The following is a 144,179-nucleotide window of genomic DNA, read 5'->3' as shown; positions in this document are numbered from 1 at the left end:
AACTCCTGTTTCGCCTCCAAAGAACCGTCACCCTGAGCCCTGCGCCAGGGCTCCGGCTGAGCGCCGACCGCAGTCTTGGTCTCCGCCGCCCCTCCGGCTGCCTTCCTCTGCCAGCTCGCCGAGTCAGACTCCCTGGGCCTTTCGCTCGCTCTTGCAGCTCCGATCTCGGGCCCGCTGGCCCCTTACATCTTAAAGAAAGAGATGCGCGCGAGAGCTCGGGTTAGCAGTTGGTAAACTGTTCGCTCGCAGCCTTGACTTTTCTTAAAAAGCGAGAGGCAAAGGCTTTGCTGCCGCAGACCCGGACCTCGGTATCGGAAATCCGCAAGTGAGCCGCTGGGCTCCGAGCGCTGGAGTCGAGTCGCGGGTACTCGCCCCGCGCGCGTTTGCGCTCTGCACGTTCCGGTCCAGCGGCCGTCGGCGTCCCAACGGTGGGTGCAAGGGCCCAAAGGCGAAAGAACCAAATAATTCCGGCTCCTGCTGCACATTAAAAACAACAACAACCTCACGCCCAACGTGTAAAAAGATAAAATAGCTCTCAACCGAGCCACCTGAGAAAAGGAAGCCGATTCGCAACCCTCGTGGGGAAACCATCTGTTTTGGAAATGGCGCCCCCACGTGGCCGCCGCGAGCCCCACCGGGGACCGGGTCCCAGGAGAAGGTGACGTCACCCACACTGCCTGCAGGCGCGCGGCCGAAGCCAAACCTCCGCGCAGCCCCGGACGCCCGATCGGCCCGCGCATCCCCGCCGCCGCCGAGGCCCCTGCACCTCCAGCGGCCGGGGCGCGAGCTGTGAGACCCGGTTCCGGTTACTTCATCCCTCCGTGCCTCAGTTCCCTCGTGACTACTCCTTTTAAAAATGATACTAATCACATCCACCTGCCGAGTGGCAGTGAGATTTCCGGGTACAGGGGAGGCACTCAGCCGGCCTGTTAGGGCTTCGGCGCGGGGAGTGCTTTTTCGTGCTTCCCCGGGGCGCCCCAGGCTTGCCCTCTGTAACTGCATTCTTCCCCACTCTCGAGTTGGTGTAAAGGCTGAAGTCCCAAGAGGCCGTGCATTTTAACAAGGAGAGCCGAAAGCCACGCTCCCCAGTGTAGAGTAAGAGCGGGTGGGTGGTATGGGCACTGGAGGCTAAGAAGCTTGTTTTCATTTCGAGGTTCCGCTCCACCGGTGCTAGATCAGGAGAAACTAAGACGCCGGCTTATTACAGGTATTCGTTCTCCCGCCTCTTGCCTGCACCCCTCTCGTCCGAACCCCTTTACTCTGCTGTTCTCGAGGGGCTGGGGTGAGGGAAGCATTTTCCCGGGTTCCCCGCCGAGGCAGAGCAGACGCAGGGGTCCGGCGGCCCCGGGCTGGGAGAACACCTCCTTCGCCGCTCGTCCCAGGGCAGAATCTCTGAGCATCAGAGTGAGGGTCCTGAGCGCCCAGAAGCTCTTCCAGCCATCACAGGTTGAACCAAGCAGACGAATGCTTCTGACAAGACTGACGGGAACTTTTTTTGTGCCTCAACATTCTTCAGTGCCTCGACAACAGAAAGATAGCGGAAAAAGAGGTCCAAGTCCAGAACACGGGGTTGTCCAGGTTCTCAGGCCTACAGCATTAGGGTGGGATGTGGTTCTGTGTGTGCGCGTGTGTGTGCGTGTGTGTCCGTGAGTGTGTGTGCGTGTGTGTCCGTGCGTGCGTGCGCGTGTGCGCGTGTGTGTGCGTGTGGCGAGGGCGGGGAGGCCCTCTGAGGAGTGGACATCCAGCACTACTTACCCTGAGTTTGGGCGAATAGTCTCCGTTCCTAAAACCGACAACCACTTATTGGACCCCGGAGGAGTGGGCTGTGGATCGGTGAGGAAGGCAACATTGACTCTCCGTGTGGAAAAAAAGGAAAAGCCTTTGACGTGTTTTGATAAGTTGCATGGATAGGAGGAGACCCGTGGGCCCCAGGGACAGCGCGGAGCACAGAGGAGTCCGGGCCACGGAGGGCGCCGCCGGGCTGCCCCGCGCGCCCATATCTCTCTGCGGCGGCACCGAGGCCCGGGCCGGGGAAGCGCGCCGCCTCGGGCACCAAGCGCCCGTGTTCGTGCGTTTTTCACACAGACGAAGGGCGGCGCCCGCGTCCCCGCCTGGGTGAGAGGTCATTCCCCTGTTCGCCGGCAATCTGCTTGTCCCGCGAGCCCCACTGTCTCGCGCACACGCGCTGGGCCGGGCGCGAACTGGTTGCCGAAGGGAAAGGGAGCGGGGCGCCACCCGAGGCGGGAGACGCGGCCCGCGAGGGTGCGGTCTGGGCGGGGTGCGGGATGCGCGGAGGGGCCGCGACCCCGGACCCGGCAGGCCGGAGCGCCACGCCAGGCGCCGCGGCGACCGACCGCCCTGCGGCTCCCGGCGCCCCCTGGCGGCCAGTGGGGCCGCGCGGGCTCTCGAAACAATGCCGCGGGCCGCGGGGCGCCTGGGTCCCCAGCCTCTCCCGGGCACACCGCCGCTCACCGCCCCGAACCACCCCCGCTGGCTCCCAGCGCCTTGCTCCCCAGGCTCTTGACCGCCGAGGAGGTCTGAGAAGCGGAGGCGACCCCGGGGAGGGCACTGGGGCTTGGGGCGGTGGAGGAGGAAGGGCCATCATCCCAGCCCCGGGCCCAAGTCCTAACATCTCTTAGAACTGAGGCTTCGATCAGCTGCTAGGTTCAGTGTGCTTCTGTTTTATTGAGGTGTATTTTTCAAAGTACTTCGTACTGGGGAGCGGGGCTTATTAGTCAGACCCGAAAAGACCCAGGACCCTTTCCGCGGAGGAGCGCGGCCTTCCGCCGCCGCGGCTGGCCCTCCTTCCCCTGCAGAGCACCGGCGCGAAGGAGAAACGATGCAAGCCGGTCTTTAAGGACCCAGATGTTTGGGTCAGAATCAGAAGATATTCTCCTTACAGGTGGCAGTGTTCCTGCTGTATTCACGGCCGGGAGAAAACACTAAGTGGCTCTCGCCACCCACACATTAACCCCCTCCTCTAAGCAGTGGCGGGCGACTTGGGCCTGGGAGGCCGCCAAAGCCAAAGCATCTTCCGGAAGGAGGGAAATAGAGAGGCTGAGGAAGGAGCCTACTGGTGGCTCTGGGTGGCTGGGAAGGAATAACAATGCGCCCACCTTCCATATGAAAGAACGATGGCGGCCCGCTCTCCCGGGATTCTCTCTTTGGACTTGCACCGCCAAACTGCCAGGAGGCGAAGAGGGCGGAGACGATCAACCAGCCCCAAGGGGAAACTTGGGGCGATTAGGAGAAAGGAGGCCACACACACACCCCTTCCTGCTGAGACACACACACACACACGCACACCCCTTCCTCCTGAGCCCCCCTAGCCCCGGGTTACAGCTGTGAACTTACTCTTTGGAGTCCTCCACGAGCTGGAGTCTCCAGCTCCGCGGGCGCACAGACCTGGCGCCCTGCACGGTGCCCGCTGGCATTGTGTAGGACGAAGGAGCGACCTCTGCCAAGGCTTCGAGGGTGACGAGGCAGAGCTTCTTCCCCTGCCCCCTACCCCTTCCCTGCCTGCCCACCTGGCCACTTTCTGCCAGCCCCCTGTGCCCAGCACCAGCCTTCCCAAACTGTGCCCTGAAGGCACATACCCCTGAGTGCCCGCAGCCAGGTACGGAGCGGGTTAGAGCGCTCGGTGCTTTCCGGCCTTGAGTCTTCCGGTTCATTTCGGAAGGGGAGGCAGGTCTCTTCTCCCAAACCGGGAAATGGTGGGCAGTCATGTGTGATTCTGACGAGACTCTCTAGAGGCGCTTCTACAGTGACAAACTTGTAGACCTACCCCCAACACAACAACGCCCCAGCGTTTTATTCACATTCCCTTTTTCATGCAAAAGTTTTGCTCGGACGACCCTACTTGTATAAACTCGCTGCCTTTTGAAAGGGCAGGCGGGAGCACTCTGCACGGGTGGGCCAGACTGGGGATCCGGGAGGAAAGCAGCCTCGCCGAGCGGCCTCGGGCAGGCCGGACCCTGGCTTGGACTGCGGGCACAAAGAGAGGGCCGGCAGCGGGCTCGCGCCGCCGGGAATGCAGTTCGGCCCGGCGGCCCCGGGCCCAGCAGAAGCTTCAGGCTGGGGTCAGACAGCCCCCGGCCCGGGCCTGGCGGCGGCAGGCAGTGCACATTCCCTCGGGACTCGCGTCCCTCCATCTCCCGCACGCTCACTGTTGGGGCGCAACTGCCGGGCTCTTCTGTTTGCTGTTTGTTTGTTGTTTACAGCAGTCCTAGAGCGCGCTCTTGGCAGCGTCCTGGGGGCGGGGGGGAACGGGGGTCGCTGGGGCGCCGCCAGAACTTCCTTGCAGGGAGCGCGTGAGGGGCATTCTCAACGGAAAACCAGACTCTGAGAGTAGTGACCAACCCTCCTCGGATTACTCTCCTCTGGCTCCTCCCTTGCTCCCCCCCCCACCTCCAGATTTGCATAAAAAAGGCCAAGAAAACTCTGGCCGGGCCCCAGCTGCGGCTCACTCTGCTCCCCCCCCCCGGTCGGAGCCCACCTGGAGCTGCGCGCGGGCTCGCAGCGCGGAGCCCAGCGCACACCTCGCCGCGCAGTTCCCCGCGCGCCGGCGTCTCGCCGCTGATTTCCAAGCCCCGGAGCCGCGCCAAGCGCTGCGAGCGGACCCGGGAAGAGCTCCGGCCCCCGCCGCCTCGCGCTTCCCCGGCTTGGCTCCCTCCGCCCCTCGGGGGTCGCGCACCCACGATGCCTCAGGGCCCCGGCTCCCTGCTGCTGATCGTCCTCGCCTCGCACTGCTGCTTGGGCTCGGCGCGCGGGCTCTTCTTCGGCCAGTCCGACTTCTCCTACAAACGCAGCAACTGCAAGCCCATCCCGGCCAACCTGCAGCTGTGCCACGGCATAGAATACCAGAACATGCGGCTGCCCAACCTGCTGGGCCACGAGACCATGAAGGAGGTGCTGGAGCAGGCGGGCGCCTGGATCCCGCTAGTCATGAAGCAGTGCCACCCAGACACCAAGAAGTTCCTGTGCTCGCTCTTCGCGCCCGTCTGCCTCGACGACCTGGACGAAACCATCCAGCCGTGCCACTCGCTCTGCGTGCAGGTGAAGGACCGCTGCGCTCCGGTCATGTCCGCCTTCGGCTTCCCCTGGCCGGACATGCTCGACTGCGACCGCTTCCCCCAGGACAACGATCTTTGCATCCCCCTAGCTAGCAGCGACCACCTCCTGCCGGCCACCGAGGAAGGTAAGCCCTCCTCCTTATTACACCCCCACCAGCAGCTCCACGAAGACCCTACATCCCGTTGCGTCCCCGCCGGGGTGCTAGTCCCAGGCGGGGCAGACGCTCTTCTTGCCCTCATGTGTCAGCGTGACAAAACTGAGATAATCACCCACACACACACACCAAAAAAAAAAAAAGAAAAATACAAACCCAAGTCTCTCATTCCCTTCCCCTGTTATACCAATTGCTCTTTCATAGGAACAGTTGAAAAGGGAGGCGCGGGGCGGGGTGGGAGGTGCGGAGAAAATGTAGAGCTGAAAGAGGTCTTTCCTTCGTAGATACATGCACAATTCTTTTAAAAGATGCTAGCACGGGAGCCGCAATTGAGAGAGTTGGAAGTGGCCCTCCGTGGAGGAGTTGGCCGATGAGCACCCTGGCCTGAATCTCACACAGCACGTTTTTTACCACTGGGCAGGATTCTAGACGCAGGGACATTCCCTACAGCCACGATCGCCAAAATGTGCAAACAGATAGTCTTTTAAGGCACTCTCTGTTTGCCATTCAGGCTTTGAAAATAAAAAGTAGTACTGACTCATGTGTGTTGAAAATTCAGCCTTGGTTGTAAGTGCCCAGGTGTCCAAGAAAGAAGCACAAAGGGAATCTCCAGAACTAATTTTTCTATCACTAATCAGCTTTTATCTTAGGAGTGGTTTTAATTAACTGGAGAAAATCGTGCAAAAGAGAGTTTCCCAAGTTTTTTTAGAAAACAGAGGGGGAGTTCCTGTGCAAAAACCATCAAAGCAATGAAAACCTCATGGGCTCTTGATATTCTTCCTGAAAGGAAAACATATACAATGTGTCTGAGCTGATTTAGGTCCCCTGGGACAGAAAGGGGGCTTCCTAATCCCTTTCAGGGCTCCAGCAGCATCTCCCTTTCAATCTCTAATTGTTTTCCTACAGCCATCATTAGTTAAAGAAAATGCAAAGTTGCTTAGCAATCTTTCCTGGCAGGCACCATGAGTCTGCAATCATCTTATTGGTTAGATTTATAATTTATTGCAAATGTTTGGCATATTTCAAACATTTGTCCAACATATACCACAGACCAACCAATACAGGTTAGTAACATTTTATATACATTCTTAGAGCTCCTAATTGGAAGAGTTTCATTTTGTTTGAGAGAGGGAAGTTAAGGGCAGTTTTATGTATGTTGCCTTTGTTTTTCTTTTTCACAATCTGCACCAACTTTATATACTACATTTCTCAAAAAAAAAAAAAATCATTTCCCCTTTCACAGTAAAAGTTTGCATTTTTCAAAATCTGCTCTGCACTTTCTCCAAATTGATAAATAACTTCCAAAATGAGTCTTACAGGTTTTCTTTCCTGTGAAAATGCAATTTCATATTAATGAACTTTCACCTAAATTTTAAAGACAGTATTAGTACATTTATAAGTGAGAGAAAATGAATATTTTCTTCTTTCCCTTTTCCCAAGGAATCAGACTCTTTTAAAAGAGCCATTAGCCAGCTCTCTCATAATTGAGCTAGTGCACATTCCTGGGTTTGGTCAGACCCCAGAGACAGTTTGCTTCAACTTTCTTTGGCTTCCAGAAAAGCTTTGGGTTTTTGTTTGTTTGGGTTTTGTTGTTGTTTTGTCTGTTTGTTTTCGAGCGTCTGAAACAGGCAGAGAGGAAGGAAGAACCTGCACCAGGGAGGAAGATATCAGTGAAGTAAATGCTGCCTAACTCAAGCACAAGCTTGGCAGAAAGCACGAGGTGACGCAGGCCCAGTTAGAGCAGGCTGGAGCTGCTAGCGAGTGTGCTTCCAAAGGGGAAGAGCTCAGACGCGAGCCTTAGACACTAGCCAGCTCGCCCAGCCCAGACTTGAAACTCCCTAGAGATGACTCCCTCCCCCTGCCCCCCCAGAAGCAGCTTGGCTGAAGAGCCAGCAGAGGCCAGGCTGCACTGGTGGCCTGCAGCTGAGAAAGATGATCTTTTGGCCATCGTTGGTGGTTGCTAGTTTTCCAAAATCCTTCAAGGATCTTTTAGTGCTTTCTCCTCAGAGAGGCCTTGGGGCTAACTTTTTCAGAGAGTGTTAGTCCCAGGAGTGGGAGGAAGAGCAAAAAGCTACAGCCTGTCTCAGTTACCTGCAGCCACACCCCCACACCCCCCACTGGGAATGCCTATACACAGTATGTGGGCATTTTTGCCTGTCAAAAAAAATGGGGGGCATGGGACACTTTCTTAGGCATAAATGGTCCTTCTTTTATAAATGAGGCAGAATTAGGGGTCTTACAGGACAATTGTTCCTCTTGCCTGAAGAAGCCCCTTCGAGTGAGTTGTTTACAAATGCCACCTGCTGTTTCCTTTCAAGCAAACTTACTAATTTTTCACGTTTCTAGCTCCAAAGGTATGTGAAGCCTGCAAAACTAAAAATGAAGATGACAACGACATTATGGAAACTCTTTGTAAAAATGATTTTGGTAAGTAAACACCACCAACAAAAGTTTTATTTTCCAGTACAGCTTAAAGATACAATTCATTAAGATGTTACTATTACTGGATACAGTGAAAGTGAAAGTCGCTCAGTCCTGTCTGACTCTTTGCAACCCAATGGACTATACAGTCTGTGGAATTCTCTAGGCCAGAATACTGGAGTGGGTAGCCTTTCCCTTCTCCAGGGGATCTTCCCAACCCAGGGATCGAACCCAGGTCTCCTGCATTGCAGGAGGATTTTTTACCAGCTGAGCCACAAGGGAAGCCCTTTACTAGATAAAGTTTGGGTAAAATAGCATCACAGCTCATCTTTCCTTGAGCTAATCATCTAGCAGGTTATCTTAGTTTCCTCTCTACATTAACTATCTTGTATTGAATGGTATCTTTTCTTAAGTGAGAGTCATTAATGAGCATTGTTCATATCATGAATTTCAATGGCACAGTTTTCACTTCACTGTGACTTTTTCTTGCCAGCAGCATAATCCTGGCCCATGTTTTCTTTCAGTCGCTTAAACATGTGTCCCAGGGATGGAAACATGTAAATATTAGCCTCAGTAAAACAGATTCAAGACATTAAGTTGGCCCCAAATAGAAATTCAGTCCAGTGCCAAATATGATGCTCTGCTTCTTGTATTCCACTGTCAGTGAGTATATCCAAGGTACTAGTTAATAATTTGGTGGAAAGAGTTTCCTTGAATTGAAAAAAAAAAAAAGGCTAGGAATTTACTTTGGCAAGATACATGCAAGGTACTGTGCTGACACAGTGCTCAGGAACTCCCAAGTTCCATGGCGTGTAGATCACTTCCCTTAAGGGAGAACTCTAAGAGGAAAGAGGAGACTGTCCACCCAGAGCTTCAGCAGCACCTCCTCTGAGCCAGCTAGACCTAAGACCAGCACTAAATTCAGAGCTGGAGTGGCAGAGAACGTCACCCAGACTCCTGAGACATTCATGCTTTCTTCCCCTTCCAAGAGCAGGCACTTCTTGGTGTGTTTGAGGGGTTGATGCCCTTTAGAAGTATTCATTCAAGCAGAAGGTTGAACTTACTGGTAAACAGATGTGGTCTGTGTCCTAGCAAACAATAACACTCTCAGACCTCTAGGAACACTTCTTCATACTCAGCTAAACCCTGGAGACAGAAGCCACCCCAGTGCATAGTGTACTTGCCAGCCAGAAGTCTCAGCCTGGCCAGGTCCCTGAAACCCTGGAAACCACCAATCACGGCCCCTGACAACCCCAGGGCACTTCCAGGAAGTGTCCTGTGCTTAACCTTAGCTGCTCCTAGGACATCCATAGCTATAGGAGAAGCTTCACACAGCTGAGGAAAGGGAAGGAAGGAGGCAACTCAGTTTGAGCTACTCCTCCCCCTCACAAGAGCCACAAGTGGATGATGGGCTTTTATATGTCTATGCTGCTGCTGCTGCTAAGTCGCTTCAGTCGTGTCCAACTCTGTGCGACCCCATACACGGCAGCCCACCAGGCTCCCCCGTCCCTGGGATTCTCCAGGCAAGAACACTGGAGTGGGTTGCCATTTCCTTCTCCAATGCATGAAAGTGAAAAGTGAAAGTGAAGTTGCTCAGTCCTGTCCAACTCTTAGCGACCCCATGGACTGCAGCCTACCAGGCTCCTCCATCCATGGGATTTTCCAGGCAAGAGTACTGGATTGGGGTGCCATTGCCTTCTCCATCATATGTCTATACTTAAAGACAAAAAACTCAGAGTAGGAGACGGCCAGGCATGTTGGCAGCAGCAATCCCAAAGCACCAGAGCCTTACCCAAAACATGGTTCTTAGCTTCCATGCTCAGGATTTAAGGGCAAATTTTTAAAATATAATTGAAATAAAGTTTATATTAAAAATGTATAGCATTTTATTCTGGCAGCTTATAGCCTTTGCACTAGCTTTAGTACAGATCTCTCTCCTGACTTCCATGATGTAGTGAAGCTCCAAAAAAATTGAAATTAGGGCTCAGGCACATGCACACACACACACACACACACACACACACACATATTACCTGCTTGCTTCATGGCTTACCTTACATAAGATCTCTTTCCTAAAGATGCTGCATCAAGACCTGTGTAAAAAGAGTGGGTGTGTGTGTGTGTGTGTCTGTCCCAATGTTCTCTTTCTCTTTCCCTGGAACAACTTGGAAGTCATTACAATTAAGGTATTACATGCAGATGCCTCACAAGTTTGTTTTCTATTTCTTCATGTTCACTTTGTCCCAAGGGGGATAGAAACCTTAAATTGTATGGGGTGAGTCCTATACTGGGTTATAAGTGGTTTTCCACATCGCCTATATAGTTTGGGGGGTAATGAAAGGGCAGAAGGAACAAGGCAGAAATCTGATGCATTTAACTTGAACCATCCATGAAAGCATGACAGGCTCCCCACTGCACTTCTGAAAGACAAGAAAGATGGAGAAGACCTCCTAATTTCAGTAGGGAAAGTACTGGTGAAGAAACAATAGATCAGAACTGTCTGCCTCTGTATGCAACCTTTTGTTGGATCAGAAAGTATTCGGTTGGCTAAAAACTTCGTTCAGGTTTGTCTATGACATATTATGGAAAAAACCTGAACGAACTTTTTAGCCAACCCAATATCACCTCTGCCTCCTACCACACCCTGCATCCCCCCTCATACCTTCCATCCAGGGCAGGAAAAGTTATTTAAGAGCTTTGATTCCCTATATTTGGTCCCAGCAGAAAACCCAGGGAGGAAATGTCTGAAGTTTTCCCATGGTAAGCTCTTAAAAAGTTATTTCATAGCTAGAGAAAGATGAGTCATAAGTCTTCCCTCTGATTAAAAGTGATGATTTTTCTGATATTTTAGGCTCAAGAATGTTTAATCTGACCAGGCAAAATCTCACACATGCTCTGTCTGTGCTATTGATGAGGGTCCCAGGTAGCATGATAATCACTTCTCCCACCATATACCTTCCCCACTCCCAGCCCTTAGGCCGAGGCCATAGGAACATGTGACACTGCCATGTGACTCATCTCATGATAAACCCTGAGCACCCAATATTATGATCCAAATGCACCTCAGACAGTGGTTGGCCAAGTCCCAGCACCCTCGATTTACCTGGCTGAGTCATTTCCTGCTCGACTGGAAAAGGCATACTTAGTCAAATTCCCTTTCTGACAGAGAAAGAAAGAAATCTCTAGAGCAGAGATTTCTCACCAAAAAACCTCTTCCTCTATTACTAATTTAAACAATGCACTAAACTCCACAGAGTCAGGAAGTCACACCTGCATATAGTCTATATGGAACAATTGTTAACACATTGTAGTTGGGCATGCGAATGCACCAGCCAGGAGAAGAAATTTGATTCCGTGGCTGAGATCCCAGTGGTGTTACAGGTGGCGGTCTGGGGACTCAAGTTCTGAGAATTAGGCTCAGCTAGGGCACAGCATAACTGAGTGACCTCTTGTAAATCACTTAATCTCTCTGGATTTCAGATTCTTGGTGTACCAACAAGAGATTTTAGCTAGATGATCCCTTTCAGCCTTAAAATTCTATCCCTTCCCTGACTTCATGGAGTCTTGAAATGTAATTCCAGCATGTATGTTTGTAGGATTTTCTTTCTCAAAACATACTGTTCATGACTATAAAATGTGTCTTTTATAGTAAACCACTTACTTTGGGTCTTAGCATTCTAATGAGTCTACATACCCATCTTGGAAGCAGCACATATATGATCTGTAAATGCCTTGGCCTTGGACAGGCAAATGATAGCATATGAGGATGAGCTCTTCAGAAAAACACTTTTACAGCTAAACATGTTGTGCTCTTAAAAAGAGTCTTGGATATTTTTTCTCCAAGTTACTTTACCAAATCAAATGCAGCTGTACGATCAATTCTCCTTCCCTGTAGTCTGTTCTTTAGAAAACAATGATTGTGTGATATAATTTCCTTACAGGTTTGTCCAAAAACCTCTCCGACGTCATAAATTGAGTTTAAAGTTTACAGCCACAGAAGGATCGGGTTTCACCTAAGAGTCAGGCATTTCTTTTCATGGTGAATTTTCCGATAGGGGAAGTCATTTGTTGAGGAGAGCACACTCCACATGCAGGCTACCTACAAACACAGGAACACAGGGCAAGGAGGGAAAATCAATTGAGTCCACAAGGGGAGTTTTTAAAGGATGGCTGGTTTGAAACAAAGTGCCCGATCAACCCTTTGAGGCTTTAGAAATGGAGCCACCTGCTGCCCTCAGCTCCCAACCCCCTGCCTGAGGCCCCCCACAGTCCCATCAACCCCAGGGGGCTCCTCTCCCCTCTCCCAGGCCAGTCTAGGGCACGCGGGGGGACTTATGCCCTCCTTATCACTGGTGTGATCCTGCGCCCTTGTGTGTTCGCAGCACTGAAGATAAAAGTGAAGGAGATCACCTACATCAACAGAGACACCAAGATCATCCTGGAGACCAAGAGCAAGACCATTTACAAGCTGAACGGAGTGTCCGAGCGGGACCTGAAGAAGTCGGTGCTGTGGCTCAAAGACAGCCTGCAGTGCTCGTGCGAGGAGATGAGCGACATCAGCGCGCCCTACCTGGTCATGGGGCGGAAGCTGGGTGGAGAGCTGGTCATCACGGCCGTGAGGCGCTGGCAGAAAGGCCAGCGCGAGTTCAAGCGCATCTCCCGCAGCATCCGCAAGCTGCAGTGCTAGTCCCGGGCCCGCCGACCCTCCCCCGCTGCTCCGGGACCTCAGCGCGGGTCCCCAAGCACAGCCCCTCGGCTCGGCTCCAGCCTGAGCGGCTTCCCCTGCCTTTTGCACGTTTGCACCCCCGGCATTTCCTGAGTTATAAGGCCCCAGACGGCCTCAGGAACAGATAGGTGTCTTCACATAAAGGAGAAACCCACCCAAATCTTGTAGAAATATTCCAATTAATAAAATCACAAGGATTTTTATGAAGTTTTTATAAAGGTCACTTAAGAGCTATTTCAAGTAGGTGCAACTGTGACTCTGGCTTGATTTTTTTGGTGGTTTGCTTTGGGTCTGTTTCCACTGAGGTTGCCATAAGGTGCAAACAGCTTCACTTTTCTGTGTGGCCCGAACTTTCCCTTTTCTGTTGTGGGTCCAAAACCCGGTTGAGATAAAGCTGGCTGTTATCTCAGCACCACTCTCAGCTGCAGCCTGATACTCAGCACCTGAATCGTGTAACGTCATTTGTCATTTAACATCCCTGTTGGGAACCTAACAACTGTAGCATGTATTGCGTTTGGCATTTCCAGGTAGAGTACTTCCATTTATAAAAACCACATTAACCACCGTAGCATGAGTTCTTCAAATAAAAGGCAAAACAGACCAATTTTATGATTGACCCGAGTACTTTAAACTTTGTTTAAAACACCTTTTTACTTAATTTTGCAGATTAAACCATTGTAGCTTACCTGTAATATACATAGTAGTTGACCCCCAAAAGTTGTAAAAATATTGCTTTAACCAACACTGTAAATATTTCAGATAAACATTATATTCTTGTATATAAACTTTACATCCTGTTTTACCAACTCCCTGTCTTCTGTCTTGTCTTCTTAGTGTGAGGACCTGGGAAGGGAGCTGAACAAGAGTGATCACCTCCTTTCTCCCCAGGCCCAGCCTTCCTGCGGTTTGAAGTGTCTATTTCCTATGTGACTCAGCACCTCCCCTCTCCACCACCCATCCTCTGGCCCCTGCTTGTGCTCACACCCCACACAGATTTTACCACTGCAGACCCTGCAGGGAGGCAGAGGTTTGCCTGCTTTGGTCTGGTTTCAGCCATCCAGTGGCAGCCTAGTGGCAACACAAGCCTTAAGGTTCACAAGCTTGGTGGTTGTGCTTTTCATTTCTGCAGATTTTTATAATGAAAAAGAATCACTATTGCAACAATGTTCATTCTTTCCCCACTTAAATTCTAACCCTCAGATAAACAAAGCCATGGCTTGAACAGCAGCTATTGAAAGGCGGCGGGTAGGGAAGGGACGGTGAAAAGAGAGCATGAAAATGAGAAGTGCGTCCCTCCATAAAACACCCATCCAAATGCCGCATCGTTTTATTTTAGGAGGCTCCAGAGAACTTCCAGTAAACACATGAAGAAACTAAGGCTCAAAGGGGTTAGGCACCATGGCTAACACGAGGCTGATTCGGAGCTGAAGTTCAGGCATTTCAGATGACAAATTCCGTCTCCTGTTCAGGGTGGATCCTAGGAGCAGAGTGGCACATGTCTATTCAACAAATGTGCACTGCATGTCGGCTACACGTCTTGCCCCGTTCTAAATGCTGGGGACATATCTATCAGCTCCTTGTCCTTATGGAGCTGACATGACAGTAAAAGAAGAGAAACAATCACAATTACAATGACATATTTATAACATAAGTTATATGAAATATAAGGACAGGTAATACACGAGATCAACAGCGTCCTCAACAAATCCGAAATTTTGAGTGCTGTTCGTGCGAAGCCTTTATGTGACAGGATTTTGTTGATTTAGTTGAAAAGTTTGCTGCACATACAGCCATGGTCTTGCTACAGCACTTCAAGCTCTGGTGGCACCAAAAGGCAACAGAGCCCCACTGCCTACCTGAGCTGCACAATTTGGGCAATCTCTTTCCTCTTCTTCTGGGTTACCACTTGGCTTCTCATCTGAGTCTACAGACTCCTAACACAATCCTCTTCCTGCAAGGCACCCATGGACTAAATGAGGGACACTCATGATTAAGGCCATGACTCATTGCAAACATTTGAATCCACAAACTTGGGACCCTGGAAAAGGCAAGAGAGAGAGAGAAGATAAAAGACAAAAGAACAGTAGACAGATGCTTTAGGAATTTGAAAGTGGAAATAGGTATAACACATCCAAAAATAGTGGAAAGAAACAATTGGAAGATGCTGACCTATCTGAATGCTCCATGTCCAATCAAAACAGAAGTCGCCTGGCCATGTTCAAGGATGTGGACCCTGGAGCTCCGGAGAGCTAGTTGTTGCCAGATATTGCCTCCTTTGGTCATGATGTGAGGAGGTGGTAGGCACTCCGGTGCCTGCCTGCTGCCTTACACACCCCTCTGTGGATTTTCCAGTCCCCCCACACCCCTTTTTCCCGTCTTTGGCAAGGCTCTGAGCCAACAAGGCACGCTTGGAAGAGCACGTAGATTTTTGGTTCATCTTCCATTTTGTTTCATTGTTTTCTTTTGCATGATGATTCAAATATAGATATGGCTCATTTCTTTTTGAAATAACCATGACTGTTGTATTCTTTCTTAGCTTTTCAACTATCAGATTTCTTTTGTAGATAGGTGAAAATATGCGTGTTCATCCATTATTGGGGAAAAAAGCAAGGAATCAGAAGACATTGGATTTTTGAGTTTCCTAAGATGATTCATGACCTCTTAATAACCTGCCAAGATATCCCACATAGGAGATCAGAAAAGTTGAAAGATATAAAAGCTACATATCTACCACACATGTAATTCCTCCTCCCTTTCCTACATAGTTTGAGAAATGAGTTGTTCTATAGGAACACATTTATAAGAGTTGTGGGGCAACATTTCCTACGTGTTTGAAGGTCCTGTCTATGTGCAGTGAAATTCATAGGGTTAAAAAGGATAAAGGGGTCCATTTTATCTAACAGTACCCTCCAATCTTCATTCTCTATTCTCTCATCAAATGATAATTTGATTTTTTGCCTTTCAAACCTTGCTTACTACTTGGTTTTCAATGTTCTTGATGGGGGAGGGGTCACCTTGGAAAGCAAGTCAAGGCATATGTATTTCAGGGTGCAATCACTGCCTCCGGGTTATGAAACAATGTGATTTCTGCCCCTGAAACTCATTGCACAAATACAAATTAATTTATTAACTTTTTCTGCACACCAACTATCACCATTGATGCATTCATTCGATAGGTGTTGAGTGCTCACCAGCATGCCCAGGTGCTGTTTCAGGTGATGGATGCACAGGATCCTTCAGCATCTAGTCTAGAGTCAGGAATTGTGCTCGGCACTGTAGAAAGAGAGATGGTTCATTCCCCAAAGGAACTCTGAAGCCATTGAGGGAGAGAGACGTGCAGACAAATCATCCCAATATGCTGTGCTAAAAGGGAGTATAGACAAGCCAGGGATGACATAAAGGAGAGAGTGTTTATCATCAGTCTGACGTGTTAGCCAATCAACACTGCACAACTACCAGGCTGATGGTGATTTCCAGACACTACAAATAAGTCTAGCATAAGGCCCATTGTCTTTATAATCAATAAATGCCCCATAGTCTCAAATTACAAACAAATGAATTCACATTTGTCTCAAAAACTAAATAGTCTTCAACATAATATATTTTTGAAGCTGTTCACAATAGTCCAGAGAATAATGCAGATAAAAAGCTGCTAAAAAAAAAAAGCTTTTATTGATACAGATAGCAATTAATATAGTGTTAGAAGAACAAATCAAAGAGTTTAGATGTCACAAGATGTCCCAGGATATAGTTGTAATAGTCACTAATTTAACAACCCAGATAGTCTGTTATGCGATGAAATGAGCAAGGCATGAGAACTCATCATCACTAACTGGCTCCCCAGTAGAAATTCATCTGAAAACCAGTGCACCCTCTCATGCACACACACACTTTCTTGTGCTCCACACACAAATGTAGCTCTGACAGAAACTCTTCCAGTCTAAAATAAACCACTCAGCCGACTAGAAACTACAGTCCTAGTGGCAAGTACCTTGGTGTAGCTTTTGAAATTCAGAGACACCTAAGTCAATAGTTTCTGCAAGCCTGACACTACTTATGGGTAATCAAGAATTATTACTCTTATCAATTATGCTTAAGCTCAATCCATTCTCATTTCCTGTGTATCCTTTGTTTTATTTTTATTTAGTTTTTTTTTTATTTTACAATATTATATTGGTTGGTTTTGCCATACATTGACATGAATCTGCCCCGGGTGTACATGAGTTCCCCTTCCCGAGCCCCCCTCCCACCTCCCTCCTCCCTCTGGGTCATCCCCCCACACCAGCCCTGAGCATCCTGTAACATGCATCGACCCTGAACTGGCGATTCGTTTCACATATGACAACATACATGTTTCAGTGCCATTCTCCCAAATCATCCCACCCTCACCCTCTCCCACAGAGTCCAAAAGACTGCTATACATCTGTGTCTCTTTTGCTGTCTCGTATACAGGGTTATCATTTGCATCTTTCTAAATTCCATATATATGCGTTAGTATACTGTATTGGTGTTTTTCTTTCTGGCTTACTTCACTCTGTATAATAGGCTCTAGTTTCATCCACCTCATTAGAACTGATTCAAATGCATTCTTTTTAATGGCTGAATAATACTCCATTGTGTATATGTACCAAAGCTTTCTTATCCATTCATCTGCAGATGGACATCTAGGTTGCTTCCATGTCCTGGCTATTATAAACAGTGCTGCAATGAACATTGGAGTACATGTGTCTCTTTCAATTCTGGTTTCCTCAGTGTGGATGCCCAGGAGTGCGACTGCTGGATCATATGGCAGTTCTATTTCCAGTGTTTTGAGGCATCTCCACACTGTTCTCCATAGTGGCTGTACTAGTTTCCATTCCCACCAACAGTGTAAGAGGGTTCCCTTTTCTCCACACCCTCTCCAGCATTTATTGCATGTAGACTTTTGGATAGCAGCCATTCTGACTGGTGTGAAATGGTATCTCATTGTGGTTTTGATTTGCATTTCTCTGATTAAGAGGGATATTGAGCATTCTTTCATGTGTTTGTTAGCCATTTTTGTGTCTTCTTTGGAGAAATGTCTGTTTAGTTCTTTGGCCCATTTTTTGATTGGGTCATTTATTTTTCTGGAATTGAGCTGCAGGAGCTGCTTGTATATTTTGGAGATTAATCTTTTATCAGTTGCTTCATTTGCTATTATTTTCTACCATTCTGAAAGCTGTCTTTTCACCTTGCTTATAGTTTCCTTTGCTATGCAGAAGCTTTTGATTTTAATTAGGTCCCATTTGTTTATTTTTGCTTTTATTTCCAATATTCTGGGAGGTGGGCCTTGGAGGATCCTGCTGTGATTTATGTCAGAGAGTGTTTTGCCTACGTTCTCCTCTAGGAGTTTTATAGAATCTGGTCTTGCATTTAGCTCTCTAATCCATTTTGAGTTTATTTTGGTGTATGGTGTCAGGAAGTGTTCTAGTTTCATTCTTTTACAAGTGGCTGACCAGTTTTCCCAGCACCACTTGTTAAAGAGACTGTCTTTTCTCCATTTTATATTCTTGCCTCCTTTGTCAAAGATAAGGTATCCATAGGTGCATGGATTTATCTCTGGGCTTTCTATTTTGTTCCATTGATCTATATTTCTGTCTTTATGCCAGTACCATACTGTCTTGATGACTGTGGCTTTGTAGTAGAGCCTGAAGTCCGGCAGGTTGATTCCCCCAGTTCCATTCTTCTTCCTCAAGATTGCTTTGGCTATTCGAGGATTTTTGTATTTCCATACAAATTGTGAGATTATTTGTTCTAGCTCTGTGAAAAATATCATTGGTAGCTTGATAGGCATTGCATTGAATGTATAAATTACTTTGGGTAGTATACTCATTTTTACAATATTTATTCTTCCAATCCACGAACATGGTATATTTCTCCATCTATTAGTGTCCTCTTTGATTACTTTCACTAGTGTTTTATAGTTTTCTATGTACAAGTCTTTTGTTCCCTTAGGTAGATATATTCCTACTATTTAGTTATTTTCATTGCAACAGTGAATGGAATAGTTTCCTTAACTGCTCTTTCTCTTTTCTCATTATTAGTGTATAGGAATGCAAGGGATTTCTGTGTGTTGATTTTATATCCTGTAACTTTACTATATTCATTGATTAGCTCTAGTAGTCTTCTGGTAGAGTCTTTAGGATTTTCTGTGTAGAGGATCATGTCATCAGCGAACAGTGAAAGTTTTACTTCTTCTTTTCCAATTTGTATTCCTTTTATGTCTTTTTCTGCTCTGATTGCTGTAGCCAAAACTTCCAGAACTATGTTGAATAGTAGTGGTGAGAGTGGGCACCCTTGTCTTGTTCCTGACTTTAGGGGAAATGCTTTCAATTTTTCACCGTTGAGGATAATGTTTGCTGTGGGTTTGTCATATACAGCTTTTATTATGCTGAGGTATGTCCCTTCTATTCCCACTTTCTGGAGGGTTTTTATCATAAATGGATGTTGTATTTTGTCGAAGGCTTTCTCTGCATCTATTGAGATAATCATATGATTTTTATTTTTCAGTTTGTTAATGTGGTGTATTACGTTGATTGATTTGCAGATATTGAAGAATCCTTGCATTCCTGGGATAAAGCCCACTTGGTCATGATGTATGATCTTCTTAATGTGTTGTTGGATTGTGATTGCTAGAATTTTGTTAAGGATTTTTGCATCTATGTTCGTCAGTGATATTGGCCTGTAGTTTTCTTTTTTTGTGGGATCTTTACCAGGTTTTGGGATTAGGGTGATGGTGGCCTCATAGAATGAGTTTGGAAGTTTCCCTTCCTCAGCAATTTTCTGGCAGAGTTTGAGTAGAATAGGTATTAGCTCTTCTCTAAATTTTTGGTAGAATCCAGCTGTGAAGCCGTCTGGACCTGGGCTTTTGTTTGCTGGAAGATTTCTGATTACAGCCTCTAGTTCCGTGCTTGTGATGGGTCTGTTCAGATTTTCTATTTCTTCCTGGTTCAGTTTTGGAAAGTTGTACTTTTCTAGGAATTTGTCCATTTCTTCCAGGTTATTCATTTTATTGCCATATAATTGCTGATAGTATTCTCTAATGCTGCTGCTGCTGCTGCTAAGTCGCTTCAGTCGTGTCCGACTCTGTGCGACCCCATAGATGGAAGCCCACCAGGATCCCCCGTCCCTGGGATTCTCCAGGCAAGAACACTGGAGTGGGTTGCCATTTCCTTCTCCATTCTCTAATAATCCTTTGTAATTCTGTGTTGTCGGTTGTGATCTCTCCATTTTCATTTCTAATTTTATTGATTTGGTTCTTCTTCCTTTGTTTCTTGACGAGTCTGGCTAGTGGTTTGTCAATTTTATTTACCTTCTCAAAGAACCAGCTTTTGGTTTTGTTGATTTTTGCTATGGTCTCTTTTGTTTCTTTTGCATTTATCTCTGCCCTAATTTTTACGATTTCTTTCCTTCTACTGACCCTGGGGTTCTTCATTTCTTCCTTTTCTAGTTGCTTTAGATGTAGAGTTAGGTTATTTAGTTGACTTTTTTCTTGTTTCTTGAGGTGTGCCTGTATTGCTATGAACTTCCCCCTTAGCACTGCTTTTACAGTGTCCCAGAGGTTTTGGGTTGTTGTGTTTTCATTTTCATTCATTTTTATGCATATTTTGATTTCTCTTTTGATTTCTTCTATGATTTGTTCATTATTCAGCAGTGTGTTGTTCAGCCTCCATATGTTGGCATTTTTAATGGTTTTTCTCCAATAATTGAGATCTAATCTTACTGCATTGTGGTCAGAAAAGATGCTTGGAATGATTTCAATTTTTTTGAATTTACCAAGGCTAGATTTATGGCCCAGGATGTGATCTATCCTGGAAAAGGTTCCATGTGTGCTTGAGAAAAAGGTGAAATTCATTGTTTTGGGGTGAAATGTCCTATAGAGATCTATTAGGTCTAACTGGTCTATTGTATCATTTAAAGTTTGTGTTTCCTTGTTAATTTTCTGTTTAGTTGATCTATCCATAGATGCAAGTGGAGTATTAAAATCTCCCACTATTATTGCATTGTTGTTAATTTCCCCTTTCATACTTGTTAGTAATTGTCTTACATATTGCGGTGCTCCTATGTTGGGTGCATAAATATTTATAATTGTTATATCTTCTTCTTGGATTGATCCTTTGATCATTATGTAGTTTCCTTCTTTGTCTCTTTTCACAGCCTTTGTTTTATTTTATCTGATATGAATATTGCTACTCCTGCTTTCTTTCGGTCTCTATTTGCATGGAATATCTTTTTCCAGCCCTCACTTTCAGTCTGTATGTGTCCCTCATTTTGAGGTGGGTCTCTTGTAGACAACATATATGGGGTTCTTGTTTTTGCATCCATTCAGCCAGCCTTTGTCTTTTTGTTGGGGCATTCAACCCATTTACGTTTAGGGTAATTATTGATAAGTATGATCCCATTGTCATTTTCTTTATTGCTTTGGATACGAGTTTATACACCCTTTCTGTGTTTCTTGTCTAGAGAAGATCCTTTAGCATTTGTTGGAGAGCTGGTTTGGTGATGCTGAATTCTCTCAGCTTTTGCTTGTCTGTAAAGCTTTTGATTTCTCCTTCATATTTGAATGAGATCCTTGCTGGGTACAGTAATCTGGCCTGTAGGTTATTTTCTTTCATCACTTTAAGTATGTCTTGCCATTCCCTCCTGGCCTGAAGAGTTTCTGTTGAAAGATCAGCTGTTATCCTTATGGGAATCCCCTTGTGTGTTATTTGCTGCTTTTCCCTTGCTGCTTTTAATATTTGTTCTTTGTGTTTGATCTTTGTTAATTTGATTAATATATGTCTTGGAGTATTTCGCTTTGGGTTTATCCTGTTAGGGACTCTCTGGGTTTCTTGGACTTGGGGGATTATTTCTTCCCCATTTTAGGGAAGTTTTCAACTATTATCTCCTCAAGTATTCTCTCATGGTCTTTCTTTTTGTCTTCTTCTTCTGGGACTCCTATGATTCGAATGTTGGAGCATTTAACATTGTCCCAGAGGTCTCTAATATTGTCCTCATTTCTTTTAATTCGTTTTTCTTTTTTCCTCTGTTTCATTTATTTCTACAATTCTATCTTCTAGCTCGCTTATCCTGTCTCTGCCTCTGTTATTCTACTCTTTGTTCCCTCCAGAGTGTTTCTGATCTCATCTATTGCATTATTCATTGTATATTGACTCTTTTTTATTTCCTCTAAGTCCTTATTAAACCTTTCTTCCATTTTCTCAATCCTTTTCTCCAAGTTATTTATCTGTAACTCCATTTTGCTTTCGAGATTTTGAATCATTTTCACCAACAAAATTGGAAATTCTTTATCAGGTAGATTCCCTATATCTTCCTCTTTTGTTTGTGTTGGTGGGCATTTATCTTGTTCCTTTCCTTGCTGGGTATTTCTCTGCCTCTTCATCTTGCTTATATTGCTTTGCTTGGGGTGGCCTTTCCCTCTTCTGGTAGTTTGTGGAGTTCTCTTTATTATGTAGTTTCCTCGCTGTATGTGGGGTTGGACGGGTGACTTGTCAAGGTTCCCTGGTTAGTGAACCTTGTGTCAGTGTTCTGGTGGGTGGGGCTGGATTTCTTCTCTCTGGAGTGCAATGCAGTGTCCAGTAATGAGTTGTGAGATGTCAGTGGGTTTGGAGTGACTTTGGGCAGCCTATATATTGAAGCTTAGGGCTGTTTTCCTGTGTTTCTGGAGAATTTGTGTGGTATGTCTTGCTCTGGAATTTGTTAACCCTTGGGTGGTGCTTGGTTTTCGTGTAGGTATGGAGGCATTTGATGAGCTCCTATCGATTAATGTTCCCTGGAGTCAGGCGTTCTCTGGTGTTCTCAGGATTCGGGCTTAAGCCTCTTGCCTCTGGTTTGTGATCTTATTCTTGGAGTAGCCTCTAGACTTCTCTATCTGTCATTTCCAAGGTGGTTCCCTCTGTTTTAGCTTCTGTTTGCTGGTCTCTTCAGTGTCTAATTTCCACCCTGACTCTAGGGTGCGGATGGACACTTTTTAAGGCTCAGTTGTTCAGTCCTGTTCTGGGAAGGGAGGAACACTGCAGACAAATATCTCTGGAGTCTGTGGGGAGTGCTCGCAGCGTCTCGGCCACACTGGGTTTGCCCCCGCTCACAGCGCGTGTGCTGTCCCAGTCTACACTGCACGGGCTCTAGGTTGCTCTGCCAGGAACTGTCCGAGGCTGGCACTGGGTTGTATGCACTTCCCAGGTCTGAGCGGCTCAAGTTCAGGTTCTCGGGTACTCCACAAAGGCGCAGACTTGGTTGGGCCTGCGTTTTGTGCCTTCCCCGGTCCAAGCAGCTCAGGTGACCAGGTATTTGGCGAGTGCAGTCGCTGCGACTTATCGCCTCCCCAGTCCCTGCCACTCGGTTTTCTGGGTGTACAACCGATGCACCTTCTCAGGCAGATATCAACCGGCCTGAGCCCAAGAAGTCTTGATTAGCAACGAAGCCTGCCTGCAGTTTGTATCAGATGCCTTTCTGGGGCCGCGGTTGACCCTCCGGCTCTGGCTGCCCTCCCTTGCCTGTCTCGGCAGGGGTATGGGGGATGTTTTGTTCTGTGAGCGGGGCTGGCAGAGTCTTAGGTTAGAGCTCTCCGCCTTTTTGTGGGGAAGCTATCCCAGTCTGCTTTGCTATCCCCAGTTAGATCTCTCAGATTGTTCTCATGGCATTCAAGCCCAGCCCTCTCTCTAAGCAGTTCAGCCGGCTCCTCCCTGCCCATCCCCCACTTGTTAATGGCGGATGCAGGCGTCTGCACTGCTTCTCCACTGGGAGTTACCGTTTGGTGGGTAATCTGTGGGTTTTAATTATTTCTTTCTTTTTCCTCCCAGTTATGTGGCCCTCTGAGGTTCCAAGGCTCACCACAGACTAGCCAGTGAGAGTGTTTCCTGGTGTTTGGAAACTTCTCTCTTTTTAAAGCCTCCCTTCCCGGGATGGAGCTCCGTCCTTACCTCTTTTGTCTCTCTTTTTATCTTTTATGTTTTTTCCTATCTCCTTTCGAAGACAATGGGCTGCTTTTCTGGGTGCCTGATGTCCTCTGCCAGCATTCAGAAGTTGTTTTGTGGACTTTACTCTGCGTTCAAATGTTCTTTTGATGAATTTGTGGGGGAGAGAGTGGTCTCGCCGTCCTATTCCTCCGCCATCTTGTTCTGGTCTCTGTATCCTCTGTTTTAAAGTGTGATTCTCAGAGCTTGCTTCTGTGTGAGAGGCACCCAGACTAGGAAGGAGCATCAGTCTGCAGCAGCCTGCAGCAACTAGTCTTACCCCAACACAGCCCTCTGCTCACCAGCTCCCCATGCTCTGCTAATGCAGGAGACACAAGAGACACAGGTTCAATCCCCAGGTGTGAATGATCCCTTGGAGAAGGAAATGGAAATTCTGGAGCACACTGGGTTGATCCAGGTGGTAGAGCCAAACACTGACTGATCGGAAGTAGTTTAAGCAAAGAGGGATAAGTGGAGCCATAAGTACTAGGCACTCTTCCACTCTTCCCAAAAGATTTTTCCACTCACACAACGGATTCAGGTGCCTCCACGCCACCCTCTAACAGCATTGGGCTTCCAGTCTGCAGCAGAGTACTGAGTAGACTCAGTTATTCCGCAAGCTCACCTTGAGCACCTACTGTGTGCCGGGTGCTGTCATCAGTGCTGAGGTCCCAACAATGACCAGCACACAATGCTTCCCCTCATGTGATCGCAATCTAGTGTGACACACCCACATGTGAATGTAATGTGAACTGAGACCCCAGACTCTCCAGACCTCCCACTTGTTCTTATGGGCACAGATCAATTCACATTGAAATGACACAAAGAATCAAAATCTCTAGACCCAGGAAGTGTCACTAGAGAATTTTACCAAACATTTAAAGAACCACTGACACCAGTTTTGCACAATCTCTTCCAGAAAATAGAAGAGGAGGGGATGTTTCTCAACTCATTTTATGAGGCTAATATTGCCCTAAATGCCAAAACCAAATAAAGGATAAAGAAAACTACAGACCAATATCTCCCATGAATTTAGACACAAAAATCCCCTACAAAATATTAGCAAATCAAATCCAGCAATGTGTGAAAAGAATAACATGTTACAACCACACTGGGTTTATCTAAGTTATGCAAGACTGTTTCAATATTGAAAAATCAATCAATGTAATCCCCCATATTAACAGGTGAAAGAAAAAATCATATAGTCCTGTCAGCTGGTGCCCAAAAAAAGCATTTGACAAAACTCAATACCTACTCATGATAAAATCTACTGCCAACCTAAGAATGGGTAGGAGCCAGGATACGTGTGTGTGCGTGCGCATGCTTATGCGTGCACCCGTGATCAGTCGTGTCTGACTCTTTGCAACCCCCTGGACTGTAGCCCACCAGGCTCCTCTGTCCATGGAATTTTCCAGGCAAGAATACTGGAGTGGGTTGCCATTTCCTTCTCCAAGGGATCATTCACACCTGGGGATTGAACCTGTGTCTCTTGTGTCTCCTGCATTAGCAGGCAAATTCTTTACCACTGCACCACCTGGGAAGCCATGGAATATAAGACTGACATACAAAATCAACTGTATTATATATACAAAGAGCAAACAAGCAGAAATCAAAACAAAATCACAATACCATTTATAACTGCTCCAAAGAAAATAAAATATTTAGGTATAAATATTCTGTATGCTGCAAATTACAAAATGCCGATGAATGACATCAAAAAAGACCTAAATAATTGGACAGACATACCATGTTCATTAATTGAATGACTCATCATGGTGAAGATGTCAGCTCTCTTCAAACTGATCTATATGTTTAATTTAATACAATTGCTATCAAGATCTCAGCAAGTATTTTTTGCAAATATGGACATTATTCTAAAATTGGTATGGCAAGGCAAAGACTGTAGACTATCCAGAATGATTACGAAAAAGAATAAAGCAAGAAAAATCATTATTCCTATCTTTAAGGCTTACTATGCTGTGCTGTGCTTAGTTGTTCAGTTGTGTCTGATGATTTACAGTCCCATGGACTGTAGCCTGCCAGGCTCCTCTGTCCATGGGGATTCTCCAGGCAAAAATACTGGAGTGGGTTGCCATGCCCTCCTCCAGGGGATCTTCCCAACCCAGGGATGGAACCTAGGTCTCCTGCATTGCAGGCAGATTCTTTATCATCTGAGCCACCAGGGAGTCCCAAGAACACTGGAGTGGGTAGCCTATCCCTTCTACAGGGGCTCTTCCCAACCCAGGAATTGAACCAGGGTCTCCTGCATTACAGGCAGATTCTTTACCAGCTGAGCTACCAGGGAAGCCCCAAGACTTACTACAGAGCTTCAGTAATCAACATAGTATGGTACTGGTGGAGGGGGACAGACATATAGATTGATAGAATGGAACACAGAACCCATAAATGAACCCAGCTAGTTTTTTTACTAAGATGTAAAAGCAGCTCAATGGAGTAGGAATGGCCTTTTCAGTAAATGGTGCTGGAGAAACTGAATATTCCATAGGCAAAACAGAAAGAATCTAAACCTCCCATGATATTCAAAAACTAACACAAAGTGGATCATGAACTTAAATGTAAAACCATTAAAGTTTTTGAATAAATAGAAAATTTATTATGTAAAGACCTAGGATTTGGCAACGAGTTCTTAAATTTGATACCCAATGCACAGTCCATAAAAGGAAAAACTGATAAATAGAACCTCTTCAAAATGTAAAACTGTTGCTATTCAAAAGACCCTGTTAAATGTATATCAAATCATCACATTGTACAGTTTCAATATTATACAATTATATTGTCAATCAAACCTCAACATAGGGGCGATGGGAGACCCTGTTAAGAGAATGAAAAGATAAATTCCAGATTAAATAATTGCAAGCCACATATCTGACCAGTGATTAAGACCCCACTCCCAATGCCTGGGGAAGGGGTTTCATGCCTGATTGGGGAAGATTCTGCATGCCTCATGGCCTGCCCCCCCCCAAAAGAAAAAAAAAAAAAAACTCTCAAAACTCAGCAGTAAAAAAAAGAATCAAACAAGCAATTTAGAAAACGGGTGAAAGACGTTAACAGACATCTGGCAGAAGAGGATATACACGTGGTCTTGACATTATCTGCTCTGGGTGTGGGAGGACAGAGCAGTAGCCATGCCTCAAACACTTGCCACTCAGGTCCTAGGGGCAAAGGACACTGTTAGTGCTTAATTCCATGAGGGGCAACACACTGTGTTTAGGGTACCAAACAAGCAAGCGTTCCAAAAGCAGGACAATGCGAGGGAAAGCTTTTGATTTTGGTTTTTATTTTTTAATAAAGCATTAAAATAGTCACCAGAGAAGAAAAGCAAACCACTGTGTGCTTACTTATGCCTTTTAAAATATGTTAGTGTCGTACTGTGTATAAAACAGACAACAAATGAGAACCTACCGTACAGCACAGGCAACTCTGATCAGTGCGCTTTGGTGACCTAAATGGGAAGGAAATCCAAAAAACAAGGCACAAACCTATACACAGAGCTGATTCATTTTGTTACACAGCATAAACTAACACAACATTGTAAAGCACCTATACTCCAGTGAAATAACTAAGCTAGTGACTGCTTGTTTTCAGAGTGAGAACTGGGGGGTGACGTGGGGGAACCATTCACAATATTTTTAGTGTGTTGGGCTTCAAACAGTCTGAACCCCTACTGCTGATACAGAAAGTGGACAGGTTCTGAGTGGAGCATGCTCCTTTCATATTTCCTGGCCTCGTTCCTTTAAATTCTTGTCCTTCAGAGGATTAGAATGTGTGCACTGGTCTATGATGAGAGACTAGAAAGTAAAATTTGAACTAAAATTACCAACTGAAACCAGTAAAGTGACCCCTGCTTAGCAGATCAGACCATCGACATGAATCCTGAACAACTGTTTATGGTATCAGTTCAGTTCAGTTCAGTCGCTCAGTCGTGTTCGACTCTGCGACCCCATGAACCACAGCACGCCAGGCCTCCCTGTCCATCACCAACTCCCGGAGTTCACTCAAACTCATGTCCATCGAGTCGGTGACGCCATCCAGCCATCTCATTCTCTGTCGTCCCTGTCTCCTCCCGCCCCCAATCCCTCCCAGCATCAGAGTCTTTTCCAGTGAGTCAACTCGGTGCATGAGTTGGCCAAAGTATTGGAGTTTCAGCTTTAGCATCAGTCCTTCCAATGAACACCCAGGACTGATCTCCTTTACGATGGACTGGTTGGATCTCCTTGCAGTCCAAGGGACTCTCAAGAGTCTTCTCCAGCACCACAGTTCAAAAGCATCAATTCTTCAGCGATCAGCTTTCTTCACAGTCCAACTCTCACATCCATACATGACGGCAGGAAAAACCATAGCCTTGACTAGATGGATCTTTGTTGGCAAAGTAATGTTTCTGCTTTTTAATATACTATCTAAGTTGGTCATAACTTTCCTTCCAAGGAGAAAGTGTCTTTTAATTTCCTGGCTGCAGTCAGCATCTGCAGTGATTTTGGAGCCCAAAAAAATAAAGTCTGACACTGCTTCCACTGTTTCCCCATCTATTTCCCATGAAGTGATGGGACCAGAGGCCATGATCTTAGTTTTCTGAATATTGAGCTTCAAACCAACTTTTTCACTTTCATCAAGAGGCTTTTGAGTTCCTCTTCACTTTCTGCCATAAGGGTGGTGTCACCTGCATATCTGAGGTTATTGATATTTCTCCCAGCAATCTTGATTCCAGCTTGTGCTTCTTCCAGCCCAGCGTTCCTCATGATGTACTCTGCATATAAGTTAAATAAGCAGGGTGACAATATACAACCTTGACGTACTCCTTTTCCTATTTAGTACCAGTCTGTTGTTCCAAGTCCAGTTCTGACTGTTGCTTCCTGACCTGCATACAGATTTCTCAGGAAGCAGATCAGGTGGTCTGGTATTCCCATCTCTTTCAGAATTTTCCACAGTTTATTGTGATCCACACAGTCAAAGGCTTTGGCATAGTCAATGAAGCAGAAATAGATGTTTTTCTGGAACTCTCTTGCTTTTTCCATGATCCAGTGGATGTTGGCAATTTGATCTCTGATTCATCTGCCTTTTCTAAAACCAGCTTCAACATCTGGAAGTTCATGGTTCACGTTTTGCTGAAGCCTGGCTTGAAGAATTTTTGTGGTATAGGAAGGAGTTATCTAAGCAATGGGGAAAGGGGGACGAGATAAGTGGATGGACAACTCAAAAATATTAAAAGCTGCTAAACCCACTTTCAGCAAGGGGGTGAACAAAGAGCTAGAAGATTGAAAGCAAACAGAAGATTCCAGTACACTATAAGCCAACTAGACAAACAAACCTCTATAGGACTTTCCATCAAACAATAGTAGAATACACATTTTTCTCAAATTATTCTGTTAGTGGCCCAAAGATGGCTGCTGCATATTGGCCCTTACATTATTTACTTTTTCACAGGAGGTTGGCACCATCAACTCAATGCCAAACTCAAATCCTTACATATCCAATTACTTTAAATATATCTAAAGTAAGTGTATATTTAGCCATTTAGGGCCTGTCTGCTTTGCATACCCTGCAAAATTGTACCCAATACCTGCAAGCCACAGAGAAGACAAACATTGGGTGTAAAAGATTCCAAAGTCCTGATGCCCCTCAGAGCTCTCTGAATCTGAGACCTGCCACTGCTGCTGAGGGACATCATCTTGACACATAAGCCCTCTCTCCATTCCCCTCTTCCCTGGGAATTCACTTCCTCTCTTACCCTTTTGGATGGCAGCCCTTGTCTTTGGAAGGCCTTCTGCTGTGAGGCTCTTCTCCTCTCATGGAACCATGTCCAAATACTGCCCCAAAAGCTCACTGTACACCATGGCCATCTCATGTTTCATCTTTCCTTGATCAGCCCCCAAATCCTCAAACTCAAAATACAAATGCACATGGGACATTCTCCAGGACAGACCATATGTTAGGCCATATAACAAGCCTCAGTACATTTGAAAGGGCCAAAATCATGCCAAGTATGTTCTCCAACCACAAAGGAATGAAATTAGAAATAAATAGCAGAAGGAAATTTGGGAAATTCACAAGTATGTTGAAAACTAAACACCACATTTCTAAGTGTGTTTGAAATTTAGGTGAATGAAAATGAAAGCTCAGCATACCAAAATGTATAAGATGCAGTTAAAGAAATATTCAGCAGGAAATAGATAAGAGGAGAAATCAATAATATAGAGAACAGAAAAATAACAGAAAATAAATGAAAATAAAGTTGATTGTTTAAAGAAATCAACAAAATTGACAAAACTTTAGCTATGTGTGCATGTGTGTTAGTTGCTCAGTCATGTACAACTCTTTGTGAGCCCATGGACTGTAGCCTGTCAGGCTCCTCTGTCCATGGAATTGCCAGACAAGAATACTGGAGTAGGTAGCCATTCCCTTCTCCAGGGTATATTCCCAACCCAGCGATCAAACCCAGACCTCCTGCATTGCAGACAGATTCTTTACCATCTGAGCCACCAGGAAAGCCAACAAAAAGAGAGAGATCCACATTACTAAAACCAGGAATGAAATAGCTATTACCACCAACCTTTCAAAAGTAAAAGTGATTATGTGGGAATATTATGAACAATTTTATGCCAATAAATTAGATAATGCTAACACTAATGTTGGTCATTTACAAATTCATCCAAAAGAATAGAAGAGGAGGGGAATATTTCTCAACTCATACTATGAGGCCTGTATTACCCTGAAACCACAACCAAAGAAATCTCAGTAAAAAATGTTACCAAACAATGTTCTGTATGAATATAGATGCAAAAAGTCTCAACAATCTAGCAGTATACTGAAAGAATTATACGTTGTGATCAAGTGGGACTCATCCCAGGAGTGCTAGCTTAGTTTGACACACAAAGATCAATTAATGTAATACACTCTATTAATAGACTGAAGGACAAAAACCACATGATATTATCAATAAATGCAGGCAGGAACTTGACAAAATTCAACACCTTTTTGGATAAAAGCACTCAATAAACTAGGTGTAGAAGGGAGCTTCTTCAACCTTGTAAAATCATCTACATACACCACAGTTAACCTCATACTTAATAGGGGGAAAAATGAATGCTTTCTCTTTAGGATCAGGAGAAAAAATAATGTACACCCTTAGCACTCTTATTCAACATATTCCTGAAAATTCGAGGTAGCATAACAAGGCAAAGCGGGGGGGTGAGGGGGGAAGAAGTGGGGCAGAAAGGAAAAAAGGTGGAATGGAGGGAAGGGAAAAGAAGAGAGTGCAAGAACATAACAATCCAGGTCAGAAGGGAAGAAGTAAAACAACTACCTCTATTAGCAGATGACATGACCCTGTATACAGAAAACCCTAAGAAATCCACTAAAAACTATTGGAACTAACAAATCAGTGTAATAAGACTGAAAAATACAAGATCAACATTCAAAAATCTATTGTAATTCTATAGTTCAGTTCAGTTCAGTTGCTCAGTCGTGTCCAACTCTTTGCTACCCCATGGACTGCAGCAAGCCAGGCCTCCCTGTCGATCACCAACTCCCGGAGTTCACCCAGACTCATCTCCACTGAGTCGGTGATGCCATCCAACCATCTCATCCTCTGTCGTCCCCTTCTCCTCCTGCCCTCAGTCTTTCCCAGCATCAGGGTCTTTTCCAATGAGTCAGCTCTTCACATCAGGTGACCAGAGTATTGGAGTTTCAGCTTCAACATCAGTCCCAATAAACACTCAGGACTGATCTTCTTTAGGATGGACTGGTTGGATCTCCTTGCAGTCCAAGGGACTCTCAAGAGTCTTCTCCAACATCACAGTTCAAAAGCATCAATTCTTTGGCACTTAGCTTTCTTTATAGTCCAACTCTCACATCTATACATGGCTACCAGAAAAACCATAGCCTTGACTAGACAGACCTTTGTTGGCAAAATAATGTCTGTGCTTTTTAATATGCTGTCTAGGTTGGTCATAGCTTTTCTTCCAAGGAGCAAGCATCTTTTAATTTCATTGCTGTAATTCTATATTCCAGCATTAAACAATCGAAAAATGAAATTAAGAAAACAATTCCATTTACCAAAGAATTTTAAAAATAAAATATTTAGGAATAAATTTAATAAATGAAGGGCAAGATTTATACACTGAAAGTGATTTTAAAAATCATTGAAAGAAATGAAAGAACTAAATACATGAAAAGACATCCATGTTCATGAATAGGGAGACATAATATTGCTTGGACGGCAATACTTCCCCAAACTGGTCTACAGACTCAGTAAAACGTCTATCAATATTCCAGCCACTATTTTGTGTAAAATGACAAGCTGATTCTAAAATTCTCATGAAAATGCAACGGACCAAGAATAGCTGACAGAATCTTGGAAAAGACGTACAAAGTTGGAAGACTCAATATCAAAACTTAATACAGAGAGAGGAACAAGATGGCGGAGGTCTAGGTGGACATGGAGTACATCTCTCTCCACTGGATGTATCAGGAACACACCTTCAGACACAGAAGTGCATGCAGAACAGCAGCTGAGAGCGGACACAAGTACCTGACCAGCGGAAAAGAATATATCAGTTCAGTTCAGTTCAGTCGCTCAGTCGTGTCCGACTCTCCGCGACCCCATGAATCACAGCACGCCAGGCCTCCCTGTCCATCACCAACTCCCGGAGTACACTCAAACTCATGTCCACAGAGTCGGTGATGCCATCCAGCCATCTCATTCTCCGTCGTCCCCTTCTCCTCCCGCCCCCAACCTTTCCCAGCATCAGAGTCTTTTCCAGTGAGTCAACTCGTCTCATGAGGTGGCCAAAGTATTGGAGTTTCAGCTTTAGCATCAGTCCCTCCAATGAACATCCAGGATTGATCTCCTTTAGAATGGACTGGTTGGATCTCCTTGCAGTATAAGGGACTCTCAAGAGTCTTCTCCAACACCACAGTTCAAAAGCATCGATTCTTCGGCGATCAGCTTTCTTCACAGTCCAACTCTCACATCCATATATGACCACGGGAAAAACCATTGCCTTGACTAGACGGACCTTGGTCGGCAAAGTAATGTCTCTGCTTTTTAATATACTATCAAGGTTGGTCATAACTTTCCTTCCAAGGAGCAAGCGTCTTTTAATTTCATGGCTGCAATCAGCATCTGCAGTGATTTTGGAGCCCAAAAAAACAAAGTCTGACACTGTTTCCACTGTTTTTCCATCTATTTCCCATGAAGTGATGGGACCAGATGCCATGATCTTTGTTTTCTGAATGTTGAGCTTCAAGCCAACCTTTTCACTCTCCTCTTTCACTTTCATCAAGAGGCTTTTGAGTTCCTCTTCACTTTCTGCCATAAGGGTAGTGTCATCTGCATATCTGAGGTTATTGATATTTCTCCCAGCAATCTTGATTCCAGCTTGTGCTTCTTCCAGCCCAGCGTTCCTCATGATGTACTCTGCATATAAGTTAAATAAGCAAGGTGACAATATACAACCTTGACGCACTCCTTTTCCTATTTGGAACCAGTCTGTTGTTCCATGACCGGTTCTAACTGTTGCTTCCTGACCTGCATACAGGTTTCTCAAGAGGCAGGTCAGGTGGTCTGGGATTCCCATCTCTTTCAGAATGTTCCACAGTTTATTGTGATCCACACAGTCAAGAATATATAGAACCACGCAAAACTCAATAGGAGAAGGAACTAGGGGGAAAAACAGGAGTGTTAGCAGGACTGGACCTGCCCTCGGCAGTTGGGGGAACTGAAGCAGGGGTCCGATCCCCACATCAGGGGAAGTGTTTGAGTCAGAGGAGAAACATTTAAGGCTGAGAGGAAACAGCTGACTGTGGCAGCCTAAATGGAATGAGAGTCAGACAGTCCTTGCCACAGCCATACATACCCTGGACAGGGATGCAGGTCCCCTAGAAGGCTCAGCAGCAGAGCTGGAGTTTAGGGATTGTGGAGCAATCCCAGGACAAGGACTCCTGTTGATTGTGGAGAGATGGATGGAGAGGATGTGAAGGAGGAGACTGTGCTGGGAAATGTCTGTGGAGGAAAACCAGGCAGCCATGGAAGCAAGGCAATACTGCTGAGTCATGCATAGCGGGTAGAGCCATCACCATGGCTTTTCTCTCCCCACATCCCAGCATGGGCAGCTGAACAATAGAGAAGCTGGCCCATCAAATGCCTGATGCGGTGAACTACAGAGTACGACCCCACCCAGGGTGCCCTTTAAGTGCCTGACATGCCAGTCTACAGAGTAGGACTCCAGTCAGGGGGGATCCCTCTATGTGCCTGACACGCAAAACAACAGAGAAGGACCCCAGGCAAGGGAGCCCTCTAAGTGCCTGAACAGGTGGAGCTATGGAGAAAGACTGGTCAACGACGTCATCTGATCACCAGCTACAAGAGGCTCAAAAAGAAGACTCTGATAGGAACATAACTCCCACAGTGGTGTCACTCTGTGTCCCTGCACACTTGGCACCACCAGGGTCCCCACAAGTCAAGCAGCTGTGCCTCCTTCATGCTCAACCCTCACTGGGGCAGAGCTGCCACAGGCAAAAGGAGTTTGCATCTACGCACACAGGGTCGCTTCGGCCATGTCCAGCTCTTTGCGATGCTGTGGACTGTGGCCTGCCAGGCTTCTCTGTCAGGGGTATTCTCCAGGCAAGAATACTGGAGTGTATTGGCCAATACTGGTTGCTGTACCCTTCTAGAGCACTGTATTTCCTGCTGCCCTAGCCGCCAACCCCCCTGAGTACCTGGTGCTGCCAGAACCTCTGCGACCCAAGTAGCTGCACCACCTCCACACCTGGCCCTCACAGGGCAGACCCAGGTCCTCCAGGGCAGCCTCAGGAGCAAACCCCAGTGGACGACCCACATGCAGAGGTGGAAATAAAACCACAGTTGAAACCCAGGAGCAGTGTGGCTAAGGAAGAAGCCCCAAAATCTTCCCACCAGCTGTACAAGCTGCAGCTTAAATCCACACAATCAACTAGGCAGCCTGTGTCTATGGAATATATAAAAGGACATTGAGAGCTCCTACAAAAGAAAACGTACTAGTTCTGATAGACGTGGACACTGGAGGCAAGAACACACAGGAGTAACTACCCCTACAGCGGGTCCAGAGACCAGTACAGTGTTGGAGGGCACCCTAGGGAGGTGAGGGGGACTGTGACTCCCAGTGAGGGAAAGGACCCTGACAGCAGAGACTCAAAAAAACATGTATTATTCTTATGTTTTGACTTGTTCTGTAGGTTCTTTTGGATTTTTTTCTTTTTTCCCCCTTTATTCCCCCCTCTGTTGTAGTTGTCAATTTTATTGGCACTATGAAATCTAATTAAGCTTTTGAGCTTGCTTTTTTTTTCTCAGTCACATTTTTTATTGTTGTTATAAACCTCGGCCTCTACATAGGGTTTTTGCAGTTCTATGGAGTTTTCCTTTTTTTTTTTTCCTTTCTTTCTTTCTTTCTTCTTCCTTTATTTTTTTCTTTTCTCTTTTTTAATTTTAATTTTTTAATTAACTTATTTCAATTAGAGGCTAATTACTTTACATTATTGTATTGGTTTTGCCATACATTGACATGAATCTGCCCCGGGTGTACATGTGTTCCCCATCTTGAACCCCCCTCCCACCTCCCTCCCCATCCCATCCCTCTGGTTCATCCCAGTACACCAGCCCCGAGCATCCTGTATCATGCATTGAACCTGGACTGGCGATTCGTTTCACATATTGTAATATACATGTTTCAATGCCATTCTCCCAAATAATCCCACCCTCGCCCTCTCCCACAGAGTCTAAAAGACTGTTCTATACATCTGTGTCTCTTTTGCTGTCTCACATACAGGGTTATCGTTATCATCTTTCTAAATTCCATATATATGCGTTAGTATACTGTATTGATGTTTTTCTTTCTGGCTTACTTCACTCTGTATAATAGGCTCCAGTTTCATCCACCTCATTAGAACTGATTCAAATGTATTCTTTTTAATGGCTGAGTGATACTCCATTGTGTAAATGTACCACAGCTTTCTTATCCATTCATCTGCAGATGGACATCTAGGTTGCTTCCATGTCCTGGCTATTATAAACAGTGCTGCGATGAACATTGGAGTATATGTGTCTCTTTCAATTCTGGTTTTCTTGGTGTGTATGCCCAGCAGTGGGATTGCTGGGTCATATGGCAGTTCTATTTCGAGTTTTTTAAGGATCTCCACACTGTTCCCCATAGTGGTTAATTTTAATTTTTAAAACATATTATTATTTTTTCTACATTTATTCCTTTGTTTGCTTTTCCTACTGCTCTTTTCCCCTTGCAGTTAATCTTTAATGTATATAAATCTTCTTCATCTGCCTCCGTTTAACTTTGCATATCTATTCTTTCTTTCTTTTCTTTCTTTCCTTTCCTCTCAACATGTTTGTTAGTTTTATTTTCATTGCTTTATTCCCCACTTGGCACCTTGCTTTAGTTTTGTTTTCCAGTTTGTGCTTTAGTTTTGTTCTTAACTGGTAGGTATAATTTTTGGTTTCCTTTGTTTGCCAGGTCAATCTATTGTACTTTATCTTTGTTGGACTGTTTTGATTTTGCTTACAGGTGTATATGTATATGTGTATATTCCATTATTTTAATTATTATTTGCCTGATTTTGTAACTGCCATTTGTCTGGGGTTCATCTTTGGTTTCTTGTTTTCAGGTATTTTTTTAATCTCACTAAATGCCATAACAAACCACTTGTGGAATCTTTATTCCTGACCAGAGATCAAGCCCTGAGCCTTTGGAGTGGGAGCACTGACTCCAAGACCCTAGGCTACCAGAGAACTAACCCTGGGGAGTATCAAATAGTGAGAACTCACACAAAGGAAACAACTAGAATACAAGACCCAGCATCACCCAACCACCAGTAGCATCCTGTGCAGGATACCTCATCTAAACAACAAACAAAACAAAAATACAAACCCAGTCATCAGCAAACATGATTACCACCTCACTCAGCCTTGCCCATCAGAGGAAAAACAAACAAACAAAAATTCAGCACAAATCTCATCCTATATGATGCTCACACAAACCACTGGACCAAACTTAGGAGGGCAGAAACCTAAAGGCAGAAAGAATTCAGCCTTCTTCAAGGAAAAAATTCAACTTTCCTTGAAGCCTGAGAAGTGGACACCTCAAACACAATAACTTAAAAAAAAAATAAAAGCAGAGAAATACTGCACAAATGAAGGAACAAACTAGAAACACAGAAGTCCAGATAAATGAAGAGGAAATATGCAAACTACTTGAAAAAGAATAGGAAAGGTGATGAAAAACCCTGAAAACAGAATGGAGAAAATGCGAGAATCCATCAACAAAGACCTAGAAGAATTGAAGAAAAACATACAGAGACAAACAACACAATTACTGAGATTAAAAATACTCTAGAAGGGACCAATAATGGACTATCTGAAGCAGAAGAATGAATCAGTTAGCTGGAAGATTAAATGGTGGAAATAACTTCTTAAGAGCAGGCTAAAATAAAAAGAATGAAAAGAACTGAGGATAGCCTCAGAGACCTCTGGGAACATATCAAACACACCAACATTCAAACTATAGGGGTCCCAGAAGACGAAGATAAAAAGAAAGGGTATGAGGAATTTTTTAAGAGATTATAGCTGAAAATTTCCCCAACGTGGAAAAGTAAATAGTCAATCAAGTACAAGAAGCTCAAAGAGTCCCATACAGAATGAACCCAAGGAGAAACATGCCAAGACACATACTAATCAAACTAACAAAGTCTAAACACAAAGAAAGAACATTAAAAGAAGCAAGGGAAAAGCAACACATAACATACAAAGGAAACCCCATACTTTTAACAGCTGATCTTTCAGCAGAAACTCTGCAAGCCAGAAGGGAATGGCAGGATATGTTTAAAGCACCAAAAGGGAAAAATCTACAATCAAGATTACTGTACCCAACAAGGATCTCATTCAAAATTGATGGAGAAATAAAAAGCTTTTCAGACAAGCAAAAAATTAAGAGAATTCAGTACTACCAAACCAGGCTTACAGTAAGTGTTAAAGGGCCTTATATAGTCAAGAAATATAAGAGAAGAAGAACACCTACAAAATCAACCCCAAACAATTAAGAAAATGGCAATAGGAACATATATATCAATAATTATTTTAAATGTAAATGGATTAAATGCTCCAACCAAAAGACACAGACTGGCTGAATGGATACAAAAACAAGACCCATATACATGCTGTCTACAAGAAACCCACTTCAGACCTCAAGATACATACAGTCTGAAAGTGAGAGGATGGAAAAATATATTCCACGCAAATGAGAAGAAAAGAAAGCTGGCATATAGACAAAATAGACCTTAAATAAAGAATATTACAAGAGATAAGAAAGGACACTACATAATGATCAAGGGATCAATCCAAGAGGAAGACATAACAATTGTAAATATCTATGCCCCCAACATAGGAGCACCTCAATACATAAGACAAACACTAACAGACATAAAAGGAGAAATTGACAGTAACACAATAATAGTAGGAGACTTTAACACCCTACTCACACCAGTGGACAGATCATTAGAACAGAAAATCAATAAGGAAACACAACTTTTAAATGATACATTAGATGAGGTGGATCTCATTGATATCTTCAGGACATTCCATCCAAATGCAGAAGAATACATCTTCTTCTCAAGTGCACATGGGACATTCTCCAGGATAGACCACATCTTGGGTCACATCTTGGGTCTTAAACTTCTCAGTAAGTTTAAGAAAATTGAAATCATATCAAGCATCTTCTCCAACCACAACACTATGAGACTAGTTACAAGAAAAAAACTATAAAAAACACAAACACATGGAGATTAAACAATACATTTCTAAATAACCAACAGGTTACTGAAGAAATCAAAAGGGAAATAAAAAAATTTCTAGAAACAAATGACAATGAAAACACAACAGCTCAAAACCTTTGGGATGCAGCAAAAGCAGTTCTAAAAGGGAAGTTTATAGCAATACAACCCTACCTCAAGAAACAAGAAAAACATCAAATAGACAACCTAACTTTACACCCAAAACAACTGGAAAAAGAAGAACAAAACAAAACAAAAATTAGTAGAAGGGAAAAATAAATCATAAAGATCTGAGCAGAAATAAATGAAAAAGAAATGAAAGAAACAATAGGAAAGATTAATAAAACTAAAGACTGGTTCTTTGAGAATATAAACAAAATTGACAAACCTTCAGCCAGGCTCATCAAGAAAAAAAGAGAGAAGAATCAAATCAACAAAATTAGAAATGAAAAAGGAGAGGTTACAACAGACAATGCAGAAATACAAAGGATTATAAGAGACTATTATGAACAAGTATATGGCAATAAAATGGATAACCTGGAGTAAATGGACCGATTCTTAGAACAGTTCAATCTTCCATGACTGAACAAGGAAGAAATAGAAATTATGAACAACCTAATTACAAGCACTGAAATTGAAGATATGATCAAAAATCTCCCAAAAAACAAAAGCCCAGGACCAGATGGCTTCACAGGAGAATTCTATCAAACATTTAGAGAAGAGCTAATGCCCATCCTTCTAAAACTCTCTCAAAAAATTGCAGAGGAAGGAATACTCCCAAATTCATTTTACAAGGCCACAATCACCCTGATACCAAAACCAGACAAAGACAACAAAAGGGTAAATTGTATAGTATGTGAATTACAGCTCAAATCTATTATTTTAAAAAAAATTCAGATATCTCAAGACTTAAGGCCATACAGCAAGTATGTTATAAACAACACTTGAAGCATTTTTTATTAGAAATCCCATTGTCTTAACTATCAACTAAACTCCCAGGCCACCTTCTTTGTTCACATTACAGACTTTCTAGACAATGCCATTTACTCTACAGAGTGAACTTGGCCAAACACCAGCTCTCGTCTCTAACCCTAACTCTCCTCCTGAGTCAGCCTGTCTCTCACTGTGGACAACCCTGCCTGCATGATTTAGCGAGGCCTCAAAATCAACATGTGTTAAACCAATTGAACTTCACCTTCTGCAACTTTATCTTCCTTTTACGAACAGCTCTCCCTGGGAGTTGTTCCCCATTGGCTGCTGTCCTTTCCATTCCTCAGGCTATTTGGAAAACAGGGATAATTAACCTCCCCCAAACCCAGTAAATGATCAAGTTTTTCAGGCTTGGGTTACCAGCTCTGACCATTCTCTTTTCTGACTCTTCCCTCAGGTGACATCCTCCCAAGAGATTTTTCATCCCCATTTCACACTAATAATGTCTTAAATATTTACTTAGGATAAGGACACAACAGCAGCTAAGGGGCAATGAGAAAGACCCTGTCTCCAAACATTTCTCGAGTGCTAGCAGTGGCAGCCGGACCTGGACTCAAGTCTTGGTGTGCACTGAGCTCACACATGCCTTCTCCACGCGAAACTGCCTTTGAAGACTACAGCCCACGACAACAGCCATTCTGGTCAATATCTTCAGGAAAATCCTAAACTGAGAAAGTTTAACTACACTCAAAGTAACCCACTAACTATTGTATCTAGGGCAGCTTCTAAAATTTTCCTTTTTTTGAGAACCCAGCAAAATGTGTTTGCCATAAAAATTAAACATACATAAGTAATTTCATGCCAAGATATTAAAATTTTAAAATAGCCATAATTGGACAACACGCCCAGCCCTTAATGTTTTTTTATAACCATCTAGTTACTTGATGTAATTGAAATCCTTCCTCCTCCAACCAAAAGAAAGGTGAAATCAACAACAACCAACCAAAACTACTGATATTCCATTTCTCTGATACTCTAAAATATTGTAAATATGTGTTTTATTTTCATCTATGTACTATTCCAACTATTATATGATGTGCTAGGATTACTGCATTTATGGAATAAATTAAAAAAGCAACTATATCACCAACACTCACATGCCACATATTTTCAGCAGTTATGTGGCTAAACACCAAAACTTACATTCCTTCAAGACAAGCATAAAACACAATAACAGGCAGGATGGAACAGACTCAAGCCTTAAACTTCCACAACTTTCCTTCTCCCAATCTCATGCAGCATCTCTAAGTAATGGCAAAACTGTGTCCCCATCTGGTGAAAAATGCCTCATCATTAAACAAGAAGTAGTAGACACACATTCTGAACTGCGTGGAGCTATGAAAAGGGCACAATTTAGGCCTTTTATTTTACATCCATGTCAATGTCCAATAATTGGGAGATGGCCAAAGTCTATGGCCACAATGTCAACATCTCCTTCCCCTTCCTGAAGGAACCTCTGCAGGCGACGGGCTAAGGGAAAACATCTGTTCTGGAAACGTGATCAAACCACTAATTCCACGTGGTGCTAGATACAAACGTGGAATAAAGATGATGAGAACGGGTCTCTACTCTTCAAGCCTTTGCAGTCGGTGGCTGACAGAGACATTCAAGCCAGCACCTTGAAAACAAAGCTGTCTGGAATAGAGTCAGATGCAAAATCGCCCAGAGAGCGCAGGGTTGAGAAAGCTGTGCTCCCCCTACTTCCCACACCACCAACTTCCCAGCCCCACCTCAGGATCTGGGCAAGCCTGGTGAGAGAATAATGTTGTCCAGGCCCTTGACTGAGGGGTGGGACTTGGGCAGATCCAAATGAGGAAAGATACAGGCATTGTAAACAGAAGGGATGACCCAGAAGCCCTTGAAAAATGAAAGTCGCTCAGTTGTGTCCAACTCTTTGCGACCCCATGGACTGTAGTCCATGGAATTCTTCAGGCCAGAGTACTGGAGTGGGTAGCCTTTCCTGCTCCAGGGGATCTTCCCCAAAGCCTTTATTTATCCTTAATTGCAAGTGACAGTAAAGAACAGGACACCTATCTCACAGGGTGGTTTTGAGGATTAAATATATGTAAAGTTCCTTGCACTGGTAGGCACTAGAATAAGTCTTAGCTATTATGGCAGGTAGAGAGCAAAGTACATAAGGCCAGAAAGGCACACTGTGAAGTCTTTGTTTTCCAGAAAATAATAACTGTGTTCACTTGGCATTGCTTCTATCACTGATCTTGTCCAAACTTCCAAATAGGACAAATATCTGAAGTCAAGAGAAAGTAGGAATGTTACTGCTTTTCTTTCATGGGAATGTGACTTTTGTGGAACAAAGGGGCAACAAGATCTTGGCAATTAACCTGAAGTAGAGTAATTATGAGGCTTCCCTGATGGCCCAGATGGTAAAGAATCTACCTGCAATGCAAGGGACCCAGGTTCGATCCCTGGGTCGGAAAGATCCCCTGGAGAAGGGAATGGCTACCCACTCCAGTATTCTTACCTGGAGAGTTCCATGGACAGAGGAGCCTGGTGGGTGGGCTACAGTCCATGGGGTTGCAAAGAGTCGGACATGACCGAGCGACTAACACACATACCCAGAGGAATTATGATGGCAATACCTGGATTTTAACTAGAAATGACAATTTCCACCCCAGGATGGGGTTTCCTGGAGGTACCACCATGAAGTGGGGGGCCTCCCACCCCATCAAGGGATGAGAGCACTGGTGGGGCAATGTCAACAGCTCTGCATTCTTAGATAAAACAATTACCCTTTTCTACTATAAATGGGTTCATTGACAAAATGGAGATGCGATCCCCTCCTTTGGAGGTCATTTTGTGGATTAAATGATATTAGGCAAGTGGCCTGCTTAGCCCTGTGCCTGGCACACTGGAGGTGTGTGATAAATATTAACTCTTTTCATAGGACAGTGGAGATGCTGGCTTGCCTGGGACAGGCTGTCTGGCTTCTAAATTAGTAAAGATGAGATTTCTTAGCAAATGTACTGGGAAAGGAAAACAAGGAGCGGAGGCGGAGGATCCCCATCAAGGATTTAAATGTGGTTTTTCCTCCTGCTGAGAGGGCCCCTGCATTCAATAAACCAGAATGACCCTAGCTGAACTTCCAGGCTTGGAAGTATAGTTGATTTTTAAAAGGAGTTCTTCTATTTCAGGATCAATTGTTCAGCAGAACTGAAAAGCTTGCCCTCGGAAGAGGCTGAGTCCTAAAGCCTGCAGGGAAAACCATGAAAGGGGGGATGTGCCATCTCTCTACGGGGAGCGGGATCCCCATGCATGCTGTCTCTGAGTGCTGCCACTCTGCTGCCTCCTCGATTTTAAATTAACCAGAAACCTGAGAACCTGAAAGCTGAGCTCCAGCTAACATTATTTAAATGAACCAGCTGTTACATGAACTTTAAACCACATGTCGTTTGGTGGTGGGGCTGCCCTGGGCCAAGAGACTTCAATACAGAGTTCCCAACTCACAAATGGATTGTGTTCCAAATGTGCATTTGGAAGGCTGTGGTTTGAAAGGCAGAATACACTTCCCAAAGAAAAGATGTTATAAATGGTGACTGGGGCCACAGGCCAGCTCACAAAACTCCATTTAACCACAATATAGCTAAATACTCCACATTTTAGCCAAAAAAAAAAAGTAGAAGTCAATAATGTTACAATACTAATAATTAAAGAATGAGATAAAGAATAAAGCTGAGCCTCTTTCATTTGTCTTGAGGACAATGATTAAGCAAAAGCAGATTCAATTACAGGAAATGTAAAGGTTACCCTGTGAGGGACTAGGAAACACTGACTAGAGTTAGGGACATAGGCAGCCAGCAATCAGATGAAACTGCATGATTTCTGCCAATTCTAAGGAGCCGGTGTCGATACCTGAAGACTAACCTATCATCCGGAGGGAGCTGAGGGAATGCAGGTTGAAGTGCTGGGTTGGGGAGTTAGCTTAATTATCTCTAGGCAGTCACTCCATCTTCCAAGATAGAACCTCGATTTGGGGTCTCTGCCATTTAAGGAATGATCGCCCCCATCAATGCTTCAGGCTACGTCTGACCCCAAGAATGGCTGTAAGGCAGAACTTTTGGTGTCTCTTTTAATACTGATTTTTGAGACCAGAAAGCTGCTGATTACTCACAATGCCCAGATGGTTTTGAACCTGCCCTCCCTGCCCCCATTTAGATGGAATCTGCTATTACCAGCCTAGCACAGAGGAGAGCCCCAAGCAGGTGCCTCGGCTCCGTCCCTCCATTTCCCTCCTCCACATGGCCACACTGCATCTGGTTAAAGACATCCTGAATCATCCATTTTAGCTGTAATAATAAGGGTGAGATACGGATTTTATCTACCAATATGAAAAGGATATTGAAGGAGGAAACAGACAGAACAGCTCCATCTGGAAAGCTCCATCTTGGGCCAGACTAGACTTTGAGCTATATGCCCAGTATCTTTGGAAACGACATACCAACTGGAAAACCAGGCCCCCCAGATGGAAGAACCCCAGGGCTCGTACCTAGACTCTCTGCTGCCTAAAAGAACATCCTAATCATCTGTGTAATCGGATAGAAACATAAATTCTATTATGCTTATTGGGGTATGACCACAGGCCTATTGAGAATTGTCCAAAGTTAGCTACCTAGACTTAAGTCATATGAATCACGGGTTAACTTTGATTGTATCTTTCTTTTCCTTTGTTCAGACTAGTTTCAGGGAATTTGGGGAGGTGGGTTTGGCACGTACACTTAGGGTATATAAGGTTTTCAGAAAAACTGGTCAGGGTCCTTGGCTAAGAGGAGACTTTGCCTTGGGCCTGCTGGTGTAATAAACTGCATTCCAGTATCTGCATTGTCCTTCTGAGTGAGTTTGTTTCTCAGAACGTGTGGCTACACATTTGGTGCATCGGCCAGGAAACTCCTCACTTTGAGGAGACAAGTCTCATTTGGGACTACTCTGAGGCCTCGCAGCTCGAATCTTTTAGATGGGGAAGGCGCCTCACCCTTCTGGAAGGATTCTGTGTCTCTATGCCCGGACCTTTCATGTTAGCAGGTAGTGGATGGCAGCAGGGGAACTGAGAGCTCAGGTGAGGAGGGAGTCACCCGGCAGGGTGGAGGAGGGGCCTCATCACCCCCCTGGGAGGGACTAGAAGGGGCACAGACCCACAGGAGTCTGGAATAAGCAGGTGGAAACGATTGCGTGGTACACAGGTTGACGAGTGTGTTAGGGCTTATAAAGAAATTTGTGGTCATTTAGGAGGTGGTGTCCACGCCATCTTGGGGAAAATCATTACCAAGCAATTGCCAGGGGATTTTTAGGAGAAGAAACTTGGATTTTGTGTGCTCGTATTCTGCCCTCTCCAAGGAGGTGTCCCATCTGCTGTGAAATTCTTGACCCCCTCGGAATTGTCAGGCTAGAAGAAGGGGGATACGTAAGTAAGTACGAATTGACTTTTCCGGAGATGGCCTGGGACATGGGATATTTAACCCATCTGTATTTTCATCCACACCTATTCAAGCCCACCAAGACAGAATGGACTTTAAAAGTTAAGGGAGAAACAGTCTTGGATCACGTGGTCTTCTAGTTCCGCTGTGCTGAACGGCAGGTGAAGACATGCCGATCCCCCTTCTCCCTCTGGGATCTGGCAGGTAAGGCTCTTCTCACCCCAATTAAGACGGAGGCAGAGTGGCAATTTAAGTGTCATTGAGTGGAAATATCAGAAGTACATAGGGTACTGAGAACTTCGTAGACAGAACGAAACGGAAAAGTAGAAGAAGGTCCGAGAAGGTAAGCAAGACGGGAGGAAGTGAATCTAAGGCAACTGTATTGGAGTGCACGATTAAAAATTTAAAGAAGGCACTTGGAGGAGACTATGGGGTGAAGATGAAGCCTCACCGCCTCCACATACTCTGTGAGGTCGAAGGGCCCCCTATGGGAGTAGGATGGCCAACAGAGAACACCATGAGCTTAAAAATAGTGGAAGCAGTCTATACAGTAGTCACAGGAGAGCCGGGACTCCTGGATCCATATCCATATACTGACTCATGGCTAGGGTTAGCGCAAGACCCTCCTACTGGGACAAGGTTCTGTATCCAGAAGGGAAAGGGAAAAATAGAAAAGGTACAAAAATTGACTGATGATAAAAAAGGAAATTCTGTAGGATAAGGACGGGGATGACCTGACCGCTCCCCCATACTGGATAATGACGCGCCTGCCTCCCAGTGCTCCACCAGGACCGGAGGCCGCCTTACTGCCAGGTCCAGGGCCAGGTGAAGTTCCTGCAGCAGCCACTGCTCTTCCACCAGCTCTCCCGGAGATCGTAGAGCCAACGTTTCGGCAGGCTCCAATCCCAGCAATGGAGACCTCTGGTCAATGCCCCCAGAATTCCACCTCAGCTGGACCTCCAAGATTGTATCCACCTCTCCCGGTGAGTACTGATGGGAAGGGGAAGAAAACACAGGAATTAGACAGAGGCTGCGCTCCGCCAAGGAACAGGGGGAAAGAAGCCCACTACAGATGCCCCTCAGGGAGCTACAGCAGCCTCCGGTTCAGGACGCATGGGGCACTACCATCAGCCCCCTGGAGCCTATTATTACCAGCCATTGTCCTCTACGGATATATTAAACTGGCAGAGACACACTCCACCGTACCCCGGGGAGCCACAAGCCATGATTAGGCTAATGGAGAATATTTTTCGAACCCACCACCCTGCATAGGATGACATCATCCAACTACTCGTCTCCCCTTTCAGCACTGAGGAAAGACACAGGATCCTAACTGAGGCCAGAAAATGGTTGAGAGAAATGGCACCTGAGGGTACTGCAAACCCGCAGTGGGGGGGCAGAACTAGCCACCCCTGATGAGAGGCCCGGTTGGGACTGTAACACAGAGGAAGGCAGGGGCCCCCTGGAGAGATATCGGGTGACTATTTTACAAGGTCTCAAGAGGGGGGCCCGAAAAGCTATGCATATCGCAAAACCCTCCCAAGTGATTCAAAGGGAAAGCGAATCACGCTCTGAGTTCTGCGAAAGACTGTGCGAGGCCTATAGACTTTATACACCAACTGACCCAGCCAGAGGCTTCTGGGTCTCAGATGGTGATAAATACAGCCTTTGTGTGTCTCTAACCTACCCTGAAAATGTCAGATGGGGGCACACCAAGTGACTCAAGGGTTTGTATACATCCCTGAATGCCCAGTACTTCTGTTGGGAAGAGACTTGCTGTCTAAATTGGGGACACAAGTGACCTTTCCCCCTACGAAAGACCCACTGTTCGACTGGGCTCAACCACCTCTTTACCTTCCTCTCAATAACTCCTCAAGATGAATAGAGGTTGCATGATCTCCCGGAAGGGAAACCGGATGGGCTAAACAGTCGAGAGAGAAAGTTAGCTCAACAATTCCCTGAGGTCTGGGCAGAAGACAACCTGCCCCAGGCTTGTAAAACAAGTCCCACTGGTAATAGAAGTCAAACCCGGTACAATTATGTCAGCACCAGCCTTGGGCCTGCCGGACCTATATCCACCATTTACTCTTCACGTGACTGAAAAGGACAAGGTGGCTACAGGACTGCTCTCCAAGGCTATGGGGACACGGGACACACCAGTGACTTATCTCTAACCAGCTGGACAGTGTCGCCACTGGGTGGCCGGGATGCTTACGGGCAGTTGCTGCAGTTGCCTTATTGGTCTGGGAAGCAACCAAGCTGACCTGGGCCAAGATTTCTTCATAAAAGTCCCACATGAGGATAACGCTCTCCTGCAAGGGGACCCCCATAAATGGCTGTCAACATCCCAGATTACTCAATACCAGGGACTGTTACATGAGGACCCCCATGTTACTACTCAGCCTTGTCAGGCCTTCAATCTGGCCACTCTCCTTCCTGTGGGAGAAGGTGGGCCCTCACATGATTGTAAGGAAATATGCCGGCAGACCTGACTTGAGAGACCCGCCAATCCTGGCCCCAGATTTGGTCCTGTACACCAATGGCACCAGCCTGGTGAAACAGAGACAACGACTGTGGGGATACACAGTAGTCATGGAAGAAACCATCGCTGAGGCCAGCTCTCTGCCATCACACCGGTCTGCTCAACAGGCCGAACTCTATGCTCTAACCCAGGCCCTCCAGCTGTCCAAAGGTAAGAAGACAAAGATTTACACAGACTCCAGGTATGCTTTTGCCACACTACAGGGTTCTGTATAAGGAGCGAGGCCTTTGACAGCTAGTGAAAAAGATACTAAAAATAAGGAAGAAATCTAGACCCTATTAGATGCTGCCTGGGAACCAGAAAGAGTTGCAGTCATACACTGCTGAGGACGTCAAAAAGAGGATACCCCCTGGGCTCAGGGAACAGACCGACAGATAAGACCGCTAAACAAGTGGTTGAGGGCTTGAGGGTGACAAGCTATTAAAGCTCTCATATTGGCGGAGCTGCCTGAGCTAACGCTCGACTCTCCAAAATACACTGGAGCCCAAAACCAACTAGCCAAAGCAGAAGAGGCCTTCAAGACTGAAAGAGATGGTGGGAATGGCCAAGTGCTTAATTATTGGTTGGAGGCTCTGGCACTCACTCTGGTAAGCCAAACACACCAAACTACCCATCGAGGCCATGATAAAATGGAAGAGCTAATTTGAAAATATTTCATGGTTCCCTTCCTCTCTTCCCTATGCAGGACAAAATCTCAGAATTGCACTGCCTGCTCTTGGCACAGACAGAAACCTCCAGGGATTTGGGTAAAAGGCACGTTGCCCTTTGAACACCTGGAAGTGGACTTCCCTGAAATGAAACCTCACCGACACTACCATTACCTGCTGGTAGTATGTACGTCCTCGGGATGGGTAGAAGCTTTTCCTACCCGGACTGAAAGAGCATCAAAAGACGCCTGGTGCCTGCTTAGGGAGATAGTTCCCAGATTTGGATTTCCTACCAGCATTGGATCAGACAATGGCCCTGCTTTCATAGCTGATTTAGTATAACAAGTAAGCAAAACTTTAAACATCAAGTGGAAATTACATACAACACATAGCCCCCAGAGTTCCGAGATGGTGGAAGGAACTAACCGGACACTTAAAGAGACACTCTCCAAGGGGATCTTAGAGACTGACTGTTCCTGGGTGGACTTGTTTCTGACGGCTCTGCTCAGACTCAGGATGACCCCACAGTCCCATGGCTCTTCTCCATACAAAATTGTGGATGGGAGGCCCCCTCCCATAATAAAACCGGTGTCAACAAATTTGCCTCAGGTAAGGGGAGATGAGATTTCACAGCAGGTGGAACAATGGGGTTAGGTAATAAATCAGGTAACTAAGTTTGTACGAGAAAGGGTGCCATCCCCCTTGGGGAACAGATTCACGAATTTGTGCCTGGGAATCAGGTGTGGGCAAAGACTGGAAACACGACTCCTTGGCCCCACATTGGAAGGGTCCATGTACTGTTGTTCTAACCAGCCCTACTGCAGTTAAAGTTGCAGGTGTCCCTCCCTGGATCCACCACCTAAGGGTGAAGAGAGCATGCCACGCAGACCCGGAGGACGCCGAGTGGACTACACAAAAGGACCCCACTGATCCCTGTGAAACCAAGATCATCGTAAAGAAGAAAAAGAGCTGAAGCTCTACAATCAACTGCTGCTACAAGGACTTGCTGGTATCATCTTGAGACTAACCATAGTTTCAGTACATAGAGGGACCTGTCCTATAACTAAAGTTGAATGTCGTGTATATATTCCTGATTTATGTAGCTGTATATCAGCCACTGTAGATGACATAAAAGGTCAGGTAAAAGTTACGTCTGGTGATAATCTTCCCTTTTGGACTCAGTCCTATCTCAGGTGAAGGGTGACTGGTGGGAAACTATATTTACCATTGTTACAGTTGCCTTGATAGTTCTGCTTTGTGGACTCTTTATTTTATGATGTTTTATGAACTTTGTAACCCAAAGGTTGATGTCGTTCTCCCAAATTAGAGGTCGGAGAGTCAGGGTGCAATATATCCCTATGAATGATGCTCATACTATGAGTTAAGAGCATCAAGAAGGGGGAATGAAGGAGGAAACAGACAGAACAGGTTCCATCTTGAAAGCAGGGCTCCATCTAAGGCTGGACTGTGGACTTTGAGCTATATGCCCAGTATCTATGGAAACGACATACCAACTGGAAAACCAGGCCCTCCAGATGGAAGAACCCCAGGGCTAGTATCTAGACTCTCTGCTGCCTAAAAGAATACCCTAATTATCTGTGTAACCAAATAGAATCATACATTCTATCATGCTTATTGGGGTATGACCACAGGCCTATTGATAATTGTCCGCTGTTAGCTACTTAGGCTTAAGGCATATGAATCACTGGTTAACTTTGATTGTATCTTTCTTTTCCTTTGTTCAGACTAGTTTCAGGGAATTTGGGAAGGTGGGTTTGGCACATACACTTAGGGTATATAAGGTTTTCAGAAAAACTGGTCAGGGTCCTTGGCTAAGAGGAGACTCTGCCTTGGCCTGCCGGTGTAATAAGCTGCACTCTACTCTCTGCATTGTCCTTCTGAGTGAGTTTGTTTCCCAGGACGTGTGGTTACAACAATATGAGAAAGAGAAAAGGAGCACAGGGGGAAAAGAAACTTACTTGAAACATGTCATTTATAAAGCAACTTAGAGGTCTTTTGTAACATCATACCACGAGGTGGCACCATCAGCCTAAGGCAGTTTGGTTGGTCTCAGCTGAGAAAGGGGGAACGTGAACAGGTGGTCAGTTAAAAATCCTATGGACAGAGGAGCCTTGTGGGCTACAGTCTATGCGGTCGAAAAGAGTTAGACAGGACTAAGCATGCCCATACCCAGAGTGGGTGGAGGACCTCCCTGCCTCAATGGTGAAGAATCCGCCTGCCAATGCAGGAGTCCCAGGAGATGCAGTTTCCATCCCTGGGTGGGGAAGACCCCCTGGAGGAGGAAATGACAACCCACTCCAGTAATCGTGCCTGGAAAGTTCCATGGACAGAGAAGCCTGGGGGGATACAGTCTGCAGGTTCATGAAGATTCAGACAGGACTGACCACACACACAGAGTGGGTGAAAGCTGGAGGGACCCATATTGCATTTGGTCATTCAACCTGTACAAGGCATTCCTGTGTACTCTAGTTTAACTCATATACATAAGTGCGATAATTTTCATTAAATTACAGAAACATCTCATAACGTTATCTCTTCCAATTGTTTTACATTCTTCGACCATTTTCTATTGACTAAGATATTTTTTAAAATTTATTTCTAACAGTGTTGTTTATTCTGTGCACTAATCTTTAGCAGCTAGAAAAATGGCACCCCACTCCAGTACTCTTGCCTGGAAAATCCCATGGACAGAGGAGCCTGGTAGGCTGCGGTCCATGGGGTCGCTAAGAGTCGGACATGACTGAGCGACTTCACTTTCAGTTTTCACCTTCATGCATTGGAGAAGGAAATGGCAACCCACTCCAGTGTTCTTGCCTGGAGAATCCCAGGGGTGGGGGAGCCTGGTGGGCTGCCGTCTATGGGGTCGCACAGAGTCGGACACGACTAAAGTGACTTAGCAGCAGCAGCAGCAAATGCCCATATGGAAATTTTACATTTTAGCATAGTCTGATTTGTGAATCTTTGCCTTTATGGTTTATTCTTTTTGAGTCTTGTTTTAATATATCTTTACTACACTGAAATTACAAAGATAATTTTTGAAATCATCTTAAAGTTTTTCTTTTTAAACTATCTGCTTTGTCTTGATATGTGGTCACTTTTTCTCAGATGGATAAGCTAATTACTAACTAGTCCCTCCTTTCCCTGCTGATTCATCATTCCAGTGCATTTCTCCACTTGGCGTCTTTCTACTCTGTTCCATGGGTCTGTCTGTCTCTTTCTATACCATATACCACATTTGTATAGCTAGTCTTGACTCCACGTTGTTTTTCAATCACCTATATGACATTAGCTCATTTCCTCAACATCATCACACTCACCTCCACATTGGCAGACTAGGGCTAACATGCTGGAGAGATTACAGCTAAACAACAGATTCCTCTTCTCAGTGATGACAGAGTCAGCTGCCAACCATTTGATCTGGGAAACAAAGTTGAAAATTACATAATTTGATCAGGTGATCTACTCCAGCATGGTTAACTGAGAAACAAGAGATTGATTCTGGCCACCAGGAATTTGGCCACAGAGGGAACCCAGTACGACAGGAGAATGAAGAAGAGTCAAGGTGTCAGTCACTCAGTCGTGTCCAACTCTTTGCGACCCTGAGGACCCTGCCAGGCTCCTCTCTTCACGGGATTCTCCAGGCAAGAATACTGCAGTGGTAGCCGGTCCTTCTCCAGGGCATCTTCCCCACCCAGAGATCAAACCCAGGCCTCCCGCACTGCAAGCAGATTCTTTACTATCTGACCACCAGGGAGGCCCCAATGACAGCAGAATAGATCACAGCAAATCTACCACTACCTACCAGAGGGTGAGAAACAAGACTTTTTGATGGTGGAGCTGAAGCCAGAAAGATGACTGCCTTTGTGTTTACCTGTGTCACCAGTGTAATAGGTGGGTATTTCTGGTGTCAATCAACCAGGGAAGAGAGTCTCACAGCAGAGAGCCAGGACTTATGATAATGGGCCAGAATTCTATAGGGACAGGAAATTCTGGTCTTTTTCAGAGGTGGGAGGGGAGCGGACTTAGAAGAATCTAGAATTTGAAGACCTGCTGGGCTAGAGAGAAACAGTGGCCTTTGCCACTTGCAGAGAGGCCAGGAGCCAGTTAGGGAGACAACGTGCACAAATGAGCTCATTATCTTTGTTCTCCCAAATCTGCTGCACTTTCCTCGTTTCCATTGTCAGAGGTGGCAGCCCTGTCTCCCCAAGTACCCTGCTGCTCAAACCGCTCAACTGGGCACCGTCCTTCAAGATCAGTTAAGCCCTAGGGAACTGATCACCTAAATTATTCAGCTTTATCCACAGGCCTCTATTTCCCTTCACCCAGGCCCTGCACAGACTCCTGTATACCACCAAGGCCCCCTGCCACCTTCAGCTCGAACTACAGCAACAGGTTCCTGGCTTGTCCTGCAATGGGTCCTAGTTAAGCTCCCTTCCCCACCCTTGAAGCCAAAAGGCTGATCTAGAAATGTCACGTTCTTCAGTTCAGTTCAGTTCAGTCGCTCAGTCGTGTCTGACTCTCCGCGACCCCATGAATCACAGCACGCCAGGCCTCCCTGTCCATCACCAACTCCCGGACTACACTCAAACTCATGTCCACAGAGTCGGAGATGCCATCCAGCCATCTCATTCTCGGTCGTCCCCTTCTCCTCCCGCCCCCAACCTTTCCCAGCATCAGAGTCTTTTCCAGTGAGTCAACTCGTCGCATGAGGTGGCCAAAGTATTGCAGTTTCAGCTTTAGCATCAGTCCCTCCAATGAACATCCAGGATTGATCTCCTTTAGAATACTCTGAAATAGTTTCCCATGCTCCTTAGGCTGCAGTTCGAAATGTTTAATATGAAGTACACAGACTTTGATCTGGTCCCCTAGGACCATCCTTGAGTGGTTTTGGGCCCCAGCCATGGAGTCAGTCCTCTCTGGGTTCAAACCACCGCCTCACTGCCTACCAGCTCTGAAAGCTGAGCAAACCCCTGCCCGTCTCTGCGTGTTACTGCTCTCACCTATCATTTGAGAGGTGGTTTTATCCATTTGCAGATAATGTTGCCTTCCTCAGGGAGTTGTTGTGAGGATTGAATGAGTCAACACAGTGAAGTCCTGGGAGGAGGGCCTGGCACCTAGTCAGCCTTACATCTGTGTCAGCTGCTACTTTTATTTCAGATTCTCCAGTTCACAAAGTTTTCTCCAGCCTCCAGGCTTTACATCACCCTGATCACACTGCAAAGCAGCCTGCGGGTGTGGGCAGCCACCACAGGTCACCTGGAAACATGTGTAAGAAGGAAAATTCTCAGGCCCCAGCCCAGACCCACCAGAAACGGGGGTCCAGCCCTGCCACAGAGTTTTAACAACCCCTCCAGGGTTCTGAGGCACCAAGGCAGGAAGGCTGATGCACTTCTGGTGGTAAACTGTACCGCACCTTTGTCTCTTCCCCTGCCGGCTGTAGGTCCACAGTGGCCAGGACGGGTCCATATCTTGTGGTCAGTGTCCCTGGTAGCTCCTTGTGCATGCCATCACAAAAAACAGGAGCCATCACAAGCTGGAATCAAGTAGGTCACATTTTGCAAGCCACACTATCCCCTCAGGCGTCCTCTCTGTCGAGTGCCCTGAACTGACACCCAAGTGTTCTAAAGCCTTTTAAAAGTATTCCGGCTGTCCCTGTGTAAGTCCAGGCTGCGAGCCCTGAAGCTGAGGGGAAAGGAGGGTCTCCGAGGTGAAGGGGACAAAGGCAAGTAGGCGGTGCTCCCCCAGGGGAAGGCCCGGGCCTGCAGCAGCACCGGGGCTAGGCGGGTGTACATTCTCCCACAGGGACGTCTTCTCCTTGGGAGAGACTGGAGGGGCGAATGGGACTCTGCCCAGGAGCTGTCCCCATGACTGAGGCTGCAGGGAGCTGAGCAAGAAGCGCCAGGCCGCGGGAAGGCTCAGGGCAGGGCGGCCGCAGAGGCTCGGTCTCCCCACATGGGGACCGGCACCTGACCTCTTGCCCTCCGCTGAGGGAGAGGACTGAAGAGAAAACAAGGGCTCTCTCCCCTCCGTTTCTCACTCGCAGACGCCCATCCCCTCCCGCCTGGCCTCCCGGGGACAGAGCCGCTGGGTCCAGCCCCGCTCGCGGCTGGCGTGGCGCAGGCCGCGGGGAAGCAGAACGGTTTCCCGGCGCCAGCGGCTGACGGAGCGGCTTCCCTGCAGAGCGCCCGCGGCGCAGAGGGCCTCCTCGGCGGCGGCGGAGACCCGCGGGAGCGTCCCTGCGCCGCAGCAGGGTCCCGCGCGGGGGTCGGGCCCGCACGGCCCGGGCGGGGCGGCGGGACCCGCGGCCGCGGAGACCCGGGCGGCGGGCCCGAGCGCCGGAGGCATGGCCGCGAGGGAGGCCGCGGGCCTGGAGGGGGCCCCCCAGCACGAGCAGGTACGGGCGCGGGCGCCGGGTCGGGGTCCGATCAGGGGCTGCCCAGTAACAGGCCGGCCTCCGAGGCCCGCTCCCGCGCGCGCACCCGGTGTGCGCCCGCCGGGGACGGAGGGCGAACGACCTTCTGGAAGATGCTGTGGCTTGCACCCACGCCTCCGTCTCTGTTGCCCTCAGTCTCTCCCTTTCCCCGCTCTCTCCCCTCCTCTCCCCCTCTCCGTCCTCCCCGCGCCTTCCCTTCCCTCTCCCCACCCACGCTGTCTCTTCGGGATGAACCTTACCCTGCTCGGCCCTGTCCACTCCCCGCCCTGCACACTGGCTGCCCGCCCGCACCCCGCTCCCCGGCAGAAGCCCCCGCGGCCCGGGTGAAGGCCGCGGCCTTGAGGCGGACAGCTGAGGGGTGCTGGGGGAACCTCAGGCTCGACGCTGTGGTTCTCACTGGCGAAGAGACACCTGGAGGGCTCTGCCCACAGATGTAGATTTCTCCCCCCAACGTCTCAGGCCTCACCTGTGGGGTAGACCCTGATCATTTGCAGTCTAACCAGTTCCCAGGGGGTGCTGCTGCTTGAACTCTGAGAATCACTGGGCTGTCATGGTCTTCCTCCTTCTGGTGTGGTTTCAAACCCTATCCATTTATTTACTTTTCATTCATCAGACAGTTCTTAGGCCATGACCAAGTACTGGGGACTGGGGTGGGGGAGGGAGTAACCGCTCTATTAGAGGTGGGCCTTTCCTCTAGGAGTTCACATTCTGGAAGAGCAGTAAAACGAGGACCAGAAGAACTCATTGAGAGTAGGACGAAATTACTGTCCCCAAAACAGGTTCAAGTGAAGCTTTGTAAGATTTCTAAGAAGCAAGGGATTGCAATTGGCAGCGGGGATGTGCAAGGCTAGTGAGGGGCATGGCATTGAGCTTGACGTTGGAGAGTGGGTGACAGCTGACCTTGTGATAACTGGGAGGCTAGGAATTCTGGATGGAGGGAACAGCAGTACCAAATTTTTGGAGGTAAAGAAAATTGTTGGAGAGTGGTGAGCTTGGGGAAAGGAGGGAGCAGCACTCACTGTGACCCTGGTAGAAATTCAGAAGGTTTGTCTTAAAGAAGGGGGATTGATAAGGGAAGGAGCTAGGTATGCCTTTGGAAGTTAGTTTCCAAAATGAAGAAGCTCTAAGGAAACTGCATGGCCCTCACAATGTCCAGTGTCTCAACTTCCTCCAATGGAGGGGACTATCCTGCAGGGCTCCCTGGAGGAGGTGGGCCCAAAGCAGCCCAGAAGGGAGTCTGGGGTGCAGGAAAAGCACTGGGGGGACAGGCAGTTCTGCTTGGTTGGAGCAGAGGGTGTACTGAGGCAATGGAGGGAGGTGAGGCTGAAAAGGGACATGGGAGTTCAGGAGGGACATTAACAATGATGGCCAGGGGGAGGATAATACGGTCAGTGGGCTTTATTATTATTATTAATGTTCCATACATCCAAAATTTAAAGAGTCAGATAATTCTGTAGAATTCTGTAGACATAAATCACGAAAACAGCAGCTCCACTCCACTCACCCTTCCTCACTTCTGATTTCCACACCCTAGAGGCAATGATTTTCAACTTTTTCCGTCATTTTTTCTGGTGTATGCTCCATATTTTCAACAATGCAGTCATAAAACACTTCTTGATTTTCAGTCACTAGTGCTATTGGACCGATTCCCTGCTATGGAGGATAAGAACTACACTCTCTCCCACCAACCTGTCCACCCTACCCCATGCCCATGACTTGCTTTCTTCCAGCCTCTCACGTTACTTCCGTCACACGTTGGCTTTCTTCATTCACCACCTATGTCAGGGACTCTAAGCGAACGCTCGTCAGTCCCAGCCGGTCACTACGTGTACATCCTGAGCTACTCCGCACCCCCTTCAGCTCTGCTTCCTCATTTTCCGTGCACCATTCACCCATTCACCCCCAAACTCACTGCCAGACTCTTTTCAACATGCTGGAGCATGTCAGCGGATCTCTCTTGTAACTCCTGAATTTGGATCCTTTGCATTTGACCCGTGTCTTCTCTCTGTATAGACTCTTTCTTTTGAACCACAATGTTCAGACTTCCTACTGATGTAATTTGATGTGGCTCTTTTTTCATCAACTCTACTGGGCACCTGATGAGTCCTTTCCTTCTAAACAGGTGTCTTTCAAGCCATGGGAATTTTCCTGTATAATTTTTTTTTAATTTCTTGACTTTAGTCATCTCTGCTGTCTTATTCTGGAAATGCTCTATTTGGATATGAGATTTCCTGGACAGATTCTCTAATTTTCTTATATTTTCTTTCTTCTTTTCCACCTCCTTTGGGTTTTTTTGGCTTTTCGTTTTGTTTATTCTTTCTGAGGGAGTTTCATTATTTATCTTCAATATTTCCATCAGATTTTTTATTTTCAGTTCTCAAATTTTTCATTTCTAAGATTTTTGTTTGTTTCCATTTCTAAAGCCTGGGGTCCTTGTCCTCATGGGTGCAGAGCCCTCTCCTGTCTCCAGCACTTGGTCATCTTTGGCTGTCTGCCTGTATCTAAGGGGAGACACTAAAGCACTGTTCAGTTCAGTTCAGTTCAGCTCAGTCGCTCAGTCGTGTCCGACTCTCCGCGACCCCATGAATTACAGCACGCCAGGCCTCCCTGTCCATCACCAACTCCTAGAGTTCACTCAAACTCATGTCCCTCGAGTCGGTGATACCATCCAGCCATCTCATTCTGTCGTCCCCTTCTCCTCCCGCCCCCAACCTTTCCCAGCATCAGACTCTTTTCCAGTGAGTCAACTCTTCGCATGAGGTGGCCAAAGTATTGGAGTTTCAGCTTTAGCATCAGTCCTTCCAATGAACACCCAGGATTGATCTCCTTTAGAATGGACTGGTTGGATCTCCTTGCAGTCCAAGGGACTCTCAAGAGTCTTCTCCGACACCACAGTTCAAAAGCATCAATTGTTTGGTGATCAGCTTTCTTCACAGTCCAACTCTCACATCCATACATGACCACTGGAAAAACCATAGCCTTGACTAGGCGGACCTTGGTTGGCAAAGTAATGTCTGTGCTTTTTAATATACTATCAAGGTTGGTCATAACTTTCCTTCCAAGGAGTAAGCGTCTTTTAATTTCCTGGCTGCAATCAGCATCTGCAGTGATTTTGGAGCCCAAAAAAATAAAGTCTGACACTGTCTCCACTGTTTTTCCATTTATTTCCCATGAAGTGATGGGACCAGATGCCATGATCTTTGTTTTCTGAATGTTGAGCTTCAAGCCAACCTTTTCACTCTCCTCTTTCACTTTCATCAAGAGGCTTTTGAGTTCCTCTTCACTTTCTTTCATAAGGGTGGTGTCATCTGCATATCTGAGGTTATTGATGTTTCTGCCAGTAATCTTGATTCCAGCTTGTGCTTCTTCCAGCCCAGCATTCCTCATGATGTACTCTGCATATAAGTTAAATAAGCAAGGTGACAATATACAGCCTTGACATACTCCTTTTCCTATTTGGAACCAGTCTGTTGTTCCATGTACAGTTCTGACTATTGCTTCCTGACCTGCATACAGGTTTCTCAAGAGGCAGGTCAGGTGGTCTGGTATTCCCATCTCTTTCAGAATTTTCCACATTTTATTGTAATCCACACAGCACTGTTCAGAAGCTCTTTAAGCAGGGAGAGCTTGTGGAAGGGGAGGTTGCACTGGAGGAGCACCTAGCTGGGCCTTTTCATAGGAAGGGTGATGCCGGTCCATATCTGTAAGTCTTTTCTCTTGGCCTGGATGGTATCGCAGAGATGCCCTCTTCCATGGGCTGCCTGGCAGCCAGCATCCCCAGCCAGGTGGCAGGCCTAGAGCAAGAGTACAGATAAAGGACCACATGCCTTGTGTCTAAAGATTGTAAGCCAAGCTGCTCTCACAGGCCTGCCTGCAGGTCCACTGAGGACCTGTGCCACCTCCCTGACCCAGAGCTTACAGGAGGCACGCCCTCCCCACCCGCACAGCGGTTTGCTCACCTGAGTGTAGTGTCTATCTGCTAGGGCTGGACGTGCAGGTATCCATTTCCTGGAGCTGCCGTAACAATAGGGGTTTACTGAAGGGATAAATTGGGAGATTGGGATTGACTTATACACTGCGCTATATACAAAATCAATAGCTAATAAGGACCTACTGTATAGCATAGGGAACTCCACATTCCGAAAAAAAAGATGAAAATGAAATGTTAGTCGCTCAGTCGTGTTTGACTCTTTGCAACCCCATGGATTATAGCCCTCCAGGCTCCTCTTTCCATGGGATTCTCCAGGCAAGAATACTGGAGTGGGTTGCTGTTCTCTTCTCCAAGAGATCTTCCCAGCCTAGGGATCAAACCCAGGTCTCCTGCACTGCAGGCAGATTCTTTACCATCTGAGCCACCAGGAAAGCCCACATTCTGGGATAACCTATATGATAAAAGAATCTAAAAAAGAATGAGTCTTTAAAAAGAATCTAAAAAAGAATATGTATGTGTATAACTGATTCACTTTGCTGTACACCTGAAACTAACACGACATTGTAAATCAACTATAATCCAATAAAAATTAATTTTTAATAGAGAAAAAAATTTTAAATATTGATAGAAAAAAATAGAAATAGAAAAATATAGGGCTTCCCTGGCAGTCTAGTGGATAAGAATCCACCTGCCAATGCAAGGGACACGGGTTCCATCCCTGGTCTGGGAAGATTCTGCATGCCAAGGAGCAACTCAGCCTTCTCACCACAACTGCTGAAACCAGGATGCCTAGAGCTTTGCAACGAGAAGCCAGTGTGATGAGATACCCTTGCACAGCAGTGAAAAGCAGTCCCTGCTCACCACGAGCAGGGAGGGCCCACGCTCAGCAGTGAACACTAAGCATGGCCAAAAATAATCAACCTTTACAAAAAAAGGAAAATAGAACCTTACTCTTTCACAGTTCTGGGGGCCAGAAGTCTAAAACCTGTGTGTAGGCAGGGCTATGGTTCCTTCAGAGACCCTAGGGCGAACCTTCCTTGGCTCTCACAACTTCAGGGGACTCCAGGTGTCTTGGACTTGTAGCCGCTTCTCTCCAGTCACTGCCTCCATCTCAGCGTGGCTTCCTTCTCCATGCCTGTGTGTCTCCAGGTGTCAGATCTCCCTTTGACTTTCTTTTATATCAACTCCAGCCACTGGGTTCAGGGCCCACCCTAAATCCTGGATGATGCCATCCCCAAATCCTTAACTTCATCACATCTGTAAAAACTCTTTTTCCAAATAAGATCACAGTCGTAGGGACCAGAGGTCAGAAATAGGCCATATCTTTGGGGGTTGGATAGGGAGGGACAGTTTCGTCCCCCTGCAGAACAGAAACCAACTCCAGGACTGGTCCCATCAGATGCCTCAAGGACTCTTGATAGGAAGCAACCCACTGCACACCTCACCTCCTCACTTCTCAGACTCAGGATTTCCAGGCAGTTCATAGCTGCTTCCAAACTACCCACTGGATGGAGGGAGCGAGGCAGTGTAGTTATGATGGGGGCCTGGTCCACTGAGACACCAGCTTCAGATGGCCGGGGGTGGAGAGGGGATGCAAATTAAACACTATGTCTTGGATTTTCCGGGGCTCAGACTTCATTTCTCCCCTTCTTCCCCAGTCTACCTGAGAGCATCAGCCCTACTCCAGCCATCTCAGTCAATTGTTACTCCGGCTTTCAAAATATTTCCTCCTTTTTTGGCCCTCTTTGTTTTCAGGATCTTAGTTCCCCATCCAGGGATTGAACTGGCGCCCTCTAAACGGAAAGCACAGAGTCCTAACCACTGGGCCACCAGGGAATCCCTTGAAATATTTTCTTGAGTTAGAAGAGAGGGAAAAAAAGCTCTGTGTATCCAAATTTGAGATGCTTGGGGTGGGGTGGGGGTCGTTCCTGGGGATAGGGAGGAGGCTTCTAGAGCAGGGAAGTGCCGTGGGGCCTGATGGAAGACCAGGCTGGACTCTCCCCTCCAGACGGGGACTTTAACTGCTTCCCCCTCCCTGCCAGTGCCTCCGTCTCTGAGCCCCATCGAATCCCCCCAGGGTGGGGTGGGGTGGGGAATGACAAAGCCTCACAGTGACTGAACCTTCTATTTTCAACACAGCTGCACCCACACTTCCAGAAGCACTAAGTTCCCCCATTCCTCAGCCCTCCCAAGAGTCTTCAGCATAGACCATCTGCTTTCAGGAAGGCTTTTCCAAAGTTATCACTAGTGAGTTGAACCATCTTTGCATAAATAAGCCATTTGTATTTCCTCTTTTATGAATTTCTTGTTCATGTGCTTTGCCCTTTACAAATGTTTTATCTCTTGGATTAAATGGTAAAAGCATTTTTTTCTATTCAGGTTAGTCACTTCTTGCCTTCACCTATGTTATATTTTCTCCAGTTTATCTTTCAAATACAGGTGATTTTAATGTATTTGATTTTTGTGTCCTCAAAATTCAATTTTTTTTTACTTTACAGTTTCTGAGTTCCATGTCATACTTAGAAATGCCTTCTTCACTGAGGTATTATTAAAATGCTTAACTGTATTTCTTCTAGCACTTTTCAGGTTTTCCTTTTCACATTTAAATATTTGATCCTTTTGGAATCTATTTTGAAGCCAGGTATGGATCCAGCTTTACATTTTTCTCAAATGACTAGCTAATGGTCTTGGCACCTTTTTCATTTATTTTGTATTGGGGTATAGCCAATTAACCTGGAGAAGGAAATGGCAACCCACTCCAGTACTCTTGCCTGGAAAATCCCATGGACAGAGGAGCCTGGTAGGCTGCAGTCCATGGGATCGCTAGGGGTCGGACACGACTGAGTGACTTCACTTTCACTTTCATGCATTGGAGAAGGAAATGGCAACCCACTCCAGTGTTCTTTCCTGGAGAATCCCAGGGATGGGGGAGCCTGGTGGGCTGCCGTCTATGGGGTCGCACAGAGTCAGACACGACTGAAGTGACTTAGCAGCAGCAGCAGCAGCATACCCAATTAACAACGGTGTGATAATTTCAGGTGAACAGCAGAGGAGTTCACGCATGCATATATATCACTCTCCCCTAGCCCCCTCCCATCCAGGCTGGCGCATAACACTGAGTAGAGTCCCCCGCCTCAGCACCGTTTGTTGAACAGTCCATTTCTCTCTCACTGATTTGGAGCGGCTCACTCAACATTTGCAGCTAGGTCTGCTCCTGGGCTCTTCTGTTCACTCAGTCTCCCTGTTCCTGAGCCCGGAGGGCTATCAGGTAATTACCGTGGCTGCATGCAGGTTTCAGTGGCTGACACACCACACCCCTAGTCTCCACTCATCTTCTTTCCTGGATATCCTTGTGCTTATCCTTCAGAGGAATTTTTGTGTCATTCCAGTTTCCAAAATAAATCCTCTTAAGCCCCTGGATGGGCTTACATAGTAACATACCACAAAAAAATCTGTCAAAAAATAGATTTCACCCTAGGAAAAAAAAAAAAGTACTATAGGAAAGTATTACTAGAAAAGAGGTGTCTCTAATTGTACCACCATCGTAGTTTGCTTTTTCTCTGGGAATAAGAATATTGTTTCAATATCACTTGATCTAAGGAAGTTCTTAATTGTATTTAGCAGAAATCGTTTCAGCTGCAGTTTCCACTCCCTGAGCTTTCCTCATCTTCAGTAGAACAATTTATCATACTTCATTTAAGATGACTTCAGAGACAGACTCAGACATGGGAAACAATCTGGTGGTTTGGGGAGAGGCAAACCAGGGCTGTGGGTTAAGAGAAACTACTATGTATAAAATAGATAAGCAACAAGGACATGTTGTATAGCACTGGGAATTACAGCTCTTATCTTGTAATAACTTCTATGGAGGATCATCAGTCAAATACTGAATCATTATGCTGTATACCTGAAGCTAATATAATATGGTAAATCAGCTATACTTCAATAAAAAAAAACAAAGACTTGGAATCCAGTCGACAGTTACACATTTATACCCAGAGCTACATTATTTGTAAAAGCCAAAGAAAGTGTATCTTCTCAAGTAAAAACCCAATTCCCTGTTTTAAGCCAATTTGAACAAAAAGCACTGTGAAGCCAAAGATCTTGAACAGCAGAAAGGGGACCTGTGGAGTCTTGGTTGCTTTTTACTGAGATGACTGGCCCTTGGATGAAGCACCTTCTTAGAAAACTCTCATCTCGTGTCTTATTTATATTCACAACATTGCAGTGAAGTAGGTAAGAGCAGTTTTTACGTCAGTCTCCAGCCTCTGAGAAGGAAGTGGAGACAAACACGGGTTGGTGGTGCGCCTGGGTTACCCGGAGCTCCAGTCAGCTCAGTGTTCGGTACTGGGTGGGGCTGTGTGGCTACAAGGCTCATTCCCAAAGCAGAAGCCAGTCAAGTTGGCCATATCCCACTAAGGAGGGGACTTGGTCCTGCTCTTCCCTGAGGGCCGCCACTAAGGTTTTGCTCCTAGAAGACAGCCTTGAGTCCAGGTGCCACAACCTTCATTTGGATAGCAGGGACCACCAGGTAGGATCAGGCAGTGACAGAGAGCCCCAGGGAAGCTGCACGCAGCAGTTGCTGCCCCACCCATTTCCTCTGCACCATCACCCAGCAAGTCCTAAACCTGCCTAAACCTCAGCTAAGCTGTGTCTCCTGGAGCTTTCATCCCCCTTATAAGGGAACCCCTCCAGTCTCTGACCAAGGCACACATGTCTGACGGAAACTGCTGATCTTGAGTCAGAGGAATCCTAGCCTGAACTATGGATAGTGTTGTTTCTTTCCATCTGTCAGAATTGCTTCTCACACACACACACACACACACAGAGGAAAAGCTTCTGCCATTTCAGGACACGATGAGCATGAGTTTGAGTAGGCTCCAGGAGTTGGTGATGGACAGGGAAGCCTGACGTGCTGCAGTCCATGTGGTTGCAAAGAATTGGATACGACTGAGCAACTGGACTGAACTGAGCTGATTTCAAGAAAACAAAGGGGAAAACAAAACCTGTTTAATGTCTGATTTGTGTAATAAAGGCTTTATTGGCCTTTTCTTCTTTGCCATCATTGGGGATTTTAGCTTTTGATGCTACTGGACTAGAGGTTAGCTGTCTGTGCTCTCCATGAAAGTTATACAATGATGTCTTTCCAAAGATTAGCCTTAGAAGCTTCAAATGGACCAATGTAGTGGATCAGACTGTAGGTCAGTCTCAAGCACTTTCCTGGGAATGGTCTCTATGCTCTCCCACTCAGCCTGCACGGACTGGGCCAGATTACCCCCTTCCCTGTGATCAGGGTTTAAATTAAGTTAAATGAACACGAGGACACAACAATGCTCCAGATGAGAAGCTGGTCATCTATGACTCTAAATCCTTGAACTTGGAGAATGTCATCAAGTTCTCATTGACATCATTTAAGACACCAGCAAAACAAGTGTTTTTCTCAAGTTCTCCCATTCATAGATTACACCAGAAGCCAGGGTGACACTGCATGTTGGGAGGCCACTTCCTACAACTTTGACTGAATTGCCAAACAAAACCACAGGAATGGAGCCTCATTTGGTTTCCTGGCCTTAGAGAGCAGAATCAAGTATTTACTAATAGCGACCTGATTACTGTTTTGTTTTCGTGTGTGTGTGTGTGTGTTAGTTCCGTAATTAAATATTTTGTTAGAGCTTTCATTCTAAACTGTTACAGTACTAGGAAACATCAGTATTTTTCATGGTTTGAGTTTCTCATGTGATGCTGTAAAATGGAAGCTAAGGAAACAAGAAAATTTTGAGAAGGGATCTTCTTATGTTTTTCAGATCTCTCACACAAAGCTTTCTGCGGATGATGAGTGGAAGTAAGTGATTTGTATTTTTTTAATAGCTGGTATACTAAAACTTAGATTTCCATCTTAATAGTTTGAGAAATTAAATGCAGCCATCATTTTACTTGTAAATTCCCCAGGATAGAAGGCGGGTTAGCAAGCCATGTATGCAGAACGACTGTATAGACCCAAACTGCAGGGGTTTCATCCGCCTTCTGCAATGGGCCCCATGCTGTTCCACGAGTGTGTGTGACCCTCAATATATGTCCTTGTACGTCCTGTCCTTTTAGGCACAAGATACATCTGGGTTTCCTTTTAGGCTATTTCTTCTGTGTTATGGTACCTACTCTGGGGCCATTGGACCCCTATGGGCACTGAATGAAATAAAACAAAACCGTTCCTCCTTTTTATGCATTATGGTCACCAATTATGAACGTATTCCTAATCAAAATAGAAGATATCTGTTACATTCTACACTAGTTTATACTTTCCAAAGTACTTCCACATAGGTTAACTGTCTGTATATTTTGTCTGATATCTATGCAAGTCCTATTTTAGACTGATGACAAACCCACTCTTCTATCTGTGTATTACACAGAGTGTTAAATAGTTATTTTGGACCTGGAATGTAAAAACTATAACTAAGTCCTTGTACCCTTTTATTTTTTTCACTTCCCATTTCTTCAGAAGAATGAATCTATTTTTTAAAGAGCTTCTAGAAATCATTCTTAGCTCCTAAGCTCAGCTTCCAATACAGAGACCAATAGCCACATAATTTTATTCAGGCTGTGTACCTGATATGGACTTCAGCTTCTCCATTTGATCAATGAAGGGGTCTCAGCACATCTATGGTACCTCCCAGCACTAACAGTCTCAGATTCTATCTGAGAAGATAGATTTTTGAGAAGTTTGAGAATAGTTGAGAAATTATTAATTATTCATGGAAATGCTGGGAGCACAGGAGGTTCAACCAGTGCAGTGCCTTAACAGTATAAGTTAGTAAGTTAATGGAGAAGGAAATGGCAACCCACTCCGGTACTCCTGCCTGGGACATCCCAAGGACAGAGGAACCTGGTGAGCTGCAATCCATAGGGTCGCACAGAGTCGGACATGACTGAAGCGACTTAGCAGCAGCAGCAAGCAGAAATATTTAGGAGGCTCTGTGGGCTCATTTCTGTGCATTTTCCAGCAGGGGGCACCCCTGGGATTTGGATGGAGCCCTTGCTGAGGTAGCTCTGTAGAAATGTTGGTAGAGAAGAGACCCAAACCAGGTGCCCAATAAGTGGCTTTAAAAGGTCGCAGGGTGTTACCCTGGAGTGCTTTCTGATCAGTGCCCCAACTAACTACAAACCAAGAGATTTTGTGACCGATAGTGCCTCACTTGGAGTAAAAGAGAATGCTAACCAATATTTATAAAGTAATTGTCAAGGCTCATACTAAATACTGTCCCACTTTTACCTAATTCCTGAACCATTCTCTCTTTCTCTGAGCCAGTAGATCCCAATTTAGGCTGCACTTTAGAATCATAAGAGGAACTGTAAAAATTACTGATGCCTCGATCGCATCCTGGAAATCTCTCTGCATTTGCTCAGGCTGCCATAGCAAATCACCCAGAACTGGGTGCTAAAACAACAGAAATCTATTTTCTCACAGATCTAGAGGCTTCAAGTCCAAGACCAGGGGCTGCAGGCTTTGGTTTTTCTGACGCCTCTCTCCTTGGCTTCTGCCTGTGTCCTCACCTCCTCTTCTCATGAGGACACCAGTCGTGTTGGTCAGGACCCGTCCTAATGACTCCATTTACCTTAATTACCTCTTTAAAGACCGTTTCTCCAAACACAGTCACATTCTGATGGCCTGGGGGTTAGCACTTCAGTTTATGAATTATGAATTTTGAGGGCACCCTGTTCAGCCTAGAACACCGAGCAATGGTCACTTCATTGATCTGGGGTCCAGCCTGGACACTGTGATTTTTAAAAGCTCCTCAGTGATTTCCAGGTCACGGTCCAGGTCAAGCAGCTCTGCCCTAGATTCTCTTGGAAGCCACTTCTTCTGTAGGAGGTTAAACCAGGTGACATACTACTTCAGTGGTTTTGTCTACCACTGTACAAAATTAAAAGCCCAACTAAACACGGAAGCGTTTAGTCATCCTCTGAATGTTTGTGCCTAAGATAATACTTAGGCCTCTTCTTTCTCCTTATAGTGAAAATAATTTCTACAACTCCGAGGTTTTTCCGTAGCCCCACAAATAGTATTCTCTCCATAGGCACCAACTGCCAGATATCCTTTTACTTAAGAATGTTAGAAATTACTTGAAATTGCCAATATTTGATTGGAGGGTTTTTTTACTTTTGAAAATGGCAATTTCACATGATTCAACCTAATAGTAAGTATTATTCTTCATATGAAAGTGAAAGTGTTAGTTGCACAGTTGTGTCTGACTCTTTGCGGCCGCATGGACTGTAGCCCACCAGACTCCTCTGTCCGTGGGGTTTTCCAGACAAGAATACAGGAGTGGGTTACCATTTCTCTCTCCAGAGGATCTTCCTGACCCAGGTATCAAACCTGGGCCTCCCACATTGCAGGCATATTCTTTACCATCTGAGCCACCAGGGAAGACTGTTGCTCATACAGACATAAATAAAATGTCATATATATATGCTCTACAGTTAAAGAGCACCCATTTTCTGAGGTACAGAGAGACCATTATTTTAGATTTGAAAATGAGAAAACTGAGGTGCAGAGAGAATAATTGACTTTCCCAAGTGGATGACGTGGCAGATGGGAGGTTGGAACCCAGGTCTTCAGAGCCCACCAGTGAGCTTTCGTCCCCATTGATCACCTTGAAAGGACAAGGCTGAGGCCAAAAGCAGGTGGGCAAGCTGAGGGCAGAGAGGAATTGGTTTCACTGACAGACTCAGGCTCCTCTTCTCTGCCCTCCCTTCCCCCAAGCCTGGGGGAAAGGGGGGAACTGAGAACTTAGGAAAACTTTGTAATCAAAGCTTCAAAAACCCTACGTTTGAAATTCCTGATTGCTTCGCATGAGTCCTGCCTATTTTTCTTGTTTTGCTAACTGTCCAAGAGTTGAGAGCTTGTTCAGCTAACCTCCTTTGCCGGTTGCAGCCTGCAGCAGGAGAGGATGTACAAGTTGCACCGGGGACACGAGTCCATGCACGTGGAGATGATCTTGATCTTCCTCTGCGCCCTGGTCATTGCCCAGATAGTGCTGGTGCAGTGGAGACAGAGGCACGGCCGCTCCTACAACGTGAGTCACCCCCGTGGGCCACTGGAAGCCTGCTCCTCTTCCCAACACATCCCTCCTTTGTTACACTTTGAAGAAAATGGTTTGGTTTAAGTCAGTGGCTCTCAGCCCCGTGCAGTTTTGCCCCCGGGAGACTCTGAGCAACATCTGGAAACATTTGTGATTGTCACGCCTTAGCAGGAGGGAAGCGGGGAGGGGAGCGGCTACTGGCAAGTAGTGGGTAGAGGCCAGGGATGCCGCTCCGCACGCACAGAACAGCTCCTCGTGACAGAAACACCAATGGTGCCAAGGCTGAGAAACCCAGGCTTAAGTAAGCCTACTTTGCTTTTGGGCATTAACTATTTCTGCCAATGGCCCAGGACAAGAGGGTCAGGAATGGCAGAAACAAAAAGCTGAGGCTGTCTAACTTTGCTTCATCAGAATTAAACTGTCTTGGCATGGATGGTTTCTGTTCCCAGGGGGGCGTGGTAAAGCAGACTCTGAGCTGACCTTTTCCACATGGAGCAGGATCCTGTTGTCACAGACCCCTCCCACCCAGCACGCCCACTGGAACCTCCCCATCTCATGGCTCAGTCGTGGCCGGGGCTTGTTGGACCTCAGGCAGGCGCTGCCATGCTGAGAGCAGTGCGGCTCACAGCTCTGGGTGCAGCAGAATCAGCTGGGGGACTCGTTAAGTGAGATGCCCAGGTCCCACCCCCAGAGATTTTTCACTCAATGTAGGCCAAATAGTCTGCACATTGAATGAGTTCCCAAGTGGTACAGACGTTACTGGTCCAAGGATGGCACTCTGAGAACCAGCGATGCAGTGCTGAGAATGGGCTACGTGGGGAGACGCTGGAGAGAAGGGCCCGCAGTCCACGCTCTCCACGGCTCTGGGTCTCAGATTGGTCATTGTGTCAGAAAACTTGCCTGTGACAAATGAAGTGCTGACTTTGACTTAGACAAGTATTTTATTTTCTTTTCATCCATCATAAAAATTATTTCCTATATAGCATGGGACTGAAAAGAATTCTTCTATGTTTCCTCTAATATATAAATCTAAGTTAATGTTGAACATTTTATTTAGAAAGGGGAATCTTGGGAGATTTTTGTTTGTTTTTTAAGCAAACACATCCATATGCTGCTATGCCACCACTGTCTTGTAAATTAAAATGAACACCCTCTATATTCCACTTGGATGAATTTTCTTCAATGAAGGCTGCTGCTGCTGCTGCATCAAACCTCATTAGTTATTCTCTCTCATATCAAAGAAAAAGCCCCTTAAATATATGGTTTCCTTATCTTCAAAATGGAAATACCTGGCATAGAATTTTAAGCATAGAGTCCTTAAAAAGAAACCTGGATTCCTAAGGAAAGGGTTTGTAGCCCTGTTCCATCCTTCCTTTATAACTGATGATTACCTCCGAGTTTGTATGAGTTCAGTTTCCACGAAGACACAGATGTGGATTTACTTAGAAAGAAATCCCGCTTGAAAGGAAACACCACATGAGCCAACTGACTTGAACTGTATCCCGCCACTCCTCTGCCATTTTTATTTGGTGACTTTTGAGGTACCTTATGCTAGAAAGAATCTGTCCTCGTGTCTGACGAAGTTGCTCATATCGAAGCTGAAGCTGTCGCTGCCTTCATCACTGTGGAGCTTCACACGCCGGCTGCTCCACCGACACACCCGCCCATGAGCAGTCAGAGGCCCCTTGGAGGACTTGCCACCACTGGCCGTTCTGAGACTCGATGGCTCAGGCTACAGCTGAGTGGTCTCCCCAGTTGTTTCCCGATGCTCACTGCACAAGCTGTACTGCCCAGAACGCCTCTCCAGAGGCCTTGCTTCTGACTGTGCTCTGCGCCGCAGAACTGGGCTCCCTTCGCCACTCCCCTTCTCCCTGCGGCGCTGTTACTGTGTCCTGCCACACAGCTACCCTATCTTATGTCTACTCAGACGCACTCTGTGGTCCTGAGGATACTTTGGAGGTAACCAGGTGACTGTGATTGTTGCAGCTCTTAGCGTGACGCATTTTGACAAAGCCAGGAGCCTAAGGATGCCTTCAGTGGTCAAGCACAGATCTGGGTCTTGTGGTGGTCCCAAAGGAACTGTTCTGGGTTAGCACAAAGATACAGCTGGCCTCTAGAATATTCCCTACTTCTTTGCCCATCATAGTCCATCTACTGTTATTGCATGGCCCCAAAGGAACATGTGGAGAGACCCTGTGTGTCTCTGATGACAGTCCTCGGCTCAAGGTAAGATCTGGCGTGTGAGGCTGACCATTCCCATGCGGCTGCTTTGGCTTTAGCCCTTGCTGTGTGTGCCTTCTTGGAGGTTCACTGCCAGAGCCATCATCAGAACCTGGCCATCTCAGGAGCCCTTGCTGACATCTGCAAACACTGGGGCTGGAAATAGTTCCCAGACCGCCTGTAGCTGACTCCAGCACTGGTTCCCAGCTCTTTTACTGTGGTTTGCATGAGCTGTATCCATAAACCTGGATCTAACGGCCTATCCAGGTTAATATCTTTGGTATGAACTTTGATGGACATGTTTCCATAAAAGCTGACCTAAACAGCCTTGTCATCCAAAAATAACCCAACTTTTTAAAAATATATAACCTAACTTGGGCTTCCCTGGTGGCTCAAATGGTAAAGAATCTACCTTCTATGTGGGAGACCTGGGTTCAATCCCTGGGTTGGGAAGATTCCCTGGAGGAGGGCATGGCCACCCACTCCAGTATTCTTGCCTGGAGAATCCCCATGGACACAGGAGCCTGGCGGTCTGCAGTCCATGGGGTCATGACAAGTCAGACATAGCTGAGTGACTAAGCACAGCCCAACACTTTTAACTTGTTTCTTTTGGCATTTAAGATTATGTAGGACCTACCAGAGAAGGCAATGGCAACCCACTCCGGTACTCTTGCCTGGAAAATCCCATGGATAGAGGAGCCTGGTAGGCTATAGTCCACAGGGTCACTAAGAGTCGGACACAACTGAGCGACTTCACTTTCACTTTTCACTTTTGTGCATTGGAGAAGGAAATGGCATCCCAATCCAGTGTTCTTGCCTGGAGAATCCCAGGGGCGGGGGAGCCTGGCGGGCTGCCGTCTGTGGGATCGCACAGAGTCGGACACGACTGAAGTGACTTAGCAGCAGCAGCAGCAGCAGCAGGACCTACCAGAACTAGGATGTTTTTAAGGTTCAGCAAGCTCCTGGATCTTTTTACAAGGGACCATATAGTGAAGTTTTTGATGAAACTTCGTGAATTGATGCTGTAACCTTCAACAATACATTAATAATATATCATTAAATATAACATTAACTGTAGTTACTATAATATACTATAATATAATAAAATACTATAATATAATAGTTGCTGCTGCTGCTAAATCACTTCAGTCATGTCCGACTCTGTGCAACCCCATAGACGGCAGCCCACTGGGCTCCCCCGTCCCTGGGATTCTCCAGGCAAGAACACTGGAGTGTGTTGCCATTTCCTTCTCCAATGCGTGAAAGTGAAAAGGGAAAGTGAAGTCGCTCAGTCGTGTCCAAATAGTTACTCCATAATAATTATTATATTACTATAAAATATATATGAAATACCTATAAATTTATATGTAACTATTACATATTATTACAGTTGTGATTAAGTGCTTTTTGTACATTATCTAACTTACCCTGGGAGGTAATAATTTTTTACTCCCTTTGTGAAATATAGTTCAGAGAAATTAAATAACTTGGTCAGGGTCACATAACTAATTAGTTGCAGAGAGGAAACAAAAACCCAACCTCATTAGTCATTTTCTCTTGCATCAAGGCTGTTGGTGCTCCTTCAGTGTCTCCGGATCACTCTCCCCTTACCTGCAGACTGTAAACACTGCAGGTGAGAGGGGCTTCCCCAGCGACGCTGGTGGCGAAGAGCACGGCTGCCAGCGCAGGAGACATGAGACTCAAACTGGGCCCGGGTCAGGACGGTTCCCTGGAGGAGGGCACAGCAACCCACTCCAGTATCCTTGTTTCCAAAATCCCATGGACAGAGCAGCCTGGCAGGCTGCGATCCTGGGGTTTCAAAGAGTCAGACACGACTGAGCAACTTAGCACACGTGCATGCAGATAAGAGCCCACCTTCCAGACTTGGGGCTCAGAACCGTTCCCTGTGAGCATTTCTAGACACACAGTGCATGTTCAGTACCATCAGTTGGCTCTGAAGGCATTCAAGGGATACGACTTGTAAATAACATTTGTGTAAATTTAACCATACACCGTAAAAGCAGTTTACTAACACAAGAATGCTTTTCTGAATGCGTTTGTAAAGCTAAAGTGAATACCACCCCTCCCCCATTAATCTGCATTCTCCATTAGGAGACTTGACTGTATTGTTTTTGCAGATATCACATGTGTGTATCCTGCCTTGCCACACCCTCCTACTCTGCCATCTGCTTTGTCTGGGAGTGTTCCCTGGGCTGGTTCTATGAGATGTATTACCCGGAATGAGGGGCAGGCTGTGAAGAGAAGAACCTGGCTTAGAAGTTAGACAACTCTAGTTGCTCAGGTTATCACAGTGAGCCTCAGTTTTCTGATCTTTAAAAAGATGGCATTTTTAAAAATAGGAAGGCCTTATGGTTTCAGCTCTGATACATAAAAAGCTTGAAAGTCATCACTCGCTACAAGGGAAAAAGCTGAACAAGCTGAGTGTTAGTGACTTTTCCTGGACTTGTCAGAGAACTGAGGTCAAGGAAAAATTGTTGCTCAGTTACTCAGTCGTGTCTAACTCTTTGCAACCCCATGGACTGCAGCACGCCAGGCTTCCCTGTCCTTCACCATCTGTCGGAACTTGCTCAAACTCATGTCCATTGAGTCAGTGATGCCATCCAACTATTTCTTCTTCTGTTGTCCCCTTCTCCTCCTACTCTCAATCTTTCCTAGTATCAGGGTCTTTTCCAATGAGTCAGTTCTTCACATCAGGTGGCCAAAGTATTGGAGCTTCAGCATCAGTCCTTCCAATGAATATTCAGGGTTGATTTCCTTTAGGATTAACTGGTTTGATCTCCTTGCAGTCCAAGGAGCTCTCAAGATCTTCTCCAGCACCACAGTTCAAAAGCTTCAATTCTTCGGTGCTCAGTCTTATGTCCAACTCACATCTATACATGACCACTGGAAAAATCATAGCTTTGACTATGATTATACAGACCTTTGTTGGCATAGTAATGTCTCTTCTTTTTAATATGCTGTGTAGGTTTGTCATAACTTTTCTTCCAAGGGGCAAGCATCTTTTAATTTCATGGATGCAGTCACCATCCACAGTGATTTTGGAGCCCCCTAAAATAAAATCTGTCCCTGTTTGAATTGTTTCCCAGGAAAAGTCATCACCCCTAAATCTGGAAAAACAGATGCATGTAGGGAATCATAACCAAGATCTGCTTATTGGGAACAGAAGCTGCCAGAGCCATAGACTGGAATAAATGCTCAATGGGCAACTTGGAAGAATTGCTGGGAGCAGAGTTTTGGCCAATGTGAGAGTGAGAACCTCCAGGGGCCACAGTCTTAGGGACCCCTCGTATTTTTGTAGATTTTACCTCCTGGAACCCCAACAGGTCTTCTCATGGTAAAAAGCCAAGGAAAATTTGTGTGCTTCCAACAGGCTTGCAGGGGAAAGTTAATCATTTTGAACAAGCGTTCACCACCACAAAGACCTACACGACAAAGGAAAAGAAGTTATCAGAGCCTTAGCCGATGGAGAAAAAGGAAATGACCCAACCCCAGGCCCTTCTAGCCTTCCTGTCTCACCTAACGGGAAAACAGAAAGTTCAGAAACACCTGTGAAGGTCATAGTCCAGGGACAGAGCTCACCGAAAGATAAACACAGAATGATAGAACGCTTCCACCACCTCCTGTCAGACCGCCCATCATCTGGTGTCCAGTATAACAGTGGATTACAGTGAAAAGGGCTGCATGCTACACAAATTACAGTGAGTTTTTAGGGAAACCAAAGACAAAAAGAGAGACACAAACTAGTGTACTAATGGAAAGTGAAGACTCTGACACAGACCAGATATCAAACATAGTCCAACTCCTATGGGCTAGTCCAGCCAGGTTAACACAGAGCCGCACACGAAAGGTTCTTAATACCCAAATAAGAGCCTGAATAAGAACTTCTCATGGAAAAATTACAAGTCATGCTGACAGGAGAAGAGTTCAAGACTGGTTCAAAAGCTAGTTCTTTGAGGAGATCAATAAATTTAATAAACCTCTAGCCAGTTAACCAAGAAAAGCAAGAGAGAGAATATATATTACCAATATCAGAACAGAAGAACGGATCATCATTACTGATCTCATGGACATAATATTATGGAAAACCCTATGCCCACATATAGACTAATTCCTTGAAAGACTCAAACTATACCAGAACTCACACAAGGAGAAATAAATCATCTCAATAATGTCTGTCTTTAAAAAGTGAATCAGCAAATAATAACCTTCCAAAACAAAAAGCACCAAGTCCAGATGGTTTCACTGATGAATTCTACCAACTATATAAGGAAGAAATGATACCAGTTCTCTACAGTCTCTCCAAAGGCTAGAAGCAGAGGGAATACATCAGAATTCATTCTTTGAGGCCAGCACTTCAACCTAATACTTCAACCAGATAAAGATATTATGAGAAAAAGAAACTCTAGACCAGCATCTCTCATGAACATAAATATAAAAATCCTAAACAAAATATTAGCAAATTGAATTAAACCATGCATGAAAAGAATTATACGCCATGACCAAGTGGAAGTTGTTCCAGGTAGGTAAGGTTGGTTCAACAATTAAAAATTGATTATGTAAGCAACCATATCAAGAGGGTAAGGAAGAAAATTTACATGATTATACCAATAGATGTAGAAGAAGCGTCTGGCAAGGTCCAAAACTCATTCATATAAAAACTCTCAGCAAACTAGGAATAGAGGGGAACTTTCTCAACTTGATAAGAATATCTACAAAAACCTGCCCTAACATTATACTTAATGGTGAGAAACTGGATAATTTCCTCTTAAGAGAGGGAAGAAGGCAAGAATGTCTCCTCTCACCACCCCAGTTCGACATTGTACTGGAAGTCCTAGCTTTACTGCAAGAAGACAAAAAGAGAGGAAAAAAAAGGTATATAGATTGGGAAGGAATAAATATAACCATCTCTGTTTGTGGATGACATGACTGTCTATATGGAAAACTCCCAAAAAATCAACAGAAATTTCCTGGAACTAATAAGTGATTATAGCATGGTTGCAGGATACAAGGTCAATATATAAAAGTCAATTACTTCCTTATGCTGCTGCTGCTGCTAAGTCACTTCAGTCGTGTCTGACTCTGTGCAACCCCACAGACGGCAGCCCACCAGGCTCCCCCGTCCCTGGGATTCTCCAGGCAAGAACACTGGAGTGGGTTGCCATTTCCTTCTCCAATGCATGAAAGTGAAAAGGGAAAGTGAAGGGGCTCAGTCGTGACCGACTCTTCATGACCCCATGGACTGCAGCCTACCAGGATCCTCTGTCCATGGGATTTTCCAGGCAAGAGTACTGGAGTGGGGTGCCATTGCCTTCTTCTCCTTATATGCTAGCAATGAATAATTGGAATTTGAAATTAAAACACAATATCATTTGCAATAGCACCCAAAGAAGGAAATACTTATGTACAAATCTAGCAGAATATTCACAAGAGCTGTATGCAAAAACTGAGAAGGTCTCAAGTAAATGCAAATATAATCAGTGTTCTTGGATTGGAAAGTTCAATACTTTCACGATGTTGATTCCTTCCAACTTGATCCATAGGTTCTATAATCCCATTCAGAATCCCAGCAAACTGTTTTGTGAACATTGAGAAACTGATTCTGCACTTTATGTGGAAAGGCAAATGACCTAGAATAGACAGCACAACAGTGAAGAACAGTGTTGGAGGACTGACACACCCTACTTTAAGACTCACTATAAAACTGCAGTAATGAATAAGGCGTGGCTTTGGTGAAAGGAAGAACACATAGATCAGTGGGGAAAAGTGGAGAGCCCGTAAATAGAGCCCCATAGATACAGTCAACTGATCCACGATAAAGGAGAGAAGGCAATTCAGTGGAGCAAGGATATTTTTACTTTAAATGGTACTGAAAAAAATTGATGATTCATATGCAAAAAATAATAATAATCTAGACATAGAACTTACATATTTCACAAAAATAAACCCAAAGTGGATCATGGACCTAAATGTGAAACTGTAAAACTTTCAGAAGATAAAATGGAAAAATTGATGAGTTTTTAGATGTAACACCAAAAGCAAGATCTAGGAAAGAAAATATTGATAACTTGGATTTTATTTAAAGTAAAAAGTGCTCTGTGAAAGATACTGTTAAGAGAATGAAAAGACAAATTACAAACTTGGAGAAAGTACTTATAAAATACATGCTTAATAAAGGACTGCTATCCAAAATATACTTAGAGCTCATAGGAAAGCAACTCAGTTAAATGGCAAAATATCTAAAAACACAGCTCATCAAAGAAAGATATACAGATGGCAAATAAGCATATGAAATAAGTTCATCATCATTTGTCATTAGGGAATTGCAAGTTAAAACAATAACTTGCAATTAGTTACCAATATAAGGATATTCAGTTCAGTTCAGTCGCTCAGTCGTGTCCAACTCTTTGCGACCCTATGAATCACAGCACACCAGGCCTCCCTGTCCATCACCAACTCCGGGAGTTCACTCAAATCCATCTCCATCGAGTCGGTGATGCCATCCAGCCATCTCATTCTCTGTCGTCCCCTTCTCCTCCTGCCCCCAATCCCTCCCAGCATCAGAGTCTTTTCCAGTGAGTCAACTCTTTGCATGAGGTGGCCAAAGTATTGGAGCATCAGTCCTTCCAGAGAACACCCAGGACTGATCTCCTTTAGGATGGACTGGTTGGATCTCCTTGCAGTCCAAGGGACTCTCAAGAGTCTTCTCCAGCACCACAGTTCAAAAGCATCAATTCTTCGGCGATCAGATTTCTTCACAGTCCAACTGTCACATCCATACATGACCACTGGAAAAACAATAGCCTTGACTAGACGGACCTTTGACGGCAAAGTAATGCCTCTACTTTTTAATATGCTATCTAGGTTGGTCATAACTTTCCTCCCAAGGAGTAAGCATCTTTTAATTTCATGGCTGCAATCTGCACCCGCAGTGATTTTGGAGCCCAAAAAAATAAAGTCTGACACTGTTTCCACTGTTTCCCCATCTATTTCCCCTGAAGTGATGGGACCAGATGCCATGATCTTTGTTTTCTGAATGTTGAGCTTCAAGCCAACCTTTTCACTCTCCCCTTTCACTTTCATCAAGAGGCTTTTGAGTTCCTCTTCACTTTCTGCCATAAGGGTGGTGTCATCTGCATATCTGAGGTTATTGATATTTCTCTCGGCAATCTTGATTCCAGCTTGTGCTTCTTCCAGCCCAGTGTTCCTCATAATGTAATCTGCATATAAGTTAAATAAGCAGGGTGACAATATACAACCTTGACGTATTCCTTTTTCTATTAGGAACCAGTCTGTTGTTCCATGTCCAGTTCTAACTGTTGCTTTCTGACCTGCATACAGATTTCTCAAGAGGCAGGTCAGGTGGTCTGGTATTTCCATTGCTTTAAGAATTTTCCACAGTTTGTTGTGATCCACACAGTCAAAGGCTTTGGCATAGTCAGTGAAGCAGAAATAGATGTTTTTCTGGAACTCTCTTGTTTTTCCCATGATCCAGCAGATGTTGGCAATTTGATCTCTGGTTCCTCTGCCTTTTCTAAAACCAGCTTGAACATCTGGAAGTTCACAGTTCACGTATTGCTGAAGCCTGGCTTGGAGAATTTTGAGCATGACTTTACTAGCATGTGAGATGAGTGCAAATGTGCGGTAGTTTATAAGAATATTATAATGGCTCAAATCTAACAATATCAAATGCTGACAAGGATGTGAAGCAGCAGGAACTCTTGCTAAGTGGGAATGCAAAATGATAAAAACCACTGTGGAAAGTAGTTGGGCAGTCTTCCACAAAGCTAAATGCAGTATTATTCAGTGATTGAACTACTAGGTATTTAGCCGATTGAACTGAAAACCTACCCTCACACAAAAAGCTGCATGAAAATATTTACAGTACCTTTATTCATAATCACCCTAAACTGGAAACAATCAAGATGTCCTTTAAAACAGGGATCCTCAACTCTCACGATCTAGTGTCTGATGATCTCAGGTGGAACTGATGTAATAATAAAGAAATAAAGTGCACAATGAATGTAATGCACTTGAATCATCCTGAGATCATCCACACCGTCATGGTTATCTGGGTCATGAAGATCTTTTTTGTAAAGTTCCTCTGTGTATTCTTGCTACCTCTTCTTAATATCTTCTGCTTCTGTCAGGTCCCTACCATTTCTGTCCTTTATTGTGCCCATCTTTGCACAAAATGTTCCCTTATATCTCTAGTTTTCTTGAAGAGATCTCTAGTCTTTCCATTCTATTGTTTTCCTCTATTTCTTTGCATTGTTCACTTAAGAAGGCTTTCTAATATCTTCATGCTGTTCTCTTGAACTCTCCGTTCTCCTTTGCCTCTTGCTTCTCTTCTTTTCTCAGTTATTTGTTAGGCCTCTTTGGACAATCACTTTGCCTTCTTGCATTTCTTTTTCTTGGGAATGGGTTTGGTCAGCACCTCCTGTACAGTGTGACAAACCTCCATCCATAGTTCTTCAGGCATTCTGTCTACCAGATTTAATGCCTTGAATTGACTTGTTACTTGTTACTTCCAATGTGTAATCATAAGTGATTTGATTTTGGTCATACCTGAATCGTCTAGTGTTTTTCCCTACTTTCTTCAATTTATGCTTGAATTTTGCAATAAGGAGCTGATGATGTGAGCCACAGTCAGCCGCAGGTCTTGTTTTTGCTGACTGTGGAGCTTCTTCATTTTTGGCTGCAAAGAATATAATCAATCTGATTTCAGTATTGACCATCTGGTGATGTCCATGTGTAGAGTCGTCTCTTGTATTGTTGGAAGAGGGTGTTTGTTATAACCAGTGTGTTCTCTTGGCAAAACTCTTGTTAGCCTTTGCCCTGCTTCATTCCGTGCTCCAAGGTCAAACTTGCCTGTTACTCCAGGTATCTCTTGACTTCCTACGTTTGTATTCCAATAACCTGTGATGAAAGGGCATCTTTTTTTTTTTTTGGTGTTTGTTCTAGAAGGTCTTGGAGGTCTTCACATAACTGTTCTACTTCAGCTTCTTCAGCATCAGTGGTTGGGGCATAGACTTGGACCACTGTGATGTTAAATGGTTTGTCTTGGAAACAAACTGAGATCACCCTACCTTTGGAAACTAGAGGAGTCTATAAGATGAAGGCAATAGGAGCTGCACATGATCACTTGTTGACAAGGTTGTTTCCCATGGGCTATGGGTTAAAATATTCTGATGGTCCTATTTATGTGTACTAGGATGGACAACTCTATAAATCAGTGAAAAATGGCAGGAGTGGGAGTTTACAGATTTTTTTTTTAAAGGGGAGGAAGTTAGGAAAAAAAGTAGGAAGTACACACAGTAATATGTGTAAACAGCTTTGTGTCCAGAAGGTATTATTATTTTACATAAATTTATACCCTGAAGGTATTATTTATTATGTATAAAGTATTATTACTTCCACATTATTTCCTGCATAATTTGAACCATGTTCTTCAGCAGCAAGAGACAAATCCAAAAGCTCAGAACTTTTTCAGATAGTTTTTAGCAAATTTGTCTGTCTTCTGAAGTGCTCATTTAATTTCTCTAGACAGGTTCAGTTGTATTTCTGTAGGAGCTGTATACATCACAGCAGCTTATCATAAATACCTAAAGCAAAGGAAATAGGTTATTAAGAAAATAAAGTTGATTAGCCATCTGTATGTCTTCTTTGCAGAAATGTCTGTTTATGTCTTCTGCCCACTTTTTGATTGGATTGTTCATTTTTCTGGTATTGAGTTGTATGAGCTGCTTGTATATTTTAGAGATTAATTCTTCATCAATTGTTTGTTTGCTATTATTTTCTCCCATTCTGGGGGTTGTATTTTCACCTTGCTTATAGTTTCCTTCATTGTGCAAAAGCTTTTAAGTTTAATTAGGTCCCATTTGTTCATTTTTGTTTTTATCTCCATTACTCTAGGAGGTAGGTCACAGAGGATCTTGCTGTGATTTATGTCAGAGAGTGTCCTGCTGATGTTTTCCTCTAAGAGTTTTATAGTTTCTGGTCTGAGATCTAAGTCTTTAATCCATTTGAGTTTATTTTTGTGTACAGTGTTAGGAACTGTTCTAATTTCATTCCTTTACACATAGTTGATCATCATCAAAAAGTCTACAAACAATAAATGCTGGAGAGGGTATGGAGAAAAGGGAACCCTCTTACACTGTTGCTGGGAATGCAAACTGATACAGCCACTATGGAGAACAGTGTGGTGATTCCTTTAAAAATTAGGAATAAAACTACCATATGACCCAGCAATCCCACTACTGGGCATATACCCTGAGGAATCCAGAATTGAAAAAGACACATATACCCCAATATTCATTGCAACACTTTTTACAACAGCCAGGACATGGAAGCAACCTTGACAGATTGAATGGATAAGGAAGTTGTGGTACATATACACTATGGAATATTACTCAGCCATAAAAGGGAACATGTTTGGGTCAGTTCTATTGATGTGGAAGAACTTTGAGCCTATTACACAGAGTGAATAAGCTGTGTCTATCCACAGAAAGAGACGGACAAATACCGTACATTAATGCATATACACAGAATCTAGAAAGATGGTACCAGCGATCCCACATGCAAGGCAGCCACAGGAGACACAGATGTAGAGAACACTCCTTTGGACTCAGTGGGAGAGGGAGAGAGCGGGTTGCGTTGAGAGAAGAGCACTGAAACATGCATCCCCACGCATAAAACAGTAAGCAGTGCGAGTGTGGCGTGTGACTCAGGGCACCCGGAGCCGGTGCTCTGTGACGACCTGGAGGGCGGGCTGGGGAGGGAGGTGGGGCGCTCAGGATGGGGGGACACAGCTATGCCTACGGCCAATCCACACTGATGTGAGGCAGAAACCACCACAATACTGTAAAGTAGTTGTCCTCCAACTAAAACAAATAAATGTTTAAAAAAGAAAATATACCATTAACTGCTCCTGCTGCTGCTACTGCTGCTAAGTCACTTCAGTCGTGTCCGACTCTGTGCGACCCCATAGACGGCAGCCCACCAGGCTCCCCCATCCCTGGGATTCTCCAGGCAAGAACACTGGAGTGGGTTGCCATTTCCTTCCCCAATGTGTGAAAGTGAAGTTGCTCAGTCATGTCAGACTCGTAGCGACCCCATGGACTGCAGCCCACCAGGCTCCTTCATCCATGGGATTTTCTAGGCAAGAGTACTGGAGTGGGGTGCCATTGCCTTCTCTGTTAACTGCTCCTTCAGTTCAGTTCAGTCGCTCAGTTGTGTCTGACTCTTCCCGACCCCATGAATCACAGCACGCCAGGCCTCCCTGTCCATCACCAACTCCCGGAGTTCACTCAAACTCATGTCCATCGAGTCAGTGATGCCATCCAGCCATCTCATTCTCTGTCATCCCTGTCTCCTCCCACCCCCAATCCCTCCCAGCATCAGAGTCTTTTCCAGTGAGTCAACTAGGTGATGCCAAAACATGTGAGTAGAAAGTAGGAAAGGTTTGATATTTTGTTTGAGATACTGCTTAATATCTGACAGTTTCAGACACATTTTTAGCACAGTATCAACTGAGCATCTGGATATTTGAATTTTTCTCTTTGCAGCTGCTAGTGTTGATATGGTAGAAACATAGGCAAAGCTTCAAAGTTAAATTACTTCCAAATGCTTTTAACAGCATTTAATTAAAAATAAAGTTTCATTCAACAGCACCCATTCCACCTTCTTTTATGTATCCTGTTTTTCATATCTGTAAACACACATTGTTGGTAGGAATGTAAAATGGCCCAATCATTTAGGAAAACTTTTCGGCAGTTTCTTATTAGACTAAATGCATGTGCACCCTTGAAAGACTGAAGGCAGGAGGAGAAGGGGGCGACAGAGGATGAGATGGTTGGATGGTGTCACTGACTCAATGGACATGAGTTTGAGCAAACTGTGGGAGACAGTGAAGGACAGGGAAGCCTGGAAGGCGGTAATCATGAGGTCACAAAGAGTCAGACACAAGGGAAATGATAATATCTGTTCACATAAACACTTGAACATGAACATCCATAGAGACTTTATTCATAATAGCTAAATACTGGAAATAACCTGAATCTTCATCAACTGGTAAATCAATAGACAAATTGTGTTGTTGATATAATGGAATATTACTCAGCAATAAAAATGAATTACTGACAGAAAAAAAAAAAAAAAGAAATGGAGTTGGAGCACCAAAAAAGAATTTTTCTACTGCTCTTCAAATCAGTAGAAAACCTGATGACTAAATACACAGAATTTTGTCTTCAAACATACTGTTCAGTTCAGTTCAGTTCAGTCACTCAGTCGTGTCCGACTCTGCGACCCCATGAATTGCAGCACTCCAGGCCTCCCTGTCCATCACCAACTCCTGGAGTTCACTCAGACTCACCTCCATGGAGTAAGTGATGCCATCCAGCCATCTCATCCTACTGTTAATTTGCCTCAGTACACAGGCAAATACTTTGCCACAGACTGAAAATTTGCTCTATTTAAATCAAACTTACTCCTATTAATAATAGCTGTGAAATAGTGGAACATATTATTGTACCAATAAAGTATTATCCATTCGAATGAAACAAGACTCTAATATATCCATAGTTGCATTTGCAGCTGAGCTAACTCCCTTCAGTCATGTGTGACTCTTTGAGACCCCATGGACTGTGGCCCGGCAGGCTCGTCTGTCCATAGGATTCTCCTGGCAAGAATACTGGAGTGGGTTGCTGTGCCCTCCTCCAGGGGATCTTCCCGACCCAGGGATTGAACCTGTGTCTCTTATGTCTCCTGCATTGGCAGCCATGTTCTTTGCCACTAGCGCTATATATATATGCATCTGCAGAATCGCCTTTAAGAATTTAAATATCAAAATCAAGTCAATTGACTTGAAGATAGAAATATGGACCTAGTGAATTTCTGAGAGCCCTTCATATGCCAGGATTCCATACTTTGACTTGTTTGAACTGGTAGCAGCAGTATTTCCTGGCATCAGGTATTCTCAGCTTCCCTCTGAGCATACCTCTGCTCTGCATCCAGCCCCACCCATACAAACACATACAGACACACGCACAAATGGTTGCAGATAGTTTGGGATTTGCAGTGCGAAGAGCATCACATAACTTTCTCTTTCCTTTTTTCTCTCCCTTCGTACTATGTGAGTCATTCAACATTCTGTACAACTAGACAAATGAAAAGAGTCCTTTGTTTTGACATAATTAGCAGCTCTCTTCATTTTCATTATGTGCATGGCTACGATAACAAACATGGTGCCTTTCAGCAGCATCGTAGTCAGGAAGTTCCTCCTGCCATGTGTGGGTGGGGAAGGCAGGGTGAGGGGACCCAGATGCGTGGGCTGCCCCTCGCCAGGCATGCAGATGTGTTTCTGCACACATGCCCAGACGCTGACCCCGCCGGCATTATTACCGTGTCCCAGCTGCCGGGCCTCCTCCTCTGCATGTGCGGGCCTCAGTTTCACACTGTTCATGCGCTTACGTATGAGGCACAGCATTCCCACATTTCACATGTGGCAGTTACTATTGAAAATGAGCAGTTCTAACTCTTCTGGAAAATGATAAAGAATCTTTTAAATTGCTTTGAAATGTGGCCATCATTTCAAAATGACTTCTCATGCAGCTATTGAATTCACAATGCAGACTTCTGACCTTTCCCCTTGCATGTTGAGAAAACGTGGCTCTGAGTATTCCACTTTAAAGATAGTCAAGAAATTAATATTTGCATACATAATACATCATAATGAGTTTTTACTTTCCTTTTATTTCTCATCTCCAAGGCCTATTTTTTAAAAGTAGCATGTCTATAAATTGAACATTGTTTTTTATTATTAAATCCAGGCATCAAGTAAGAGAAATTTGGCATCTTCTAGAAATTCTCCACAGGGAAAGAATTAGCTTTATAAAAATATAATCCAGTCATTGCTTCAAACTATAGTTAGAGCATAGCACCACTGATTAGAGGAAATGGATTAATTTGATAAATTTTGACTTATAATCTAAAGTATAAAATATAGAAGCATGATAGTTTCTCTAAATTAAAATGAACAGAATCTTAGTTATTCATTTTTTTATATTCAGCATTTTGCAGGGTAAATATAAAAGTGAATCATAACTTAAAAGGATGAAAAATGCAAATGACAGATGATCAGATTTTGAAAGATGGGGTTCATGTCCATTTCCTTCTTTAATGCCGGAATAATAAACTTAAAAAAGCCAAAATCTATAATTTATCATAGATAACAATCTTGGTGATCAGTTATAAGAAATGAATGACCTAAATACTGAGGAGACTTTTTTGAGGGACTGTCATTATCAATAGTAGAGTCAGAGACTTCCCTGGCAATCCAGTGGCTAAGAGTTCCCTTTCCAATGCAGGGGGTGTGGGTTCAATCCTTGGTTGGAAGCTAAGATCCCACAGCCCTCAGTCAAAAAACCAAAATTAAAACAGAAGCAATATTGTAACAAATACAAGAAAGACTTAAAATGGTCCACATAAAAATCTTAAAAGTTGCTGATGCTGAGTGCTAAAAGACACATATCTTTCAGTTAAAAACCAAAATATGAAACAGAAGCAATATTGTAACAAATTCAAGAAAGACTTTTAAAATGGTCCACATAAAAATCTTAACAGTTGTTGCTGAGTGCTAAAAGAAACACATCCTGGTTACCAAGCATGTGGTTTCTGGCCCTCATGAAAACTATTCTGCTTCCTTCAGTAAAACTTGTTTTGCCTGTTTGGATACACATATACATATTTATCTCAGTGTCACAAATAAAGGTGCAAACTCATTCAGCTTTGACCATACCGACAAAATAGGATGGAAAATGAAAGCAATGTTCTGACTAATTCAGGCAGAAGTAATGAATATTTACTGTTCCTGAAAGTACTGCCTGAAATTTATAAACAAAAAGGTATGTTATAAGATATCTTTTCCTGAACTCTCCAAATAGTTACTTCAGATTTTCTCCATGTATAAAAAAAGCAATATAAAGTGAAGTCGCTCAGTCGTGTCCAACTTTTTGCAACCCCATAGACTGTAGCCTACCAGGCTTCCATCCATAGGATTTTCCAGACAAGAGCACCGGAGTGGGTTGCCACTTCCTTCTCCAGGGGATCTTCCCAACCCAGGATCGAACCCAGGTCTTCTGCATTGCAGGCAGACGCTTTACCCTCTGAGCCACCAGGAAAGCCCTTCACCACGTATATTTTTGTTCAGGTGCATGTGCTATATCATGCTGTGCTTACTCACCCATTGTGTCTGACCCTGCAACCCCACGGACTGTAGCCCACTAAGCTCCCACTGTCCATGCGGATTCTCCATGCAAGAACACTGGAGTGGGTTGCCATGCCTTCCTCTCAAATTCATATATATAATAACAATTGTAGTGTTCTCTGAAAGAAAATTTCAGTTCAGTTCAGTCGCTCAGTCGTGTCTGACTCTTTGCGACTCCATGGACTGCAGCACCCTAGGCTTCCCTGTCCATCACCAACTCCCAGAGCTTGATCAAACTCCTCGAGTTTGTGATGCCATCCAACCGTCTCATCCTCTGTTGTCCCCTTCTCCTCCTACCTTCAATCTTTCCCAGCATCAGGGTCTTTTCTAAGGAATCAGTTCTTGGCATCAGGTGGCCAAAGTATTGGAGTTTTGGCCTCAGCATCAATCCTTCCAATGAATATTCAGGACTGATTTCCTTTAGGAATGACTGGTTGGATCTCCTCGCAGTCCAAGGGACTCTCAAGAATTTTCTCCAACACCACAGTTCAAAAGCATCAATTCTTCAGCGCTAGCCAGTCCATCCTAGAGGAGATCAGTCCTGGGTGTTCATTGGTAGGACTGATGTTGAAGCTGAAACTCCAATACTTTCGCCACCTCATGTGAAGAGCTGACTCATTGGAAAAGACCCTGATGCTGGGAAAGACTGAGGGCAGGAGGAGAAGGAGACGACAGAGGATGAGATGGTTGGATGGAATCACTGACTCAATGGACATGGGTTTGGGTAAACTCCAAGAGTTGGTGATGGACAGGGAGGCCTGGAGTGCTGCGGTTCATGAGGTCACAAAGAGTGGACACAACTGAGCGACTGAACTGAACTGAACTGAAGCTTTCTTTATGGTCCAACTCTTACATCCATACATGACTACTGGAAAAAAACATAGCTTTAACTAGACAGACCTTTGCTGGCAAAGTAATGTCTCTGCTTTTTAATATGCTGTCTAGGTTGGTCATAGATTGTCTTCCAAGGAGCAAGCATCTTTTTATTTCATGGCTGCAGTCACCATCTGCAGTAAGCTTGTAGCCCAAGAAAATAAAATCTGTCACTGTTTCCATTGTTTCCCCATCTATTTGTCATGAAGTGATGGGACTGTATGCCATGATCTTAGTTTTTTGAATGTTGAGTTTTAAGCCAGGTTTTTCACTCTCCTCTTACACTTTCATCAAGAGGCTCTTTAGTTCTTTTTTGCTTTCTGCCATAGGGGTGGTGTCATCTGCATATCTGAGGTTATTGATATTTCTCCCAGCAATCTTGATTCCAGCTTGTGCTTCATCCAGTCTGGCATTTCTCATGATGTACTCTGCATATAAGTTAAATAAGCAGGGTGACAATATACAGCCTTGACGGACTCCTTTCTCAATTTGGAACCAGTCTGTTGTTCCATGTCTGGTTCTAACTATTGCTTCTTGACCTGAATACACATTTCTCAGGAGGCAGGTATGATAGTCTGTTATTCCTATCTCTTGAAGAATTTTCCACAGTTTGTTGTGATCCACACCAGTCAAAGGCTTTGGCATAGTCAATAAGCAGAAGTAGATGTTTTTCTGGAACTCTCTTGCTTTTTCTATTGCCAACAGATGTTGGCAATTTGATCTCTGGTTCCTCTGCCTTTTCTAAAACCAGCTTGAACATCTGGAAGTTCTTGGTTCATGTACTGTTGAAGCCTAGCTTGGAGAATTTTGCACATTAGTTTGCTAGCATGTGAAATGAGTGCAATTGTGCGGTAGTTTGAACATTCTTTGGTATTGGCTTTCTTTGAGATTGGAATGAAAACACATTTTCCAGTCCTGTGGCGACTGCAGAGTTTTCCAAATTTGCTGGTATATTGAGGGCTGTACTTTAACAGCATCATCTTTTAGGATTTGAAATAGTTCAGCTGGAATTCCATCACCTCCACTAGCTTTGTTTGTAGTGATGCTTCCTAAGGCCCACTTGACTTTGTACTCAAGTATGTCTGGATCTAGGTGAGTGATCACACCATCATGGTTATCTGGGTCGTGAAGATCTTATGTGTGTTCTTGCCACCTCTTCTTAATTAATATCTTCTGCTTCTGTTAGGTCCATACCATTTCTTTCCTTTATTGTGCCCATCTTTGCATGAGATATTCCCTTGGCATCTCTAATTTTCTTGAAGAGATCTCTAGTCTTTCCCATCCTATGGTTTTCCTCTATTTCTTTGCACTGATCACTTAGGAAAGGTTTCTTATTGCTCCTTGCTATTCTTTGGAGCCCTGCATTCAGATAGGTATATCTTTCCTTTTTTCCTTTACCTTTTGCTTCTCTTCTTTTCTCAGCTATTGGTCAGGCCTCCTCAGCCAGAGACTGAGCAGATCAGTCTCCGTGGGGTCTCTGGCTCCTGGTGTGCACAAGGTTTTGTTTGAGCCCTCTAAGCATCTCTGGCAGGTATGGGGTTTTGATTCTAAACGTGATTTTGCCAATCCTACCATCTTGCTGGGGTTTCTCCCTTACCCTTGTATGTGGTGTATCTTTTTTTTGTGGGATCCAAAAAAAGGATCCAAAATTTTCCTGTCAGTTGTTCAGCAACGAGTTGCAATTTTCAAGTTCTCACAGGATAAGATGAGCACACGTCCTTCTACTCCACCATCTTGTATGTAATTTGAAAGAAAATTTAGAGTAACTCTAAGAAGACTTCAGATCCAACCCATTCAAGAAGAATTAAAAAGAATAAAAAGCCTGGAAAATGTCTTCTTATTTGATATGGAAAGAAGAAAGGTTGCATTTTATTTACATCTTGAAGTTCTATCAAATAATTCTGATTATTGACCTTGAGACTATTGTAACAAAAAATTCTTATTAAAGGACCCAAAGGTATACCCATAAACTTTTTTCTAAGCTGCCTATTTTTAATCACAAAGATGAAGAAACTAAGCAAACAGTGCTAGTCTATTTTATGCTCAGATGTCAGACATGTGACATTCATGCTCTGACAACTCTTTCCACACCACTGGCAGACATAATTAATTGATCATTATACTCTTCACTGCTCAGACAGGACCCAGGCTCACAATCTTCCTGAACAGAGTATTACCAATTTAACTCCTCACATGAGACAACCGTCTTTGCTGTCCACCTCATATATTAATGCTGAGCAAATATAGTCGAATGTTCTAGAACATAAAAGACCAAGGATTATTGCTACTGTTCCAGTGAAAAAAGTGGAAGTCGCTCAGTTGTGTCTGACTCTTTGCAACCCCATGGGACTTTGTCCATGGAATTCTCCAGGCCAGAATACTGAAGTGGGTAGCCTTCCCCTTCTCCAACCAATCTGCTTTTTACCAGGAGGTGAGTAGCTGGCATCAGGCCTGATGTAGAGTAAAAGTATCACTGTGGTAGCAGTATCACGTCATTGTCCCACAGCCCATCAGTTCAGTCTGTCCTGCTTCCTGCCATGCAGAACTGAGGCCAGCCAGCTTAAGGGACCTTCTGAAGGCTGCTGGGACTCAGGTCAGTGGTACAGGCCACAAAGGAGTGACACATAGAAGGGACAGGAAAGAGTTTGATTCCCAACTGGGATTGCCTGGAAAGGGCACCAGTAACTGAAGAGAAAAGACAAGAAGCAAATGGTGGTTTACAGATCCAGTCATCAGGGGCAAGGTCACCCCACAGTCAGGGTGCGAGGGTTAGCCCCACAGAGTGCGCTGGGACAGAGAGCAAGAGGGTCCCTGACATGACATGCCCTGACACCACCTCCTCCTCTGCCGTCACTGTGTGTGTGTATATGTGCCGAGAGAGTAACTACAGCCCCTGCTCCCTGCAGCCCAGGACGTTTCCAGAGCCCTTACAGCTGAGATGTCATTTGTTTCCCACCCTGGTGGCTTAGAAATTAGAGAATCTTCCTGCAATGCTTCGATCCCTGGGTCCGGAAGATCCCCTGGAGAAGGGAGTGGCAGCCCACTCTGGTATTTTTGCTTGGAAAACTCCATGGAGAAAGGAGCCTGCTGGACTGCAGTCCATGGAGTCACAAAGAGTCAGACACGACAAAGTGACTAACACTTTCACTTTGAATCAGCACAGGAAAGCAGGCATTGCGGTCCCCAACTTTACAACTAAAGTGCAATCTTTTGTCCAACAGCATAGAGCTGTTGCAACCTAAAGTTCCTTCCATCTGAAATATTTGCAGGAGGTGACGGAAGGTGGATATTTTGAATTATTTCCCATCTGAATGTTCAAATAACTGTGCCCTTCAGAGCTTTGCATGTACAGAACAGCTTGCAGTGGGGTGGTGAACCAGGTGCCATGTCCCAGACAGGGTGGTGAAAGTGGCTCCCCAACCCCTATCCCAGAGTCACTTCAGAATTGTCAATAGTGGGCATGCCACCTGGCCCTCAGTCATTGAAGGAGACTTTCTGTTCATCTTTCTGACAGCTGGTGACCCTGTTGCAGATGTGGGTTGTCCCTTTGTATTTCACGATAAAACTTTACTGGTGGCGATTTCTGTCTATGTGGGGGATGTTCTCAATTATTACCAGCTACATCCTCTTCAGAGCTACCCGAAAACCCCTCTCAGGGAGAACACCACGGTATGTATTCCATTCATTCCTTCCCCAGCACACCCTTCATTTCAACCATGAGAGAGTATATTTAATTTCCTTTTTCCTGGTGGGGAGTAGGTTGTTACACCTCTGTGCCCCTTTGTTGCAAAACTGTTTGGAGACTTGCTCTACTGCTGTGCGTTCACATTCGTATTTAATGGGGATTCAGACATGCCTGTAAATTTTATTGTTTTAGACAATAGCTAGTAAAGGCCAGGAGGAAGAGAAGTGAAACCGTTGTTTAAGTTTTCTAGAGCACTATTTGCATGTTGATTTTTAGCTCAGCACTTTATAGGATTCTATGCTAAGTCAGGTCACAGACATTTTATCATAAAGTAAGAGTTAGAAGTTTGTACTTCTAACAACTATGTACATATTTCACGTCTGATAAATCATAAGCAACAGACAAGTTATTACATAACAAATGAGGCTTTAATATTCCAACGCTCACTTTAGTTACCACTGCCAACCTCTTGAAATGTATATAATTCCATCGGATCATTCACTAATCTTTCCAAAGGGTTTATAATCTCATAATCTCATAATGTGTCCACCAGTTTGTTCTTGCTCTCTGTGTTCTGTAGACAAGATCTGAATCCAATTCAGATAAAACTGATGGGATAAAGAGAAAATGTGTAGTGTTCAGTGACAATGTCAGATTTTGATCTGTGTTGGAGAATACATCAGAAATATCCGTGAAATATTTTTATGGAAATGGAAACCCACCCCAGTGTTCTTGCCTGGAGAATCCCAGGGACGGGGGAGCCTGGTGGGCTGCCCTCTATGGGGTCGCACAGAGTCGGAAACGACTGAAGCGACTTAGCAGCAGCAGCAGCAGCCATTCACACGCTCATTTGTAATCCTCTAGAGAAGTGGGAGAGGCGGACATCAACTTTTACTTCTGCTTTGGAGAAGGAAAATATATTCAGTGAGAGAAACCAGATAAATAAATGTAATGATGAAAGCTGGTGTTCAAGTAAATTAATTTCAGGTTTATGAGTATTTTAGTTTAATCCCACTTAGAGAACAGCTTTAGGGTAATATTAAGAAACCTTCTAAGCTGGCCAGTTTAGGGCTTTACACAGCCTTTGTAGGGCCTGGCTTACCCATCAGCAAATGTTCTTACAAAATGCTATACACTTTATAAATTGTTTAAGACTTGTAAAAGAGATTTACGTTTTGGGTGAATTGAAATGTGCTTGTTTTCATCTCCTGAATGCAATTCACATTCTGTTTCAGTGAGAATGCTTCATTTTTCTACTGTTTAATGAACTGCCTGAGCTAAACACTGAGCTATTTCTCTGCCCATGAAGAGGAACTCCAATGCCTAAAACACCTAAAACACCTCCTGACGCTTCATTGCTCCTATATCTCAGATGGCCAGAGCCCCATGCCCTCCACTGCTCCTCCTCCAGCTTCTTCCTGCCCCCCAGCTCCTAGCCTTGGTACAGTCTGAGAGCCAAGATGCTCCACTAACATTTTAAGAGACAATGGGAGTATCATATTAGGGCTCCATTCCTTCCAGAAAAGCAGTCTGGATAAAGAAGCTCCAGGTCATGAGAAATAGTATGCCCTAAGGGTCTTTATGGATGCTTGCTTACTCATCACATTATAGGTGAATCTCATGACAAGTGAGGAAAGCTGGTCAGAGCAGATTCGCATGGAGCAGAGGGCAAACCCAAGAGGCATCTCTGGTACCACTGCAGTTTAAAAACTGGTTATTCCTCTCCCAGAGTACACCAAGGCCCCTCTGTGGGAGAGAGAACAGAGGAAGGGAAGTGGGTTTCCTCTCTGCTACAGTCAGGTTTCTGTCAAGCAATATTCAGGCTCAAACACAGGCCACAGGCCAGCCACAAAGAGCTGGGACCGATCATATCAATTCCAGCCCAAAGCCAAGCTTCCCTTTGTGGAGGCTGCTCTGACATGAACACATTTTCTAATCTGGCATATCTGTTTCCAGTGTAATTTGAATAGCAAGGGAGTTCTGGGCTCTGCAAACTCATATTGCCAATAAACAGGAAGATCTGAGTGGGGGCAGGGAAGGGTAGGTTTGGAAAACATAACACATCTATTACAATGATATGACATGTTGAACATTTAACATGTCAGTTCTTTTCAATATGACTACATTTTTTCACATAATCTTTAGGACGGCTTTAGGAGCTGGTGTTTCCTGTCCCCCTCCCCTTCATAAATGAAGAAATTGTAGGAAGAAAAGCTAAGCAGGGGGCCACAGTCCCACAGGCAGTAAGCCAGGGAGCCCAGAATCAAGCCGCAGACTACTGGAATGCAAAGCCCCTGTCCCAAGAGCAGGATGCAGGTCAATTATGGTAACCAGCTGCTTTGCATAGAGAAACCCTGCAGTTCAAACAGTTAGTAAGCAGACACACCTCTAATGCTGGCACAACCTTGAGCAGGGACCCTCAAGGCAGAGAATATATGTGGAGTTGAAGGAAGCCCACTCTGGCGCTAACAGGTGTCGTGAGGGTGGAGGGGAGATCCTCTTAGAGCAGCACTTTTCCCACATCACTATTTTTGGCCGCATTAACTTCTGCCTTTATCTCACGCACTGAACAGTGATCCACAGTGCTCAGCACTAAGTCATAAGGACCAGCAGCCCGAGGAGTCACTGTGGCAGAAAGACCCCCAAAGTCCTTTCTGGCCCCTTTTATAGATGACACAACCTCACAGTCATTTGAGACACCTTCCGCAGCCCCTGGGAGTTTCCTTCTCCAGGTAACTCCCCATAGCTGACCCCCTGATGGGACAGGATTACACCTATAGGAAAATGCTGTCTAAATAATGGTGGTATGTCAATTGCCTAAAGCAGAGAAAGCATTTCACCATAGAAATAATGTAAATGACAAGTCATTTCTCAGACAAGGTCACAAATCCTCATTTAAATCATAATGTTTCATAAGATCCCTTTTAACTGGGACTCGGTGAAGCACAGCCTCTTTTAAAATAACACTGGCTCCAGGCACACCCTGGGAAATCCCCAGCCCACGCCCACTCCAGTCCAAGTCAGCTTGCCAAGCTGCCTGGAAACATAGTCCACAAAGCAATGCTGGTGCACAAAGCCATGCCTATGACTGCCGGGTAGTTGTTATACCTAATTCATAAAAACAAACACAAAAAGTCAAATAAGAGGAGACAAAGGAATATTTTTCAAAAGAACAGAACAAGATAAAACTCCAGGAAAAAAAAAATGAAACAGAGATAAGCAATTAGTCTGATAAAGAGTTCAAGGATGGTCATAAAAATGCTCACAAATCTCAGGAGAAGAATGCATTAACACAGTGAGAACTTCAACAAATAGTTAGTAAATATAAAAGAACCAATCAGACCTAAAGGATATAATAACTTAAACAAAAAATACACTAGAGGGAATCAGTAGCAGATTAGATGATACAGAAGAATGGATCAGTGACTGGAAGACAGTAGAAGTCATTGAATCAGAACAAAACAACAAGAATTTTTTAAAATGAGGATATATTAAGGGATCTCTGGGACAACCTCAAGTACACTAACATTCACATTATGGGAGTCTGAGAAGGAGAAGAGAGAAAGAAAATGACAGAAAACTTCTTTGAAGAAAAATTCCCTAAGACAGGGAAAGGAAATATATACAGGTCCAGGAAGCACAGAGAATCCAAAGCATAATGAACCCAAAGTGATCCACATCAACACAAACCATAATTAAAGTGGCAAAAGTTAAAGATAATGAGAAAATTTGGAAGACAACAAGGAAAAATGAGTGACATACCAGGGAACCCCCCTAAAGCTATAAGCTGATTTTTCAGCAGAAACTTTACAAGCCAAAAGAGAGTGTCAGGATATATTTAAAGTGCTAAAAGGATTTTTTTTTAAGTTGCAAACAAGAATACTCTTCCCAACAAGGTAATTTCTCCTTCAGAATCAAACGAGAAATAAAGAGGTTCCCAGATAAGCTAAAACTAAGAGTTCATCACCACTAAACCAGCATCAAAAGAAATGTTGAAGGGTTTCCTTTAAGTGTAAAACAACTAGCTGTGACTAGAAATAAGAAAATAAATGAAGGAAAAAACTCACTGGTAAAGGTAAATCCACTGGTGAAGACAATGGATCAATCACCAATATGAAGATGAAAGGACAAAATCTGTAAAATAAATTATAACTACAATAAGTAGTTAAGGGATACACAAAGCAGAAAGCTATAAAATATGATGTCAAACCCATAAAATATGGGCTGGAGAGGAGTAGAAATGTAATACTTTTAGAATGCACTCAAATAAGTGACCATCAGTTCAAAACAAACCCATATATATATGGACTTCATATATACGGGCCTGTGTGTGTGTGTGTGTGTATATATATATGCATATATATACATACACACATATATGTATGTCTATATGTATACATATACAAATACACATGTATATATATGTACATATACACATATACATATATACATGTATATATATACATACATACATGTGTATATATATATACATACATACATACATATATATATATACACACACACACATAGGTCCATATATATGAAGCTCATGAACCACAAACCAAAAACCCACAATAGATATACCAAAAAAATAAAGTGAAAAGAACTCTAAGCAAACACTAAAGAAAATCACTAAACTGTAAGGGAAGAGAATAAAAGGAGAAAGGAACTATAAAAATGACCAAAAAACAATTCACAAATGGCAGTAAATATATATATATGAGAACTTTAAGTGTAAATACACTAAATACTCAATCAGAGGACATAGGGTGCCTGAATGGATTAAAAACTCAAATCCATCTATATGCTAGCTTAAAGAGATACACATCAGATCTAAAAACACACAGAGACTGAAAGTGAAAAGATGGAAACTACATTCCTTCTAAATGGAAAGTGAAAGAAATCTCAGTTCAGTTCAGTTCAGTTCAGTCACTCAGTCGTGTCCGACTCTTTGCGACCCCATGAATCACAGCACTCCAGGCCTCCCTGTCCATCACCAACTCCTGGAGTTCACTCAAACTCATGTCCATCGAGTCGGTGATGCCATCCAGCCATCTCATCCTCTGTCGTCCCCTTCTCCTCCCGCCCCCAATCCTTCCCAGCATCAGAGTCTTTTCCAGTGAGTCAACTCGTCGCATGAGGTGGCCAAAGTATTGGAGTTTCAGCTTTAGCATCAGTCCTTCCAATGAACACCCAGGACTGATCTCCTTCAGAATGGACTGGTTGGATCTCCTTGCAGTACAAGGGACTCTCAAGAGTCTTCTCCAACACCACAGTTCAAAAGCATCCATTCTTCGGCGATCAGCTTTCTTTATGGTCCAACTCTCACATCCATACATGACTACTGGAAAAACCATAGTCTTGACTAGACAGACCTTTGTTGGTAAAGTAATGTCTCTGCTTTTTAATATGCTATCTAGGTTGGTCATAACTTTCCTTCCAAGGAGTAAGCGTCTTTTAATTTCATGGCTGCAATCTGCACCCGCAGTGATTTTGGAGCCCAAAAAAATAAAGTCTGACACTGTATCCACTGTTTCCCCATCTATTTCCCATGAAGTGATGGGACCAGATCTTAGTTTTATGAATGTTGAGCTTTAAGACAACTTTTTCACTCTCCTCTTTCACTTTCATCAAGAGGCTTTTTAGTTCCTCTTCACTTTCTGCCATAAGGGTGGTGTCATCTGCCTGTCTGAGGTTATTGATATTTCTCCCGGCAAACTTGATTCCAGCTTGTGCTTCTTCTAGCCCAGCGTTCCTCATGATGTACTCTGCATATAAGTTAAATAAGCAGGGTGACAATATACAGCCTTGACGTACTCCTTTTCCTATTTGGAACCAGTCTGTTGTTCCATGTCCAGTTTTAACTGCTGCTTCCTGACCTGCATATAGGTTTCTCAAGAGGCCGATCAGGTGGTCTGGTATTCCCGTTTCTTTCAGAATGTTCCACAGTTTATTGTGATCCACACAGTCAAAGGCTTTGGCCTAGTCAATAAAGCAGAAATAGATGCTTTTCTGGAACTCTCTTGCTTTTTCCATGATCCAGTGGATGTTGGCAATTTGATCTCTGGTTCCTCTGCCTTTTCTAAAACCAGCTTAACATCTGGAAGTTCATGGTTCACACATAGCTGAAGCCTGGCTTGGAGAATTTTGAGCATGACTTTACTAGTGTGTGAGATGAATGCAATTGTGTGGTAGTCTGAGCATTCTTTGGCATTGCCTTTCTTTGGTATTGGAATGAAAACTGACCTTTTCCAGTCCTGTGGCCACTGCTGAGTTTTCCAAATTTGCTGGCATATTGAGTGCAGCACTTTCACAGTATCATCTTTCAGGATTTGAAATAGCTCAACTGGAATTCCATCACCTCCACTAGCTTTGTTCCTAGTGATGCTTTCTAAGGCCCACTTGACTTCACATTCCAAGATGTCTGGCTCTAGATGAGTGATCACACCATCGTGATTATCTTGGTCGTGAAGATCTTTTTTGTACAGTTCTGTGTATTCTTGCCACCTCTTCTTAATATCTTCTGCTTCTGTTAGGTCCGTACCATTTCTGTCCTTTATCGAGCCCATCTTTGCATGAAATGTTCCCTTGGTATCTCTAATTTTCTTGAAGAGATCTCTAGTCTTTCCCATTCTGTTGCTTTCCTCTATTTCTTTGCACTGATCGCTGAGGTAGGCTTTCTTATCTCTCTTTGCTATTCTTTGGAACTCTGCATTCAGATGCTTTTATCTTTCCTTTTCTCCTTTGTTTTTCGTTTCTCTTCTTTTCACAGCTATTTGTAAGGCCTCCCCAGACAGTCATTTTGCTTTTTTGCATTTCTTTTCCATGGGGCTGGTCTTGATCCCTGTCGCTTGTACAATGTCACAAACTTCTGTCCATAGTTCATCAGGCACTCTATCTATCAGATCTAGTCCCTTAAATCTATTTCTCACTTCCACTGTATAATCATAAGGGATTTGATTTAGGTCATATCTGAATGGTCTAGTGGTTTTCCCTACTTTCTTCAATTTAAGTCTGAATTTGGCAATAAGGAGTTCATGATCTGAGCCACAGTCAGATCCTGGTCTTGTTTTTGCTAACTGTATAGAGCTTCTCCATCTTTGGCTGCAAAGAATATAATCAATCTGATTTTGGTGTTGACCATCTGGTGATATCCAAAGCTAGGATACAAATATTTACATCAGAAATGATAGACTTTAAAACAAAAGACAAAGACTGCAAAATGATAAAGGGGTCAGTCCAAGAAAAGAATGCAACATTTGGGAATATTTATGCACCTAAGATAGGAGCACCTGAATACATAAAGGGAGAGATTGACAGCAATACTGTATTAGCAGGGGACTTTAATATTTCATTTATATCAATAGATAGATCACCCAGATAGAATATCAATCAGGAAATATGGGCCTTAAATGATTAGATCAGATGAACTTAATAGATGTGTATACAACATTGCATCCAAAAACTGCAGAATACAAATTCTTTTCAAGTGCACATGGAACATTCTCCAGGATAGATAACATGCTAGGCCATATGTCAAACAAGTATCAGTAAATTAAGAAGATCAACATCATATCAAGTATCTTTTCTAATCATAATAGTATAAAAATAGAAATCAACTACAGGAAGAAATCTGGAAAAAATGCAAACTTAATAGATACTAAACAATGTGCTACTAAACAAGCAATGGGTAAATAAAGCAATAAGAAAAAGAAATCAATAACACCTCAGGACAAAGGAAAATGGAATCACAAAGGCCCAAAACGTATGCGATGCAACAAATCAGTTGGAACGTTTATAGCAACACAAGTGTGCCTCAAGAAACAAGAAAAATCTCAAATAAACAACTTAAATTTAAATCTAAAGGAACCAGAAAAAAGAAGAACAGGCAAAGCCCAAAGTTGGTAGAAGAAGAAATAATAAAAAGCAAAGTGAAAATGAATGCAATAGAGACTTTTAAAGATAGAAGAGATCAACAAAACCAAGAGCTGTTTCTGTGAAAAGAATCAAAATTGATGAATCTTTAGCCAGTCTCATCAAGAAAAAGAGAGGGCCCAAATAAAATCAGAAATGAAACAGGAGAAATTACAACCATAAACATACAGTCATAAGAGACTGTTACAAACAATTACATGCCAACAAATTAGACAACCTAGAAGAAATGGATAAATAGCTAGAAACATATAGTCTTCCAAGACTGAATCAACATAAAATAGAGAATCTGAATAGGCCAATTACTAGTAATGAAATTGAATCAGTAATCAAAAATCTTCCAACAAACAAAAATCCAGGACAGGATGGCTTCACAGGGAATTCTACCAAACATTTAAAGAAGAGTTAAACTTCTCAAATTATTCGGAAAAAGAGAGAGAAAGAAAGGAACACTCTCAAACTCAATCTGTAAGGCTAGTATTACCCTGATACAAAAACCAAACAAAAACACTACCAGAAAAGAAAATTACAGGTCAGTATCCCTGATGATCATAGATGCAAATATCCTCAAAAAATATTAGAAAAATTCAACAATACATTGGAAAAAATCATACATGATCAAGTGGCATCTACTCCAGGGATGCAAGGACAGTTCAACATCCACAAATCAATCAACATGATAAAGAACATTAACTAAACAAATGATAAAATCACATGATCATCTCAATGGGTTCAGAAAAAAACACTTGACAAAATTTAACATCCATTTATGATAAAAATTCTGAACAAAGTGAGTATAGGGGGAACACGCCTCAACATAATAAACACTAGGACAAACCCACAGTTAGCTTCATATTCAAACAGTGAAAAACTGAGCAATTGTCTTCCAAGATCAGGAACAAAGCAAGTATACACACTCTCATCACTTTTATTCAATTTAGTTTTGGAAGTCCTAGCCATAGCAATCAGAGAAGAAAAAGAAATAAAAGGAATCTAAATTGGAAAGGAAGAAGTAAAACTGCCACTGTTTGCAAATGACATAGTACTGTACACAGAAAATCCTAAAGATGCCACTGGAAAACTACTAGAACTCATTAATAAACTTGGTGAAGTTGCAGGATATAAAATGAATACAAAGAAACATGTTGCATTTCTATATACTAACAATGAACTATGAAACATAGAAATTAAGGAAACAATCCCATTTATCATAGCATCAAAAAGAATAAATATCTAGGAATAACCTACCTAAGGAAGTAAAAGACCTGTACTTGGAAAATTCTAAGACAATGATAAAATAAATTGAAGATGACACAAATAAATAGAAAGATATACTGGTCTTATGAACTGGAAGAATTTATATTGTTAAAAATCCATACTACCCAAGGCAATCCACAGAGTCAATGCAATCCTTATTAAAATACCAACGGCATTTTTCACAAATAGTCCTAAAATTTGTATGGAACCACAAAAGACTCCAGATAGCTAAAACAATCTTGAGAAAGAACACAGCTGGAAGTATCACACTCTCTGATTTCAAACCAAACTACAAAGCTATAGTAATCAAAACAGTATGGTACTGCCAGAAACAGACATTTAGATCAATGAAACAGAGTAGAGAGTGCAGAAATAAACCCACACTAATGTGATCAATTAATCTACAATAAAGGAGGCAAGAAAATACAATGAAGAAAAGACAGTCTCTTTAGTAAATGGTGTTGGGAAAACCAGACAGCTACATGTGAAAGAATGAAACGACACCATTTTCTTATACTATATACAAAAATAAACTCAAAATGGATTGAAGGCTTAAGTGTAAAACCTGAAACCATAAAAATCCTAGAAGAAAACATAGTCAGGACACTCTTTGTCATCAGTCTTTGCAATATTTTTTGATCTGTCTTCTCAGGCAAGGGCAACAAAAGCAAAACTAAACAAATGGGACCACATGAAGCTAAAAAGTTTTTATGTGGAAGCAGAAACCATCAACAAAAATGAAAATGTAACCGACTGAAGGGAGGAGATATTTGACAATGACATGTTCAATTAGGGGTCTATCTCCAAATATATGAAGAAGCCATACAGCTCTATATTAAAAAACCAACCAATTCATTTTAAAATGGGCCAAGGACCTGAACAGACATTTTCCCAAAGAAGGCATACAGATGGCCAACAGGCACATGAAAAGATGCTCATCAGTCACCCGGGGAAACCAAATCACGTGGAAATCAAAACCACAATGAAATATTATCTCACATCTGTCAGAATCGTGATTATCAAAAAGACAAGAAATAATTAGTGTTGGCAAGAATGTGAAGAAAAGGGAGCCCTTGTGCCCTGTGGATGGGACTGTAAATTGTTGGAGCCACGATGGAAAACAGTATGGAGATTCCTAAAAAACAGCAATAACAACAACAAAAAACAATGTTTAAATACAATTACCTTACCATCTGGCAGTTCTTCTTTGGGGTATGACTTGGGTAAAAACACCAACTTATAAACACGTGTGCCCCCTCCCCCCCGTTCATTGCAGCATTAGTTACAACAGCCAAAATACGGAAGCAGCCTAGATGTTGCTTAATAGATTAATGGATAAAGAAGAGAGGGTATACACGTAAAATGGAATATTACCCAGCCATTAAAAGGACCGAAGTTTGCATATTTTGAGAACATGGGTGGACCTAGAAGGTTATGCTAAGTTTAGAAGTCAGACAAAGACAACTATCATGTACCACTTACATGTGGAATATTAAAAAAAAAACACCAAATGAACAAACATAATGAAACAGAAACAGAGTCATAGATAAACAGAGAACAAAACAGATGCTGCCACAGGGGAAGGGAGTGGGTGAAAGGGATTAAGAAGCACAAACGTCAAGTTACCAAAAAAGGAGGTTTCAGGGGTGCAATATATAGGCATACCTTTTGGGTCAGGTTCCAGAGCACTGCAATAAAGTGATTATCACAACAGAGCAAGTCACAAGTTTCTTGGTTTCCCAGTGCATATAAAACTTTATACTGTGTATGTTTATACTACACTGTAGCCTATTAAGTGTGTGACGTAATTATATCCAAAAATGATGCACATTTCTTTATTTTAAATTATCTATTGTTAAAAAATGCTAGCCATCACCTGAGCCTTCAAGGAGCTGTAATCTTATTCCTGGTGGAAGGTCACACCGCCAAGTTGGTGGCTGCTGACCAGATTGGTGGTCGCTGAAGGTCGGGGTGGCTGTCACAATTTCTTCTAATAAGACAAGTGAAGTCTGCTGCATTGATTGACTCTCATGAACGATTTCTCTGTAGCATGTGGCGCTGTTTGATAGCATTTTACCCACGTAGAACTCCTTTCAAAATTGGAGCCAGTCTTCTCACACCCTGCCGCTTCTTTAGCAACTAAGTTTATGTAGTGTTCTAAACCCTTTGTCTTTTCAGCAGTCTTCACAGCATCTTCACCAGGAGTAGATTCCATCCCAAGAAACTACTTCCTTTACTTATCCATAAGAAGCAACTCCTCCTTTGTTTCATCATGAGACTGCAGCAATTCTTCAGGCCCCACTTTGAATTCTAGCTGCCTTGCTATTTCCACCACATCTGTAACTCCTTCCTCCACTAAAGGCTTAAATTCCTCCAAGTCATTCATGAGGGATAGAATCAACTTCTTCCAAACTCCTGTCAATGTTGATATTCTGACCTCTTCCCATAAACCACAAGTGTCTGAATGGCATCTAGAATGGTGGATCCTTCCCAGAAGGCTTTTTATTTACTTTGCCCAGATCCATCAGAGGAATCACTATTTATGACATCTGTAGCCTTATGAAATGTACTTCTTAACTAATAAGAATTGAAATTCAAAATCGGTCCTTGATTCATGGGTTGAAGAATGGATGCATAAAAGCATTAATCTCATTGTACATCTCCATCAGAGCTCTTGAGTGACCAGGTGCATTGTCAATGAGCAGCAATATTATGAATCTTTTTCCCTGGGGGTTAGTAAGTATTCAGTAAACCATGTTGCAAACAGATGGGCTGCCATCCAGGCTTTGTTGTTCCATTTATATAGCAAAAGCAGAGTAGACTGAGCATAATTCTTCAGGACCCTAAGATTTTCAAATCTTAGGCTTCTACTGAAAGTCACCAGCTACATAAGACCCTAACAAGAGAGTCAGCCTGTCATTTGAAGCTTTGAAGTCAGCTATTGTCTCCTCCTAAGTATGAAAGTCCTAGATGGCATCTTCCAATAGAAGGCTGTTTTGTCTATGTTGAAAATCTGTTCTTTAGTCACTAAGTCATTTCTGACTTTTTGCAACCCCATAGATTATAGCCCACCAGGCTCCTCTGTCCATGGGATTTCCCAGACAAGAATACTGGAGTGGATTCCCATTTCCTTCTCCAGGGGATGTTCCTAACCCAGGGACTGAACCCATGTCTCCTGCTTGGCAGGTGTATTCTTTGCCACAGAGCCACTAGAGAAGCCCCTATTTACTGTTGCCACCATCATTAATTATCTTAGCTAGATCTTCTGGGTAACTTTCTGCGGCTTCTACATCAGCACTGGCTGCTTCACCTTGCACTTTGGTTACGGAGACAGGGTCTTTCCTGACATATCTCATGACCCAACCTCTGCTAGCTTCAGACTTTTCTTCTGCAGCTTCCTCACCTCTCAGCCTTCAGGGAATTGAACAGAGTTAGGGCCTTGCTCTGCATTAGGCTCTGGCTTAAGAGAATGAATGTTGTGGTGGGTTTGACCTTCTGTCCAGACCTCTACAACTTTCCCCATATCAGCAGTAAAGCTGTTTCGCTTTCATTTGTATATTCACTGGAGCAGGGCTTTTCATTTCCTTCAAGCACTTTTCCTTTGCATCCATAACTTGGCTCACTGATGCAGGAGGCCTGTTTTCAGCCAATTTCTGCTTTTGACATGCCTTCCTCACTAAGCTTAATCATTTCTAGCTTTTGATTTAAAGTGAGAAATATGCAACTCTTCCTTTCACTTGAACAATGGGGTCATTGTAGGATTATTAATTGGCCTGACTTCAATATTGTTGTGTCCCAGGGAATAGGGAGGCCTGAGAAGAAGGAGAAAGGTGGGGGAAAGACCAAACAGTGGTAAAGTCAAAACACACTACTTTTATCAATTGAGTTTCCCATGTTACATGTGTGTGGTTTGTGGTGCCCCAAAACAATTATAACAGTAACACCAAAGATCTCTGATCACAGATCACCAAAACAAATATGATAATAATGTAAAAGTTTGAAATATTGTAAGAATTACCAAAGTGGGGCACAGAGCCACGAAGTGAGTAAATGCTGTTGGAAAAGTGGTGCCAGAAGACCTGCTCGACCGAGGGTTAACACAGACCTCCCGTTTAATGATAATAATGCAGTGTTTGCAAAGTGTCTGAAAGCTAGGGCTGCCTGAGTAGTTGGTAAAATCATCATAACTGTACGGTGATAGATGGTAACTAGAGTCCTGGTAGGGGTGATTTCACAATACACAGAAATATCCAATCACTATGTTGTATGAAAGTAATATAATGTCATAAGTCAACTATCCTTCAGTAAAAATTTTAATAAGCAAATAAAATAACGCTGAAACATTGCATCAGTAATAATACAGAACATAAGCATTTGGTGCAATGGCTCCAACAGGGAGGAAGCCAGGGAAGGGGAGGTTTGGGGACGGGGCTCCGGGGGTCAGAGGCGAAAGCGTGGGGCCCTGTCTCCAAAGGGAGAGTCTGAGTGAAGTTTGGGGAGAAATGCAGGAGAGGGGTTCCAGAGAAGGAGGCGGGAAAGGGTTGAGGGCAAACGGGGAGCCCTACCACTGTTCAGCCCAGCGTTCGATGTGCTCCTCCGGGCCCCCAGCCCGCCTCCTCCCACCCACTGTGTGTTCCGAGGGGCGCTGTACCCAACTAGGGGTGGAGCCGCGCCCCATCCCCCGCCCAGGCTCTCTCAGGCAGGAAGCGGCCCTGCGGCCCCTCGGCGGTTTTCCTAAGAGCCCTTACTGCCTGGAGCAGAGGAAGCAAACAGGGTCCACGGCTCCTTCCACATCGTCTGCACCCTTGCCCTGCATCCCCACCCTCTCACTTCTCCATGTGGACCCTGTAGGAAGGGGAAAAGCCCTAAAAGTCATCGTGGTGAGTGGGGCACACACACAGGGCCGTCCACGCAGCACAGGAAAGAAGTGTGCAGGGCTCTTGCTCCAGGGCCGCAGCAGCGGGAACGCAGACACACTGCTGCTCCCATCTCTTGCTTGCCTCCGAGGGACTCCTGCCAAAACCACTGCAGGCTTCTAGGGCCAAAGGAGAAAAGGAAGAGCGGCAGGTAGACAGGGCCCCATGTAGAATAGCCAGTCCCGAAGGTCAGCTTTACGTGAGTAGGTAAGTCACAACGAATTTATATCCGCGTATGTATATACACAGAAACACACGTGCATGATAGTACTGGCTATATATTGCTTGATAGTATTAAAACTCTAGGTTATCATGGAGTTTAGCTGATATGATATATTCATGTTCTATGAATTGCAAAATGAATAGAATTTTACAAACTAAAAACTGACTTATAACAACGTTTGAAAAAGAGAAAATATTTTCTAATATATCATGTTCGGTGCTTCTCCCCATTTTTCACTCCACAGATTGGTTTACAAATGGTTTCTTCTAATCTACAAACTCAGCTATGCATTTGGTGTTGTGGGTTATTTGGCTATCATATTTACAATGTGTGGATTCAATTTATTTTTCAGGTACGTATCTCCAGTTAAGATATTGGTGTCTCTAAGCGCTTACTTGTAGCATTAACCTGGTCAAGTTCTGGGTCTGGAAGCCACATCTGGCCCTGCAGCTTTCCAGGGACACCCTGTTTACAGTACTGTCATTGGTGATGCCTCTGGGGGAAGCTAGTAAAAGGAAGAGAACACTCAGATTTAAAAGTTTTTTAAAAATTATAAGCTTTAAAGACATCGTTGTTAAAAGTTGGCCTATGTTTGTTAGAGCAATTCTCATTGAACTAAAAAGTTCTCTTCTACAAAATTCTTAAGTGTCATATCCCTCTATATATCTTTCTTCTTTAAACCCCTAGAACTATGCTATCCAATACAGTAGCTGCCAACCCATGTAACTATTGAGCACTTCAAATATGAAATAAAAGGTGCTGTAAGTCTAGAATACACATTGAGTTTCAAAGACCATATAAGAATATCATTTTGTGAGTGCATGAGATGACAGTACTCTGGATGTTTTAGTGAAATTATTTGATCTGTTTCTTTTTACCTTTTATTTGTGGCTACAAGAAAATTTTTAATTATGTCCAATCTGTATTTCTATTGGACAGCACTGCTCTAGAATTTTGTTTCTGCTCTAAATTTCTTCTGCTGGAGGCATTTAGTAAAAGAGGAAACTGAGTACTTAGACATTGAAAGAGAAGTAAAGAAGTAACAGGGCAAGGAAGTCTAGGGAGAAACAAAGGAAATTGGGATCATAATATCCATGACTCAGAATCATGTTCCCACTGGGAAGATGGCCGCTGAGATGTGCTGTTAGTGAGGTTCTCAGGGGCAGAGCTGTAATCAACCTGTGTGTTGGAAAGGGAGTGTGAGACACACCACTGTGGATGGTGGACACACCAGCTGTGGAAAACCGCTCAAATGAAAATCCCTGGAATATCGCTTACGTCAAAATTCCTCTAACTCTGGGACCTCCTTGGTGGTCCTGTGCTTGGGACTCCAAGCTGGGGATGCAGGTTCGATCTCTGGTCAGTGAACTAAGATCCCATAGGCCACGTGACCAAAAAATAAATTACTCTAAATCTCTGGAACCTTAGAAATTTGAAAGGCAGAAGTTAGCTACCCATAAGTCATAAAATAAGGAAGAAAACTGGATGGAGACCCAGCCCTGGGGGGAAGGGCTCTTCCTGTGGCAACAAAGCAATCTGATTTCATAAATATTTCATGCAATTTTCAGAGAGGGAACTCCTACCATTCCCTGGGAGGAAAGGGATAGAATACAACAGTACAGATCTATTATTATTTGTTTAAGCTATAGAAAGACAGTGAATTATTCTTTCAGCATACTGTATATATTACTTTAATGTATGTAAAATATTTTTTTACGTTTATGAAGTCACTTGGGACTGTAGTTACCCCAAAATTATTATCTGTATGATTTTAAGATCCTTATCCAGGAATTCTCCTATAATGTGTATGAAGAACCTAACCTTTCAGATGGGAAATGAAGTGAGAATCGTTCAGTCATGTCTAACTTTGCGAACCCATGGGCTATATGTAGCCTGCCAGGCTCCATTATCCATGGAATTCTCCAGGCCAGAATACTTGAGTGGATAGCTATTCCCTTCTCCACAGGACCTTCCCAACCCAGGGGTTAAGGAACTCAGGTCTCCCACATTGCAGGCAAATTCCTTGCCAGCTGAACCACCAGGGAAGCCCTCAGATGGGAAGGAACTATTTTTTTCACTACTAATTGTCGGTGAACACAATTGTATTGAGATTCTTTTCTGTGGAACTACAAGTTTGTTGCTACACTTTTTATCAATTAGATTATAAATCCATGCTCCCCTTGGCATAGAGGGAAGGTCATCTTCATTCTTTGTCACTGCCCCAATTTTCAGATCTTGGAAGGATAAAGCTGCCCACTGTGTTGGAATGCCCAGTTCACAACACCAGAAGATCTCTGCCCTCCAGGTCTACACAGGTTTTACCATTTCCTCCTCAAATTAACAGAGCACAAAAGCAACCAGTAGAGAGTTCCAGAGAGAGACAGACTACCACCTCCTCCCCTCTCTCCACTTCCTTCCTGACTCAGATCCACCTACTTCCATTGCTAGTATTAGAGACTCTTTTGCAGAGGGAGCAAATCGAAAGTGTAATCATTAAGATCCAGATATTACATCAGGAGTTAATCATTCACTTTTTAAAGAAACCTTAATTGATGCTTTTGAACTGTGGTGCTGGAGAAGACTCTTGAGAGTCCCTTGGACTGCACGGAGATCCAACCAGTCCATTCTAGAGGAGATCAATCCTGGGTGTTCATGCTGAAACTGAAGCTCCAATACTTTGGCCACCTCATGCGATGAGTTGACTTACTGGAAAAGACTCTGATGCTGGGAGGGATTGGGGGCAGGAGGAGACGGGGACGACAGAGCATGAGATGGCTGGATGGCATCACCGACTGGATGGACATGAGGTTGAGTGAACTCCGGGAGCTGGTGATGGACAGGGAGGCCTGGCGTGCTATGATTCATGGGGTCGCAAAGAGTCGGACATGACTGAGAGACTGAACTGAACTGAACTGAACTTTAAAAAAAGAAGGCGGTGGGCGGGGCATGAGGGGGAAGGGGCTGATTCACGTTATATGGCAGAAACCAACATGACACTGTAAAGCAATTATCCTCCAATTAAAAAGAAATAGGGGTTGTTGTAGAGAATCCTAGTGTATTTGAAATATCCACCTTGCAAAATAAAATTTTTTTTATTAACACATGGCAACTATGGCATAGTAACAAATGACCTCAAAATGTGAGCTTGATTCCTGGTACCAATTGTCAGGTTAAGCAATCATCTTTCCTAAGTCTCCATTTTTCAAACCAAAGTAGGGCTAATGATACCTATCACCAATATTTTTAGGGAAGATTAAGTATTTGAAAGCATTCTATAAAATCTAAGTTTGATCACAGGGATCAACCTTAGCCCTAGCTACTGTCCAGACCCCACCCCAGGCCACTTAAATTAGAGCCCTAGAAAATAGGCTCGTGTATTAGTATGTACATTAAATCTCCCCCAGGTAATCCTAATATACAGTTAGGGCTGAGAACCATTGGACTATTAAAGAGGTTCCTAATGTTAGCTCCCCACTTCAATCATCGTTGTCTGGAGAGCCTCCAAAAATATTGTTGCATGGGCCCCACCTCCAGAGAGCTGATGTAATTGGCCCAGGGTGCAGCCTGCTGATGGAGGTTTTTTACAAGCTACCCAGGTTTTCCCACCAACAGCCAAGCTTGAGAACCTCTGGTTAGGGTTGGCTTTTCTCAGCACTGCAGTCCAAAGAAGACGTTAAACACTCTTTTAAGAATAATTTCGTCCACTTAGCCTTCAGTGGTAAAATTTAAAGTAATGGAGAGAATTTTAAATTCACTAAAAAAAAGAAACACTAAACAAATAAATGAGGGAAAATGCACTCAAGTTTCTGTTAGATACCAAGGCAAGAAATACTTTCCAAGCTGCAGCCCTTCCCAAGACCACACCCCCCCGCCCCCAACAAGATGACCATTCTTACTTCCCTTGCCTGTTGTTTTCAATAGAATCAAAGCTAGAGATTCCATGGATTTTGGCATCGTGTCCTTGTTCTATGGCCTCTACTATGGAGTAATGGGGAGAGACTTCGCAGAGATCTGTTCTGACTACATGGCTTCTACTCTCGGGGTAAGCGTTGCTTTCATTCTTTGAAATCATTTATGGTATATAGAAAAATGGTCTCATCTTACACATTTGTGCCTATTTTCAGAAATAGGTGTTTTTTGGTTCTGTCAGCCCAGCTGCTCCCTGGATTTCTCTGGTGTCAAATTATCTGGAAGTAACCATATCTAGCATACTCCAATCGCCAACATTTAAAGGTTTATGTAAAAATTAATCTAAAAAATAAAAATAAAGGATTAGTAAAAATTCAGCAATAACAAAAACCCTTTATCTCCTGATGCAAATAAAAGTCGTATTTGATGCACATAAAGCACTTTAGAACCAATCAATACCTCAGGGTAATAATCATTGTAAAGATCAGTTATCATTATACAGCATTTGAAGAAACAGAAGAGACAAAAAGTGTGCTAAATGTATTCTGACTGTATAGTGTTCCCTGGAATTAAAAAAATCACTAATAGTGTTTTTAACGCTCTTAAAATTAAGACTCAGAATGGACCCACTTTCTGGTTAGATGGATTCCAGATTCAGATATTAGGAGCAATCATCTGTGTCTAACACACACGCCTATCTTAAAACCTTACATCCCAAAGGTTCCAGGTGTGACCCAGTGGTTTCAGAAATTCCACATCTCTGTCCTCTACCAGTCTCTTGGCACACAGCCAGGTATGAAATGGTGACACCGCTGTGAATAGCAAGGGAAAACTGGACTTCTGGACCGCTGTTCTCCCTCTCCACTTACGGGTCAGGACTGAGTCGACAAGGCCTTTGTTTCATCCCCACCTCCCCTTCCCCATCTTTGTAGACTCCATCTTACTCTTTCTCTAGAGCCTGGAATCCAACTTCTGTGGTGGAATGCTGGCATGGCCAACCATGTGTCATCTCTAAGACAGCTGCCTTTCTAGTGATATCTAAGGCAAGCACCTCCAATACTTTGGCCACCTCACGCGAAGAGTTGATTCACTGGAAAAGAGTCTGATGCTAGGAAGGATTGGGGTCAGGAGGAGAAGGGGACGACAGAGAATGAGATGGCTGGATGGCATCACTGACTCAATGGACATGAGTTTGAGTGAACTCCAGGAGTTGGTGATGGACAGGGAGGCCTGGCGTGCTGTGATTCATGGGGTCGCGAAGAGTCGGACACGACTGAGCGACTGAACTGAACTGAAGGCAAGCACATAAGAGAGCATTCTCACTCCCAGTTCCTCCAACAGAAACCAGAGCCATCCCCCCTTTAAAAATTCCCAAAGCCTCTGTTCTCCAGTGGACCAGGAAGAAAAGATTTAACCTGGCAAAACAACCAAGTCTTTAAGCCCCAGCTTCACAGAGATTCCTCACCTGATTCCATCCCACCCGTCTATGACACCTTGTCATCTCTGCCATCCTCATTCCAACCACCAAGTACTGTCTCAAGCCATTGGCACAACCACCAGTGACTTCAGCTGATGGTGTGTGTGTGTGTGTGTGTGTGTATGCACTTATTCACGTGCTTGTGACAGAGGTAAAGAGGAAGCTCCACACCAGTGCCTGGGCCCCACACTAATTAAGTCAGACTCTGGGAGCGGAGCCAATGCATCTGCTTTGTTTTAAAAGCTGCCTAGGAAAAGGAATAAGCTATTAAGCCATGCAAAATATTGGATGAATCGTAAATATATAGTGCTAAGTGAAAGAAGCCAGTCTGTACTATATGATTCCACTTATATGACAATTTGGAAAAGGTACAACTATGGAGATGCTAAAGAGGCCAGTGGTTGCCAAGAGGGTTAGGGAGGGAGCAGGGTTGAATGTGTGAAGCACAGGGAATTTGTTAGAGTGGTGAAATTATCCTGTATGATACTCTAATGGTGAATGCATGACACTATGCATCTGTCAAAATCAACAGTACTTTATAGCAGAAAGGTTAAACCTTAATGTGTGCAAATCTGAAACAAGTCATGTAGGTGTCAGGGAATGCCAGGATAGAACATGGACTGTGACAAAAGAATTCAACTGTGTTACAGATGTGTGAAATAGCCTCTCTGAAGTGGGTGGGGGGAAAGTGCTGACCTAAGTCTTTTTGAAATTAGTGGAGATCTAAGGTTAAAAGCAGAAGGAACTGTATGTAAGCACCATTAAGTAAGTTTCCCTCAGGGCTGTGGGGATACCGTGATACCACTGTGCATGTATTCTGGAACTGGACTCCAAGTGAATGGAAGACTGGTCATGGAAACTATGTTTCTTACTCTCAGAAGGCTACATACAAGCAAGGAGAGAAGGCTAGAATGATCTGTGTAGTAACGGATCAGAGTCAAAGACATCAGTCTGAACTCGTGTTTAGCTTAACATAGATTATATGTATATTAATGTAGATGATACATATAGAAATATTGTATAGATATATGTATACACATGGGTTAGAAAATACAGATATATTTCCTTGCTTTGTCAGCTAAGAAGCCCTAGAAGCAGTGACAACTTAGTAGCAGTGAACACACAAAGTACTCTGATCTTGTTTTCTAATACCAGTCTATAAGAAAAGGAAACAGTGTTCCTTGGAAAAATGGCTGATTCTAGGTCTTGGCAGGGAACATACAATATGAACCTAGAGTATTTTGTAGTGCCAGAAAGTAAGGAAGTTCTCAAAAAAAGCCCACACAAGAAAAAACCCACAGTGATGAGGGTATGTCCAAGAGACACAGAAGCCAAGGCTGAAACAATTTGAGCAACACAGTAGTAGCAGTAGTATTAGCAGTAAATAGTACTGGGTTATAACTCGAAGTGTAGAATAAATATCCATGAGTCCACAGTGAAATAAGTGAATGACTAAAGAGATAGATGTATAAATAAATGAGAGTAGACAAATCTCCTATTCAGACAAATTCCACATAATTTATGGAGATATTCCACCTTTAAGAAGGTTGCGTGGTTAACTTTTATCTGTCAACTTGATTAGGCCCTCGTATCTAATTGTTTGACCAAAGATGAGTCTACATGTTGCTTTGAATGTATTTTGTAGCTGTAATTAACTTTAAGGGAAAGCAAATACCGTTGAAAATACAGATGGGTCTTAGCTAATCAGTCAAAGACGTTAATGGCAAAAACTGAAGTTTTTCAGAGAAGGAGTTCTGCCTCAAGTCTGAAAACTGTTTCCAGAGTTCGGCCTGCTAGCCTGCCCTCAGGTTCTAGACTAGCCAGCCTCAGGTCTTTGAACTGAGTCTCTCTGCCTGCCCCCTTTCTCCTGCTCCTCTGCCTGCTCTCCCCCGACCTGCATCATGCATAGCCTCTGTTCCATTCCCTGGAGACCCTGACTGATACAGACGTGGACCGTAACTCCTAATCCCCCGCTCCCTAATGTGAACTGCTCGTGTTGATGGCGATTTCCTTCCAAAGAGTACAGTGTAGAAAGAAGCAAAAGCAGTGAAAGGTAGTGGAGAAACTTGACCAACACTACCTCAAGCTAAGTAATCAAGGTCAGCATCAACAACGATGAATCATGTTGACAGCACGTACCCTTGCCACGATGTGGTAAGAATGGCATTTCACCTCTGTTCTCTTCTTCCCTAAAACTCAGAAGCCCAGCATAATCAAGAGAAAAAAACAGTAAAATCCAAGTGAAGGACATTCTACAAACACCGCCCCCACCCCCAAACTGTCAATCATAGGGAAAAAAACAAAGTCTGAGAAACTGCCAAAGCCAAGAGAAGCCTAAAAAATAAAAAAAGAGAGAAGCCTAAAGAGATGAGACAATTAATGGTTTCCTGGATGGGATTCTAGAACAAAATAAGGACATTTGAGAAAAAACCAAGCAATCTGATCAAAGTATATAGTCTTTATTTCATAATAATGCATCAGTGTTGGTTCATTAATTATAACAAATGTACCACCCTAAATGTAAAATGTTAATCACAGGGGAAACTTGGTATGTGAACTCTATTTTATCTTTGTATCTTTTACATCTAAAACAATTATAAAATAAATATTTTATTTTTAAAAAAGCTTCTTAGATATTCTAATGTGCTGCCAATGTTGAGAATCGCTCCTCATCCACACCCCTAGGGAGATGCAATGTCCCAAGTTAGAATTCTAAATGCACTGGTTTCTGATGGCATTAGTCTTTGTACTCCCTATAGTCAGATAGGATTTTATTTGAATTGATTAAAATTTTAATTCAGTTCAGTCGCTCAGTCGTGTCCGACTCTCTGCGACCCCATGAATCACAGCACGCCAGGCCTCCCTGTCCATCACCAACTCCCGGAGTTCACTCAAACGCATGTCCATCCAGTCGGTGATGTCATCCAGCCATCTCATTCTCTGTCGTCCCCTTCTCCTCCTGCCCCCAATCCCTCCCAGCATCAGAGTCTTTTCCAGTGAGTCAACTCTTCGCGTGAGGTGGCCAAAGTATTGGAGTTTCAGCTTCAGCCTCAGTCCTTCCAATGAACACCCAGGATTGATCTCCTTTCAAATGGACTGGCTGGATCTCCTGGCAGTCCAAGGAACTCTCAAGAGTCTTCTCCAGCACCACAGTTCAAATGCATCAATTCTTCAGCGATCAGCTTTCTTCACAGTCCAACTCTCACATCCATACATGACCACGGGAAAAACCATAGCCTTGACTAGGCGGACCTTGGTTGGCAAAGTAATGTCTCTGCTTTTTAATATGCTATCTAGGTTGGTCATCAGTTTCCTTCCAAGGAGTAAGCGTCTTTTAATTTCATGGCTGCAGTCTGCATCTGCAGTGATTTTGGAGCCCAAAAAAATAAAGTCTGACACTGTTTCCACTGTTTCCCCATCTATTTCCCATGAAGTGATGGGACCAGAGGCCACGATCTTTGTTTTCTGAATGTTGAACTTCAAGCCAACCTTTTCACTCTCCTCTTTCACTTTCATCAAGAGGCTTTTGAGTTCCTCTTCACTTTCTGCCATAAGGGTGGTGTCATCTGCCTATCTGAGGTTATTGATATTTCTCCCAGCAATCTTGATTCCAGCTTGTGCTTCTTCCAGCCCAGCGTTCCTCATGATGTACTCTGCATATAAGTTAAATAAGCAGGGTGACAGTATACCGCCTTGACGCACTCCTTTTCCTATTTGGAACCAGTCTGTTGTTCCATGTCCAGTTCTAACTGTTGCTTCCTGACCTGCATACAGGTTTCTCAAGAGGCAGGTCAGGTGGTCTGGTATTCCCATCTCTTTCAGATTAAAATTAATTAAAGATACATAGATGTCTAGGATTACTTGAGATCTGGGAATCAGAGTCTCAGGAGACTAAGGGGAAGGGTCAGGTTCTGGGTGAATTTTAAAAACTTCCCGTGTCATTTTGAACTACAGCCCTCAATAAAATTGTTCTTCTTAAAGGATTCCTCAGTGGAGAAGTTAGATGGTTATAATTAGAGATGTGTTTTGGGGTTCAGTGGGGTTTTGTCTGGGAAACCTTTACCCCACAGTAGCATTGTTCCTATGGGAAAAAACGTTTCAAGTTCTAAACCAGCAGAGAAACAGTAAAGCCTCTGTGTCTTCAAGCTGGCAGTGGCTTCCCTGTGTTCACAGAATGATGTGTGCTCTGTGCCTGTCCCCCAATAGTTCTATAGCGTCAGTGGGATGCCCACCAGGAGTCTGTCAGACGACATCTGCGCCGTGTGTGGGCAGAAGATCATTGTGGAACTCAATGAAGAAGGGCTGATTGAAAACACCTACCAGCTTTCATGCAAGCATGTGTATCCTTTTCACGGGAGGCCATCTGGCCTTCCTCAAGCCAGTGCTGGGAGACAGAAAACCAGGGAAGACTGTCCCATCACCTCCCTCCTCCTTTGTCTGCTCCTCCTCACTTCCTTCTGCCTTGCTTAGCTCCCGTCCCCAAACCCCAAGCCTTTATGCTCCGGTCCATGTTCTTATTGAGACTCTCTCCGATCCCTGATGAATAATGAACGGCTCTTAGTTAGCAGGCGGTAAACCTCTTTCCCTCCTCCCACACTCCTCCTCCCCCAGTAATTTCTTTTTTAAAAGGAGTCTTCAGGCCACGCGGACGGGAGGGCTGCAGCATCTGAGCAGAGGCTGGCTGGGGGAGCCGGTGAAGCCTTAAGCACACAGGTGGCCAGTGAGGGGCAGCAGGGAGAGGGCGGGGAGTGAAGAACGGGGTGCAGTGTCAGCAGCAGGGCAGAGCTCGGGACTTGCCTGGCGGAACCCCTGTCTGAATCTCACAAGAACAAGAATGGCAATGTCCAGTGTTCTACTCTCAGGATTGAATACATGGAATCTGTCCAGATTAAACAGAATCAAATCATGAGTGCTGCACATCTACGGTATTAATGGTGGTGTGTTTTGCCTGGAAATAATTCTCAGGAACCTGCTTGTGTCAACAGTGGTGATGGGGAAAGCCAAGTATCAGCTTTGGTCTTGAAAAGAGGACACCTTAAATTACACAGGAAGGGACCAAAACAGGAGCACATGGTTCTTGCACCATTTGATTCCCTGGCCTGTGGGTTGTGCCCCAAATCACTACCCACCGGCGAAAGGATCTTTAGAGGCCAGACCAGCCTGGCCCTGGAAACCAGCATCCTCTGGGACTCCAGCAACAGTGAGGAAGGGCTCCATGTGCTGAAAGATGCTGGCATCAAAAGCCCTGGGCCAGGCAGGCTGCACTGCCTGAGCACGTAACTCTGGATACCACAGTTGTGTTTGCATTAACCAACAATCAGTATTTTAATTCTTCTCTTAATACAGGGAAAAGAAGGCATCATTTATCTTTATTTTATAGTACAATGTCAATTTTATAATATTGCTGTGCACTCAGTCAGTTCAAAGCTCTGGCATTATAAGGTGATCAAACCATCTGCCTCTTGCCTCTGAAGCCCACCAAACTCAGTCAGTAATACCATAGACATGCAGCACTCGTGCTTTGATTCTGTTTAATCTGGACAGATTCCATGTATTCAATCCTAAGAGTAAAAAGCTGGACCAAATGCATCTGAAATGTAATAGGAGCCTTTACTCCAATATTTAAGTCTTAACATTTTAAGGTAAAAAGCATAAAGATATCCCACGTGGGATTCTATGTGGTTTTTCAGTGTGATACATTTCCCAAAAACCTATCATTCTTAGTAGAAGTTTTCCAAGTCTGGTCCTAGTTTTAAATATGATTTAGTTTTCAAATGTTGGAACAGAGCCCCTTCTGCCATTTGCAAGTGGAAATATTTTCTCTCTCCACCTTTAAAAGCCCTTAGGGATTGTTGTACATGTGTGCATATGTAATCGAAAATGTAGTCACCTTTAAATTTGCTTTGCAGGGAGTATTATTAATGGCCCATTTTAGCATGAGTCATATTAGCAAGGAGTGGGCAAACATGAATCATATTAACAAGTGGCGGGAATCTGAGTCTTGCTCTGCAGAAATTCTGCTGGGGTGAAGGCTTTTCAGATGAGATTTTGAAGATAAAGTGAAGTGAAAGTCGCTCAGTCGTATCAGACTCTTTGCAACCCCATGGACTATACAGTCCATGGAATTCTCCAGGCCAGAATACTGGAGTGGGTAGCCTTTCCATTCTCCAGGGGATCTTCCCAACCCAGGAATAGAACCCAAGTCTCCTGCATTGCAGGCAGAGTCTTCACCAGTTAAGCCACAGGGGATATTAAAGAGGAGATGAACATCTCAATGCTTGCTCAACGACCCCTGAACTCCATACCTATCTGGAAGGTGTGGGGCTATACTCCAGCTCTTTTGAATGAAGAACTGTACAGGTTTTGACTCAGTATCTCTGTTATAATACACTTTGTTAACCCAAACATGCAAAAGTGACCCCAGTTCCAAGAACATAAAAGAAAGGGAACTCTTGGTCACACACCAATCTAATACCGAGGAATCATGTACGTGGACTTGATTGTCTCCACCTCCGTGCCCTCCGTTAGTGAGGGAACTTCTACATGGGTGCTTAGCAGATCAAGGAAAGCCACACTGGGATCAATGACTATAGAAATAAATCAACATGATGAACCTCATGTTAATCATCATGTTTGTTGTTTAGTCATCAAATCATAGCTGACTCTTTTTGTGACCCCATGGACTGTAGCCCACCAGGCTCCTCTGTCCATGGGATTTCCCAGACAAGAATACTGGAGTGGGTTGCCATTTCCTTCTCCAGAGGATCTTCCCAACCCAGGGAGTGAACCTGCATGTCCTCATTGGCAAGGGGATTCTTCACAACAGAGCCACCAGGGAAGCCCCAGTTAATGATCTTACTCAAATCTATAAGCTGTGGAACCTGAAGAAAGTAAGTTTGCAATAGTAATTGGTTTTGATTGATTCATTCAAATATTCATTCAATAAATAGGCACGTGTGTGTGAGTGTGCGTGCTTGGTCACTCAGTCATCTCCAACTGTCTGAGGCCCCATGGAGTACAGCCCACCAGGCTCCTCTGTCCATGGAGTTCTCCAGGCAAGAATACTGGAGTGGACTGACATTTCCTCCTCCAGGGGATCCTCCTGTCCCAGGGATCCAACTTGAGTCTTGCCTCTCCTGCATTGGCAGGTGGATTCTTTGCCATTAGCGCCACCTGGGAAGCCCTCAAACAGGCACTTAGGCACTGCTTAAGGTGCTGAGCACAGAGATGAATGAGTCACTGTCCCACAGGTAGCACATTGCCCAGGAGAGATATGTAAATACACAAAAAGTCATGACACAGAGTGACTCAGGCTCTGTAAGACTCAGTCCCTGGTGCTGAGGGAAAACATATGGCTCGTTGTCAACTTTGGGGACAAAGCATCGATCTTTCTGTACAAGGGATTGTATACAAATGAATCTGTAAGTGCCTAGATTCTATATATTCTATTTCAAAATAACTGGCTCCTTATCAGTAATAAAAACTTGAGAAAAAAACTTATGAAGCTAATAGAAATATCTGTACAAATATCTGACCCCAAATAATTTGAACTTGTCTAATCTCACTGGAAAAGACTCTGATGCTGGGAGGGATTGGGGGTAGGAGGAGACGGGGATGACAGAGAATGAGATGGCTGGATGGCATCACCGACTCTATGGACATGAGTTTGAGTGAACTCCGGGAGTTGGTGATGGACAGGGAGGCCTGGCGTGCTGTGCTTCATGGGGTCACAAAGAGTCGGACACAACTGAGCGACTGAACTGAACTGAGCTGAATCTCATTACACAGATGCTAATGGGTAGGTGCCCAAAGAGCCAAATGGGGAGATGCTATGATAAATGCAAAGAAATGCACAAAAAGTGAGGATATGTTTACATAAGACATCCTGTAAAAAAGCACATCCATGTTCTTTGTCTAATTTAATGACAGAATCTGATGTCAGAACATGTAAGGCTAAGAAGATCAGTAAACTCCTCAGGGTCATAAGCTTTGACTTCACGCTCACTGTCCTCGGTGGCTCCACTGTCCTGCAGAGTCTCTAGGAAAGCAGTGGACACAACCAAGTCATGACCGAGAGCCATTCCTGCCTCCACTCCACCCAACAGGTGGGATCACTTCATCACATCGTCATGAAGTAGACCTTGCCCTTCAATGTCCAGAATCTTCCCTAACAAGATCCCTAAGCTTTCATGAATTCTGCATCCGAGGCTGGTGTATTGTTGGTAAAAAGCAGACGTGCCCTTACTGCAAAGAGAAGGTTGATTTGAAGAGGATGATCAATAACCCGTATCCTTTTTATGAAGTTATGAAATGTTATTTTATGGCGATACATTCTTTAATCTAAACTTTATCGTCACTAGGTACAGAAGGAAACGCTGTTTTCTCTGAGTCCCTATTTCAAAGTGACTTGTCCCTTTTCTTGCCCATGCCTGTGTTACTATTCTAGTTAAGTTAAATGCCACAAAGACACAGGCTACTCTTTGTATCCTACTTATTCCACTATAAGGGCTTTGGTAAAAATGTGATGGGACATTGCAAATATGGATAATATGAATATATGGAAGGATAAGATAAGTAGGCAGATAGATGGTAGGTAGGCAGACAGACAGATGATAAATAACAGGTGGGTAAGATGAGTGGATGGGGAGAAAAACAGAACAGAAAATGTAAAAGCCCCAACTGTGAACTAGAATATAGAAAAGTATTTTTAAGGTGTAACAAATTTTATTATTTCCAGAAATGAGTAGGGTTTTTTCCCCCTGAATTTTGGCTTCTTTAATTCCCTGCTATATCTCATCTTTTCTTAGGCTAACCTAAGTAATAATAATATTGAAAGGAATGGAGACCTACTCCAGATTTGGTCAGTGAATGGCAACAACAGGATTTTTCTGGACAGCAGGGACCCCCGAGCAAATAAACTCACACCTCATTAAGGTCACAGGAAAGGAGAGTCCCCCTCCAGTGCTGACGCAGCCCTGGCCCGCCACCGCACCCGCCCAAGACCACAGTGCCTCTTCCAGGGGGCAAACAGATCTAAAACGCATCCCCCTTCAGTGGAAGAGCACAGAGGGGATGGCCACAGCCCGCCAAGAACTCCCTCTTAGCTCCTCATAGCAGCCTTCCTACAGTCAGTCCCCTACGTATGAACCTCCAAGTCGTGAACTTTCAGAGATGGGAGCGTGCGTTTGCATGTCCAGTCGTGTAAGTTAGTTTATGTGTCTGTTCAGCTACTGTACTGGACTACTGTGCTTTTCATGGTACTGTACTATAAGATTAAAAATGTTTCATTTTTTTGTTTGCTTGATTTTTATGTGTTATTTGTGTGAAAAGTACAGTATATAGACGATGGTGTTAGTTGGGTACCTAGATAACTTTGTTGGATTTATGAAAGCACTCTCTGAACGGAACTCACTCATATGTAGGGGACTTAGCATATTCCTTCTGAGTTCCAGTCACCTGAATTTCACAGTGCTAAAGGAGATCCCCCTATCCTTGCCCCCTTGACTCTTCACCAACCCTAACTGTGCAGTTTCACCAATGGCTATCTGCAGAAACACCCCCGTGACTGAGAACTGCAAGTCAAGGAAAGACTTGCCAATAGAGCAGCAGGGGCAGCAGCATAGTTGGGCCCTGGTTCTCAGAGCCACAGCCCAGCACAGAGAACCCGCTCCTGGCCACCAGCTCCCTGCCCAGATGGCTTTTCTCTCAGAACCCAGCCAAGAACAGCCCCAGCGAAGGCTGTCATGCACCTTCTCTCCTCTGACTGAGGCCAGAACAGCTTTTGGTTAATAACTCACTTGTGAAACCTCAGTATATGCGTCTTTGTTATAAAATGGGTGATAATGTGATCGTAAACGTCACCTTAACAATCATTTAAATAACAAAAGACAATTGGTTTCTTTGAGAGAACGAAATGGTCTTGAGAGAATAAACTTTTGAATATTACATGTACTTTTTTTTTTCCTGTGAAATAAAGAACTGTGTTTCTGAATGGAACATCCTAACAACAAGCATCATTCTTCTAAGGCAGCTAAAGAAACACATGCACTCCTCATTGAGATTCAGTGTAAGATAAACGATACGCATGGAAAGCCTGGCTTTCTGCGTATAACATGGCTAATAGAGATACTACGCATGAAGTTCCCTCAGCAGGGTCTAGCTGAGGGACCAGGATAGGATATGTATTATCAGTGAACTAATGTCTTCCTTTTTAACATGCAATGAGTTCCCAGTGATGAACCACTTAACGGTAGTTTTCATTATCCTCAGTTTTCCACATTCATCATTCCCCGCTTCCTCTTTCTTTTAGTATATGACCCTTACCTTGTATTCTTGTTTGGGATTATATTTGGGGATTTTATTGTAGACCGTTTACTTTTAGAAATTAGATGTAGTATAAATAACAATGACTATTTCTGCTACATGGCTAGATGTGGAGCAACCTCCTTAATTGAGATTCAGCTGGGAGCGCACACACTTTTTATATGGACAGATCCTGGACTGGCTTCGTTATCTGGTGGCCTGGCAACCCGTGGTAATCGGAATCGTCCAAGGCATTAACTATTCACTAGGGCTGGAATAGCATGGCACGCTTACCACAGAAGCAATGTACTGCATGCTGAAATATTTTCTAATACTCTTTTAATTTTTAGAGATCCCAAGAATTTAGAGAACTGAATAAAAACTGGCACTGGGTCTGTGTGGAAAGAATTTAAACAGAAGCTGAGCAATGGAATAAACAGAGGCCTTGCATCTTTCCAATTATAACCATTTTCTAGTCCTCCATTTGGTACCAACCACCGTGGACATCCCGTCTCGAGTTTGGCTTACAGTGATCTCACCTGGGATGGGTTTTAGAGGTTTGCAAAGTACTTCTGATGTACAATTTTATTAAGTTATAACAATTGCCCTCTTATCAGTTCAACATCTTCAAAGAAGTAGAGTCATTAAATTTGTGGTTTAAGGACACGGTCTTTTCTGTTCTCTGTTCTTGTTACGCCGCGGCAGCTTTGGTACCACAGAGCCCTTCCATCAGCAATCGTTCTCAAGACCTCTGGCACCAGGTGCTGCCGTCCACACAACGGGCCAGAGCCACACGGGGTCCCCTGGGGCTGCTGCACACTCAGCCCACCCGCGGGTGCCAGAGCGAGCGCACACCTGTCTTCTTCTGGGCCACTCTGTTTACACACACACACACACACTCTTTCCATGGCCATACTGTTTTGTTTCCATCCCAGCCCTTTTCAACAACTGCAATCCCATCATAGACTCATTTCTCTACTGCCTGTCTTCCTCTCCATGAAGACAGAGGGTTTTATGTTTTGTTCCCACTATCTTTGCAGCACTTGGGCAGCACCTGACACATAAGAGGCACCAGTAAATATCTGCTGAACAAATGAACCAATCCAACAAGAGAGAAAAAAGTAACAGAATTGAGAAGACAAGTCAGAACAAATTAACCTAAGAATGGCATTACCATGTTGAACTCCCTCAGATTAATTCATTTTAAATTACTGGTCATTTACTAAACAGTCACCACTATACATCACACCAGACATCTGCAACACTTGAAGATATTACACTTGAATGAAGTAAAAAGGAAACACATCTATTGCCAAAACACTGGCAACACATTGCAGCAACATTTGTGACCAAGATTATCCTACTGAGTGACGTAAATCAGAAAGGCAAATATCCTATGATATCACTTATATGTAGAATCTAAAATATGACACAAATGAACTGATCTATGAAACAGACTCACAGACACAGAGAACAGACTTGGAGTTGCCAGTGAGGAGGGGGCCAGGTAACTGTTGGCATGGGAGTTTGGGATTAGCAGATGCAGATTATTATATATAGAAAGGATAAACAACAAGGTCCTACTGTGTAGCGCAGGGAACTATATTCAATATTCTGTGATAAAGCATAATGGAAAAGAATATGAAAAAAATATATATGTATAACTAAATCACTTTGCTGTGCAGCAGAAATTAACACTATAATTCAATTATACTTAATAAATTTTTAAAAAATTTTGGCAATGTGCTTCATACAAAATTCCATCATAGTTATAATGATAAGATCTTATATTAAGATTTTTTTTGGCTGTGCCAGGTCTTCATTGCAATGCATAGGCTTTCTCTAGTTGCAGGGCAGCAGCTTAGTTGCTCTGAGGCATATAGGATCTTAGTTCCCCCACCGGGAATCAAATCTACGTCCCTTGCATTGGAAGGTGGATTCTAAACCACAGGAACACCAAGGAAGTCCCTCACATTAAGATTTCTACCTGTTGGTAATTTTCCTTCTTGAAACTGCTCAGTGCTTCAGTATTACAACTGGCTCATCATCCAGATTATTAGAAGATTTAACTCTAGTTTATTTCCCTACTCAGCAGACATTTGAACAATTCCATATATATTACATACCAGCCATATGCAAGGTTAAAGAGACAAAGCAAGATTCTTGAACTGGGTATTCACAAACCACCTTGAAGTTGGATAAACACCAACTAAAACTTAGTTTTTCTTCTGTAGAAAAGTCCTAAAATGACCTCTGTTGTATTTGACCTCTGATGTATTCAACCGCTGGGGTATTTGCCACTTATTTTTTATGGAGAGCTGCATGATGACCCTTTATAACTCTGAGCAAGTAAACCAATAGATGTCTGCATGGATTTGTGACTGAACTTCAGAGCTTAGAAATGTTAGATAATTACCAAACAATATCAGGGTGGGAAAAAAGAGATGCTATTTTCTTTATACAGTTTAAGCATGTAAAATCTAATCTCAGTTTTATGAAGTAATATGCATATACACATTGAAAAACTTATGGAGAGCACTAACATAACCAGTTACCAGTGGTTAGCTCAAGGTGAAGGAATAAGAACTGACTCTTTAATTTCTTTTATATGCTGTAGTTTCTTTTCCAAAATTTCTACAGTTTAACATTTGTAATGAGAAAAATAAAGATTCTTTTCAAAAACTTATTTAGATCAATTAATTTTGAAGCTGTTTCTGTTGCTGTTTAAATTATTGAAATTAAATCTACAGATCACGTCCCTGTTAAATTTGTCTGGTTCTCATGACAGTTAACGTTATACTTCTGTAGGAAATAGAGAAGTAAAGCAAAAAGGCCACTTTGTGTTTGGTTTCTGTGGCATCTCTAGTTTCCTCTTCCTGAACTTGTCTGTTTTTTATCAGGCTGGCTACTGTCTCCTCCATTGCCTGCTCCTAGGAGTTTGTAAGAGAGAAGAACCCACCCTGTGGGTTTCCCAAGGACTAAAACCTATTATGCACTTAATGGACTTATTTCTTTGGTATAACTTTCCGCAAACAACAGAAAATATACCCGAGACCCCTGCTAGGACCCATAACACAAAAATGTTCATTTACAAACCATAATATGTAAGGCGATGACTCAGTCCTTGGAAGGTAATCATGGCCAACATCTGCCACAGGCACCTGTCGACCCGCGTGAGCAGCCAGGCCTCCTTTCTAGCAGGCGTGGTCCCCGTGCCTCCCCAGCCGGAACAGTGCCCGGGGCGTGTGCACAGTGCTTCTCTGACTCGGCCGCGCATCGGCCTCGACACAGGGCCCTCTGATGGATTCGTTACTGCCATGTCTTTGTGACAGGGAAATGTCTGCGGTCAGATGGAGTTACCCAAAGATGCACTTGACCTAACCCAGGGCTTGCTGACTCCAGACCCCAGTAAACCACACAGACCCAGTTCTGGCTGAAGATGAAGCAAGGTCACTTCCTTCACACAAGGTTCCCAGCTTAACAAGTGAGTTTCATGAAATCCATAAATAGATCCTTGCTTTTAAACTTAATGCATTCATTTAATGTCTTATTATCTAGATTCTAAAAATTAACATATGGAAGTAGTATCTTTCTTTTAAATCATTGTGTATCAAATATTTTTGAGTCATTGTGAGGGACCTCTAGGTCGATGCTTGCTTAAAAATTTATTTAGCTCACACATATCTCTATAACATTTCAGAAAGAGAAAAAAAAAGAGAGCCCTTTTTAGAATTAGGAACAAAACTTTTTCAAAGAAGGAAAAAGCAACATGATTCGGGGAGCTGAGAGCAGAGTAACCAGACACTAATGAGAACTTTGAACGCAACTAAAGGCTGAAGGTCAGCATCAGGGATATAAGAGACTGCTTTAAAATTCTTCAAAATTGAGTACTTATTTCATTAGTTTCATTTCTATAGAAATACATAATTTACTGCATCTTGGGTTATATACTCTATCTCAAGTAACTATGGCTGGAGAAACCTATCAAATACCGAGAAAGACACACACAGTTCATTTTTTAAAATATACCCTCTAGGTAATTTAGTATCCTGTAAACTTAATGGGGACACAAAACAGCACTTTTTTTTCTAAGGAGAGCAATACATTTGGCTGAAGGACTTTAACATTTTGTTGTGTTGCTCCTGAAAGCAGTCACACACAGAAGGGACAGCTGGGGGATAAAGAACACCCTTTCCAGACATGGATGAGTTCCCTGGCAGAAAGCTGATGGAAGTCACTTAAAATCTATTCATTTCCTAATGAACTAAGCCAATTGCTACAGATAATTCACATATCAATAATGGACTGAGATCATGACTGTCTCATAGGATAAATAAAAGCCTAGAACCATGTTTTTCCAATTTGGTAGCAGTTTTTATAAAACAGCACTCTAGACAAAATTTGAACAGTTTTAGTCATTTTAGTAAGCAGGTCCTCATTCATACAGTTTATATACGGCTGTTGTTCGGTCTCTAAATCCTGTCTGACTCTTTGCAACCTCATGGACTGCAGTACGCCAGGCTCCCCTGTCCTTCACTATTTCCTGGAGCTTGCTCAAACTCATATCCCTTGAGTCGATGATGCCATCCAACCATCTCATCCTCCGTCGTCCCCTTCTCCTCCTCCTGCCCTCAATCTTTCCCAGCATCAGGGTCTTTTCCAGTGAGTCAGCTCTTCACATCAGGTGACCAAAGTACTGGAGCTTCAGCTTCAGCATCAGTCCTTCCAGTGAATATTCACTGGATGGTTTACATATAATCGAGTCAGAATGGACTCAGTTCTAACCAGTGATAGAAGGACCACCACCAGACCAAGACTGACCCTTAATGAAGGATCCTAGGACCTTACTGCAGCTCTCAAATTTAACCAAAACCCTTCCTGCTGGGTCTCATCCATGGGCCACTCCAGGTAGGTCTTGGTGTTCATGATCTTCCGCAGCTTACAGAAGCGCTGGGGAATGGCCTTCTTGTCAATGGGCTCCAGCAGAATCAGAATGGCAGCATCATCGTTCTCATCAAATAGACGGAAATGGGAGAAGTCCAGCTCATACTTGCACCATTCGCTCTTCACAAAGTTCTCCGAAAGCACAAAGATGGTTTTGTGACTCTTTTCAATGGAGTCAATGATGTTGTCGATAATCCACTTGCCAGGAATGAAGTCTCGCTTATGAAGACACAGGTTAAAGGGAGGGTTGAAGTGCTCCAGCTCCTGGACCATGAGGTTCTCCACCCAGTAGGAATCCCGCTCACTGTAGGACACAAAGGCGTCGTAGCAGATGTCCCTGCGGGGAGCCTTCCTGGGCTTCCTCTTGGCCTGGAGCCAGGCCCACATCATCTTCATGTACCACAGGCCGTGGAAACGGTGACACAGCACCCCCGTGAGCAGGAGCAACAGGAAGAGGGCACAGCACATGGCAGACACCACGGCCGCCCTGTGGCACTCAGAAAGGGAGAGCCGGGCGTCCTGCACCCGCTGGCCCCGCACGTGGGAGGGGGAGTCACAGTGGTAGTCATCCGGCCAGTCGGGCAGGACACAGGCCAGCACCTGCTGTCCCTGCATAAAGGACAGGAAGTCACAGGAGCAAATGAAGTTGTTGCCACCGGCCTCCAAAGTCTTCAGTTGTTGAAAAGAATCAAGTTGTTCCTTCGAGAAAGCATTTATTATATTTCTGCTAATTCTCATAACAGATAACACGGGTAAGAAGGAGGCATCTGGTAGAGTCTTCAACTTATTTCTGGAAATATAAAGTTCTTTGAGTTGTGGCAAAATCAAAGAAAATGAATCGAGATTGTTATTGCTAACATCTAAAATTTCCAGGGTCTGGGGAAGGCACTGGGTTAAACTGTGTATCCTCGTGCTGGATAAGTTCAACTGTTTCATTTTTCCTGGCCACTGACAAGTTTCAGGCATTGAGAGAAAGTTATTCTTACTGATATCAAGGTTATTCAGATTTTTCAGAGTAAGCAAAAGTTCTCCAGTTTTTTCTAGTGATTTCAAACGATTCTGCCTTAAAACCAAGGTTTGAAGGAAGGGCCAGGCATGCTCACAGGCTGAGTTTTTCAAGGTTTCTTCAGACATTAAGTTTTCACTGAGATCCAAATATTCTAATGATTTTAAATGTTGTGAAAGTAAACAAGGAACGAGAAAAACCTTACTGTTTTCTATTGTGACTCTTTTAACTTTGCCTGTGAGTGAATATATACTACTCAGATCATGAAATAAGAAAAACTGTGGAATATGCAACTTCCGTATTGTTAACGTCTCCACGTTACCTAGGTATCTAATTCTGGCCAAAGTCAGTGCACTGAAATCGCCAATTCCATCATGGGTACAGTCATCAAACTCTACTTCTAAGATCCCAGAAACATAGTTAAACAGTTTGACAGCTTCAACAAAACTTCCATCGGTGAATTGCACATTTCTAAATATAAGCTTTTTAACTGATGTATTCATTTCACTGATGGATGCTTCTGAAAAATGGAAAGTGTGCAAATTAGTATCTCTCAGTTCTAAATAATCTAAGGAACTTACAATATCTACAAGAATGTCCAGGAGTAAAACAGGCTGCTTCAGATGAAGAATCAGATGGCTAATGTTCTGGATTGACTTTAAACTCTTTGGCGCGTATATCTGCAGATTTTGAGCACTGATCTCAAGCTCCTCAAGAAAAGTCAGTCCAGTGAAATCCTTTTCATGAATCTCAGTGAAGCTGTTACTATTTCCTACTTTCAGGGTCCGCAGATTTGGGAGATGAGAAAAAAGAGATGTCTCCCCAAGTGTCTTGTATAAATTTCCCAGTAAGTTTAAGAATTTCAAGACATAAAGGGACCTAAACCAGGAGGATGATAAGTTAGATAAGCGATTATAGGATAAGTCCAAATATTGAAGATTCCTCAGGTGAAAAAAAGAATCTTCCTCCACTGTGTGAATTTCATTGGCCGCCAGCCTCAGAGTCTTCAGGTTCACACACCTCTGCAGGTCTCTGTTGCCGACATAGGTGATCTCGTTGTTGGACAGGTCAAGGCTTTTCACACCTGCCGTGAGACCAGAGGGGATGGAGCTTAAGGATCTGGAATGGCCATCGCAGACACCAGTTGGGTCACAAGACAGAGAAAAAGCCTGACCAGAGGCTCCTTCCGTGGACAGGCTGATTACAGCCCAGGCCCACGCTGTCCACAAAGCACACAGCATTGTCCAGTGATTTGACCTACAAAGAAAAGAGGTTCAAATGAATGACTGTGTTTGACATCATGGCTTAATTGCAGTTCTTGAGAAATGTTCTGTAAGACATAAAACATGGGACTTCCCCAGGTCCAGGGGTTAAGAAGCCACCTGCCAATGCAGGGGACTCAGCTGCACCATAGCTACTGAGCCCATGTGCTGCAAGTACCGAAGCCCATGCACCTAGGACCCACGCTCCACAACAATAGAAGCCCACATGCAGCAACAAAGCCCAAGCCAGCCATAAATGAACAAGATATAACACACACTCGCACACACATTAGCTCAGTTCACTTCAGTCACTCAGTCATGTCCGACTCTTTGCGACCCCATGGACTGCAGCACACCAGGCCTCCCTGTTCATCACCAACTCCTGGAGTTTACGAAAACTCATGTCCACTGAGTCAGTGATGCCATCCAACCATCTCATCCTCTGTCATCCCCTTCCCCTCCCGCCTTCAATCTTTCCCAGCATCAGGGTCTTTTCAAATGAGTCAGGTCTTCGTATCAGGTGGCCAAAGTACTGGAGTTTCAGCTTCAGCATCAGTCCTCCCAATGAATATTCAGGACTGATCTCCTTTAGGATGGACTGATTCGATCTCCTTGCAGTCCAAGGGACTCTCAAGAGTCTTCTCCAACACCACAGTTCAAAAGCATCAATTCCTCACACACACATATACACCAAGAAATAACCAAGAGGGAAATGGAATGTATGAATAGGATAAAAAATGAATTCCTTAACACCTCCAACCACACTAACACAGATAGACCACCACTGAACAATGACATAAAAAGCACAGCACCACCTGGGAATACGGAGCAGGACCAATCATGGATTGAAAAATAAGCAATGAATGATAGAGGATGAAAAGCTAGCAGTTTAAGAAAAGGGCTAGGCTTAACCAAGTGGACTTAGAACATCTTATCTGTACCCTTCAGATCTTCCACTAGAACACACCTCTTGTCTGATCTGATGCCCCCAAGAGTTAGAGGTCTCACAAAGCCAAACCACAGCTCTCTCTGACCACCTTTCACTAGAAGCAGCTCCAGGAAGAGTGTGCTCTTTAACCAAAAGAAAAAGTTCCATGCTTGTCAACCTGTTTTGCACTTATGACTAGCAGACAGGAGGGATGCTGAGAATCCCAGGCAGAGAAAGGGGGTTTGTTGGGTTGAGGGACAATCAGACCATCAGAACTTTCTCTTCCTGAGAAACTAAGTGCAGGAAACAGTGTTTGACTCAGTGTGCGTATGTGTGTGTGCGTGTGTGCGCTCTCTCAGTCATGTCTGACTCTTTGCAACCCCATGTCCTGTAGTTCACCAGGCTCCTCTGTCCACGAAATTCTCCAGGCAAGAATACTGGAGTGGGTTGGCATTTCCTCCTCCAGGGGATCTTTCTGACCCAGGGATCAAACCCATGTCTCTTATGTCCCTGCATTGCAGGAGGATTCTTTACCCGCTGAATCACTGAGGCAGATGTTTGACTCAGTACATTTTTCAAAAGATCATTTTGGGGAAGCAACAATACTACCTTTGCCAATACTCACACGTCCATCTAAGGGTGAGTGTGCCCCCTCAGGGCTCTCTATTCGGATCCGAGGTCTACGCATCTGGCTTTGTACAGGTAACATTAAATATATGACACATCTTCATATCCAGAAGAGCAAGGCCTTCCTCCTTGTTCTTCTTTAAGTGAGCCTTGGTTAGTCCTGGCCCTCTGTATATTCTTATAAACTACAGAATTAGCTTAGCAGTTTCAAAAATAAAATCCATTGATTTTAATTGACAATGCCATGAATCTATAGATAATTTGGGAATTATTGACATCATTACAATATTGAAGCTCTCAATTCATCAGCATGATATATTTCTATTTATTTTGGTCTTCTTTATCACAATAATACCTTATGATTTTCCATATAGAGGTCTTGAGCATATTTTTGTGATATTTATTCCTAGGCATTTGATACTTTTGAAGTTTTGAAAATAGTGTTACTTATATATGGCATATACTTATAGATACAGAGAGAGAAATTCAATTCAATTTTACATATTTACCATGCATTGAGCAACCTTACAAAACTAATTCGGCAATCTTCACAGTTTATAAATTCCTGTTTATTTGCTACATACACAATCATATCATCCAGGTATAATGATCATTTTATTTCCTTTTTTCAATCCTTATACTTTATTCTGTTTATTAGTAAATGCTGAATTTTATCAAATTCTTTTTTTCTTCCTATAACTATTGAGATAATAACATTTCCTTCTTTACTTTGTTAATAAATATTGGTGACTACATGGATAAACTTCAGTGTTAAAGCAACCTTGCATTTTTAAAATAAACCCACATTTGTCTGGATGTATTATCCTTTTTACATATTGCTGGATTTTATTTATAATATTTTGTTTAGAATTTCTGAATCTATACTCAGAAATAAAATTGCCCTTTAAATTTCCTTCCTCCTAATGCTGTTGTTGTTGTTAAATACATTAACTTAAGTTACAGAATGATTCAGATTTTCTTTTTATTCTTTCCTCAGTTATGTTTTTCAAGGAATTTATCATATTTTCTCCTAATTTGTTAAGTTTACTGACATAGGTACTTATATCCTCTTATTATTCTAATGTCTAAAGGACCTCTATTCTATTCCTTAGATGAGTTATTCATGCCTGCTTTCTTTCTCGATTGTCTTGCCAGAGGTTTATCATCTTTATTAGCATTTTCACAAAACCAACCTTTCAATCGACAGAGCCTCGATTTTCTACTTCTATATTACTATTTCCTTCCTTCTGCTTTCTCTGGATTTATTTTAATGTTTTCATTTGAATTTCCCTAGATAGATGTTTCCTTATTAATTTTCAGCCACTCTTCACTTCTAACATATCCATTTCAGGTCATGAATTTTCATCTAAGCACTAGTTTAGCTGTATCATCCATGTCTCTTTCTACTCTGCTCTTTCCATACTTTGGTCTCTTCAAGTTTCATTCTAAATATTTTCTTCTGATCTATTTTCTAGTTTATTTTTTTTCTTCAACTATGTTGAATTTACTGCTAAATCCATCCACTGATTTTAAATGTTTTTATTATTACAGTTTTAATCTATATGATTTCTATTTGGTTCCTTTTCACATCTGCTATGTCATTGTCATAGTTTCAAATACTCTGCCAAAACTTTCAGCCTTGTCTTTTATCACTGTGAACACAGTACCACAGTCTGACAAGTTGCAGAGCGCTTTTGACAGCCTTAGAAGACAGGGACTTGAGTGTTAAGGTCTGGGGCAGTCACGGATTGGATAGGAAAGACCAAGTCAGAGGAAGAGAAGTCCTCACAGAGGCTCCATCACAGCTCTGATTTATCCGGATGGCTCAGGCAGCCTCGATCTCTGAATAAGGTCCAAGATCATTTCTGGAATGCTAGTGCTCATGGGTACCTAGCACGAAGTAGCAAAGGAAAATTTGCTTCAGAAGAAGACAGCATCGTTCTAGGCCTCAGATGTCATTCTGCAAACAATTTTTCAGATACAATATCCAGTATAAAACAAAAAACAACCATGCACTAACGGAAGCAAGGTAATAAGCACAAGAAGAATAGAAACAGCAGACAATAGACACTAACCCACAGAGGCCATAGATCCAGCACTGTCCCCACCTCTAACACTAACAGAGTTAGGATGAGATGGCTATTACTGTTTGGGCCTGTGTCTATCCCATTGTCTTCCTGCTTAGTCAGTTGCTGGAAGAAAAATCCTTAGTAGAATTGTACTGAGCAACCAAAATTTACTTGATTTTGTCCACTGTGTAAGACAGTGCACAAATCTTAAGGAATCTATACCAATTCCTTTTATTATACTAAGATTTAGGGTCAAATATGCCCATTTTAAACTTTTTCCTAGCTGCTTTTCTCTTTAAAAGGTGAAATGTATACAAGTAGAGATCTTGGGCGCTTTCATATAAATATCATATGACACCTATTCCATGATCAGTTTTCAACAAATAAAAATTATTGATGATGCTAAAACTATGGTTAACCACTCGATACTTAAGGTCAGAATTACTTGCCTCTCCTCACATTTCCTCAATACATTATAGCAGGGGGCAGAGAACTCTTCAGTGTAAGACACCAGGAAAGGGAAGGGATGCTCAAGTTAGATGGAGTGGAGTCACATCGAATGAAGGTTGTGGATCTGCACAAAGTATAAAAATCATGTGTTTAAAGAATTCAGAAAGTTGCCAGAGTGATGAGGAATTATTGGTCCCAGACTTAGGATAGGATGGGAGTCTAGAAGTAAGCCTGGTGTTAGAGGTGACCTAGCTGAGAGGAAGCTGAAGCCCTGTGGCTCAGTGTGAAAGCTGGACCAGACTTCTGCTCCAGGTCAAGGGCTGAGATGCTGAGGTGAAGCCGGACTGGAGAGGGACAGACTCATGGCCTGACCCTGGCAGAGGAGTGCAAGTGGGCTCTCCATAAAGCCAGGCACAGGGAAGAGGCTACACCTTCTGAGAACAGGGCCCTCACAAATCTCTGCCCTCTGACCCTCGGTCTCCACCTGGCTAGAAGCTAGCTTCTTAGAAACCTCCCATAAGGTCTGCCACAAACGCTGGTATGGATCCAAATATTAAAAGATATCAGTTGAGTTGCCCATGAACTGCAGCACGCCATGCCTCCCTGTCCATCACCAACTCCCGAAGTTTACTCAAACTCATGTCCATTGAGTCGGTGATGCCATCCAACCATTGCATCCTCTGTCGTCTGCTTTTCCTCCTGCCTTCAATCTTTCCCAGCATCAGGGTCTTTTCAAATAACTAAGAATTTTTCAGAACTAAATAAAAATGTAAGTTCACAAATTATAAATGTATATTAAATCGCAAACAAAAAAAAAGAATAGAAATTTCTCATCTAGCCTCAAAACAATGGAATAATAGCCCCAAAGGGCTGAGAAAACATACCTGTTAGTCTAGACATTTATATCCATTTATATAATCATCCAAGAGTAAAGCTAAGACATTTTCAGACAGTCAAGACCTAAAAAAGAATTTTATGTATAGACCGTTGTTGAAAGAAGTACCCAAATATATATGTTCCTTAGCAACATGGAAAATAAACCTGGTAAGAATAGGCAACAAGAGGCAACAACTGAATTTTTTTAGCATAACAATAGATAAGGAAGAAGACAGCACTCAGAAACTCAGACACGCCTCTGCTGTATGAGGACACAGTGATGTAAATATGATATTGTGGAGATAAAAACAAAATTTTTGACAGGCAATTTCCAGAAAGATATTCATCAAGAGGTTACACCAAGATGCCACATATAATTAATTATGCTCAATCACCAAAATCAAAACAAGATATTTAACCAATCAAGTCAAATCCTTAAGTAACACAATGAAAAAAAATTAACTGACAGCTTAGAAACTTCCAAAACAAGTTGTCAACTTCAGGCAATGTTTGTAAAATGCGTTCACTACAAAAAGTTTAAAGATACAAAGGTTTCCTGCTCAGAAGAGGAAGAAACAAAATATTGGTGAATAAGTCATTTTGAAATAGGATATCTGCCTTTTTTTTTTTTTTTTTTGGTCTCTACTTTCAAGTCAGGCCATCCTGCCACCCAGTTGCTTTTTGCCGAAGATCTGAGTTAGCAACATTACAGGCAGTGCAGACGAGACCTTCTACAAGATTACAAGCATCTCACCCACCTGAACTGCTCACACCCGGAACAATTTCTGTCTCTTCTCCCAGATTTTTTACCCCCCAAACAGGAAAAATATTTTCCTGCCTGGCATCGAAGTTCTCAACACAAGTTCTCATTTATAGAAGGTGAAAGGGCGTGAAGCCCACCTCGGGGACAGAGGCCAGGCTCGGGGCGCCGGGAGTCCTGGGCAGATCCCAGTCCTGACCCTGTCCCACTTCTGAGCCCTGGTGGGAAATCCCAGCCCTGGAAGCCGGGTCCCCGCGGTGAGCAGTGAGCGCAGACGCGCCTGGCAGCCCGGACAGCTTCCACCCGAGCCGCACCACAGCCGCTCCGAGTGAAGGAGGCGGCAGCGGCCGGGGCATGCACAGCGGCCGGCGGGACGGCGGCCCTTCGGGGAACCTTGGCCGCCCGCCCCTCGCCTCCCGGAACGCGGCCGCCCCCAGCGCGAAGCCCCGCTAGGAGGCTGGAGGGCCCTGCGCTCCGCCGCGGCCGGCGGACACCCGGACTCCGAGGGCTGGGCGAACCCCGGCCGCGCCCCCGGCCCTTTCCGGGCGGCCGCCGCTCCTCCCCGGGACAGCGCGGGCCGGGCGGCGGCAGCGTCGCGGCCTCGGGGCCCAGTGCCCCACTCTGCCCGGGTGCCGCCGACCGGGAGGCGGGGATGCCCGGCGCCCGCGTCCGCGCTCAGCCACCCTGGGGCCCTGCCTGCCTGGCCACCCGCCCGGCCCGGGGAAGGCTGCGGAGCGGGGATGCCCGCGGATCCTAATTCCTGCCCGACGTACCTGGGGACTCGCGCGGCCGCAGCCAGGCAGCGCCTTCCACAGCCTGCGGCCGGGAGCGGCCCCGGAAGCGCGCGCGGGACGGTGTGCGCCGCCGGCGCCCCTCCTCGCCCCTCCTCGCGGGTGCGGGGCCGCCGTTCCGCGGAGCGCGCGGGACACCCGCGGCCCAGCGCGCCGCCGCGCTTCCCCGCGGGCTCCGGCGGGGACCGTGCCCGGGTGCTGCCCGGGTCGGAGGAGGGCGCTGGGGCCCGGGTTGCGGGGAGACGCTTCAAGCCTTCGTGTGGGATTCCCCCACCACACACATTTCGAAACCAACGAGAAGGCTTATTACCCAACCAGTATTTTCCTGAAGCCTCGATCACCCAAAGCCTCTTATTACCCTGAAACACTCGGCCTTTAAACTCCACCTCTCCACTCTTCTGCACCCTTGGATGCCCAAATTCAGGCTCACCCCTGCCCCTACGCCCTTTTCAACACTATTTCCCCGTCAGCATATCTACACGGTCCACTTCCACTCGCAAGTTTACGCTCTCCTGTATTAAAATAACTCATCAGTCACTATCCAAACCAACCCAGTAAGATTTTGCCTGAAGAGCAGATAAGGACGACACGGAGTTTAAACATTTCAGTCCCGTGGTGGTCCCTTTGTGGTGCGCTGACTGTCCGTCTGTAGCTGCCTGCCACCTGCCATCCCTGCTCTTACGGTGAAAAGATGTGTACTCCCACTTGGGTCTGCGATTTTGAACCTAAGCCCTTCCTTTGTGCATTTCCATCCTTGTTTCTCAAAGTGGGTAATTCCCAAAGCAAACAGCCTGGTTTGGCTTTCTTCTTTGCCACAGAAACTAGTGAAGCATGTCTGTAAGGAAAACGAACTACCTTAATAGTCACAAACCACATTTTATTTTCATAATTACATTTGACCTTCCTAAATTGAGATCAGAGGCTGAATACGCCTTCTTTTTCCTCTTTGACACAGGAGGAAATGCCATGCAAATTCTAAGTGGCAGAAATGAGATATGAAACCAGAATTTTACCCGAAACCAAGGTTTCTTTCTGTTACCCTATTCTACATGCCTGCTGCTAAGTCGCTTCCGTCGTGTCCGACTGTGCAAACCCATAGACGGTAGCCCACCAGGCTCCCACGTCCCTGGGATTCTCCAGGAAAGAACAGTGGAGTGGGTTGCCATTTCCTTCTCCAATGCATGAAAGTGAAAAGAGACATTGAAGTCACTCAGTCGTGTCAGACTCTTCGAGACCCCATGGACTGCAGCCTACCAGGCTCCTCTGCCCATGGGATTTTCCAGGCAAGAGTACTGGAGTGGGTTGCCATTGCCTTCTCTGATTCTACATACCTGCTGCTGCTGCTGCTGCTGCTAAGTCACTTCAGTCGTGTCCGACTCTGTGTGACCCCATAGACGGCAGCCCACCAGGCTCCGCCGTCCCTGGGATTCTCCAGGCAAGAACACTGGAGTGGGTTGCCATTTCCTTCTCCAATGTGTGAAAGTGAAAAGTGATAGTGAAGTCACTCAGTCGTGTCCGACCCTTAGCGACCCCACGGACTGCAGCCTACCAGGCTCCTCCGTCCATGGGATTTTCTAGGCAAGAGTACTGGAGTGGCTTGCCATTGCCTTCTCCATTCTACATGCCTGCTGCTGCTGCTGCTGCTGCTGCTGCTAAGTCACTTCAGTCGTGTCCGACTCTGTGTGACCCCAACCTAGTCCTCATTAAAGGCTCCAATCTCAGGCAAACTTAATCTACAGGCATGAACGTGAACTTGAGAGGGTGGAATCTGGCTTTCTGTACAGTTTACTGATTACCTGTGGACTTTTCTCCGCATTCCTGACCATCCTGGCTCTCCAGTTGTCGGAAAGACTTCCTTCTTATTACTTCAAAATCCTTCCTCTCTTCCTCATAATTTCTCAAGTGGATCCTTGGGAAAACTTCTTTCCAATTTTTTTGCCCTGAAACTAAAACCCCTGTTCTTTCTCTGTGAATCTTTTCTAGTAGAGCTGCCTAGATTGGCTGATGTTATTGCTTTGTAATCCCAAAGTCGATTAGAGTATTCTGACAAAGTCAGGTAAAAACCATGTATTTACCCACAACGTATTACCAGTGTCATCTCCTTGCAATGAAGATTTCTCTTACACTCTCCTCAAAACTGCACGTTCTACTCTGGCGTGTTCAGTTCTTCACGTTTTCAAAGCATTTTCATATGAATCTTTTCACTTGAGTCTCCCAATAGCAGGTGAAATAAATAGTTTTGATATTATAACACCTTTCAGTTCAAGTGATTAAAGAATTTGACTCAAGTCATATGGCTCACAGCCAAGTGGCAAAACCCAGGTTAGAGTCCAAAATACCTTAGCTTCTTTTTGGTACGATATCGCACCTTCTCTAATTCAAAACTTATTTAACCACAAAACTTGTTTTTTTAAAAAAGAAAATGAACACAATATGAAAATGTATTCACTTAAATATAACTTTCATGGTATCCATATTTTTGATAATCTGACTGAAATTCTAAAATGAAGTTATCAAAAAACACAGTCTGTGTCTTATTCACATAAAATATTTTGTACTAGTTAAAGAAAATAATAAAAAATAACATCCATCAAAAATCACTTAATTAAAATCTGCTGTAATCTTTGCACTAATTAATATACAGATATTTGTATGCAAACAATCATTCTTCAAAAATTTTCTACTTTGAACAATGTCAATAACATCTGTAATTTTTGAAGGATAGAATTTAATAGTCCCTATGTAAAATGAATATAATCAGAGTGATTATATTCTTTGCAGCTAAAGATGGAGAAGCTCTATACAGTCAGCAAAAACAAGACCAGCAGCGGACTGCAGATTCAGACTTAAATTGAAGAAAGTAGGGAAAACCACTAGCAATTCGGGTATGTGTGCTGGTGGTTCAGTCATGCCCGGCTCTTGCAACCCAATGGACTGCGGCCCGCCAGGCTCCTCTGTCCATGAGATACTGGAGTGGGTAGTCATTCCTCCTCCAGGAGATCTTCCAGACCCAGGGATCGAACCTGGTTCTCCTGACTACAGGCAGATTCTTTACTCACTGAGCTACCAGGGAAAGACTTAAAAATCCCTTCTGAATATACAGTGGAAGTGACAAATAGATTCAAGGGATTAGCTCTGATAAACAGAGTGCCTGAAGAGCTATGGATTGAGGTTCCTGACACTGTGCAGGAGAAAGTGATTAAAACCATCCCCAAGAAAAAGAAATGCAAAAAAGCAAAATGATTGTCTGACGAGGCCTTACAAATAGCTGAGAAAAGAAGAAAAGGGGAAGACAAGGGAAAAGGGGAAAGTTACACCCAATTGAAGGCAAAGTTCCAAAGAATAGCAAGGAGAGATAAGAAAGCCTTCCTCAGTGATCAATGCAAAGAAACAGAGGAAAGCAATAGAATGGGAAAGACTAGAGATCGCGTTAAGAAAATTAGAGATACCAAGGGAACATTTCATGCAAAGATGGGCACAATAAAGGACAGAAACAGTATGGACCCAATAGAAGCAGAAGATATTAAGAAGTGGTGGCAAGAATACACAGAAGATCTATACAAAAGAGATATTAATGACCCAGATAACCATGTGGTGTGATCACTCACCTAGAGCTAGACGTCCTGGAGTGTGAAGTCAAGTGGGCCTTAGGAAGCATCACTACGAACAAAGCTAGTGAAGGTGATGGAATTCCAGTTGACCTATTTCAAATACTGAAAGATGATGCTGTGAAAGTGCTACACTCAATATGCCAGCAAATTTGGAAAACTCAGCAGTGGCCACAGGACTGGAAGAGGTCAGTTTTCATTCAAATTCCAAAGAAAGGCAATGCCAAAAAATGTTCAAACTACCACACAATTGCACTCATTTCACACACTAGCAAAGTAATGCTCAAAATTCTCCATGCCAGGCTTCAACAGTACATGAACCAAGAACTTCTAGATGTTCAGGCTGGATTTAAAAAAGGCAAAGGAACCGGAGATCCAACTGCCAACATCCGTTGTATCATAGAAAAAGCAAGAGAATTCCAGAAAAAACATCTACTTCTGCATCATTGACTACACTGAAGTCTTTGACTGTGTGGATCACAACTGTGGAAAATTCTGAAAGAGATGGGAATACCAGACCACCTGACCTGCATCATGAGAAACCTGTATGCAGGTCAGGAAGCAGCAGGTAGAACCAGACATGGAACAATGGACCGGTTCCATAACAGGAAAGGAGTACGCCAAGGCTGTATATTGTCACCCTGCTTATTTAACTTATATGCAGAGTACATCATGTGAAACGCTGGGCTGGATGAGGCACAAGCTGGAATCAAGATTGCTGGGAGAAATATCAACAGCCTCAGATATGCAGATGATTGCACCCTAATGGCAGAGAGTGAAAAGGAACCAAACAGCATCTTGATGAAGGTGAGAGAGGAGAGTGAAAAAGCTGACTTAAAACTCAACTTTCAAAAAACTAAGATCACGGCATCCGGATCCATCACTTCATGGCAAATAGGAGGTGAAAATATGGAAGCAGTGACAGACTTCCCTTCTTGGGCTCTGAAATCACTGCAGATGGTGAGTGCAGCCATGAAGTTAGAAGACAATTGCTTCTTGGCAGGAAAGCTATGACAAACCTAGACAGTGTATTAAAAAGTAAAGACATCACTTTGCTGACAAAGGTCATAGTCAAAGCTATGGTCATTCTAGTGGTCATGTACGGATGTGAGAGTTGGACCATAAAGAAGGCAGAGCGCCGAAGAATTGATGCTTTCAAACTATGGTGTTGGAGAAGACTCTTGAGAGTCCCTTGGACTGCAAGGAGATCCAACCAATCCATCCTAAAGGAGATCAACCTTGAACACTCATTGGAAGGACCAATGCTGAAGTAGAAGCTTCAATACATTGCCCACCTGATACAAAGAGCAAACTCATTGGAAAAGATCCTAAAGCTGGGAAAGATTGAAGGCAAAAGGAGAAGAGGGCAACAGAGTACAGATGGTTGGATGACACCACTGATTCAATGGACATGAACTTGGGTAAACTCCAGGAGATGGCGAGGGATAGGGAGGCCTGACGTGCTGCAGTCCATAGGGTCACAAAGAGTCGGACATAACTTGGCAACTGAAAAACAACATTGCTAACATCTAATATGCCTAGTGTCTGGGAAACACTGGGTATTAGATTCTACTTAATATTTGCATTGGATAAATTTTCTGGCCACTGATAAAATTTAAGCGAAGAACCAAGTGGACACTGACCAAATTCAATGTTAAGTTTTTCTAAAGTAAGTAACATTCTTCAAAGTTTATATATTATGTTGTCTTAAATGCAAAGTATGTAGGTAGCATGAGGCATCCTTTCAACTGTTTCAATTATTCTCCAAACATCAAATTTTCACTGAGATCCAAATATCCTGTGGATTTTAAATATTGTGAAGGAAGATATGGCATTGAGCAGACTTTGGCACTTGCAACCGTGAATATCTTTAGTTAATATAAAAAACCGTGTCTTTAAAGTTCTGTCATGGTAAAAAATTCTCATAGCTAAACTGTCATTATTACAGTTTCTATTCAGCCTGGTCTGATCATGGAATTTCAGATATCTGAAAATTCCATTTTCCTGAAGTACAGTCTTCCAGTTCTACATCCTCTAAACAGATTTTCAAATCATCTTGTTTAATAACTACAACTTCTTTTATTATTAGTTTTTTCATGGGCCTGAATGTAAGATTCTCTTCTGTTACCTATGATCTCATATGAAGAGCAATATTTCTCACTTTTAAACATTTTGGAAACTTGAAAGATTTACCAAAACCTTCAGAATAAAACTGACCTCTTCATATGTGGTCAAAAGGTACAAATTCTCAGTTATCAGATACATAAATTCTGGGAATGTAATGTTCAGCATGGTGACTATAATAATACTGTTATTATAACTTTGAAAGTCGCTAAGAGAATAAGTCTTAAAAGTTCTCAACACAAGAAAAAATGGTAACTGAAGTGATGGATGTTATTAACATGCTGGCTATTATGTAAAAAGGTTGTAATAATTATTTCACAATACATACATATATCAAATTATTAATAATAATAATATCAAGATTATTGTTGTTGTATTATTAAACTAATACAATATTACATGTCAATCATATCTCAGTAAACTGAGAGGCGGGACACATTGAGATACCGCTCACTGTGCTGTTGCCAGTTGTGTCTGACGCTTTGGCGACCCCGTGGACTGTAGTCCCGCAGGCTCCTCTGTCCATGGGATTCTCCAGGCAAGAATACTGGAGTGGGTTGCCATTTCCTTCTCCAAGAGATCTTCCTGACCCAGATATCAAACCTGCCTCTCCCGCATTGACAGGCAGCTTCTTTACCACTGAGCCACAAGGGAAGCCCACGTGCTCGCTAGAATGGCTAAAACAATAAAGACCGAGAACACCGAGTGCTGGTTAGGATATAGAACGAAAATTTCCATGCACTGCTGCTGGCAGTGCAGAATGATACTCCAGGAAAGTCTGACAGTTTCTTGTAAAGTTATATTAACACCTTATCAATGACTCAGTAATCTCAATCCTGGGTATTTACCCACGAGAAATGAAAAATAAGTCCACAAAAAAGCATGCACTTTATTCAGAGCTAGAAACAACCCAAATAGCTATCAACTCATGAATAGATTAATTGTTATATATCTATACCATAGACTACTACTCAGCAATAAAAAGATAGAGGTACTGAAATATACAAGAACTGTATGATCTGAAAAGAATGATACCAAGTGAAAGAAATCAGACACGAGCAAATCCATAGTATGGAATCCATTCATGTGAAATTCTACACGAAGCAAAGTCATGACAGAGAGCAGAGATAGCAGAGACCGGGTGGGGAAGAGGGCTGACTCTAAGGGTCACAAAGGGACTTCAGGATGCAATGGAAATGCTCGGTATCATGATTGTGACAGTGGCTGCATGGCTGTGTGTCTTTGTCAAGTTCATCAAACTGTGCTTTTTAGATTGATAAATTTGATTATATATAAATTATCTCAATAAAGCTGACTTTAAATAATCCTTTTCTCTCCAGAGCAAAGAATGGGTATATCAGGCCTCCAAAATAGAGGACCATTTGTCTGCTTTTTATAGAAGGAAGGAGAAAACACCTAATTTCTCCAGCAGGCCATTCTGCCTTGCTTATAAAACATCTACTTTCACCTTAATAAGTTTACATTAATTTCTCACTTACAAGAGATCTGACTAATATATTCAGATGGCTTTATCCTTTCTGGAATGCTCATTTTCTACTTTCTGTCTTGCCAATACTACTCTATGCATAGTCAGAGCAATTCATCACCCAAATTTTAAAAAATCCATTCCAGGACTAGACTGATTGGGCTACAATGATTCCAGAAATTAATATATTCCTAGACCATTCCTGATGGCCTAAATGTTCATTCTTTAAAAAATAAAAGAAAGAAAGGAGGGAAGAAAGAAAAGAAAGAAAGACAAAAGTTCTCAGAGTAAAACTGACTATTTCATCTGTTAGTCCAAGTGACTGATCTACATGGATTTCAAACTTGTTGGTATATATTTCTAAGGATCAGAAGCATCAACCTTAAGTTAATTCAGAACATAAAGCCCATAAAAGTTTGTATTTCTTTTTAGTTTAAAGAATGTGTAAGTATTTCAGGAATCTACAACTTGGAAAGATGAAAAAAGAGGGAAAGAGACTTTTCTTCAAGTTCTCTGATGCACTATCCCAGATGCAAAGGGCCAAACCACGAAGATGACATATGAGGTCAGTTGTTATGAGTTAGATTCAAATAGACAAGAATCTTCACCTGTTGCAAGACATGTACTAGGCGACAGACGAGGAGATTTCAGATTCGCGTAGAGCAGCTGGTTGTGGCTGAATGTGTCTTTCGTGAGGGCACGGCCTCTGCACTCGTCTTTACAGTGGCCTCGCCAGCCCTAAGAGTGCAGGAGGCGCTAATCAGCTATTGCTTGTTGAGTAATGGGTTGATGAGCCTTTTCGGAGCGTTAGTTGGGTCTGGAGGAATGGAGAGTGGACGTTACAGACACAGCAAAACTGCAAGGGACAGAGTGTGACCAGTGCCTTCTTGCCCAACTTCCTATCCTTGCCACATGATAGCTGACCTTGTTTAAAAACAAGAATGAAGAAATGTTGGTGCATTCTTTCCAACCACAGAGTCAGAGGAAACCACTGGTGAGCAGCTGGTATCATTTTAATTCTGCATGGCCTCATCCATCAGGAAGAATATGAAAAGAAGGCAGAATTTTATCAATTTCCCAGTTCTTTGGAGTGCCAGGGGAAATATGTTGAAATATTTTAAGAATCAGATAGCTGCTAAATCCAACCTTGGGATGTGGCAGTCTGCATACAAGTCGCTGCCTTCCATGTGGATGGAAAAAATGAGCTCATGACAATGACTCAAACCCAGGGACATTACTGTGTGACTGCTGCCTTCTCTAGCTTCAGTCCTATTACAAAGCACAAACAGGGCTCAGTGTGTACCAATCATGGTCACAGACAAGAATATTGCCAGCTTCATAGTCTGTATCATTGGCCACCTCTCTATGAAGGAATTCACTAGTTATGTATGATGATGCAATGATTTCTTATATGTGTGTATCTTTCAAAGCCTGGAGGTTGCTGTCTTCTTGGACATTGTATGGACAGTCAGGTTTGACCCAGAAAGTTTCTGGATGCAAACTCTGGAAGACTTTAATTAGTATTTACATTAATATTTTGTGTTAAGGAATCTGTGAGTATCTGTTTTTTTCAAGACTTGTCACATTTTTTTTTAATTTGGCCTGTTAGAGTCAAGGTCAGGCTTGTAATTCCAACTTAAAATGTTTACTTCATTTATTGTGATTTTAAGCTGAAATTTTTCATTCTTTGTATAAACATGTATCGAAGTACTTGCCATACATTGAAACACTTAAGAGAGTTTACAGTTTATTATTCTTATAAGTGTATTAGTTATATAAGCATCACTTAAGAACTCAGGAAAGTTTTACTAAGTCAAACTAATACACTCAAAGAGAATATCAAATACATTACACTTATAAATGCTGCTAAAATTATTTAGGTTTAATTAGCAAAATTTGTAAATAGGATCAAACAAAAGCCAAAGTCCCTTTTAAAGTGATGTTTAAATTTGGTAGATTTATGAATAGTGGAACCTGAACACTTAAGGAAGGAGAAAGTTTTAACTTGGCAAAGTTAGTCATTTAGATATTAAATCATACAGCCAAAGCAAATTTCCAAATTCTCACTTCTGCAGATAAAGAAATTCTGAAGACATTTTTTTAAAAAGCCAATGCTGACAAAATTAAACTCGAGTCACTAAAGTTCGTCACGTCTTTCCTTCCTTTTCTGCCGCCTGTGCCCACGGCTTCCTCTGAGCTGAGTCAGCTTCTCTGGTCTCAGACCTCGTCTCCTGGTCTGCTCCCGTGTGTCTGGCCAGTGTCCTTCCACCCTCCCCGCAGCTGTGGCTTCCCTGAACTGTCCATCACTGGGACAGATTCAACTGCGTATACATTATTTACCGTGTACTACTAACAGTGCCAGGCCTCTTAGATTACTGAGAGATGATTTGTACTAAATCTTGGCTTATACGATGGGATTAAATCTATAGGGTTATATCCGCAGTGTCCCCCAAAAGGCATCATCAGACCCAGGAACTCCACTTCCTGAGATGTGAGAGCCACTGACTCTTATCTCCCCAACTGTTTGTAAGAAAACCAGTTCCTCTGAAGTTCCAGGCTCACACACACCATTTGACCTCATGGCCTCTTCTGTCTCACCATCTGCTGACCTCCTATTCCTTTCCTTTCACTTGTCAAAGACTTTGGCACTTGCTCGTAGACTTCTTAAGATCCACCAGGAGCCCAGATTCACTGGTCACAGAGATAACCTCCTCATCACCGCTCGGTTCCAATGCCAGCTTCTCCTCCAGACCTCCTGCCCTGCACTACCTCAGTCACTCCCTGACCTGGACATCACCAACAGTTGTCCAAGTTCAAAATGACTCACTTGGCCTCCTGCATCTTTCTCAGGGTCCACTTGTCCTGCCTCTTCCTCCAACTCATTTGTCATTTCTTGCCTTCTCTTTTTCCTTCTTTAGATTCAGGCTGATACTTGGCACAAGCTGGAGCTCACAGTGGAAGGGCTCGCAGACCCTGGGGTTCCCATTCTCTAAGCATTCTATGGAGAGTCATACCTGACCCCGAATTTTGGGTTCACTAGGTTCTTCCCCCTTTTTGAAGGTAAACTACCAGCCTGGGTGTGGCCTCCAGAGGTCTGAATATGCTTGCCTGATGCACAGGGGCACTGGGGTAGCCAGGAGGAAGCCTGGGGGAAGTTGGGATGATGTAGCTCTTCTGACTTCAGAATCTCTGAGTCACCCTTACCTCCCACACAGGCAGCTGTTTTGTCAATTGTGTCATCAAACACAGGATTGAAGGAGAGGGTTTTCCTTCCTCCCAGTCTCCAGAATCTTCCCTGTCCTTCCATATGAACAATTGGAAGCACCATCACCACCACCATGTCCGATCCCTGGGTCGGGAAGATCCCCTGGAGCAGGGAATAGCTACCCACTCCAGTATTCTTGCCGGGAGAATCCCATGGACAGAGGAACCCGGCAGTCTATGGTCCATGGGGCCAAAAAGAGTCAGACACAACTGAGTAACTAACATTTTCCCTGCCCTTCCGTATGAACACCTAGAAGCACTGTCACCACCTCCTCTGCCAGCACCATCTCCACCATCTCCACCATCTCCATCATCATCCCCAGCACCATCTCCACCATCTCCATCATCACAGCATCCCCGCACCGTCTCCACCATCTCCATCATCACAGCATCCCCGCACCATCTCCACCATCTCCATCGTCACAGCATCCCCGCACCACCTCCACCATCTCCATCGTCACAGCATCCCCGCACCATCTCCACCATCTCCATCGTCACAGCATCCCCGCACCATCTCCACCATCTCCATCGTCACAGCATCCCCGCACCACCTCCACCATCTCCATCGTCACAGCATCCCCGCACCATCTCCACCATCTCCATCGTCACAGCATTCCCAGCACCATCTCTATCATCTCCATCGTCACAGCATCCCCGCACC

The 144,179-nt window shown here is 43.8% G+C and overlaps 3 protein-coding genes across 4 annotated transcripts; 2 read left to right on the top strand and 1 right to left on the bottom strand.

The window, feature by feature from the left end:
• Nucleotides 1-4,435: 4,435 nt before the first annotated feature.
• SFRP2 (secreted frizzled related protein 2) lies at nt 4,436-13,180 on the top strand. Its single transcript, XM_055405462.2, has 3 exons — nt 4,436-5,197; nt 7,574-7,654; nt 12,031-13,180. Exons 1-3 carry the CDS (start codon nt 4,699-4,701, stop codon nt 12,333-12,335), a joined length of 885 nt encoding a protein of 294 aa, XP_055261437.1. The 5' UTR covers nt 4,436-4,698; the 3' UTR covers nt 12,336-13,180.
• A 44,798-nt stretch (nt 13,181-57,978) lies between these two features.
• RNF175 (ring finger protein 175) lies at nt 57,979-119,603 on the top strand. The gene is made up of 9 exons (XM_088828429.1): nt 57,979-58,043; nt 58,151-58,235; nt 67,076-67,240; nt 89,137-89,291; nt 103,880-103,987; nt 107,557-107,677; nt 113,228-113,361; nt 117,206-117,307; nt 119,483-119,603. Exons 1-9 carry the CDS (start codon nt 57,979-57,981, stop codon nt 119,601-119,603), a joined length of 1,056 nt encoding a protein of 351 aa, XP_088684555.1.
• Nucleotides 119,604-122,969: 3,366 nt separating this feature from the next.
• On the bottom strand, nt 122,970-141,061 carry TLR2 (toll like receptor 2). 2 transcript variants are annotated; one of them, XM_055404841.2, is made up of 2 exons: nt 140,863-141,061; nt 122,970-126,530 (listed from the first exon to the last, which is right to left on the bottom strand). In XM_055404841.2, the coding sequence occupies exons 1-2, from the start codon at nt 140,874-140,876 to the stop codon at nt 124,160-124,162; spliced, it is 2,385 nt and encodes a 794-aa protein (XP_055260816.2). In that variant the 5' UTR covers nt 140,877-141,061; the 3' UTR covers nt 122,970-124,159. The 2 variants fall into 2 exon arrangements, with proteins under 2 accessions (XP_055260816.2, XP_055260817.2); XM_055404842.2 differs by lacking the exon at nt 140,863-141,061 and adding an exon at nt 133,019-133,355.
• Between the last annotated feature and the right edge of the window lie 3,118 nt (nt 141,062-144,179).

The sequence above is a fragment of the Moschus berezovskii genome, chromosome 19, assembly GCF_049115385.1.
Source record: "Moschus berezovskii isolate FMDL1 chromosome 19, NW_MosBer_1.0, whole genome shotgun sequence".
NCBI lineage: Eukaryota > Metazoa > Chordata > Mammalia > Artiodactyla > Moschidae > Moschus > Moschus berezovskii.
The sequence above is the reverse complement of the archived record's forward strand: the minus strand, read 5'-3'. Positions and strand labels throughout refer to the sequence as shown.

Coding starts and splice junctions, on each gene's coding strand:
- SFRP2 (XM_055405462.2), top strand. CDS start 4,699: ATGCCTCAGGGCCCCGGCTCCCTGCTGCTGATCGTCCTCGCCTCGCAC. Junction 5,198..7,573: donor CCTGCCGGCCACCGAGGAAG/GTAAGCCCTCCT, acceptor TCACGTTTCTAG/CTCCAAAGGTATGTGAAGCC. Junction 7,655..12,030: donor TCTTTGTAAAAATGATTTTG/GTAAGTAAACAC, acceptor GTGTGTTCGCAG/CACTGAAGATAAAAGTGAAG.
- RNF175 (XM_088828429.1), top strand. CDS start 57,979: ATGCCCTCTTCCATGGGCTGCCTGGCAGCCAGCATCCCCAGCCAGGTG. Junction 107,678..113,227: donor ACATGGCTTCTACTCTCGGG/GTAAGCGTTGCT, acceptor GTCCCCCAATAG/TTCTATAGCGTCAGTGGGAT. Junction 113,362..117,205: donor CAGCTTTCATGCAAGCATGT/GTATCCTTTTCA, acceptor AAGATCCCTAAG/CTTTCATGAATTCTGCATCC.